The 143,374-nt window shown below is 44.0% G+C and overlaps 4 protein-coding genes, 1 non-coding gene and 1 pseudogene across 7 annotated transcripts in view; 3 read left to right on the top strand and 3 right to left on the bottom strand.

Moving 5' to 3' along the window:
• The window catches only part of RNF122 (ring finger protein 122), an 18,068-nt gene extending 4,297 nt beyond the window's left edge, over positions 1-13,771 (top strand). The window contains exons 2-6 of one of the 2 annotated variants that reach the window (XM_052661401.1): positions 4,358-4,514; positions 10,257-10,302; positions 10,548-10,589; positions 12,139-12,218; positions 12,692-13,771. In XM_052661401.1, coding sequence (XP_052517361.1) covers positions 4,358-4,514; positions 10,257-10,302; positions 10,548-10,589; positions 12,139-12,218; positions 12,692-12,806 — 440 coding nt within the window. In that variant the 3' untranslated portion in view covers positions 12,807-13,771. Of the gene's footprint in view, positions 1-4,357; positions 4,515-10,256; positions 10,303-10,547; positions 10,590-12,135; positions 12,219-12,691 lie in introns of both variants that reach the window. The other variant, XM_052661400.1, reaches the window with a different exon arrangement.
• Positions 13,772-35,676: 21,905 nt separating this feature from the next.
• On the bottom strand, positions 35,677-35,781 carry LOC128068435 (small nucleolar RNA U13). The gene has a single exon (XR_008201496.1). It is a non-coding gene; the product is annotated as a small nucleolar RNA U13 (small nucleolar RNA).
• Positions 35,782-36,159: 378 nt separating this feature from the next.
• On the top strand, positions 36,160-46,600 carry TTI2 (TELO2 interacting protein 2). Of its 2 annotated transcripts, XM_052661285.1 has the most exons (8): positions 36,160-37,141; positions 38,244-38,430; positions 39,031-39,123; positions 41,043-41,230; positions 41,303-41,446; positions 43,542-43,704; positions 44,561-44,745; positions 46,337-46,600. In XM_052661285.1, exons 1-7 carry the CDS (start codon positions 36,495-36,497, stop codon positions 44,663-44,665), a joined length of 1,527 nt encoding a protein of 508 aa, XP_052517245.1. In that variant the 5' UTR covers positions 36,160-36,494; the 3' UTR covers positions 44,666-44,745; positions 46,337-46,600. The 2 variants fall into 2 exon arrangements, with proteins under 2 accessions (XP_052517245.1, XP_052517246.1); XM_052661286.1 differs by lacking the exon at positions 39,031-39,123.
• MAK16 (MAK16 homolog) lies at positions 43,950-53,748 on the bottom strand. The gene is made up of 10 exons (XM_052661287.1): positions 53,660-53,748; positions 51,327-51,376; positions 51,125-51,234; positions 50,955-51,019; positions 50,607-50,758; positions 49,831-49,885; positions 47,031-47,105; positions 46,305-46,418; positions 45,550-45,615; positions 43,950-45,383 (listed from the first exon to the last, which is right to left on the bottom strand). Exons 1-10 carry the CDS (start codon positions 53,672-53,674, stop codon positions 45,189-45,191), a joined length of 897 nt encoding a protein of 298 aa, XP_052517247.1. The 5' UTR covers positions 53,675-53,748; the 3' UTR covers positions 43,950-45,188.
• Positions 53,749-67,828: 14,080 nt separating this feature from the next.
• On the top strand, positions 67,829-136,936 carry FUT10 (fucosyltransferase 10). The gene is made up of 4 exons (XM_052661405.1): positions 67,829-68,077; positions 75,419-75,713; positions 125,858-126,693; positions 134,698-136,936. Exons 1-4 carry the CDS (start codon positions 67,997-67,999, stop codon positions 134,920-134,922), a joined length of 1,437 nt encoding a protein of 478 aa, XP_052517365.1. The 5' UTR covers positions 67,829-67,996; the 3' UTR covers positions 134,923-136,936.
• Positions 114,394-115,953, bottom strand: LOC128068277 (PC4 and SFRS1-interacting protein-like; annotated as a pseudogene).
• Positions 136,937-143,374: the final 6,438 nt, after the last annotated feature.

The following is a 143,374-nucleotide window of genomic DNA, read 5'->3' as shown; positions in this document are numbered from 1 at the left end:
TGCCATCCAACCATCTCATCAGTCACACATCTACTATATACCACACTTTCCACAATGGAAATCTTTGTGTCTGTCTTCTTCCCTAGACTGTAATATCATCTAGACTTTCCTTTTTTCTTCAGTGTCTGTCATGGTACTTGTCGTGTAACCAGTGTGTAATGCATGTTTGAGTTAAATGAAGCTGATTCTAGGAGCCGTAGGGTAACCTAAGACAGTCAACTGAGAGTGCTGGAGCCAGAACATGGGATTCAGGCTGTGAGCGCTATAGAATTCCAGCTGGGGTCTGGCGGCTGGGGGAGGGTGGAGGGTGGGGGGTGTGGGGGAGGGTGGGTGGTGAATATCACAAAGACCAGCCTTGGGGGACTTTGGGAAGGGAGAGAGAGTTTCAGGCAGAGAAAGCTGCATGAGCAAAAGTTTGGAGGCAGGTGAAGACCGGGTTGGGCAAGAAATAGAGAGGAGACTCGCTCACCTTGGGTGATGCTGGGGGATACTAAGTTGGGGAGGGAGAGAGAGGACCCAGCGCATTCTTGTTTGGGAGGACTAGAAGCCTGAGTTTGGTAGATCATAGTAGAAAAACGGAGTGGGAGGATATGCCAGACATGTGGGCTAAATTAGAGGAGGGGCTAGACATCAATTAATAGGGACTTGGAGTAGAACTGGGCTCCAAGTGTGTTTGGAATAGAGACTTGGCAGCAGAGTTGGCATACAGTCTGAAAGAGGTTTGGAGAGGGCTTGTTATATTGGTCACTAGATTGATCTCGGGGATGAAGAGGGTGGAGATGTGTGAGGTCAGAGATGACTACGGTCTTTCAAGTCTTTTGCGGAGTTGGGGTCGCAGCCCTAATTATGGTATAGCGTTCCAAAGTATATCAATGGCTCCTAACCACAATGTCAGGAAAGCACAGGAACCCGTATTGAAGGCCTGAGTCCTCCTCCCCACTCTCCCCACCCACCCACCCCTCCACGGCTTGTGAGATCTTCATCCCCACCTCCCCACTCCCCTCACCCCTACCAGGGACTGAACCTGTGCCCTCAGCAGTGAAAGTGCAGAGTGCTAACCACTCAACTGCCAGGGAAGTCCCCATAGGTCTTTGAAGCCAGGCCTTCTTAGCTGTTTGACTATTCGTGTTATTTAATGATTGAGTCTTTTTTTTCAAACCCTGTGGAGAGGGCGGGGAGAGTACATTTCATGGTGATGGTATTACGAAGGTTCAGTTGGTAGCATGAGATGTGTTTGGCTGGTAGCGTGCGTAAGGGCTTCCCAAGTGGCTCATCGGTAAAGAATCCGCCTGCCAATGCAGGAAACTCGAGACCTTCGATCCCTGAGTTGGGAAGATCCCTGGAGAGGGAAATGGCAACCCAGCATTCTTGCCTGGAGAATCCCATAGACAGAGGAGCCTGGCATGCTGCAATCCGTAGAGTTGCACAGTTGGAAACAACTGAGTGAATGAATACACACACACACACACACACACACACACACACACAAACGTATGGTGAAGTTTAGCCTTCCTGTCCCAACACTTTCTGAAATTCAAGACTCTGAGGCTTACCTTTCAGATCACTGATATTTGCCTGCTAGCAAGAAAAACCGCTCACCTGATTTATGGTTAATTCCTTTTTCTTTTTCCCACTTATAACCATAATAGACAATGTTCTAACCCTCAGGACCAATGGTCCCATGAAGTAGTACAATTGATTTTTCCAGCCCCTTGACAGACAACATCTTTCATTCCTCCTCTTTCCTTGTCTTCTCTGCCACCAGCTTCATATTGAACTTCCCTCTTACCAGCTGTAACTTGGCTTCCACCATTCCAAATGCTTTGGAGAGATGTGACCCAAGAAAGGAAAATCTTGTCTTTATAGCAGATGTTCTTTGTTTTTCTTCAGCCAGAACCTAATCACATGCCTTTGCTGGTGGTGTTGTCATTTAGTCTCTGTGACCCCATGGACTGTAGCCCACCAGGCTCCTCTGTCCACGGAATTTCCCAGGCAAGGATACTGGAGTGGGTTGCCATTTCCCTCTCTTCTCCAGGGGATCTTCCCTACCCAAGGATCGAACCCCCATCTCCTTCTTTGACAAGCGGATTCTTAGCGCTGAGCCACCAGGGAAGCCCAATCACATACCTACCCCAACACCAAACCCTGGCAAAAGCGAGGTGATTGTCACCTTCAGATCAATCAAGATTTGCTTCTGAGTCACATGAATGAAGCTTCTAGAGGCCACCTGTGCTTCCCACACTGAAGGGACCTTGTTAAAACGGATTCTGATTCGCTTTGATGGCGGCTGGCCTGAGATTCTGTGTTCTGCAAGCTCTGGGGACGCCACTGCCATTAGCAGACCGCATGGTGAGGCTTTGAGTAGAAAAGGGGAGGGTGGCCAGGAAAAGTGAGCAGTGGCTCCCCCTCCCCCACCCCCGCCACATTCTGGAACGCGGGCCCAGACTCAGAGTGAACAATTTCTATTCTGGTCTGGGTGCAGCCTGGCTTCTGGAGCAGGTGGCTTAATAATGACAAATGACCTTTGCAACTTCGCTTTGCAATTTACAAAGCATATTTCTTACACCATAGTCTTGGGTTGCCTCTGCACTTTGCTTGTTTTCCTGTGACAAAGGGGAGCTTTTCAGCAAGGTAATTTCTCAAAGGTCGCGTAGCTAGGGAGCGGTGGGATTGGAGCCCAGATGGATGTTTCCTCACCTGAGGCTCTTAGTCTTGCTAGTGCACCCTAGGGGCTTCTACCAGACGGAAGTGAGTTTTCCATTTCCACCCATTGCCCGATTCCTTGATCCCCTAGAAGGAGGTGCAGGTTGAAGTATCATGTGTAGGATCCTATTTCCTAGATTGATTAAATCATTTACCCAAGATCATGTCACTAGTGTTAGGACGAGGTTGTAAATGTAAGTCCCTGGAATGTTAATTGGTGCACCCAGTGTGGAAAACAGTGTAGAGGTTCCTTAAAAAACTCAAAGTAGAACTGCCACTTAATCTCACAGTCCCACTTCTGGGTATTTACCCCCCAAAAAACATGCATTCAAAAAGATAGTTGCACCCCAGCGTTCATAGCAGCACTACTGACAGTAGCCAGGACATGGAAGCAGCCTGAATGTTCACCAACACATGAATGGATAAAGATGTGGTTCACACACACATACACACACACATATATACACACATACACAGAGACATACACATACACACACAGAGACACACAGAGAGACATACATACATACGTAGAGACATGCACACACACGCACACAGAGATACACACATGCACACATACACACACAGAGAGACATACACACAGAGACATACACACATATACACACATATATACATACATACACATACATAGAGACATGCACACAGAGAGATACACACATGCACACACATACACACTGAGAGATACACACATACACATACAATACACACACACATACACATATGCACACATACACACACAGAGAGAGACACAGAGACATACACACATACATACACACACATGCACATACACATACATAGAGACATACACACGCACACACATACATGCACACACAGAGAGATACACACATACACACACATACACACATACACATACAGAGAGACACACAGAGACATACACACACATACACATACATAGAGACATACACACATACACACACATACATACACACACATACTAACAGGATATTGGGTTGATCCAAAAGTTCATTTGGGTTTTTCCATACAATGTTTCAGGAAATACCCAAACGAACTCTGGCCAATCCAATATAATCATGGAAAACTACTCAGCCATAAAAAGAGAAGAATGAAATAATGCTCTTTGCAGCAACCTAGATGGACCTAGAGATTATCATACTAAGTGCAGTGAGAAAGACAGATACCATACAGTATCACTTATATGTGGAGTCTAAAATATGACACAGCTTGTTTACAAAACAGAAACAGGCACACAGACATAGAAACATAGAAAACAAGCTTATAGTTCCCAAAGGAGGAAAGGAATGAGGGAGGGGTAAATTACGAGTTTGGGATTAACAGATACCAACTACTGTGTATAAAATAAATAGCAAGGACCTACTGCAAAGCACAGGGAACTGTATTCAATATTCTATAATAAGCCATCATGGAAAAGAATATGAACAAGAATACATATACGTATATGGATATCTGAATCACTTTGCTGAACATCCGCAGGGAACACAACATTGTAAATCAATTATGCTTCAGTTAGAAAAAAGTAAGTCCCTGAGTCAGAGGCTTGCCATTTCTCGCTGCATCCTTGCTCACGCAGAGTGGCATCAGCCTCAGTAGTAAATTTCCCACTATTGTAACACTTGCCCTCTCCTGTTCTCTGCAGGGTGTTTCTGTGGCCTGGGACTGGTGAGCACCAACAAGTCCTGCTCAATGCCCCCCATCAGTTTCCAAGACCTTCCCCTCAACATCTACATGGTCATCTTCGGCACGGGCATCTTCGTCTTCATGCTGAGCCTCATCTTCTGCTGCTATTTTATCAGGTGGGTGGCTCACTGTCTGACCTGGGGTCTCGGGGAGGGGGAGGTCCAGGGGGTGGCGGCCATAGGTAGGGTGACCCAAACGAGCCTCCTGTTGCAGAGTCACCAGCCTCCAGCCGGGGCTCCTTGCTTTGAGGACAAGACTTAGCCTGCTGTTAGCTGGGCCCCTGAGGCCTGCTGTTTCCATTTCCATCAGCCTATCAAGTTGTCCAGCACATACAAGGTCAGCATGGATCAGCCTGCATGCCGCCGGCTGGCCAGTCCCTCTCACGTTGCCTAAAACGACTAAGTAGTATCATGAGTGAATCCTCGCCGTCTCTCTCCACCCACTCACACCCTCTGGGTGGTCAGGGCTAAGGGGGTATCATTCCACCAGTGGCATGACCCTCTGCCCTCCTGGGAAATCCTGTTATCATCCTTCCAGATGCTCATATTAGCAAGCTGGTGTCTACAGAGCTGCCTGTTTGTACTGCCTCTTATGTTTGAAGGAATAAAAACTGAAAACCATCACTTCTTATCGCATAGGGGTCCGGGGAAGGATTGGAGCTTAGCAGGGCGAGCCAAGCTCCAGGAACTGTTTTCTTTGCTTCTAGACAAGGGAATTGGTGGCTATCTTCTATCAAAAATGTAGGGCATGCCTGGTATTCAGGGTGGAAAATACAGTAGTGTTTCTGAACTAGGGCACCCTATGGGTATTAACAATTCCTCATTGTATGGGTCTGTCCTGTGAACTGGGGAACATTGCGCACCCCTGACCAGTAGAATGTCATGGTTCCTTGAGCCATTGTGATAAAACCAAGCCACACGCCCACACACAGACACACACACAAGCATATGATTACCCAATGCCTGGGTAGACGGACATCAGCTGGGGTGTCTAGTATCTGATCAGATCATCTAAACAGACTAAATTAAGATGAAGGCCAAAGGAGTTTGCATTCCCCACGGAGATATCCTGGTGGGTTTGAGTGGCTCGCCTGGCGGGAGGCTAGAGGGTTAGCAGACGCTTGTTCAGATTCCTCAGGCCAAGGAGCCCCTTCCTAAGAAGGGGAAGTGCCCTGGGGCCCTGCTCTCCTTTGCTTCTCATCCACTGCCTCAGCCCTCCTTTTTTTCTCCAGACTTTAAAAAGTCCCTGGGACTGGAATTTTCCACTTACAAGGCTTTTTGCAGAGAAGGTAGTGGTTTATTTTCCCCTCTTGTACCACTGAGTCTGAAATTTGCATCTCATTAGTAAAGTGAGGGTGTGGGTAGATTTCCGGTATCTCAACACCCCCTTGCACACCCGCCCGCCCCTTTCCCCCAGCTGAAGTTTTCTTCCTCAAACTTTTCGTCTTCCTGAGCAACAACCACCTCGCTCTCTGCATATGAAGCAATATATGCAGCTCCCCGGAGACGGAAGATGGAGGCATACCCAAGATTTATGTGCGATGCTGGCAGGAGGCTGTAAAACCAGGCTGTGTCTGGCCCCTAGACACACACACACACACGCATGCATGTACATCCCTGCCAGGTTGCAGAGGTGGTCAAGAGAGGAAATTCTACAAAATCACTCTGAGCCAGTAGGTGGGAGACCCAGCTTCATTTCCCAGTTCTGCCACTAATAGGTGTGATCTTGGGGTTTAAGCTCCTCTTTGCCCAGGACTTCCTGGTGTGCCAGGCACCGTGCTGACCACCTTGTGAAATGTTCATCTTCCTTAGTCCTCAGAACTGCCCTCCAGTTTCAGTATTAGTCTGCTTCGTAAATGAGGAAACTTGTGCTCAGGCGGTTAAAGAGCTGCCTGAAGTCCTGTATCCGGAAAGATGGTGAGATGGGCTTGTCTGATGATGGTTAGCGAGGGTCTTTCGGATTCCAGATGTTGGCCTTCCCAGATTCTTATTCCTTGAACGGGATCATCTGGGGCTCCAGTGGCCACCCGCTTGCAGCCAGACACCGTGGTGCTGCAGAAGAATGGGCTGGGAGCTCTGGGTACGGAGGGTTTATTTATTTATTTTTGCTTGGCTGGAGTTGGTGACCACATGACACCAGAAGCTTTCCCCCTGCTGCGGGGCTGCTTGGCGCCACCTGTTTTCCTTCTGCAGTCATCTGCCCCTTCGCCACCCCGCCCTCTGTCCTACAGCCCAAAGCCGGTGTGACCCTGGCGTCTCATAGTTCCCCAGCCTTGCTGGTATGTGGCAGCCTGGGAGCGCCTATATATAGAAAGACACACAAGCACAGAAGCCACTTCCTCTGCCTGCGTCTCGGTTTCCTCCTCAGCCAAAATAGGCCTGTGACCCCCCGCTCCCGACCTGCTGAGCTCATCGGCCCAACTCCCCCTCGCTCCATCTTCCCTGACCCCCCCCCCCCCCCCCCCCCGCCGCCCGACCCACCAGGAGCTGATCTCTGCCCTACACAGGATGGAAGGGGCCCCGTGAAGTACAAATCGGGCAGGAAAGAAATGACTCTTTGCAGGACTTGCCCGCATTGTTTGTTGCAAAAGGGGAAAAGCCAGGAAGCGCCCACTGGCAGTGGCTTGAAATGGGCTCATTGAATTCAGGGTATTTTTAGCTGCTTCGCTCACCCCAGCAGCTGAGAAGGCCACCTGTCCCTAGTTGTTGGTGCTCTCTCCCTGCTGGGATGGCCCAAGATCTCTGCTTTTTTGCTCTCGTTTTCCTTGCAACCCTTCTGGCCCCGTTTCATCCCAACCTCTACCTTCCTGATATGGAAATCTACAGGCAGAGTGAATCTAGAGCATGACTCTGAAGCCTTCAGTGTTCCAATTGATGGTCCCTGACTCTCAGAGTCAGCTTCTGGAGAATCCTTGGGTAAGACCATTAAATGGAGCCAGACAGACAGAAGGGCCCCCCAGGCATCTTTCGACAGAGCGAGCAGAAAGGCACTGTGCTTACTGCGTAAGTACTGCATAAGGGTAGCCATGCTGCAGGCGAAGTAGGCGAGGCTCCGGAGATGTGACATCCCCTCTTTCTGAGCCAAGAAGCCGGCAGGCTCTTCGCCACTTCCTTATTCACTCTGCACATACCAGCTAAAAGAGCAGCAGTCTCTCCCTCAGAAGGCAGCTCTGGGCAGCCTGACAAGAGCACGCTTCTTCTTCCCCAGATGAACCCAGTGTCAGGCAGGTGGCCCTTGATCTTTTAAGTGCACCCTTCGTTTTGAGTGCATCCCTCCCCGCCCCTCTCATTTAGAAGTGGGGACGCAGATGCAGATGTGTACAGGAACGTGTGCAGGCAGGGGTGGAACAGTGGGAGCTCTGGTTAGACCCTCAGCCCGTCCCTCCAAGGACCAGAAACCCCCCTGCCCATGAGGGCGGAGGTTAGGGTCAGGGGCCAGGCAGCGGCGGTGCTGCCTTGCCCTCAGCCCTGAGGCAGAGGAACACTGGCCTCACCTGTCCCCTGACCTCCTGTTAGGAGCCGTGGAGGTGGAGGCTGCCGGATCTTATCTGCCCCCAGCCTGTGCACCAGGCTTTCTGCATCCTCCTTTGCTCTGGTTCCAGCATCTCTGCATTGCTCTTGGAGCATCTTACCTTGTACCCTCCCTTCAATTAAGGCTAGTGATCGAAGAGTCTCTTCCTCTAAATCAGACCAGCATTTTTTTTTTTTCATAAAATGCCAGCTATTACAGGCTTTGCGAGTCATATGATATCTATCTGAACCACCCAGCCCTTCTGTACAGAAGCAGTCATAAAGTATAAGTGTGGCTGTGCTCCAGTAAAATTTTATGGCAAGCACTGAAAGTTGATTTTCATATAATTTCCACATGGCATGAAATATTCTTTCAATTCCTGCTTTCAACCATTTATGAGTAAGCACAGTTCTGTAACCAACAAGGCCAGCACACAGAACTCTGCTCAGTGTAACGTGGCAGCCTGGATGGGAGGGGAGTTTGGGGGAGAATGGGTCCGTGGATATATATGGCTGAGTCCCTTCGCAGTCCACCTGAAGCTGTCACAACATTTGTTAATCTGCTATACCCCATGACAAACTAAAAAGTTTAGTTTTTTTAAAAAAAAGAAAAAGTACAGAACTTCCCTGGTGGCTCAGTGGTAAAGAACCTACCTGCCAGTGGAGAAGACATGGGTTTGGTCCCTGAGCCGGGAAGTTCCCACGTGCCGCGGAGCAGCTAAGCCCGTGCACCGCAACTACTGAGTCTGTGCTCTAGAGCCCGAAAGCCGCAACTACTGAATCCACGTGCTACAGTTGCTGAAGCCCACGCACCCCAGAGCCCATGCTCCACAACAGAACCCTGAGCATCCAAGCAAAGAGTAGCCCCCGCTTTCCCGCAACTAGATAAAAGCCCTCAGCAGCAACAGAGCACAGCCAAAAATTTAAAATAAATAAAAGTGTATATATAGGAAAGAACACTTCTTCACTTCTGGGCCTTATGAAACAAATGGTTAGCTGGCTTTGACCCTCAGGAAACCATGATTGGCCCACGTGGTCTTAACCTGGTGGTTCTCTGATGTCTTCTTCCAATAACACAAATCTTTGGTAGAAATGATTCCTGGGAGAGAAAACTCTATCTGGTCCCCAGGTACAGGAGACCATAGAGCTCCCTGCACAGTGCAGAAGGTTTCTCTCACTGAAAATAAAACAGCAAAAAAAAAAAAAAAGTTATCAGTGCATCATCTTGGTCTCGGCCATTGGCACAGTAAGCCGTTCAGAAAGTTGGTGGCTTGTTGATTGAAAGGGTGTTTCCCAAAACCCCATCCTATGCCCAGGAGCAGGGAGTGTGCCCCCTGAATGTGAGGCTGGCCACAGTTTGTGGTAAAGAGCTCAGGCTGTGTCATCAGGTCGAATTTGGTGAGAATCCAGGCTCTGCTGCCAGGCAGCTCTGAAGTTTGAGCAAGTTACTTAGCTTCTTCGGACTCTGTGTTCTTTGTCTGCCAAGAAGCACGTCTCTCCCTCTGGAAGCTGTTTGAAATCGATGAGCACGGATATGGATCTATATTGCTAGATATCAGATACGGATCTATATCTGTAGAGATCGACGCCTAGCAAATCCCCCATCACAGTTATGCTCCTGCTATTAGTAACGGCATGTTCTGGCCATTGTGTTCTGGCCATTGAGAGTCCGGCTGTATGCAGGCCACCAGCTTGAAACAAAAAGAGGAAAACAAAGAAGGGATTGCCTGTGTTGCCCTGGTGCTGTGAAGGGGGAAGCGTGTGCTCTGCCTCCAGAATACTTGTGTTCTCCTGGTGGAAAATTCCCCAGGCTCAACAGATGTTTTCCTGCTGCCCAGGCTTGGTGGAAATAGCCCTCTTAAGAGTGTCTACCTTCTGGGACTTCCCTGGAAGTTGAGTGGTTAGGGCTCCTCGCTTTCGCTGCTGAAGGGGGCAGGTTCGTCCCTGGTCAGGAACTAAGATCCCACAAACCACGTGGTATGACCAAAAAACAAAAACAAAACTAACTTTTGCACACTCAGCAAGCAGATGGTTGATCTGTCTAGTTGGGGAGCCCAAAGGAGGTGACCTGCCAGGAAGGTGAATGAACTTTTAGGGTGTTCTGTCAGAACCCCCACCCCCAGTTGAGGGTAGGTGACAGTGAGTTTTGAGGCAGTTGAACCTAAAAGTCTGAGTCCTTACCCCACGCTGGTGACCTGCAAAGACTTCTATGCATATTCTGTGTCTACGGGACGCATCTCCCCACCCCCAGAAGGAAGTCCCAAGCCACCGGCCTGTCTCCTGCTCTGAATGGCTGTTTGTGCAAAGACATAATGACTTCTTCTCTTCCCTCTTTCTTGCTCCCCCCAGCAAACTCCGGAACCAGGCACAGAGCGAACGATATGGATATAAAGAGGTAAATAAAGTCCTCATTTTGTCCTGAGACCTCTCCCCACTCCACCACTACTAGCCCAGATAGAGATGGCCGGGGGAGGTGGAGGGAACAGGGAGGGGGCAAGATGAAGCTGGCCTGTTCTCCCCTCGTGCCTAGGGAGAGCAAGGGTCTCCCTAGGTGGAGCTGGGGGCTCCCTTCCTCAGCTGATACCACCTGGCCCCATGTTTGGTTTCTTCTGACCCCAGGACTCCCCTCTTTTTTCCCAGGTGGTGCTTAAAGGAGATGCCAAGAAGTTGCAGTTATACGGGGTGAGTACCCTGGGATAGCACACTGGGTGCCCATCGGGTAAGGCAAACCTTCTCCAGGTCTGAAGACCTTTTTAGGAACCTTCTTAGTCCCTGCCTTCCAGTCTCCTTGGGCCAAACTGAAGACACATCCCAGGAGGTGATCAATATGAAGAAACTGTTATGTCTGGGACTGGCGCAGGCAGAAAACAAAGGGGGTCACCAAAGGGTTTGGGTACATGGTGACCTGTGACCCCAGGAGTCCTGCTAGACGTGATCTTAACAGGGAGGGCAGTCTGACCACCCTGGGCCAGACTTCTCTAACTTTCCCAGCTCAGTGCCCCCATCTGGGTCCGAAAGGGGTCCCCTTCGTGTGTGCTCTGTCCTGGCGACTGTGGGTCTGACATGCGGGTCCAGCCCTCTATTTCTCCCCTCTTCCCCTCCATTCCCCTGCACCCCATCACACCCACTTTCTGGGGCCCCTCAACTCCCAACTCTTTTAGGACTAGACCGTTTCTTCTTCCTTTCCCACCTGCGTCTTTGGGGTCACCTAACTCATGTCCCAAGACTTCTGTCCATAACCACAGGCACTTGTGCAGAGAGCATGTGTGTGGTTGTCTGTGTGTGGGAAGAATCACAGGTCCCATCACGCACAAGGCTAGCCTGGATATGGCCTCATTTCATCTGTCTCTTTGGGGTCCACAGTCATGATGTCCCCAAGTTCTGATGTTTCTTAAGCTCTCCTCCAGAAGAGGAAATTCAGCTGGGATTGAGGGGCTAATATACTAGGATCAAGGCTGGCTGTAAAGAATGGAAACCATACACCAGACCCCCCTCCTTACCTCTAGTTATGGATAAGTGCCCCCTGGTCGAAAGTCCTCGGCTAGAAAGACTATTAAAAAAAGGATGAAATAATGCTATTCACAGTAACGTGGGTGGACCTAGAGATTGTCATGCTAAGTGAAGTCAGACAGAGAGATAAATACCATGTGATAACACTTACATGTGGAATGTAAAATATGGCACAAATGAACTTATCTGCGAAAGAAAAACAGACTCACAGACACAGAGGACAGATTTGTTGTTGCCAAGGGAAAGAGGGGTAGAGAGGGGTGGATTGAGAGTTTGGGATTAGCAGATGCAAACGGTTATATGTCGGATGGATAAACAACGAAGTTGTATTATATAGCACCGGGAACTATATTCAGTATGCTAAAATAAACCATAATGGAAAAGAATATGAAAAATAACATGAGTCACTCTGCTGCACAACAGAAATTAACACATTAATAACAATTAAATGCTTTTTATCTGTATACTCTGGCTTGGGAGCCACTAGCCACACTGTGGTTGTTGAGCACTTAAAATGTGGCTGCTGTGACCGAGGAACTAACCATTTAATTTCATCTACTTGGGTCAGTTTAAACCTGAAGCAGTCCGCCGTGGATTGTGGATGCCACACGTGTCAGGGTTAGCCCTCTCTTGGGTACAGATGGGGTGATGTGACTGAGGATTCGGGGGGGGGGAGGCTCCTCCCCATCTCCTCTCACACGGCTCTCTCTTCCCACAGCAGACCTGTGCCGTCTGTCTGGAAGACTTCAAGGGCAAGGACGAGCTAGGTGTGCTCCCGTGCCAACACGCCTTTCACCGCAAGTAAGTGTCCAGGTGCCCTGGAGCAAAGAAAGCAGGGAGCATCTTCTACAGGGGGAATTCCCAGGCGATACAGTGGTAAAGAAACTGCCTGCCAAGAAGGAGACTTGGGTTCGATCCCTGGGTCAGGAAGATCCCCTGGAGAAGGACATGGCAACCCACTCCAGTTTTCTTGCCTGGAGAATCCCATGGTTGGAGGACCCTGGTGGGTTACAGTCCATGGGGTTGCAGAGTCGGTCATGACTTGGAGACGGAACAATAACAACAGTCTTCTAGAGGCTGAAGTCCCTGCCCTTCCCACACACCCCTTGCTGATGCCCTGCATCCTGTCTGCACACCAGGCAAGCCGGAAGGGTTAGACCAGGGCAGGGATGGAGAGGTTCTTGTCTTGAGAAGCGGCGGGGCTCTATGAAGGGGCAGCCGGAGCACGCTGGTATCTTCTTCTTAGGGAGTAACAGGTCGGCTTTTGCCCGCAGGTGTCTGGTGAAGTGGCTGGAGGTGCGCTGTGTCTGCCCCATGTGTAACAAGCCCATCGCTGGCCCCTCCGAGGCCTCCCAGAGCATCGGGATCCTATTGGATGAGCTGGTGTGAGCGCTGCCTCCGTACCAGGCTTGAAGGAGACCTCTAGCTTCGTGGGTGCCTGGTCCTTCCTCACATCCACGGTGAACAAGACTGACGGGTAGTGAGGGTCCCGGTCACCTGCAGGGGAGGGGATGCCGGGCTGGTCTTCCACCGTCAGGGTGAGACCAGACTCACCCACTTCTGCCTCCCGAAGCCTTCCTCCCTGTTAGCCCGTGCCGATGGCCTTGCCTTGCCGGGACCGGACTCTGCCTGCATTGTCCCTGCTCTGGGAACAGAAATCCACTCCTGTTTGGCCAAGAACTTGGAACTCACCCTGCCTTGAGGGTTTCCCCAAGGAGGATGAGCTGCCCTGACCTCGAAGAAGGGGTGCGATGAGCTGTGCCCCGCCTGTGACCCTCCCACCTCCTTGCCACAGCTTCCCGAGGAAGGTTAGAAGGCAAGGGGGGAAAGACGGAGGAACCAGGTGCCTCCAGTAGAAGCCAAGGAGGCTCTGTAGGAAATCGGGAAGTGCGTGGACGTGCAGAAGAGTCAATGTTTACACGGGACCTGCAGAAACAAAGGCTGGCTGGCCTGCCTGCCGACTACAGCAGGGGTGGGGGGGTGCTAGGGGGCAGCCCCAGCCCTCTCTTAGCATCTGAGGTGCTTAATCCATTCACTGTTCCTCGGTTGATCTCAGAGCTTCCTATTCCATGTTGGGGTTTGAGCACCCCTCCCCACCCCTCCCAGAGGAAGGGCTTTTTCTACACCCAGGTGGATTCCCCAAGGGTTTTTTTTTTTTTTTTTTCTTTTCTAAAGGAGCAAAAAAGGGCCTGGGGATGAGGGGCTGTCTGAAGGTTAAGGTTGCGATGGACACCCACTTTTCCTTTGTAAATAGTATTTTTATACTTCATCCTCACCATCTCAGGCTTTATACATGGAATCCCCCAAATGGAAGGACTGGGGGCTTTCTCTGTTCCTCCCCCCAAGTGGGTGAGGGTGGGAAAAAGGTATGTATTTAAAGAAAATTAAATTTAATAACAAGTTTCTCTAACCTCCTGCCTGTGGTTGTGGCTTGTGTCTGTTGGCCCTTTGCTTCCAACAGAGGAAACAGAATCCTCCAGCAGCGCCTTCCCGCTTCCCCTGTGCTCAGAGCAGATGCACACACAGAGGTTCCTAATCCTTGCCAAGGAGAATTGGTATTAGGTTAGTATCTGTCTGGGCTTCCCAGGTGGCTCTGTGGTAAAGAATCTGCCTGCCAATGCAGGAGAGATCCCTAGGGCAGGAAGATCCCCTGCAGGAGGAAATGGCATCCCACTCCAGTATTCTTGCCTGGGAAACCCCATGGACAGAGGAGCCTGGCGGCCTACAGGCCATGGGCTCCCAAAGAGTTGAAAATGATTGAGCAACTGAACAAGCATGTAGTATCTATCTTTTTAGCATAGGTTAAGACTAACATCTGGAGAAGGCAATGGCACCCCTCTCTGGTACTCTTGCCTGGAAAATCCCATGGATGGAGGAGCCTGGTAGGCTGCAGCCCATGGGGTCACTAGGAGTTGGACACGACTGAGTGACTTCACTTTCACTTTTCACTTTCATGCATTGGAGAAGGAAATGGCAACCCACTCCAGTGTTCTTGCCTGGAGAATCCCAGGGATGGAGGAGCCTGGTGGGCTGCCGTCTCTGGGCTCGCACAGAGTCGAACATGACTGAAGCGACTTAGCAGCAGCAGCAGCAGCAGGACTAACATCAATGTGCTTGAAAACCTGACTGAGCCAGGCTCACTCAAGTGATCTCTAGTATTTTTTTTTTAAGCTGGTATATGGCACCAGAGCATTCCAGCTACCAAGACTTGTCATTCATAGAATTGTCCTTGTAACTCACTGAGCTCTTTAAAAAAAAAAAAAAAAAGCCTCTATGCTACCATAAAGGCTTGATTTCTTTTGCTGGTAAGACTGGCTCAGACGGTAAAGTGTCTGCCTACAACGCGGGAGACCTGGGTTCGATCCTTGGGTCGGGAATATCCTCTGGAGAAGGAAATGGCAACCCACTCCAGTACTCTTGCCTGGAAAATCCCATAGATGGAAGAGCCTGGTAGGCTACAGTCCATGCGGTCACAAAGAGTCCGACACGACTGAGCAAGTTCACCTTAGCTGAGAATCACTGACCCATCCCAGCCTGCACCACATCTAGAAATACTACGTTGTTAACTTTTTAACAAATTTTATTTATTTTTGGCTATGCTGGGTCTTTGTTGCTGCATGTGGGCTTTCTCCAGCTGCAGCAAATGGGGCCTGCTCTTTACCGCAGTGCGTGACCTTCATTAGCTGCAGGCTCGGTAGTTGTGACGCACGGGCTTAGTTGCCCTGAGCCATGTGGGATCTTAGTTATCCAACCAGGGATGGATTCTGAGGTCCCTGCATTGGAAGGATGGAGTTTTAGCCACTGGACCGCTCCCTTGCCACTTCTTGCTTCACACTCAAGGTAACCACTGCTCCTTAGAGCCTCTACCTGCTGCTCATTGCTGCCACACTCTACAGGGTTGGATCTTTTCTTCATTGAGAGCATCACTTTCTCTAGTTCCGCCCACTTGCTGTGGTACCATGAATACAATGTATTTCTGGAGCCAAACAGGAGTCCTCCCCCTCACTCTTGCCTTAGCCTCCAGGTGGATGCATCAAGAGAAGGAGGTGGGAAACGAGGTCTCCAGGTAAGGGGTGGAGGGCAGTCTCGACCTCTCCCGCTCCTCTCTCCCCACCCTGGCTTCATCTCAAGGAAAGCTCCTCAGGGTTGAAGTAAAACTGGAGTGCCAACACGGGAGTGTCTGTGTTGCCGATTTGCATAGCATTGTCCTGAAGTCAAAACAATGCTAGGAATGGTGAGGTATGACCTTCATGGGTTCCACGCAGCTTGGCAGGATGGTGCTGCAGCAGACAGAGATGGGAACGCTGGCTAGTTTTTAGCTGATCAGATGGGATGTGATCAGTAGCTGATCACCAGCTAAAATAGTCACAGGTCCCAGATCCATAGTCATAAGTGTGATCTTGTTAGTTCAGCATTTCTAGAAGATCTACTGCCTGGGCCAGGCACTGTGTCAGATGTTGCTGGAAGACAGAACAGCCCTGGCCTTGGGGGAGGGCATAAGTGCACTGTAATTTGGGTCAGGACCTCGTCTGATAGACCCTTAGCTTAGACCCTGGTATGGAAGTCACTACAGAGGTGCCCGCAAGGAAACAGTCCTCAAGGTGGGGCTTGCCAGTAACTTGGAGAAAAGAATACAAGGGTTAACCACGTGTGGGTGCCGGAGACCACACCATCCATGTGAAGTTGGGGTGAGGGAAGGCTGGGGGTGAGAAAGGTCTCTATGTGCTAGAAATCTGGGACTCGATAGCCTAAGAATCCTGAAGTTTCTTTAAAAATCTGGGCATGGGGCTTTCCCTGGCAGTCCAGTGGTTAAGACTCCCCCCTTCCAACCTGGGATCCGTGGGTTCAATCCCTGGTCGAGAAACTAAGATCTCCAATGCCGTGTGGCATAGCCAAGAAAAAAAAACCTGGACATCAGTTGGCAGCAAAGTCAATTGTTTTCTAATCTGAGCACAAAATATTCATGGGAATTACTGTGCTGAGTAGTTCCCATTACTGAAAATTTGTACCCTAGATGTGTTTCAAGGAGTTAAAATAAAGAAAGGAAGCTGAGTGATACATACCAGGATTATGACTTCAGTGAGTGTATGTATCTATGGTGAGCAAATACCATCCATCAGTCAGAAGATAAGGAGCACTTACCTACCAAGTTCTTTCACAAAATACGTTTTGCTTTTCTTTCAACGTATACCCCTTTGAGTTTGGGATCAGGAAAGGAATGTTGGAAGTACATAATTTCTTACTCATAATTACATAGATACAAGCATCAAAACCAAGACACAGACTTGAATCCTGCATATCTAAGCATCCTTGATTTTCATGCTCTGCATAACTTTGGTAGCAGATTGCTTGCTATGAAGATACTCAAAAGGAGCAGGTGCTTTTAGCTCCTGGGCTGATGCAGTCGTGGAGGACAGCAACTCCAGGTCACCATCAAATGGTTTGTGGATGTTTTGAAACTCTGCAATGGATTGCTTCTTTTACAGAAATCTTATAGATCCACCATTGACAAAATGCATAATTAAACTCGGAGCAGAATTTGAAAAGCACTGACTTGGATGGGATGTCCTTGCATGGGATGACTGATGTTGATGAATTGTGCCCTCCCATCCCCCTCTCTCCCATCAGTTCTCCCATCCACACTGGCCCTTTCTGCCTTCTCAGTGGGTCCTTTGATGCCTGCTCAATTGCGCCATGTTTCCCCTATAAACCTAACACAACCCCTGCCTTTCACTATGCCACTCTATTCTGTCTCTCTGGGCATCAGAATAGCACCTGGAGTGCCCTTGACCATTATCACTCACAGGTAAAGCTTCTTTTAAAGCCGTACACATGGTTTCAGAGGGACAGATGTGACCGAATTGGGGGCAAAAGGATAAACGGATGACTAGTCATCAAGCTTGTATAGCAAAGTCATTCATGGGAGAAGAGGCAAGCTGTGTACCGTGCCCCAGGCCAACAATGGCATTCGATTCCCACTGATCCGATTTTATAAAGCATCATAGGCTTCCTCCTTGATAAACTGGCAGACTCTAGACAGGGAGGATGCCACCGATGTCACCTTCGTGCTTTGTCATAGCCCTGGATCCTGTCTCCATATGACAGTCTCAGCTGCAAACCAGAGCCTGTCCTGGGCAGACAAAGGGGAAACGAACAGCACCCGGAGGCCCAAGATGACGGCCTCTGACCAGTCACCACCACCTGTCAGCTCCCCACTGGTACTGCAGCCCAGACCAGCACATTTCTTTTTGTCCATGCCTCTCAGCGTATGGGATCTTAGTTCCCAGACCAGGGATCCAACCCGACCCCTTGGCTGTGAAAGTGCAGAGACCTAACCACTGGACCCCAAGGGAATCCCCAGCACATTTTTCTTATCCATCCTCTCTTCTCTCTCTTTCCTTTCTTTCTCCCTCTTCCTCTGTTTGAGGCTTCCCTCGTGGCTCAGATGGTAAAGAATCTGCCTGCAATGCGGGAGGCAGATTCAATTCTTGGATCAGGAAGATCCCTTGGAGAAGGGAATGGCAACCCACTCCAGTATTCTTGCCTGGGAAATCCCATGGACAGAGGAGCCGGGCGGGCTGCCGTCCATGAGGTCACAAAAAGTCGGATTCGACTGAGTAACTAACACTTTCCTCTGTTTACCCTCTTTTTCTCCATCCCAGCCTCTTCTCTGGCACGACACAGAGCCCCAGAGCCATCACAGAACCCTCATGATGGGCCATCATTGTCATCAGTGGTTCAAAAGATATACCAGTTCTGAGGGGTTGATAGCCAAATGGTTGTGTGAGAAACCCCAGGGACCAGCTCTGAGTTTCTATATATTTAATATTACATGTGTTCATTAAGTCTCAAGAAGGCAGCTGATAGCCTCAAAGATCCATGGTGATGCTGATAAATTAAGGACATAATGCAATGTGAGAGAAGCCAAGAAATCCAAACCCCAAAAAAGGAAAAACCAGGCTTGCTTCAGTGGGAGACCTGGATCTGGAAACACAGTGGCTGTCAAGTTGGGCATGTCAGGAAAAAAAAAAAAAAATCCTTACAAATCCAAAATGCAATAGTGAAGCTGTACACAGTCCGGGACTCATCCTCCCAGCCTTCTTCAGTATTGAGCAAATCTCTCTGGGATTACTTTGCTCATATTTTATGTCTGCGCAAAACCAAAAAAGCTATAAAAAGGACCATGAGAAAAAAGCTGGAGTATTTTAAGTGTGGATGGATAAAGACCAAGGGGCAAGAACTTAGTGGTGACATTCAATATTATGTTGCAACTATGCATCTCTATCATGGACTCTGACGTTCCAGAAATGTATTGTTTTAAGTTATCTTTGACCCCGAGCCACCAATTTTCTCCCCATCTGCAGTGCTTGCCTTCCTCCCCATATTATTCATGAATCAGTCTCACACAGATCAACCCCCTCCCTCCATCCTTCTGAAAAGATGATTTAACCACAGAGATGTCCATTCTCCGGTCCCCAGAGACCCTGCCTCCATCACTATCAGTGTCCAGTTTGTTGTGTGTGAAGCTTGTTGGGATGTTGAGAGCACCATTTGTCCAAGTCCCACATAGCAGCCTTCACGGGCACCATCTCTGGAAGCTACCTGGGAACGAAGAGGCAGGTTCCAAGTAACCTTGGAACTGGCCACTTTGATCCTTTCCAGGCTGAAGAGTCAGTTGTAGAATGAGTCACCTGCATTCCACAAACATTTTGCTGTTTCTGTTTTATCCCATATCTATCCGTCTAGCCTTTGTTCATGTGCTATTCAACTGCATTTCAAAGCAAGCTTCAAATACCAGTACACTTTAACTAGAAAAAATTTTGACCACACCCTGTGGCATGTGGGTTCTTAGCTCCCCAACCAGGCATCGAACTCTTGTACCCTGCATTGAAAACAGAGCCTTAACCATCAGACCACCAGGAAGTCCTCAGATAGCAGCATACTTTTATTAAGTTGTATAGCCAACTCTTTTTTAAAACAAGTGAACTGAGTATAATCAGAAATCTGCCTCGCATATGAAGAAGATAAGCATTTTCTGAAAACTGGTAGATACATGGTGGTGAATGACTCTGACTCAGGCTGGTTTGAGAAACAACTCAGATATGAAATGATTTTATATTGAAAATGTGATCGTGGCCATAAAGCACCTTTCACTGCCTCAGGTAACATCTCACCTTGCTAAATTATACTCTGGGTGTCCAGGCAGAGAGACAGGACTATGCATCCAAAGTGTGAGACATCCTTCTCCTCCACATATTAACCTTGCTTGCACAGTTACCCATGGAATATTCTCATTTTGGACTTTTTCCACACTCTAAATTTAGCAAGCTAGAATTATCTTTAAGGCGCCACTTGAAGCAACTCTTTTGAAAGGAAGAAGCTAGGGGGTTTGGGGGTGCGGAATTCTGCATTTCCTTGTGGTTAAGATGCCGTGGTCTCAATTTAATTCTTCGGCCAAGACTCAGACTCCTCCTTTATTGTATGCTGAGGATAGAGCAAAAACAGTCTTGCAGCAAATTCATTACAGGTTTGTAAGATTAAAAACGTATACATTCAGATTAAGAAACAGGCCATGCATTCCAGGCTTTGTGTGTTCTGGCCACGGTGCACACTGAATTGAATAATTGCCTTAAGTGTGCCAGGCGGATTTCATTATTTAAAAGGAATTCTCTGTCTGAGTTTTTAATGCCTAAGAAAGTCTTTAAAAGGAGATCTAAGGACTTTTTCATTCATATACTTTGAAACACAAAAATCTTCATATAAAATCTGTTTGTTTTTTTTTTCTAAAGTGCACCGTGCCTATAGAATAAAATAAATTAGAAGAAATTTCTTTAAAGCCTGGCTGACAATGCAGGAAGCTAGCACAAATCAAGAAAGAGCCGTTTTGAATGAATGAGTTTTGCTCATAGTGATTTGTTTTAAAAGGGGTAAGGGCTCAGGGGTTGAGAAACAAATAGTTGCCTGGCAAGAGTCAGCGATGAACTGGGGCTGTGTTTTAGGAAACCAGGGGTCCTCTCCCTTCTGCTCCTCATTATGAGGTTAATTTGTTGAGTGGAATAAACAGAGCCAGCACCGGAATTCAAAGAATGGGTTTTAAACCCAACTCTGCCTCTAATTAGCTGGGAGGCATTGGCCTTATTTCTTACTCTCTTTAAGCCTCGCTTTTCTCCTCTGTAAAATGGAGAGCGTGGAAAATGCCTGGGAGTGTGGTTAGGAAGAGGACACAAAAGAACGTGTAATAAGGCTCAAAGTCACTTTCAAATATAAGCTCTTTATGTTTCTAAAGTCAAGTCTCCAGATAAGGGGACTAAGAGATAGATCTCTCAGAAATGAGGAAGTCTTGTGGATTTCTCCGAGTTGTCCTGATGATACAGCATCCTTTACAGAGCATAGACTGTTGCAGGTGCTGCATTCATTTTTTAAAAATCGGGGTATATTGCTTTACAATGTCGTGTTAGTTTCTGCTCTACAGTGAAGTGAATCAGCTCTTCGTATATATATATCCCCCCTCCCTCTTGGACCTCCCCCCACCACTGCCTGCCCCATGCCGCCCCTCTAGGTCATCACGTAGCTGAGCTCCCAGTACTATACAACAGGTTCCCACTAGCTAGCTATTTACTCGTGGTAGAGAATCCCAGGGATGGGAGAGCCTGGTGGGCTGCCGTCTATGGGGTCGCAGAGAGTCGGACACGACTGAAGCGACTTAGCAGCAGCAGCAGCAGCAGTGTGTATATGTCAACCCTAATCCCCCAGTTCACCCCACCCTCCCCTTCCTCACTGTATCCATATGTCTGTGTTTCTATTTTTGCCCTGCAAATAGGTTCAAGTGTTCCATTTTTCTAGATTCCACATATATGCGTTGATATACGATATTTGTTTTTCTGCACTCATTTTGTATAGAGAAGATTTGCTTTACTTCACTGGGCATAGCTGAGACCTATTGAATGTGCCACTTATAGAGAAGTCATATGGATAATTGTATTTAGAGTCACATGTTGAAAAGTACATAGATCAAAATTTTCCTCTTTATTCAACTGCCAGTGCATATTGAGTGCCTCCCATGTGCCAGCCACTGTACCCTGCGCCAGCCCACAAAACCAATACGGTCCCTACTCCTAAGACACTTACAGTCTAACGGGAAAGACAGAGACAAGGCAAACAGAACAGACACACACGGCAACCACGACAAAGTGTGTGGTGCCTTCCCAGATGAAATGGGCCCGGGGTGTGGAAGGGAGTCCAGGAAGGCCTTTCTGAGCCCAGAAGAATGACAAGAGGGAGAGAAAGACCAGACAGAAGAGGGTACGCAAGGACTTGGAGGCTAAACAGGGCTTGAGTTATTAGCAAATCCAGTGTGGTTGGAGCTTCGTGAAAAGTCGGGGAAGACAGTATAAAATGAGGTTGAAGGGACTCAGGGGTCAGATCACGTCAGGGCCCGGGTGAGGAGTTTTAATTTGTGATAATGGGATTTAAGCGCAGAAGTGACTGACTTGAGGTAGTGGCTCAATGGAGATGCGGTGCTGCGTGGAACGAACACCAGCGGCCAGATGGGAGGGGAGGGAACAAGCCAGGATGACCGCCAGGTTTCGGCCTAAAGGACTTGGTGGGTGGAGGGTTATTCAAAAGGAGCGAGATGATGGAAAGAAAAGCTTTGGAGAGGAGGATTCAAATTTTAATTTAGAAATGTTAAGTTCAGGAAATTCCCTGGCGGTTTAGTGGTTAGGACTCTCCACTGTAGAGGTCACAGGTTCTATCCCTGGTCGGGGAATTAAGGTCTCCCAGGCCTCCTGGCCAAAAAAAACCAAAACACAAAAACAGGAGCAGTGCTGTAACAAACTCAATAAAGACTTTAAAAGTGGTTCACATTTGAAAAAAAAAAAAAAAAAGAGTCTGAGCTTCCACTCTAGGGGGCATGGGCTGGCTCTCTGGTCAGGAAACTAAGATCCTGCAGGCTCTGCAGTCCAGACAAACAAGAAAGAAATAAATATGTTTTTTAAAAAAAATATTAAATTTACCCACGAGACCTACAAAAGGAGATAGAAGGAGGTAGAGATTTGAGTGTGTGATTCTGAAGGTCAGCAGTGGGTATGGACATCCACAGTGGGGTTTGGACACCCTAACCCTAACCCACTGTGTTGGAGGTTGTGGGCAATATGAGATCACCTTGGGAGAGAGGGTCAGAGATGAAAAAAAAAAGATACCTGATGAATTCTGAGAAACTAGAGACTGTCAAGACCAGGAAAAAGCAGATGATCCTGGAAAGGAGTGACAGAGACACGGGAGGAGGACCAGGAGGGGTGGGCTCCCCATAAGCAAGAGAAGACGGTGCTAAGGAGAGGAAGGTCAAGAGCTGGGTGTTTCTTAGGAATCAGGTAAGAGGGATGTGAAAATGTCCACTGAATCTGGCCGTGAAGGGGATGCTGATGGCCTGAACAAAAGCAGTTTTGCTGGATTTAGGGGGGTGTAGGCTTGGGTGAGCATCTTGAAAAGTGAATGAGAAGCAAGAAAGAAGCTATTGTTAAAAAAACGGAAAAGAAATAAGCGGATCTAAATGTATATCAAGTTGGTAACATAGCCATAAAGAAAAGGAAATTTATTTCAAGTGACTGGCATCTTGATGGCAGCTGATTGATCAGGGTGGTGGTGGCTGAAGGTTGTGGTGCCTGTGGCAATTTCTTAAAATAAGACGTCAGTGAAGTGGGCCACATCGATTGACTTCCTTTCATGAATCATTTCTCTCTAGCAGGCACAGCTGTTTGATAGCAATCTATCCACAGTAGCACCTCTTTCAATACTGGAATCAGTCCTCTCAAACTCTGTCCAACTCAGTTTATGTTGTGTTCTAAATCCTTCGTTGTCATTTCAAGTTTTCACGGCATGTTCACCAGGAGTAGCTTCTATCTCAAGAAACCATTTTCTTTCCTCATCCATAAGGAAGCAACTCCTCAACCATTAAAGTTTTTTTTTTTTTTCATGAGATTGCAGCAATTCAGTCCCATCTTCAGGCTTCACTTCTAATTCTTTGAGAATCACCAAAACGGGATGCGGAGATACAACGTGAACAAATGCTGTTAGAAAAACAGGACCGATGGGCTTGCTTGACGCAAGGTTGCCACAAACCTTCAATTTGTAAACAAAGATACTATCTTCAAAGTGAAATTAGAAATTAGAAATAAAACTAGAAAATTACCGTTTTGTAACCCCTAATAAAGCAGAGATCATCTATGGCTGCTAATGCCACCAAGGGAGAGGCTGATAAGGAACTTTATGTCAGATATTTCTCTCTTATCAATAATAGTGGGAAGTGACGTGCCTCCTGCAATACAGTCAGGACACAGCCCTGCCCCCCAAGACTGATCCTGGCTGTAGTCCTGCCTCTGGATCGAACTAGCCCTTCACAGGAAATGGGGGCGATAGAGGAACAATTTAAATGACGCCAAACAGAAGCAGTCTGCCAAATTCAGAGCTCTGGTCCCTTTACAGGAAGAAATGATCCTTCTTCCTCAGTGGCTTTTTATTTTTTGTAAAGAGAGACAAGTATTATAAAGTAGTAAAAACTTAAGGGATACAACCAGATGTGAACTTTTCATAATTAAAATCTGAGTAAATGTTAAGTGGGGAGTTGGAGACAACACGAATAGGTTTGTTGTTTTCTTTTTTTTGTAAGGTATTTTGCTGAGGGACTTCCCCGGTGGTTCAGTGGTTAAGGCTCCACCTTAAGACTCCACTTTACCCACTGAAGGGGATGCAGGTTTGACCCCTGGTAGGGGAACTAAGATCCCATGTGCCGTGGAACAACGAAGCTCACGCGCTGCAACTACTGAGGTGGTGAGCCTCAGCTAGAGTCTGTGCACAGCAACGAATGATCCCACAGACGCAACGAGGATCCTGAGTGCCCCAGCTAAGACCTGGTGCAGACAATAAATAGACCTTTTGCTAAGCAGAGAAAGAGGGCAGCTCCAGGGGAATATGGCATCAGGGAGGACCGTTTAGCAGGGGAATAGAGTGAGCCTTTTGGAAACTAATGGTAATGATGGAGTAGGGAACATAGGAAGGTCATGCCATTGGAACGAGGTCCTCAAGGAAAAACAAGTGAGCGGGATCCACACCCTTGTGGAAGGAACAGCACGTGGGGAAGATGTTCTTTGATCATATACCGCCTTAACAAAAGAAATGATTGTAGACATATTATACCGAGAGCGCAGGAACAAAAAGGAGGCCAAGTGAACCTAAAATTTTAGGAGGGAGAAAGGTATATAATTGGAGATGCTGTGGGCTCATATCATAGTGAAAGTCAATTCACTTAGTCACATTTTCAACGTGGCTACAACTGTTACTTTGATGGATGTTCCATGTTTATGGGCTTCCCTGGTGGCTCAGACAGTAAAGACTCTGCCTGCAATGCCGGAGACCTGGGTTCCATCCATATTTACAAGACTCTTTTGCTTTATAGTTCTCTGTAATGTTATGTTATGTTTTTTTCAGCAGTCATGTATGGATGTGAGTTGGACTATAAAGAAAGCTGAGCACTGAAGAATTGATGCTTTTGAATTGTGGTGTTGGAGAAGACTCTTGAGAGTCCCTTGAACTGCAAGAAGATCCAACCAGTCCATCCTAAAGGAGATCAGTCCTGAATATTCATTGGAAGGATTGGTGCTGAAGCTGAAATGTCAAGACTTTGGCCACCTGATGTGAAGAGCTGACTCACTGGAAAAGACTCTGATGCTGGAAAGACTGAAGGCAGGAGGAGAAGGAGACGACAGAGGATGAGATGGTTGGACGGCATCACCAACTCAGTTGTCATGAGTTTGAGCAAGCTCTGAGAGTTGGTGATGGACAGAGAAACCTGGCATGCTGCAGTCCATGGGGTCAAAAAGAGTTGGGCATGACTGAGCAACTGAACTGAACTGAATTGATACTGTTTCAAAAGAATTTTTGTTCATTAAGAGCCATTTGGTGCTTGTTCTACAGGTTTTATGAACGTACGAACTTTCAAAATAATTAGTATATTCTTAGTCCAAGAGTTATAGTCATAACCAATGTTAAAATTTTTATAACCTTATATGCAAAAGGATATAGTGGTTGCCTCACTCTCCATGGGTATTCAAGGGTTTAAATATTATATTATCATTTTCTATTTGGCCCTATAAGCAGAAAAGTTTCTCTGCGCAAGCAGTAATTATCTTACAGTGTGTTTCAGAATCCTATTATTAACCATGTTTAGACCATCTGAGCCTTGAAAGACATAGTTGGAATATAGTCAAGCTGTAATCACATCAGCTTTTCAGTTCAGTTCAGTCGCTCAGTCTTGTCCAACTTTTTGCGACCCCATGAATCGCAGCACGCCAGGCCTCCCTGTCCATCACCAACTCCCGGAGTCCACCCAAACCCATGTCCATCGAGTCGGTGATGCCATCCAGCCATCTCATCTTCTGTCGTCCCCTTCTCCTCCTGCCCCCAATCCCTCCCAGCATCAGGGTCTTTTCCAATGAGTCGACTCTTCACATGAGGTGGCCAAAGTATTGGAGTTTCAGCTTCAGCATCAGTCCTTCCAATGAACACCCAGGACTGATCTCCTTTAGGATGGACTGGTTGGATCTCCTTGCAGTCCAAGGGACTCTCAAGAGTCTTCTCCAACACCACAGTTCAAAAGCATCAATTCTTCAGCGCTCAGCTTTCTTCAGAGTCTAACTCTCATATCCATACATGACCACTGGAAAAACCATAGCCTTAAGTAGATGGACCTTTGTAGGCAAAGTAATGTCTCTGCTTTTGAATATACTATCTAGGTTGGTCATAATTTTCCTTCCAAGGAGTAAGCATCTTTTAATTTCATGGCTACAGTCACCATCTGCAGTGATTTTGGAGCTCCACAAAATAAAGTCTGACCCTGTTTCCACTGTTTCCCCATCTATTTCCCATGAAGTGATGGGACCAGATGCCATGATCTTCGTTTTCTGAATGTTGAGCTTTAAGCCAACTTTTTCACTCTCCTCTTTCACTTTCATCAAGAGGCTTTTTAGTTCCTCTTCACTTTCTGACATCAGCTTTTACACTTAGTTTAATAAACGGGAGCAAAAACTTCATTTTCACTTTAAGTCATCAGACCTATGGTCTTGGAAAACCTGAGAGGCACTACTAAATGTTTAGCCACAAAATCCCTGGAATTTACTGCATTCTTGCATTTCTCTTTAAAAGAAAGGTTTAAAACTCGAATCTCTTTATATACATAACCACATTCATACATAATTTTACTAAAGTATATAAATATAATCACATATATGTTTTGTAAAAAGATGTGGTCATTTTTCCCCCTTTCTGTTTTGGTTTTCTTAAGCTCATGCATTTTCCTCTGCTCCTTCTTTACCCCATGTCAGCATCCACGGTCATCTGTGCAGAGACTCTGGGGTATAGACTGGCATATGTCTTCCTTATGCAAGTATTCTAAGACCTAAAGGCATTAACTTTAAAGCACTGTCTGATAACTGGGAGATCATACCATCTCTTGCATCTTACACTCTCCACTGCACAACACCTTGTGGAAACCCCTCCTGCCTGGTCCTCTGGTTTAGCTCTATTTCATTCTTTTAATAAATGGCTGGGGAATTCCCCAGTGGGGATGTGTCTTGACGAACGTTCATTTTGTCTTCAGGGTTTTGCCTTACAAACAGTCACACAAGGAACCTACTTGTTCCTTTGTGGTCTTAAACCCATATCCTTATATAGAGTTATTTATATTTGATGGAGTCTCAAGACTACAGTTGCCACTGAATTCAGTTAGTCTTTCAAGGGGTGTTGCCAGATTGCTTTCCAAAAGCTGGGGGAGGAGAAAGAGTTGAGGAGAGGGAGGCAACGTGGACAGCATACCTACTCCAAGGAGTTAAGTTGTATAGATTGAATGAGGGGACAGGTGGAGAGTAAAGACCAGCCCAGTTGACATTATTATTAGTTCTTTCCCTATAGACTGGGGGCTCCTCACGTCACCACCTGGGCTTCTGTTGAGGGGGCCCATTCACGAGGTACACAGTAGTAGTGACGTTCCAGGATTGGGTACCACCTCCCAGAGGGGGGTCTACAGAGAAAAGGAAGAGCCAGGAAGAGCAAAGGCTTGGGGATTTATCAGATCCAGTTTTAATCGCATTTTACCACTTTCCACTGCGAGATCTTCGGTAAGTTTCTAAACTTTGAAGTTTCAAAGCTTCAGTTTCCTCATCTGCAGGACGGGGATAATGATGCCAGCCTCATAGGGTGACTGTGAGGAGGAAACATCGGACTTGAGGCCCCGAGCAGAATGGCTGGTGCCCCCTAAAGGCGCCACTTTTTCTCCAATGCCTTCCTTATAGCTCATCCTCCAGCAGATGAAAAGCTGTTGAAGGCAAGAACTTCCTCAAATTCACCTCTGTATCCTTTTTTAAAAAGTGTCTATTTCTATTTTTTGACCGAATGGCATGTGGGATCTTAGTTCCCTGACCAGGGATCAGACCTTCATCCCTTGCACTGGAAGCACAGAGTCTTAGCCACTGGACCACCAGGGAAGTCCCAAGATTTTTTATTTTTCAAATGTGCACCACTTTTTAAAGTCTTTATTGAATTTGTTTCAATATTGTTCTTGTTTGGTGTTTTGGTGTTTTGGCCGAGAGGCATAAAAGTTCTTAGCGCCCCGTGTGTGTGTGTGTATGGGTGTGTGTTCAGTCGTGTCGACCCTTTGCAACCTCACGGACTGTAGCCCACCAGGCTCCTCTATCCCTGTAATTCTTCAGGCAAGGATACCCGAGTGGGTTGCCATTTCCTATTCAAGGGGATTGTCCTGACACAGGGATCAAACCCACGTCTCTTGCGTTTCCTGCACTGGCAGGTGGCTTCTTTACCACTGAGCCATCCGGGAAGACCTTGACCAGGGGTCAAACTCACACCCTCTGCTTTGGAAGGCAAAGTCGTAACCACTGGACTGCCAGGCAAGTCCCACATCTTTGCATCTTTACCTATCCAATCCTTCACTTGGTTTTCTCTCCTACCAACTTCTTTAAGGTCTTTTGCTCAGTAGTGTGTATGTGGGTGTGTGTGCGTGCAGGCACACTCATGCTCAGTTGTGCCTGACTCTTTGTGACCCCATGAATTGTAGCCTGCCAGTCTCCTCAGTCTGTGGGATTTCCCAGGCAAGAATACTGGAGTGGGTTGCCATTTCCTACTCCAAGGAATCTTAATGACCCAGGAATCAAACCCAAGTCTCTTGTGTCTCCTGCATTAGCAGGCAGATTCTTTACCACTAGGGCCACCTGGGAAGCCCTTAAACCAACACTGATTAAAATAGGAGCAACAGCACATCTTGTATTTTGGAAAATTTCAGACTTACATTAGAGAGGCTGATAAGAACACCCATGATCCACTACCCAGATTCAACATGTTGATAATCTTGTTTCATCTCTCTCTCTCAATCACTTCTGCCCACCACCCCTCTTTCTGAAGTATTTCAGTGTGAATCCTAGATATCAACTGATATCAATTGTTCATGCACGCATGCTCAGTCGCCTCAGCTGTGTCCAACTCTTGTGTGAATTTCCAGGTGCTGTTCTCAGAGTATGATCTGGAGCCCCCTGCGTTTTCCCAAGACTCTATTAGGAGGTCTGCCAGGTCAAAACTATTTTTATAATAATATTAATATATTGTCTATCTTTTTCATTCTTATTCTTTCATGAAAGTATGATGGAGTTTTTCAACAGACTGGATGTAGGAGCAGATCTGAGAATCCAGCTTTCTCCTATTAAACCAGATATAACAGCTGAAAATATTTACAGAAATGTTTACCTAAAAATGTGGGCTTCCCTGGGGGCTCAGACAGTAAAGAATCTGCCTGCCACACAGGAGAGGAGACATGGGTTTGATCCCTAGGCTGGGAAGATCCAGCCAATGCAGGAGATGTAAGAGATGTGGGTTCGATCCCAGGTCAGGAAGATCCCCTGGAGAAGGAAATGGCAACCCACTTCAGGATTCTTGTCTGGAGAATCCCATGGACAGAGGAGCCTGGCAGGCTGCAGTTCATGGGGTTGCAAAGAGTCAGACATGACTGATCAACTGGCACTTTCACACTTTTTCACTTTTTGCAAAAAGGTAAAGATTTCTACTCTTCTTGATTTTCGTTTTATCTTGACAAATAGAATTGATTTTCATAAAAATAAATTTTAGTTAACTTATAATGAATGGGGTTATTATTGCCATATTTTAAGCAATTCAATGGATATATGAAAATTTTGTCAGTTTTCATTTCTTGCATAGAAAAATATATCTATCAAAATACTATCTAACATAAAGAAAAGCAATGTGGAATCCTCAATACTTTTTAAAATTAGTTTTTAAATTGATATTTAATTCACATACCATGTTGCTCAGTTGCTTCAGTCGTGTCTGACTCTTTGCAACCCCGTGGACTATAGCCTGCCAGGCTCCCCTCTCCAGGTGATTCTCCAGGCTAGAATACTTGAGTGGGTTGCTATCTCCTCCTCCATCACATACCATAGGACTGGCCATTTAGAGTATATAATTCAGTAGATTTTAGTATATTTACAAGTTGGGCAACCATTACCACTAGTTAATTTTCAAACATTATTATCACTCTAAAAAGAAACCCCATGGCTCTTAACAGCCACTGTCAACTCTCTGTTCTCCTCAACCAGACTTTTTTTCTTTTTTTCTTGGCTGCACTTAAGAGGCATGTGAGATCTTAGCTCGCCCATCAGGGATCAAATCTGTGCACTCTGCATTAGAAGCACAACGTCTTAACCCCTGGACCACCAGGGAAGTTCCTCCTCAATCCCTTTATGATTTCACTGATGTGTCTACCCTGGACATTTCATATAAATGAAATCCATCAGTTCAGTTTAGTCGCTCAGTCATGTCCGACTCTTTGCGACCCCATGAACCGCAGCACGCCAGGCCTCCCTGTCCATCACCAACTCCCAGAGTTCACTCAGACCCACGTCCATCGAGTCAGTGACGCCATCCAGCCATCTCATCCTCTGTCGTCCCCTTCTCCTCCTGCCCCCAATCCCTCCCAGCATCAGGGTCTTTTCCAATGAGTCAACTCTTCGCAGGAGGTGGTCAAAGTACTGGAGTTTCAGCTTCAGCATCAGTCCTTCCAATGAACACCCAGGACTGATCTCCTTTAGGGTGGACTGTTTGGATCTCCTTGCAGTCCAAGGGACTCTCAAGAGTCTTCTCCAAAAGCACAGTTCAAAAGCATCAATTCTTTGGTGTCTGGCTAATTTCATTTAACATAATGTCTTTAAAGTTCACTCATATTGCAGCAGATATCAAAACCTCATTCTTTTTTATGGTTGAATCGTGTTTCATTGCATGTACATACCATGTTTTGCCAGTGGATGGGCTTTTGTTTTCATTTTTGGCTATTATGAATAATGTTGCTAGGAACATTTATTTGCATCTCAGGTTTTGAATGAATACATGTTTTTAGTTCTCTCAGCTACATGCCTAGGAATAGAGTTTCTGGGTCTCATATGATTACTTCTTTGCTATTCTATATATAGGGGGCTTCCCAGGTAGTGCTAGTAGTAAAGAACCTGCCTGCCAATGCAGGAGATGTAAGAGATGTGGGTTCGATCTCAGGTCAGGAAGATCCCCTGGAGGAGGGCATCGCAATCCACTCCAGTATTCTTGCCTAGAGAATCTCATGGACAGAGGAGCGTGGCAGGCTACAGTCCATAGGGTCATGAAGAGTCAAGACACAACTGAAGCGACTTGGCATGCACGCATGCATGCAATCTAACCATCAAACTGCTTTCCACAACAGCTGCACCATTTTACATTTCAACCACCACTGTGTGAGTGTTTCACCATCTCCACATCCTTACCAAAATTTATTTTCAGTCTTTTAGATTCCAGTTATCTTTGTGAGTATGACTCAATAATTTTTAAAGCGTGTAAAGGCTTCTGACGCTAAAAAATTTGAGGACTGCTTTACTAACAAATAATTTTTAAAAAAACATGAAAGCATTTTTATAAATAACAAGTTCATAGAAACAGGACAGATGGGTGATTGCCAGAGGTGGAGAAGGGGGCAAACGAAACGGGTGAAGGCGGTCAAACGGCATAAACTTCTAGCTTTGAAATAAATATGTCCTGGGCATGTAATGTACAGCATGGTGACTATAATTAATAAACATTGTATTATCTATTTGAAAGTTGCTAAGAGAGTACATCTTAAAAGTTATCACAAGAAAAAACATTTAACTGTGTGGTGATGGACATTAACCAGACTTCTTGTGGTGATTATTTTGCAATACATATATTGAATCATAATGTTGTACAGCTGAAACTAATATGTTAAAAAACGAACATAATAACACTATCAAATTAACAATAATTCCACAAAGTTGTATGATACTAGGATAATCAAATTTGCCTGGGACAGACCCAGTTTACACCTTTGTACCAGCATAACTATTAGAAGTGTCTCCTTTAACTTCAACATACCCTGTTTAGATGACAAATTATATGAACGCCCTGTAACAGAACTATGCTCAAATTTCCCCAATTGTCTTAAATATATTTTTTACAATATGTTTATTGAAAAGAAGATACAACATTGCATTTGATTGAAGTGTCTCTAAAAACTATATCAATTCTCTCTTCTATATAATTTCCTTTGTGCTAGTTATTTATTGAAGAAACTAGATAATTTGTGAAATTTCCCTTATCCTTAGTTCTGCTGCTCATATTGACTTGGTGTTTTGATCTATTTCTGTGTCCTCCATGTTTTTTGCCATTTCACGAAGTTAGATCTAGAAGTTTGATTAGATTTAGGGTCAGTTTTTGTGCAAGAATATTTCATAGACCGTGTGCATTTCCTGTTGCATTGCATCGAGGCACATGGCATCTGGTTGTCTCCCTTTCAATGATGTTAAGATAATCAGTGGGTTCAGGTTTTGTTAGCTTGATCCAGCCATTATAAGTTTCCCATCAATGTTCCTCTTCATAATTCCAATAGCCACGAATGACTGTTGCCTAGTCCCAGAGTTTCATTAGGAGCTGTGAACAGCAACTTCCTAATTCTACTAGTTCTGTGACATTTGCTGCCCTTACAAACTATCTGGGTACCCTGAAATCTGTAGTAGAATAAACGCTTGCTTTTTTCCCCTTTTACCAATTTTAAAATAAATATTTAGTTCCTTAGGTGATATAAGCGTGAATGATGAGAGATTTTTATTTTACTTTTTAGTATTACTATAAGTGAATTCATGGACTTGTGGATATTAGATGTGTTTCAATCCATTAGTCATTATTCTTTTTTAAGTCCAAGTTGTTCCATCTTTGGCCAAAGGGTCCCCCTTCACCCTTGCTCTTGGGTTCTTTTCACATAACTTCAGTAGTATTTGATGGCTACCTTGCTTTCTGTCATTATAAAACACCTCAAGCTCATCTTACAATCCTTGCCCCAGTCCTAACATCAGTCATTTCCTCAAGGAATCCTGGCTACTCTTAGTGGACAATGGCCTTTAAATTGTGAATCTGGACACAAGAGCTGCTCATAACCGTTGGATTATCATTACTTATTGACCTTTTCAGTGAACACAGGATATATTTATTTTATAGAATAAGAAAAATTAATGATTAATCATACTACCATTGCCGATTCAAATATTCACTTATGAAATTTACACCTAACTTCATTGATTTCATACTTGGATATCTTTATCTTTCACCAAAGATCTGGTTTCTAACAACATAGACTTCTTTGCTACTTTATATGCACAAAATATGTAAAATATACATGCAACAGCATCTAAATAACAATACCAGTATTATTACTAACAACTACTGTTACTGAATGCAGCTTGGTTTTTCTGCCATTCTTTTCTGCTCTTAGGCTATATCACACTAAGGATATACAGCCAAAATCATCAGTTTTAAAGTCAGTTTCTTATTTTTCCATGTGGTTATGCCAGTAACTTGAAATATACTTTGATTCATGGCGTTTTTTTCCTTTGTAGGAAGTGCTTTGTCATTTTCTTTTAAAAATAATTACGTATTTACAAGATCCCAAAGTCAAAACTGAGTATAAGACCTGAGTAGATCAAAAGAAGTCTAGCTTCCACATCCATGGTTTTCACCTTGTTCTTTTAAGTAGCCCTTTTAAAAATTAGTGTGCAGTTTCTTCTTCCATTGCTGCTTTTAAAAAATGTGAGCAAATGCACCACTTCTTTTTTAGGAAATAGGCAAAATATACGTGATGCATGCTTTTGTTTTCTGACCGAACTGCACAGCATGTGGAATTTTAGTTCCCCAGGATGGAACCCACTCCCCCTGCGTTGGACATGCAGTCTTAACCAATGGACCACAGGGAAGTCCCTCAGCCTTGATTTTTTTCACTTAACAATATATCCTAGGGTTCCGTGGCCTCCACAGAGATGGTCTTCATTCCTCTGTTCAGCTGCACAGACCTGCATTGTGTGGATGTAAGGTGCTTTATTCAGCCAGTCCTCTGTGGATGGACTTGTGGGTTCAACAAACGTTCATTGCATGACTAAATTGTGCCAGGCACTGGAGATAAAGCCATGGTCTCTGGCCTCCGGAAACTCAGTGTGCAGAGAGGGTGAGCTCTTGCAATACAAGTACTTTCCTCATAAGGAATTAACTTGGATCCACTTAGCACAAGGGGAATGTGGAACAGAGTAGACAGGGTCTAGCAAAGGAGGGGTACAATAATGGTCTGTGGATTGCCATCTTGCTCCCATAGGGGCCAATATCTGATATGGGAGAATCCCCTTGGGAGGACTTTTTAATCAATGTTGGATATTGCTAAGAAAACCATCAGTGCCACCAATTGGTCAGAGAAAAGAAGGTCGGGTGAAAGGGAGAGCACAAGGGTCCTAACCATAAAATTCCCCTAAAAGGAGGAAATAAAAGTTAATACAGAAGCTGTGGTTTAACAATAAGAACTGACACCTGTATTAAATTTACAAGAGACTAGGGATTGCTCTGAGCCGCGTATATTTAACTTCTTTATTTCTCATAACATTCCTAAGAAGTAGGCAGTATTACAACCCACAGAGAAGTTACTGAAATTTTGGCCAAGGTCGGGGGTGGGGGTCGGGGGAGGAGGGGGTTGGAAGCAGGAAAGAATTGCAGACAAGATCTACAGATAGGGTGTTTGGTGCTTTTGAACTGCGGTGTTGGAGAAGACTCCTGAGAGTCCCTTAGACTGCAAAAAGATTAAACCAGTCCATCCTAAAGGAAATCAATCCTGAGTATTCATTGAAAGAACTGATGCTGAAGCTCCAATACTTTGGCCACTTGATGCGAAGAACGGACTCACTGTAAAAGACCCTGATGCTGGGAAAGACTGGAGGCCGGAAGAGAAGGAGAGAACAGGGTTGGCATGGTTGCATGTCCTCACCTGCTGGATGCACGTGAGTTTGAGCAAGCTCTGGGAGTTGGTGATGGACAGATACCTGGCGTGCTACAGTCCATGCGGTAGCAGAGCCGGTCAAGACTGAGCGATGGCATGACAAGTAGTGCCCTGTCCACGGCGGAATGAAAGTCCTTTAAGTTTCCCCTCACCCTAATCACGACCGGCACCTGCTCTTGACACCGTCCCACGCCCCAAGATCTGCCTCAGGGCGGCCTAGAGGCTCAGAACCCAGAGGAATCCGAGAGACCGGAGGCGACCTGAGGGACACACCGCGGAGACTAAGGCGGCCCTCGGGGCTGCGTGAGTTTGCGCAGCGACCCGAGGCCTCCCTCTAGAGGCGGCCCAGGAGGCTCTCCGACGCCCCCCCGCCCCGGGTGTCCGCCGCGCGTTTCTCCGCGCGCGCTCCCGCCCACGCCTGGGCACAAACGGAGTGTGCTTCCCCGGATTCCTACTGCACGATGGAAGTTACGGGAAATCACCCGGCAAATTCCCAGACCGGCCCCTGAGAAACGCGGGAATCAACTTTCACGCCGGGAACCCACTGCATCAGTGGCCGGCGCTTTTCCGGCAACTTCGGGTGGCGGCCCCGCCCCGACAGTCGCGGGGACACAGGCGGGCAAGCGCCTGACGCCCTACCCTCGCAACCCTTCAACGTTCCCTGCGGGTGAGTTTCCCCAGAGAATTGCGACTACGCGCGCTAAATGTCTCTCAAAAGTTGACGTCAACCAGAATAAAAACAACAGTGCGCGTACTAAATACCTAAAAAGCATCAACCACAAAAACACAACTAGTTTATAAGACTTTCTTGTAATTATAAACGATCCTCTTAGTTCATGTCAGACGGGTAATGTGCCGGTGTCGTAACAAGGTTTGCGGGGAGGCACATGTCACGCAGCAGCGTGAACACCCAATCATCACGCTCATGAACTACAAAAGGATCGGCTTCATGAGTCCATTAAGGCGCTCCAGGGACGGGCCCACTAACTTTTCACGAAGGATGACAGAGGTAGGGATTATTTATTTATACTTGCATATAAAATCCTGTACATTTTATCACCGTCACCGACATTCCGTGTTATTTCTTTTGTTTCTACCAGTAGGCGGGAACAGAAAGAAAAGATCTAGGGGGGGTTATTCCCCATGCAAAAATCCTCCTCACGGCTCCACCCTTTTTGACCCTGGGACGCCATTGCTTTACGATCGTCGGTCGTGAAGTGACGGAGCGTTGCCGCGGTAATGGCGGAAGCTAGACTTCTGCTTTGCGGCAATGATGTTGGCTGAGTCGGATCCTGACACGCCCAGGCGCGCCGGAAGGGCTTCAGGTAACGGTGGCCGTGTTGAATATCGTGCGTATAGGGTTTATTTCTTAAACTTTTTTTTTTAAGTCTTCAGAAAGGCAAGTAACTTCCCTTTTCCATTTTGGGAATCAGACTCTGTTACTTCCAGAGAGACCTCTTCCCCTCATCTTTTCCTTTATATCTTTACTCTTCCGCCCGTTAGACCGTCTCTCCCCGGGGTCCTCCTAGACGTCTCACCGTTTTGATTTTTTTTTTTTTCCTGTGCTTTTCGAGAATCCTAGCCCCCGAGGTGATCTTTCCTCCCGCTCTGTAGCGGATCCCCGGCCGCCTCCGTCCGCGTTCTCGGTCTGAGGGATGGAGCCTCACGGCCCTCGGGAATCCCCACCTTGGGAGGGTTCTTCCTTGCCCGGAGCATGGCCTTCCTCCGCCCTCGGGCAGGCCTTCTCCCAGATCTTGCACCAGTTTGCCGGCCAGGAATCCCAACGGGGCAAGGCCAGAAGTGCAGCTCTTGAGGACCTCGCTGCTCTGCTCGAAGCTAAAGAATGTGATCGGTTATTTGAGGGGAGTGACGCCTCGCTCCGTGGAATGCCCGAAATGCTGGGGCAGGTGGCAAAAGCCCTAGGGAAGTATGCAGCCCCTGCAGAGGAGCAGGAAGGGAGAGGTGACCGCCACTCCGAAGTGGCGGAGAAAGCGGCGGCAGTTGCGTTACTGTTTCTTCAGCTCTTGAGGAAGGTCGAGGCCGCCAAGAATTCCTTGGTTTGCCCTGCGTGGAAGACAAGCCTCCGTCCCTTGGTAGGACCCATCTATGTTTTTGCGGTCACACACAGCTTGGAGCAACCGTGGACCAGCCCAAGATCTCAAGAGGTCGCTGGACAGGTGCTCGCCTTATTGCTTCAGGTCACTGAATGTAGTTCTGTGGCTGGATTCCTCCACGGAGAAAATGAAGACGAGAAAGGGAGATTTACTGTGATCATGGGGCTTCTCAAACCCGATTTGAATAAGTGAGTACTCTTGCCAATAAATGCCATCAACTTGAGCATCAGCCTAATATTTTAGAAGGCTGGAGCTCAAAGGAGTCTTGTTTTTTCATCACTAAGATGAGGTAGTTTAATAGCAGGTCTCTTAAGGCCCAGAAAGATTGTGATTTGCTATAAATGACATTAAGTAGGTAGTGGCAAATTCGACGTTAGAACCCAGGTCTTCGGACTCGATTTTCCAGTCCTGACAACTGCCCAGCAATTGGAAGTTCTGTCCCATTTATTTAGAGTTAACTTTCTTTAGTTAGGTGGGGTTAGGGAGTTGGAGATTTAAAGGTAAGGTTTACATTTAAACTGAGGGGTATTGAAACTCATCGCTGTTTATTAGATGTAGTAGTGATGTTTGGTGGCTCAGCGGTAAAGAATCCGCCTGCCAATGCAGGAGACGCAGAAGACACAGGTTCGATCCCTGGGTGGGAAAGATCTCCTGGAGAAGGAAATGTCAGCCCACTCCTGTATTCTTGCCTAGGAAGTCCCATGGACAGAGGAGCCTGGCGGGCCACAGTCGGTGGGGTTGCAGAGTCGGACACAACTAAACAACAACAATGGAGTTAAAAGACAGTTTTGAGGCAGTCTAGTGCTGGTTTTTATTGTTTTGGAATAGGACCAGTTTCATTGTTTGTAATATAAAGATAAAATTACCTGTTACACTGTGTTTGAAGATTGGTTGAGTAATGTGTTACTTTATGTTATAAGTTACTGTTTGAATGTTGAATCATTTGCTCCCTTATAGTAATAATAATGTTACCGAAGGCGTTTTCTTTCCACCTCTCTCCCTTCTGAAGACTTTCTCACTGTAACCACCACCACCACCATCACCACAGATTCTTTACATAGCTGTGGCTGTAACTGGCTCCTTCTCCTTGGATATGCTTTAGGCCCAGAGCCCTGGTAATAAATGTATTTAGTGTAAGTTCTGTAAGTTACTTTGATCTAAATCTTAAAAATGTATATTATAACATCAAGAGTTACCTTATGTGGGACATTTTTTTTTCAAGTCCAAGAAAATATATTGAGCTTCACCGGGACACCATGTCACTTAATGTGGTTTCACATTTCCATTTAGGGACTCCTGGAAGAATAACCCAGCCACCAAATACGTTTTCTCATGGACTCTGCAAAAGGTCACTCGACCCTGGCTGAGCCAACATCTGGAAAGAATACTTCCTCCATCATTGCTCATCTCAGATGACTATCAGACTGAAAACAAAATCCTGGGTGTCCATTGCCTCCATCACATTGTGCTTAATGTGGTGAGTGACCTCTGCTCTCTGGCGTGTGTATTGACGGCATAGACTGAGTCTTCTTGGCCATTCCTCATTCACAATATCACCATTTTATTGTTGCTTGTGTTTATTTTATTCACTATTAATGCTGTTATGTGACTCAATTCAATAATTTATATTTTTGCCTATATTTTCCTCTACCAGCCTAGTAGCTTGTGAGGTGAAGTGAAAGTCTGTCAGTTGTGTCCAACTCTTTGTGACCCCCATATACCATAGCCTGGCAGGCTCCTCTGTCCACGGGATTTCCCAGGCAAGAATACAAGTAGCTTGTATCTCAGAGGTGATATATATAAGAAACACAGACCATTGTCAGACTGAAGAACCAGACTTTGACTAATTAACAACTGACTTTCAAGGAACAAAAAATTGAGAAGCTGAAAGGGATTATACCCAAATGTGTAACCTATTACTCAAGGAAACTTTTTTCTTCTGTGTATTATGGAGCTTTTGAAATATACACAGAAATAGAGTAGTGTAATGAATCCCATGTACCATGTTCAGTCTCAAAATTTATCAACATTTTGCCAGCCTTGGGAAGCTTTAATTGGGTAATTTGTCTGATTGCAGCCAGCTGCTGATTTGCTGCAGTACAACAGGGCTCAGGTCCTCTACCACGCCCTTTTCAACCACCTGTACGCACGGGAACACCACCTCATTCAGGTAATTGTAAGATTTGCTCATAATGCTAAGTCTAAGCTTTCAAATCTGAGTAGAAGGTGGCATTATGTGAATAAGAATAGTTGGTAGCATTTTTCTTTTTGGAAGGTGGGGATGACAACTGAGAGCCACTAACAAGTTGAAAATACGGGGATAGCTGGACTTCCCTGGTGGTACAGTGGCCAGGAGTCTGCCTGCCAATGGAGGGGACACAGGTTCGATCGCTGGCCCAGGAAGATCCCACATGCTGCAGAGCACCTAAGCCCCTGTGCCACAGTCTCTGAGCCTGCACTCTAGAGCCCTTGGGCTGCAACTACTGAAGTCCAGTATACCTAGAGCCCGCGCTCTGCAACAAGAGAACGCAACCTGATTGAAAAGTGAGTTTACTGAAATGAAGAGTAGCCTTGGCAGTCTGCAACTAGAGAAAGCCCTTGAGCAGCAACAAAGGTCCAGCACAGGCAAAAATACATACATTTAAAAAAAGAAAATGGGGATAGCAAATAGCTAGTGAAAATGGCTCAGTACCAAAGAGGCATCCATGTTTCTGAGCCTGCACAGAAAAGCCAGTGTTTTGTCTTCATCTGGGTCAATTATTTATCACTTGGGGGCAGTTTTATGTCTGAAAAAGTTTTAGTTTTAAAAAAGATTTTTTTTTGGGTAGTCTCTCACCTATTTATGAACAAGAGAGAAAGATGGGTTCTTTTCCTCCCTCTGCCCTCTGCCTCCTTTTTTTTCTTTTTAGCCACATGGCTTTTAGGATCTTAGTTCCCCCCACCAGGGCTTAAACCCTGGCCCCAGCAGTGGAACTGCAGAATCCTAACCACTGGACCACCAGGGAACTCCCGGGTAAGTTCTATTTTTATTAAGTGTCCTTCCTTCTGGGCTGCTTTTATATCAGTACAGACATGGGGAACTCTTTGTAAGTTGGGTAAGTGTCATTTGCTGTTTCATCCAGTAGACACTGAGTACCTATTGTGTGCCAGTAACCATTGTAGGTTCCAAGATTGAACGAGTCAGGCAAGGTTTCTGGCTTTAAGAAATCCTTTGCAGACACATTTATGTAAATATATATACTGTAAATATAAATGCAGTAGAGAGTAATCGAGGTCTGTATAAAATGCAGTAGGTGTTTAGCAATAGGCAGCTAACGAGGTTTGGTGGTATTGGGGTGTTTTAAGAGGATCTGGTAAGGAGGTGATATTTGCTTATAAAGAATGAGTTAGAATTTCTGGGGGATATTGTGTGGGGAGAGGTGCCGAGACCATTCGGAAGTCAAGAAACAAGTTACATAAAATTAGAGTTAGAAATAACCTTGTTTCTTATTTTAGGCCAGATAGTCTCCCTCCTCCTACCTCAGCCTGCCCCTTTCTTTTTAAAATATTGTTTTAGGTTTTGAGAATCTAGACTATCCTAAAAGCCAGGAAGGTTAGGGCTCTTGGAATGGTGGTTAAAAAGTAAGAGAAAAAGCAAAGATCCTGGGAGAGCTAAAAGGGATTGCATGGATACTGAAACTTCAGATAGGTTGGTCAAAACTGGATACAAATAGAGTCATCTTAGATTCTGTTTGGGAGAGGTCTTATAGTAGATATTATACTTGTAAATATCAACTTAGGTATTTAGTGACAATAGACTGAGACTCCTAAATTCTGGATTAAAGTCTTAGCTCTGCTCCATTTTATAGATTAGCAAAGAACAGTCCTAGGAGATGTTAACTTGAGACTGTCTGATGGAAATAAAGAATGTTTAAAAAGTTTGAAAATATAAAGTAATACATTACACTTAATGTATTATTACTAGCATCTTTTAGAATTCTATGACATGGACACTGAGGATGGTAGATGAGTGGAAGCTGCAGGAGAAATCACTGAGTGTTATGACTACCAACTGGTGAACTACAGCTCCTTTCTCTTCCTTCCTCCTAGGCTGTGCTCCTGTGTCTGCTGGATTTATTCCCCATCCTGGAGAAAGCCCTGCACTGGAAGGGAGATGGGGCCCGACCCACCACACAGTGTGATGAGGTCCTGCAGTTGATCCTGACGCACATGGAGCCCGAGCACCGCCTTCTCTTACGTAGGACTTACGCGAGAAACCTACCAGCTTTTGTGAAAAGGTGAGTCCCTGAGCAGCTGGGTCTGGCCATTCTCAACTTCACTCTTCATCACATCTTCTCTGTTGTCGTTAGGTTGGGGATCTTAACTGTCCGGCACTTGAAAAGGCTGGAGCGAGTCATCATTGGTTACTTGGAGGTATATGATGGACCCGAGGAGGAGGCCAGATTGAAGATACTGGAAACCCTAAAACTTGTCCTGCAGTATACTTGGCCCAGGTATGACAGCCAGCAGTCAGGTGTGCTAAGGGGCAAAACTCCACCCGTACTCCCTGCAGAACTTGCCCAGATGTATGTTCAGTACAAAGTATTAAGGACATGCTGTACAGATGAATACCTCCCATTTTATATACCAGTTGGACTTTATAAACTGTGAGAGTGGCATTGACAAGATATACACTCAGTTCCTTCAGGTGGACATCTCTATTTACAAGGCCTGGTTCGCAGTGCTACAGTAGACATACTTGACTTTGTTCACCCTTTGGTTTCTTAAGTCTAATTTAGAACAGAGCACTTCCAGCACATCACTGAACATGTGTGATCAGGAGAATGCTGATTTGGAATACATTTGCTTAGCATTCCAACTCTGGCTCAAGGGAGGTATCATGAACAGCAAGCTGGAACCCAAACACATTGAGTCTGCAAAAGGCTGTCTTGCAGGAAACGTTCAGTTGCTTAGTTATGTCTGACTCTTTACGACCCCATGGACTGAAGCACGCCAGGCTTCCCTGTCGTTTACTATTTCCCATAGTTTGCTCAAACTCTTGTCCGTTGAATCACTGATGCTATCTAACCATCTCATTTTCTGCCACCCAATGCTCCTTTTACCTTCAGTCTTCCCCAGTATCTGGGCTTTTTCCAGTGAGTCTGAATGAGATAACAAGACTTAATTGGGCACGAGTCCCAGTATCTTAGCAACACGTATGTTTCTGTTCTGAACTGTGTTCTCTCATCTCCTTCTAATGTACCCCAGAATCACATTTGTACCCGGGTTGCATTTATTTACTTACTGTCTGTCTCCTCTGCTGAACTCTTAGCTCCAGGAAGATGGAAGATCACTTTAGTATACCGAGAACTCCAAGATTTACTCAGAACCTGGTATTGTTTACTGTTTAGTCACTAAGTCATGTCTGACTCTTTTGCAACCCCATGGACCCCTGCCAGGCTTCTCTGTCCATGGGATTTTCCAGGCACGAATACTGGAGTGGGTTGCCATTTCCTCCTCCAGGGGATCTTCCCGACCCAGGGAATCCTCCTGAGCCAGGGACTGAACCCAAGGCTCCTGCATTGACAGGTGGATTCTTTACTACTGAGCCACCAGGGAAAGCCCAGTACCAAGTACATGGATATTTCAGAAGTGACTGGAATAGATGAATGAATGAAACTGAATCAATACAGATACTAAGTAGAAGAAGTCAAGAAAATGTGGAGAGGTCAGAAAACAAATGTGAAGTATAGAGGGGGCGAGCTCTGGGGAGTGGAATGCAGAGCCGACTGTGTTGAAAGAAGACAGGTGAAGTGCTGAATAGCACCCACGTTACTGGAAACCACTTAATGGTTTTCAGATCAAGATGAAGGGTGTAAACTTTTCTTCTCCCAGTCACATTTCTGCCCAGAAATGTGGTTTTATTTCCACACTACAAGTTAAATTTTTCAGCTTCCTTGGGGCTTTTTAGTTTTTTAATTGTGGTTTAAAAATACATAAAAGTTACCATTTTCAAGTGTATGATTCAGTGGCATTAAGCGCATTTACGACTTTACGTAATCATCATCATAAACATTTTTAGAAAGGCAAAGCAGAAGTAAATAGAGACAGGGCCTAACTGGTGGTAATCTAGGATCTAGCATTAAAGTGACAGAAAAGTTAAATCAACACTGAGTTTTCAGAAGCCAAGCTTATTTCCCTCACTGTATCTTTAACCTCCAGGCCAAAGACCACATCCAAGCTAAAGAACTGTGGGCCGTTTCCTGTTCTCTGGCCAAAAGTACAGGCCCCTGGTAGGGAGGGCCCAGTTCTCCCTTTTCAGGAGAGCTGTTTCCTAACAGTAAAACCACCAACTTCTGGAGGGCAGCCAGGTGTTCTTGGGCATGCCAGTGTGTCAGGGTGTGTGGGCAGTGTGCTGTAGAGAAAACCAACAGGCTTGGAGTTCAGAAATCTCGAGTCTGGTCTCTCGTTCTGCTTCCAGCTTTACGGTCTTAAACTTGGACTTCAGTTCCTTGCTTTATGAAATGAGGGCTTTCGTATCCCAGATCCCTTTTTCAGTTTTAATATCCTGATTCAGAGTATGAATACCATGTTTCTTCTTGATTCCAGAGTCTCCTGTAGACTTGAGGTCTTACTGAAGGCTCTCTTGAAACTGATATGTGACATAGCAAGGGATTCAAGCCTCACACCCGACAGTGTTAAGAGCGCCTTGTTAGAAGAGGCCACCAACTGCCTGATTCTCCTGGACCGCTGTGCTTCGGGACGGGTAAAGGTAAGGGACCGTCCACTACTTGGTTTCAGTGAGGCCTTGACATCCTCAGGGAATTTCTGTGATCGTTTTGTGCCTGACCAAGTCTGTAATTGGACATGGAAGGTTCTAGTCTCTACCTCTGAGTCTTTTAGCCTTCAGCAGAGTTTGATCAATACCTTAGTCTCCCTTTAAAGCTATTCAGAACTTTTTAGATGAAAAGGCAAGAGCATCAGTGGATGCTTCTGGAGCTAGGAGAGAGAATGGGCAAAAAGATCACGATCAAGAGTTTGCAAAATGGTAATTCTGTTCTAGTGGTCCGAATGAAAAGAAAAAGTAAAAATAATGGTCTGTAATCCACTAAGGAATAATTTAGGTAGAATAAGTAAGTAAGGTAACAGAGATGTTTCCAGTTTTTCAGAGGCAACGATGTTTTCCACATACTTTATTTATCCATGTGGGAATTCTTCCTTTGGTCTCATATTCCACAGAAGTTTACTTTTCCAAGCCATCGCATATAACAGCTCTGTGTCCATGTATACATAATTTATAAATCATTGTCTCAAAATCTTCAATTTAAAGTTATAGGCAGCGTGAAAAGAAATTAACATCCTAAAAATACTGAGGGATACTATATTCATCTTGGCTTTTTAATCTCAAGCAGTTTTCAAGCCTTAGATCTAATCTGCTTCATGGTGGCTGGCAGAAAGCTGCTGCTTCGTGAGCCAGTAGGACATTTCCAGTTCCCAGCGTTACACCAGTTCCGTGAACTGCCCCTAGTGTCATCAGTTCTTTCCTTCTTTGAGTCTGATACCAAGAAAGAACCACTAAGGTGAAGTAACCATCAAAAACAACAAGCCTGTTTGGTTTCACGTTTCAGGGTCTCCTGGCTAAAATCCCCCACAGCTGTGAAGACAGTCAGGTGGGGAACTGCATCCGAAGAGTGCAACAGCTTTCTGAAGGCGCTCCCTGCGACACAACTTAAGGACTTGTATTACTTTCCTGAAGAGGAAAGGATTGTCTTTCTCTTCCAGTTGTTTTCAATGGAATTATTTCAGGCAAAAGGTATATTTATACTAAACATTATAACTTAGACCTTCTCTTTCCTTCTTTTTAACTCCCACAGAAGTAGGGAAAGGAGAATGTGAACAAATGGAATCTGGACATTTCTAAATAAAGGGGTGGGGGAGGCATGCAAGGGGGAGGATGCCAAGGAAACAGGGGTGAGTGGGTAACACTTAAATTTAGAAATACTTATACCCACAGACTCATCCCTTATGCTTCTTGGGCTCAAGCTGTTACTTCAGCACATGTCATGTAACAATGCTATAAAAATATTCACAATTTAGGCTTTTCTCCACTCCCTCCTTGCTCCACAGAACTAGCATAAATATTAAAAACACAAATATTGTGTTAAAAAACAAGAAGAGCAAAACCCAGAAGTGTTACGTGTTTAAGGTGTAAAAAAGGAAGATGTTCAGTCCTCTTTACAAGTGTCTGAAGGGAAGTCACGTGGTTCTGGCCTTGGCCACGGGCTCTGTCTCTTGCTCGTACTCTATCTCTACGTAGGCTCTTTTCCTCCTCAAAGGCCCTTTCAGAGGCGTTTTGCCTTTGTGTTTGGCATCAAGGGCTTTTTCTTCTTCTTCACTGGAGGATTTATCATCCTGATCTTCATCACTGCTGGCGTCCAGTTTATCCATATCCTAACACGTGAAGGGGAAAAAAAAGACACTAATTCATTCCCCAAACTCCCGTCTCTGTTCTATTTAGAACTAAAATTAGATAATTTACCTGTTCTGTGTGATCCGAACTTCCTCCCCCCCATTTTTGGTTGGAACCAAAGGACAGTTTTTTACGCATGAACCTCACCTCAAAATCACTTATGTCACTCTCATCCACTTCATCATCTTCCACAAACTCTCTTTTGCCCACATCCTAAAATAAAACTAACCATTAGGTTCAGGATACATAATGAGAATTCAGCTTAGACATCTAGTTTTATTCTTTGATAAGTACATCAGTAACAAAAACACAATGAGAGAATGGTTACTAGGCAACTAAATCAATTTCTTTAGGGATATCAATTCTCATGCCTGATTTAAATCATCAGAGATAAAACATCCTCATTTTAATTGGTTAAAATCAGTATATAGGAACAAACAATTCTTCATAATTGAACTAAAACTGTTCATTTCAAATATTAAAAACTAGATTACTAATAGGAAAAGTCTACCTGTGTCCCTATGCGAGTCTCCTGTGAATCAATTTGTTAAATCTGCCCCTTTCCCCAAAATACTATCACTTAAGTACTTCCTGTATAGTAACAGTAAGATTAAACCCTTGGTAAATTTCAGCAGGTTCCTTAATGTTAATAAGGACTCTTTGTCACCTTGTAGGAAAAATTTTAGAACGCTACTAAGTAAGATTAAATTGTCAACATGTGGTTTACTGGCTGAACTTGGAGAAGAAGCCACTACTGAACCAAATTAATAAAATATGATAGGAAATGAGTGACCAGGTTAACTATTTTTTGTTTAGAGAACTAAAAATGATATTCTCTATTACATAAAAATAGATCTAATCCTATAGATTACTGCTTGACCGAGCAAAAACACAAAGCTTACTTCTTCATCTTCTTCATCATCTTTTTCCTCAGCATCTGAAGAGTCACTCTCTGCCTCCTGCTGTTCCAGGGCCTTGTCGAAGGCGTGGATGGGGAAGTTGTAGATGTCACCATACTGAAGAAAAGAAACATGGGTCAGCTTTTGCCATGTTTGACCTTGTGCTTCAAGTCCACTGTCCAACCAGCATATTATTTTTCTCAGTGATTAGTAACTTCTATCAAGGACAGACGCCAGATCAGTTAAAATTTAGTAGTATATAAAAATACCCATGGATTGAAACAAATGTAGTTTTACCAACAAAGAGGAAATAAGGTTTAAAAAGCATATTTTATTCATATTGTCTCTTTAAGTGACATTCATTTTTCAAAAAGAGAATAAAAATTCATTTTAAAGAACCTTAAAAGACTAGGATGAATAAGCAGGAGGATCAAAGCTGTGTGGCTTTTGTAGAGACCTGGAATTGCTGTGTTTGGAGGAGTTGGGAATAATGGCAAAAAATGAAAGGTCTCCAAACTCGAGTATCAGGGGTTAATTGCAGTAGTTTACATGCTTGCATTACAAGCCAGAGCTAATATGATACTTATTTTATTCCAGGAATAAAATCGAGGTCTAAGCCTCTTTCTAACATCTTTAAAAATAAATCCCATTTCCAACTAGTCCCATATCTCCTAGCATATTACCACCTAAAAAATAAAATCTGTACCCCAAAGTTTCTAGCTTTCTCACCGTATCCTGTTTCAGTCTCTCCAGCAACTCTTTTTCGATGGCATTGTCCAGCTGAGCAGCTATTAGTGCCTTTTCCTGTAAGAGAAAAAGAACAAACCCATTTACTTCATTAGTACTCATTGTTCAGCCTGTAGAAGGGAAGAAACCAAGTTTTTATGGGAAAGATGTAATTGCCTTTTCCCTCTTGCTGTAACAGAACTTCTGCTTGTCTAACCAGATAGATATATTTTTTCCTTGTCAAACCTTGGAAATCTTTTGACTTAAAAAATTCCTGTGGTTTTATGAATAGATTTCTAAATTAAATTCTAACAGAGTCTTTGGTAAAGCAAATTGGTATACAAATATTTCAGAAATTTAGCAATCCTGAAGCAAGACTATAAAAGCTGCAAAAAAGGAACAGAGACCTTCACTCATTTACATTTTCTAAAGCCATAGATACAACATGTTAGAAAAGAAGATAAAAAAATCTCTTCCTTTTCCTGCTGTATAAATCAGGGAATTATATTAAATATCCTGTGATAAACCATAAAGAAAAAGAATATTATATGTGTAACTGCAGCAGTGCTGTACAGCAGAAATTAACACAATACTATAAATCAGACATACTTGAACAAAATAAATCTCTTCCTTTAGTGATTTCTTATAGGTGATGATACATGGTATCTCTCTCTTTACAAAACTGAAACATAAAAACCAAAATGTAGCCTCAATTTACCTTTTTCCCCAAAGAGTGCATTAAGATGATAGTGGAAATCTCAGAGGATGTTAGCCTTACACACTGAAGCTATGTTACAGTGAACAGTGCAGAGGATCAGTTACAAAGGAGCTGGGGGCTCACAGAGCAGTGAAGAGGTTATTGTGATGTTCTACATTTTTCTCCAAAGTGGGTGCTTACACCTCAGAGGTGATCTACTGAGATGTAGGAACCAAATGCGCAAAACTTCTGTAAATATTTTTTCTTTAAAATACTACACACAGAGTATGAAAGTGGTGATCTCATTCAGATTCTTGCAGCATACAGCTATTTGGTTAAGTTTGCTTGGTTACGTGGCTCTATAGATGATAGTGAATAGTTTGCAATAAGATAGGCAGTAGTTATATATGCTGGTTATTTAATGGTTTAGCACTTGACTCACAGAACTTAAAGAACCATGCATTTTTCTCACACAGACACACACATCGTTCAGATTTGTCATTTTCTAAGATAACAAATGGCTGTCAGTGGTATGTAATATAAAGAAGTTTTGACAAGGAAGATGAAAACTAGCCACATTTAAACAAAGGTGTCTGCATAATTGGTGGTGGAGAATGAAAAGTGAACAGCAAGTACGAAATGCAGGCACTCAACAATACCCTCCTTTCTCTGTCTCTGAGCTCTATCACCTATGACAGCCCTTAGGGGCAAATTTTACTTTGCTGAGACCTTCACTACATCACAAACTATTATTTAAATATATCTACAGCACAAGTGTACATGTATAATAACATTTGTAAATAATATATTGGGCAGCAAATGTTCAAAAATTTTATTGATGGAGTGATCAAAAAAGTTTGGAGACCAGTGACTCAGGCTTGAAATGCAGTACTCTATGTGATTAATGAAAACAAAAGCATCAAGATTACTAAAGCTGCTTCTTGATAGGATATGACAAATGATGAGGTACATGTTTGTGGATGTGGGATGAGCAAAGCAAATACTTAAACTGACTGAAAATGTGAACCTGTCAGGAAGACCTAATTCCAGGTCTTAAAAGCGTAAGAATGTTCAGTCTGAGTGAGGTCCCATGAGGCGGACAGGGAGACTGCTCTCTTCCACAAGGCTGGAATTTCCTGACTAGATTTTCCACGGTTGGCACAATATTACCATCACTGTTGACTACTTCAGTAACAAAGCTGCCTAGTTTAGTTCAGAGAAACAAATAATCTCAATCCCTTACCAGCAATTTCAGAACCCCCAAAGCTCAATATGGGCTTCTCTGGTAGCTCAGGTGGTAAAGAATCCACTGACAATGAGGGAGACCCTGGTTCAATTCCTGGATTGGGAAGTCCTAGAGAAGGGATAGGCTGCCCACTCCAGTATTCTTGGGCTTCCCAGGTGGCTCAGATGGTAAAGAATCTGCCTGCAACGCAGGAGACCTAGGTTCGATCCCTGGGTTGGGAAGATCCCCAGAGGAGACAGCAACCCACTCTAGTATTCTTGCCTAGAGAATCCTCTTGGACAGAGGAGCCGGGTGGGCTAAAGTCCATGGGGCCACAAAGAGTGGGACACGACTGAGTGACTAAGCACAGCACAGTGCTCAATTTAGAGGTCTAATATGACCCAGACTGGCATGAGGCTACTTAAAAGTTTTTTTCAAAAAATTCCACCTACCGTAAATTTATCTAGTGAAACACTGTTATATATCACTGTACAACTACTAGTGTGTGTGACTAGAATACTCAAAATTAGCTGAGAGTAAAATGTAAAATATAAGACGGGCAACACATAACAGGACTCTAAATCTGAAATCCCTGATTCAAAAATTTCAGACAAGGAGCTATGAATCTCTGTTGAAGGTCTTCTTCCTGTTTCATATTACAAATGTCCCTGAAGCACCCACATTTTATCCAGCCCTGAGAGTCATAATCTTCAGATACAGAATACCAGATACCATATGCAATTAACACTGTTGTCTATTATTAGGGCGTGAACAGTTCACAAACAGTGGTGACTGAACGGTTCTCATGAGCCAGCCCTGCTTATACACCCCTACTCTTCAGTGAACATGTAGACGTTGTGACTACCAGAACAATAAGTTACCTCTCTTCGTTTTTCCCTCCGCTCCACCTTCTTACTCAAAGGAACAAGTTTTCTCCTATGGGAAATAAAACACATGATCAGAAAACACGTTCCTTTATTTAAAAAATGAGAAGAAAAAAGGACTGGAATTGATTTTGTAGGGCTCACCTCAATATAGCAAGATTATATACTAAAATATCCTTGATAATGCTATAAAGTCAAGCAATTTTACATATATTTGACAGACATGTTTCACATACATGGCTGTTTTTGTTTCTTTAGGCATTCTGAGATCTCTGAGGGCATTCACAACGCTGAAGATTAACGCTTCTGTGAACTACAAGAAAAGAACTTTCTAGAGAAGTGACATCTCTAGCTTTCTCTGCAGGTCACAATGAGAAAGCATTAGGGCTATCACTCCTTAAAGAAGGCATGCAATTAATTGTGTGGATTTCATATCACTTTTAAAAATTAGTTTTCAGTGAACCCAGAGTGAAGTTCTTACACTCATTTTAAATTCTCTAATTTTAGGATTCCCTCAGAGTTATAAAGACAGTTTTCTGAAGCTGATTTTCAGACAGGAAGGGGATAATCAAGCTGTACTATACGCTTTTAAAATCCTGCAAAATCAAAGGGCACAATTTTAATTTGTGGTAAAACTGCTGCTGGTTAGCACTTCATTAAAAATTACCCAAAGCTGAACTTAAGAGAAAGCATTTCTAGAGGTTTCACCATCTCTCAGCTTTCATAATATGATGCATGCAAGGACATTTAAAAAATGAATGATCAATACTTACTGTCGCTTAAGTGTAAGTTTTCGAATTCGAATTAGATACTGGGTGATCTTGGTGAATCTCTGCTTACATTTGTGTCGAATGAAACGGGGCCAGTAAATTAGGTTTTCATCTATTTGCTCCAGTGCTTTCTCATAGTTTTTATGAAGCCGGACCTGTTGAACAGATTAACAGAAGCATGATGAACGAGGATAAATGATCAGGTCTTCACTGTTAATGACACCCATGGGGCCTCTTAGAGGCCTTAAACTCCAGGAGTTTAAGGTAGATGTGGTCAAGGAAGAGAGAAAAAGCGTGTGGCCTTTCTGCTGTTGCTCAATGGTCATGGTAATTTAATACCCCAAGTCTTACCCGTTCCCAGAGACGCCTGGGGAAAGCTGCTCGCTCTATAACCTTCATATACAAGTAGCACTGTCCTGCAGGATACAGTAAATACTTTGATTATTATTTGCAGAGAGACTAAAGAGCATCCTTTTAAAAGCTGCCGAGTACTTCTCATGAAGCTAAACCTGAGGAGTTACCTTTCTCTTCTTTGATAGTGGCATACTGACTGTTTGCCAGGGGACAGGATGACCGATTACACAATCCAGTCAGGCTATATTCATTTCTGCAGAAACTCTGAGTCTTGGTTCTAGAATAAGAGGGAAAGAACCAAAATTATAAGATGGGTTACCAAGAGGGTAACTGAAAGAATCTCTGTTCAAGCTGAAAATCTAGACTCACCTTATTTTGAAAGAACAAAATTGCTTGTTTCCTAGTGTATCCCAGATAACCTGTAAGACAAAAGTAGAAATCCATTTCAATTGCTCTCACCTAACAGACGCCACATTAATCCAAGAAAACAATGCCCTAGGGCAGCGCCCTGCTTTACTGAGAAAAAGTCTCTGAGGAATGAGGACAAAGGGCTTTGTAAAATAGTCTGATTTATTTGTTATTTTACACAAGTAACAGATTCTTACAGGAAAAGTAAATACAAATTAACAATAACCATAACCTTACTGCCCAGAGATATAATTTCATTAGTATTTTATAAATAGTTGTATGTTACACCAACTAATATGCCTACATGGATATTTTGAACCATATGAGTTTGCAGTATGTATATATAAACTATATATATATATAATAGTAACTTTCCTTTTTTACTTAATATGTTCATTATCCATTGTGAAAGGCTGCACAGTACTAGGTTTTTAGGTATACATTCCATGATTTTATCTCATTGAGGACAAGGAAGATCATCTACCATCTTCCACTAACTCATGTTCTATGTTCATTTGGCACTTAATGTACACTTAGTAGTTACGTAAGACACTGACATTTCAAAGTCCTGACACACAGGAGGTACTCAAGCACATGCTGAATGAAGGAAGGTACAGTCCTTAAAGAGTGTTCTCTATCTAGTTAGAAAGATACAAAACATCGAGCAGCAGTCATTGCTAAATACCACAATAGAGGTGTATAAGCGCCTGAGAACCTTTGAGTGAGCTGCCTTGAGGAGCTGGGAAAGGGCTCTAGAGAAGTTAAAGGGAAAAACACAAAGAAGCGTTAAAGAATGAAACATTTTTGGAACCTTATGGGACCTGTTTGGTGAGGGACGGTAGGAAACAGGTACAAGGAAACGAAACTGGAAAAGCAGGAGCTAGTTCTGGTATGTGGTTTTAAATATCATCTCAAAGTTGAAGACTCCCAAACTGTCATCTCCTAGTCAGACTTCTAAGCACCAGATTCATATATACATCCAGCTGCCTACTTGACATCTCTGCCTGAATGTCTGAAAGGCCTCAAACACATTAGCAGGTCCAAATGGAGGTTCCAATTCCACACCTCTCAAAAGAATACCTTCCCTAGTCTTCCCCACATCCATAAACAGAATCACCATTGAACAGCCTGTTCAAATCTGAAAGCCCCTTGATTTCTTCCCTCTCCTCATCACACCATAACCAAGTCTTGCCAGTTACACTGATAAAACAGATCTCAAGCCCATCCACTTCTTTTCATGACCAGTACTACCTTAGTTGAACCGACTTTCATCACGCTGTAGTCCCCTTGCATTCATTCCTTCCCTCCTTTCATAGGACAGAAAAGTTCACAAATGCAAGTCAGATGTCATGTCACATTAAAACCTTTAAAACACCTCCTTCAAGACTCTACATGATCTTGTCCTGCAAAGACATCCAGCTTCACTACCTTTCTTCCCTTGACTCCTGTAACACAGTCACACGAATGTCCTTTACCACATTCCTTCTTTCTTACCTCCAGATCTTTGTACTATATTGTTCCTATAGCCCGGATTGATTGCTTTTCCCTCAGCCCCCAGTGGCGGTTCCTTCTCATCTTTCAGATCTCGGCTGAGATATCTTCTATTCAGAGAAATCTTCTCTGATCCGAAGTGGTCTCTCATCACTATCACCCCGGTGTTTCTTTCATAGTAGTACTACACATTTCAATTGTATTTAATTCGTTCACGTGTTTACTGTCTCCCCTGCCAGAGCTCCAGGAAAGCAGAGGTCTTTTGCCTGGCTTAATAACAACCAAATTGCCAGTAATTACTACAACGCCTGGCACACTGTAGGCGCTTGAATATATTTCATACAAATAATGAATGAACCTAGGATGCTTCCAAAATTATGACGCGGGCAGAGTGGAGCAAAGGTAAAGGAAACACCTAACACAGGGAAAGCAGGCTGAAGAGTAACGCGCACGTGGATGAAAAGCACGCTTAACTTTGCTATCTAAAGCTCACCATACCGTCCCCCACGCCGGCACCCACCCCTCGCCCCGTCGCCTCCCAAATTCCGAGGGACCACATGCAAAAGCCTCCCTTGCGAGGCACCAAGGGCCGTTTACACCGAACCCGGGGGCTGAGGTGCGGTGTGCGGTCCCCTGAACCCCGAAGGACCCGGGTAGACACGTGAGAGACCCACGCTCGGAAATCAGGGCTCTGGAGGCCTCGCTTCCGGAGCCCCACGAGGCTAACGGGTGGCTCTTGAGTCTCCTAAAACAGGCGAGACACCCTGTGCAGAAAATCTGGGTGGCAGAGCATCAGGACTCACATCGTCCGACTGCATCTCGTCAGCAGCTCACCAGATAGAGCCGGCTCAATTGAAGGGAGCAGCCATGCTGCTTCCGGATAATCACTTCCGCGAAGCCCAGTCTCGCCTATCGCGAGAGTTCTGATTTCGCGGCCTTGCAACAGCGGCTCCTGGCGGTGTGGCCCTCGCGCTCGCCGCCGAGTCCCCGGGCTGTCCCCGCACGCTCGTTCCGCCGGTTTCTCGTCCCCGGCTGGCCTTGGGACTGTCAACCCCTCTGAGGGTCCGTGCGAGGCCGCTCCTGAGCCGGCCGATTCCGATGTGAGAAGACGGGGGACGCCAGCAGCGCCCCCTGTCGAGCCCGCGGTTTGTCGGTTCTCTGGAGAGTCGGCCGCCGGGACTTGGACGCGGGCTCGGGCTGCGCGCGGGGCGGTAAGCTAGGCTGTCGCTTCCTCGCCCCGTCTGTGGACCTCAGACGCGGTCTTTTAAGACGTAAAACCCTCTATTCCGCACTTAACACGCATTTGCTTGGTGTGGAATTGGGTCCTGACTTGAAATTCATGCATCAGAGGATATTTCAAGAGCAACAGGTTTTTTCCACGCTCTTTCTTTTGACAAGGAAAGAAGAAAATCTTCACTAGTTCATACCGTTTTCCAAAAGGCCACGAAAAGAGTAAGAAAGGCACACGCTCAGAATAAAGATGGTCCTTGATTTGCATACCACGTTATAAAATAATTCAGCGTGTCATAAGTAGTATAACTTCGTTGCATGCAGATGAAAACCAGGAATTGGAACCATCCTGTTAGAACGCATTGATATAGCACTGGGTTTTGAAGCCAAACTTATAAGAGGATAAAAACCGACTTCAGTTTACTGGATATTTGGGCGAGAGTCACTTAACCTTTAGCAAACGTAGGGGTATGCAAGGTCTAGAGGTATTACAATAGGGAAGAACAAGTCTGACTTCATATTGGATTCCACCCCCACCACGTCTGTATTCCATTGCTCTTTTTACTCCTTAATGACTAAAAGGATGTTGCCTATAGCCTGAGATATACAGGCTGGCCCATTCTCAAGGATCAGACCTTTAAAGGTGTAACACTTTCCCATTCATATAGAGAGAAAAAGTTGCAGAACAAAGAATAACACTTCTCTTGTTGGAGACTCATGGGAACATCATGACCTGACCCACCTTGACAGCTTAAGAATAAAAGATTCTGGCACCAAAAAGTTTGCAACAACCAACCTAACCTTCCCTTTTTATAAAAAAGGCCTGAGTCCTCTATCTTCTCCATTGTCGGCTTTCCAAATAAAACTGCTATTCCTTGCTTCAGCAATTAATCTTTTTATTCATTGGCCTGTCTTGCAGCCAGCAGTAAGAGCTTGGACTCAGTAACAGTACGTTAAAAGTATGGTTTACATTGCTTCCTAAAAAACAGTGATCTTTCTTACTAGCCTATTGCCTTGTACAAGACTGGTTTAGAGACCAGAGGAAAGTCATACTATAAATACATATACCCTTTTATGTTAGTAAAATCAAGTATAAAACAATGTGGAAAAACTGAAAAGCTGGGTATTACCTAGACTACACTTACCACCTGGACTACAGCACTCTCTCTGAATTAAGTAGGAGAAATTGTGTGGGGTTTTTTTTTTCAAGCTTTTTATCTTGTATTGCAAGAGACCCCATTTAATTCCTGAATCGGGAAGATCCGCTGGAGAAGGGATAGGCTACCGGCTCCAGTATTCTGGCCTGGAGAATTCCATGGAGTGTTTAGTCCATGGGGTCGCAGAGTTGGACAGGACTGAGAGACTTTCACTTTTGCTTTCATTCTTCCCCAACCCCCCTACCCATCCAGGCTGGCACACAGCATTTGTAGAGTTCCATGTGCTGTATAATAGGTCTTTGGCGATCAGAAATGGTGTCTTTTTTTCAGTTTGGTTTAGTATAACACTCTGTCTCTGCTCACCACCGGGTGAGTTCTGTGAATGTATTTTTAGCTGAGGTATAATTAACATGTATTAATTTCAGGACTATAACATAATGATTTGATGTTTATGTTGCAGAAGAGTCACCACCTTAAGTCTAGTTAACATTTATCACTATACATAGTTACAAATTTTCTTCTTGTGATGAAAAGTTTTTATTCTTTAGCAATTTTCAAATTTGCAACAGTGTGATAAATTATCAATACCATACTATTTATTATATATACATACCATGCTGAATATATATGTATATATACATACATGTGTGTGTATATATATGTCCCCTCCAAGCATTTCATCCCCACCCCACCACCCCACCACCCCACCACCCCACCCCTCCCCTCTGGCCACCACCAATCTGTTCTCTGTAGGTATGAGCTCTGTTGTTTTGTTTTTAGATTCCATATATAAGTAAGATCATAGGGTATTTGCCTTTCTCTGGATTAATTCACTTAGCGTTATGCTCTCAAGGTCTATCCATGTTCTTGCAAATGTCAGGGTTTCATTCTTTTTATGGCTGACTAATACACCATTGTTGGAGAAGGCAATGGCACCCCACTCCAGTACTCTCGCCTAGAGAATCCCATGGACAGAGGAGCCTGGTAGGCTACAGTCTATGGGGTTGCAAAGAGTCCGACACGACTGAGTGACTTTACTTTCACTTTTCACTTTAATGTACTGGAGAAGGAAATGGCAACCCACTCCAGTGTTCTTGCCTGGAGAATCCCAGGGATGGGGGAGCCTGGTGGGCTGCTGTCTATGGGGTCGCACAGAGTCGGACACAACTGAAGTGACTTAGCTGTTAGCAATACTCCATTGTACATATATATGTATGTACATATATGCCGCATTTTCTTTTTAAATTCATCCATCAGTAGACATGATTATTTCCATACTTGGTTATTGTAAATAATATTGCAATGAATATGGGAGTGAGTCTATCTTTTTGAGTTAATGTTTTCATTTTCTTTGGATAAATACCCAGAAGTGGAATTACTGGATCATATAAGTGGTTCTATTTTTAAATTTTGGAGGAACCTCCATACTGTTCATGGTGGCTGCACTAGTTTACATTCCTATTAGCAGTGTTCAAGGGTTCTTGAACATTTCTCCACATTGAGCATTTCTATACATTTTCACCAACACTTGTTATTTCTTGTCTCTTTGATAACAGCCATTCTAACAGGTGTGAAAAGATACCTCTTTGTGGTTCTGACTTGCATTTCCCTGATGATTGGTGATATTGAACATCTTTTCATTTACCTGTGGTCATCTTGTATGTCTTTGAAAAAAATTATCTGTTCAGATCTGTCCATTGTTTAATCAGATTGTTTGTGGGTTTTATTTGCTACTGAGTCATATGAGCTTTTTAAAAATATATTTTGGATCTTAACCCCCTATCAGACATATGATCTGCAGATATGTTCTCCCCTTTAGTAACTTGCCTTTTTGCTTTGTTGATGGCTTCCTTTGCTATGCAGAAGCCTTTTTAGTTTAATGTGGACTCGTTTATTTTTGTTCCTGTTGCCTTGGCTTTTGGTGTCAGGTCCGAAAAATCAGCACCAAGACTGAGGACAAGGAGCTTACTACCTGTGATTTCTTCTAGGGATTTTATGATTTCAGGTGTTACATTCCAGTCTGTAGTCTATTTTGGGTTGATTTTTGTGCATGGTGTTAGACAGTGGTCCAGTTTTGTTCTTTTGAATGTGGCTGCCAGTTTTCCCAGCACTGTTTATTGAAGAGACAGTTCTTTTTTCATTCAATGTTCTTTGCTCTTTGTTGTAAATTAATTGACTGTATAAGCATGGGTTATTTCTGGGCTTTCTATTCTGTCCCATTGATCTGTGTGTTTGTTTTCAAGCCAATAACATACTGTCTTTTATTACTATAACTTGGTCATATAGTTTAAAATTGGGAAGCATGATGCCTCAAGCTTTTTTCTTTCTCAAGATTGTTGTGGCTATTTTGAGTCTTTGTGATTCCATACAAATTTTAGGATTGTTCCATTTCTGTGAAAAATCCTTTTGAAATTTTGATAGGGATTGCATTGAATCTATAGATTTCTTTTGGTAGTATGGACATTTTACTAATATTAATTCTCCCAAAACACAAGTACAGAATATCTTTCCATTTACTTGCATTTTCTTCAGTTTCTTTCATCAGTGTCTTACAGTTTCAGTGTACAAATCTTTCACTTTCTTGGTTAAATTTATTCCTGAGTATTTATTCTTTTTGGTACTTTATCCTATCATATTCCCTACACAAATATTATTATACATTTATGTAGTTTTTTTTTAATGTCCTATAATCTTAAAGCTCTATGTGTAAAGAAAAAGTTATGGAATGAATTATCATTGCAATTAGTATTAATAGAAATTTGACTTAAGACACCGCTGTCTTTTTCAACATGTCTCATCTGTCCCTTAAATTTTCTCATAGTCAGTTAAGAGATTGCCCTTCTTTTAAAATTCCTTGTTTCTTTATTTTTGGCTGCTCTGGGTCTTTGTTGCTGGGCGAGCACTTTCTCTAGTTATGGCGATCGTGGGCTACTCTCTCGTGACAGTGCAGGGGCTTCTCGTTGCCGTGGCTTCTCTTGTTGCGGAGTGCGGGGGGTCTAGAGCACACGGGCTTTAGTAACTGCAGCTCGCGTGCTCAGGAGCTCGTGGGCTTCAGAGCTCCAGGTCAGTAGCTGTGGTGCATGGGCTTAGCTGTCCCTCAGCATGTGGAGTCTTCCCGGACCATATTTTTTGAGCAGAATATGGGCCTGATCTGATTTGTGACTTGAAAAGATCACCCTGGCTTCATATGGAGGCAGGTGTGGAAACAGGGAACCTTTGGGAAGGTACTGCAGTAGTCACGAGGCCATGATGTCGAGCATCTTTTCATATACTGATCTGCCATCTCTATATCTTCCTTGATGTGTCCAGGTCTTTCACCCATTTTAAAAATTGGGTTGTTTGCTTCCTGATTGTTGAATTTTAAGAGTTTGTTGTATATTTTGGATAATCAGACTCTATCACATATAACTTTTGCAAATATTTTATCCTAGTCTGGACTTGTCTCATTCTTTTGACCTTTATTATCTTTTAATGTTCACAGGGTTAGTAGGCATGACCCTTCTTTTACTTCTGATGTTAGTATTTTGTGTCTTCTCCCTTTTTTACTGGTTATCCTAGAAAAGCATTTGTCAATTTTATTGATCGTTTCAAAGAACCAGCTTTTGATTTCCTTGATTTTCTGTTAATTCTCTGCTTTCAATTTCATTGATTTCTGCTCTAATTATTATTATTTCTTCTCTTCTGCTTACTTTGAATTTAATTTGCTACTCTTTCTTTAGTTTCCTACAGTGGAAGCTTAACATATTGATTTTAGATGTCTTCTTTTCTAACATTCAATGATATAATTCAATGTTACAATTTCCCTCTAAGCATTGCTTCTACTGTATCTCATAAATTTTGATAGGTTATATTTTCATTTTCATTTGATCCTAAATATTTTTATTTCTCAGATAATTTTTCTTTGACCCATGTGTTATTTAGAAGTGTGTTCTTTAATTTTCAAATATTTGGAGATATTCCAAAATACCCCCAAATATTTTAGAATATTTCTATTACTGATTTAATTGGTTTCTACTGTGATCAAAAGCCATATTTTGTATGATGTCTGTTCTTTTAAATATGTTACAATGTGTTTCGTGTCTTTTGACATATATACCTGTCTTTTGATGTACATGCATATGCATGTTTCCTAGCCGTATACCTTCGAGTAAAATTGTGGATCACAAAATGAGTGCATATTTGGCTGTAGTGAATACTGACAGACAAGTTTTCCAAAGTGGCTGTAACAATTACACCCCACCAAGCACGCACTAGGACTTCCCTAGTGGCTCAGACGGTAAAGTGTCTGTCTACAATGTGGGAGACCTGGGTTCAATCCCTGGGTTAGGAAGATCCCCTGGAGAAGGAAATGGCAATCCACTCCAGTACTACTGCCTGGAAAATCCCCTGGACAGAGGAGCCTGGTAGGCTACAGTCCATGGGGTCACAAAGAGTCGGGCACGACTGAGCGACTTCACTTCACTTCACTTTCACTTAAGCATGCACTAGAGTTCCATGTGGTCCACAGCTCGGCCTCTGCTCTGTGTTATGTTTTAAATTCTGTAGCCTTTGTGGTGGGTGTGTAGCAGTGTCTCATTATAGTGTTAATTTGCATTTCCCTGATGACTAAAGCAGATAACAGAGGTGCTGGGCACTGGTGCTCTCAGGGCCTGGAGGAGAGCGAGGCAGGCCCTGGGCAGCAAAGAGCAGTCACTGTCTGCAGATGTGCCCAGGAGGTGTATGACTCTTAATCCCTCCTCAAATTTTTATCCCTAGACACTCACCTAGTCCTGGCCCTCCCTAAGTCTGAAAAGACCCCTCTAGGTATATCCCTTTCGGTCTAGACTAGGCCAAAATAATTTTAATTGGATTCTCTGAATTTAGAAGTCAAGTAACTAAAATCACTTTTTCTTCCCCAGTAAAATAGAGCTAAGTGATCATCCTGCTCAGTCTACCAAACACTGACAGCTGATGAAAGGTACTGAGGCCTCTGCTTTGCTTAAAATGTTCTCAGTTTTCCTGGATAGGTGACTTTGAATGAGCTTCGCTCAGAGTTTGAGAAGCAAAAATCCCTGGTGGCTCAGTGGTGAAGAACCCTCTTCGATCCCTGGGTCAGGAAGATTCCCTGGAGAAGGAAATGGTGATCCACTCCAGTATTCATTCTTTCCTGGGAAATCCCACGGCCGGAGGAGCCTGGCGGGCTAAAATCCATGGAGTCACAAAAGAGTCGGACACGACTTGGCGACTAAAACAACAACTTGCTTTAGAAGAGGATCTTGGGAGCCTCCTAGGAGCTTTCAAGAGGGTGGAGCGCTTGGACAGGCAAGGGAGGGGCCGGTGGGTGTTTCCCGGGCAAGGAGGTCCTGCAGGCTTTTAAACACAGCACCCGCGCGAAAACCCGGATCTAGGATCACCAGGCCTGGACGCACTCAGGGTTATTATCCCTTCTTCCAAATCTCCTCTCCGAGTTTTCGCTCGAGCTGCGGCTGGGAAGCGAACCGAAAGTGAAAAACCGCGGGGCTGCACCCGGCAGAGCGCGCCTACTTCTCCGCGCTGCGGTGAGTACCATCTTAAGGGTCTTTCCTGAGCGATGGCTTGGTGGGAGCAGGGTCTCGGTGCGGAGAACCGAAAAGAGACTTTAAGGAGGCGCGCCGAAGCTGAGACTCTGCTCGCCGAACTCACAGCCCTAGGGAAACCTCTTTGTGCCCAGAAGGGAGTGTGTGTAAGACGAAGACGGAGTTCTGTGCTGAGAAAGTGTCCGCGTCCGCTTTGGGAAACCTTGGGCAGCTCTTTCCAGGGACCCTCCCTGAGGTGCAAACCCATCTGGCTGCTGAAAAGCACAGGTGGGAGGGAGGTGATGTGCAGGGGCCTCGGCGAGAGCGGGTTCCCGCACTCCCCCCCGAACCGTCCCCGCACCCCCCAAGGAAGGTTTCGCATCCCTCCCCGTCTGCCACCATCTTCCCAGCCCCACTAACTCCAGAACCTAACTCCACCTCTGTGCGCTGTGAACAGCTTCCTTCTCCCTGACTTGACTCAAGCATCACTTGTTGCTAGAATTGTGTGCTGAAGTAGGAACGAGGCTGGCTGAAGATGCCCTGGGAAAACCCCGGAACTGCAGGCTTTGCCTACGATATGCAAAGTATTTTGCATACCCGATTAGCATCCTCAGAACACATTTTATGTAAGCTATGGAAGGAACATTGGCGTGATTTTAAGACGTTTCCTGGGACTCTTTTAATGATTCTATAATATGTAGCAAATGCCACGCAAAATGACTGTTTTTCTTAACACCATGGCTCCAGCAGGCTGCCGGCTCCAAACCCCCAACACCACCAACAGAATCCCCCCCTCCTACCCCACTCCACACAGCGGTCTGAGATAGTCGGGGAGAGTAGTATTCATGTCCCAACTTGGATTGTTTATTTCAGTTGAGGGCTACGTGCAGTTCTGAATTTGGCAAGTTGGTCTTCAGGACCTCATTCTCCTTTTATGTCCTCCATTTACTGACAATGAGACCCGCCCGGCCCCCCCCCCCCCCCCCCCCCCCCCCAATCCGGACACTCAGGGCCACTCGTGGGCATGTTAGTGACGTCATTCTACAATTGGAGCATTGTTTCTCCTGCCCGGCCCACGTGGTCTCTAGAGGAGGACCTGGATCTTGCCTCTCTGTCTTGAATAAGCAGCCCCGGGTATTTGCACAATGAAGTGGCAGAGACACCAGTCTAGTTAGAACTTTCTCCCTCTCCTGCCTGAAGCCAGAGGCGATGTCCTAGCCCGGCTGCATCTTTTAGGTCAGCCCCTTTTTTGGACTTGCTGTGGTGACTCTTCATTTGCTGCCTTCCTGCTAGATGGCAGTGTGTAACAGTGAATTTAAATACACAGTCTCAACTGTTACTGTTCTTATGGCTCATCACTCTTCAGTTTAAAAAAAAAAGTATTTTTCAAGTTTTTTCTTGCAAACAACATATTTGAAAAAAGTTTCGAACCAGAATTAAAGTTAGGAAATAATGAACATATTGTTTGGACAAACAATGATGTTATTCATGTAAGTGTAAGCATTGCTCAGTTTGCAGGCATTTCCAACCCATATTTAAATCCTTTCTAAATTTGGAATGTAAAAAGTTGATTTCAGGTGCTCTGTGATGACCTACCTAGATGGGTAAGAAAGGTTGGGGGTGGGAGAGGGGTCCCAGAGGGAGGGGATATATGTATGCTGCTGCTGCTGCTGCGTCACTTCAGGCGTGTCCAACTCTGTGCGACCCTATAGACGGCAGCCCGCCAGGCTCCCCCATCCCTGGGATTCTCCAGGCAAGAACACTGGAGTGGGTTGCCATTTCCTTCTCCAGTGCATGAAAGTGAAGAGTGAAAGTGAAGTAGCGACCCCATGGACTGCAGCCCACCAGGCTCCTCCATCCATGGGAGTTTCCAGGCAAGAGTGCTGGAGTGGGGTGCCATCGCCTTCTCCACATGTAGCTGATTGACTTCATTGTGCAGCAGAAACTAACACAACATTGTAAAGCAATTATACTTTTTAGAAAAGAATTGATTTCAGTATGAAATCCAGTACCTATTTCACATACTAGCATTCTGATAACACAATAAAGATTTGTAGTAGAGTTCTTGACTGTGAATTTTTTAAAAATTAAAAACAATTAAGTTCATCCTTATTGACAGTATTTTTCAGATATTTATTTACTTCAAAGTAAGATCTCAGTTTTTAAAAGTTAATGCTGAATTAGTCAAAAGGAGAATGAAGATCAAGTAACCCTCAGTTGTCATATAGAAATATTTCTTGTTTTATATTTCCAGAAATCTTTAGATTGTGATGACTCAGCTTGTCCCGATTACTGTCTCTTTAATTGATTGATTTTTCTTCTGTGGAGTGTTCCTGGGCACTGTTCATGAGATCAGAGAACTTAATTTTGGGATAAAGATCCTCAGAAGATTATTTGTTCCAGCTCTTTGTTTTTAGGCACGTGAAGTATTAGCCAGATTTTATCATGTTATTTGATTGTTTCCTCACTCATGATTATAGGAATGATCAAAGCAGCTAAGGGATTTTTAGTTCCTATCTTTGCCAGGAAGGAAAATTTTTACAGAATAACCAGTAAGCCCTTCCTGGAGAAAGAACAGTTATAAAGAACACCTTCCCAGGAAAAAGAAGCTCAGGCTCTTAAGTGTCATACAGAATCTTCCCAATAGTGGACCACCCCCCTCTTCCATTTAAAAAACCTATTGTTTTTGAATGCTTCTGTTTGGGTCTTCATGTCAGTCTTTTTATTTAGTTCTTTAGTGGGTTTGTTTTTATCTAGAAACTAGACCCACTAAGTGAGATTGTATTAATACTGTATACTTTGAGTGCTTCAGTTTGTGTCTGGAATTTAAGAATTTAAGAATGGCATCACTTTCAGGAGTAGAAGAATGAAGGTGGTCATGCTGCCGCTTCCATCCTCCCATTAATCTTTCTTTTTTATTAATACAGTCTTTTTTTTTTAGTTGAAAAGTATTTATTTATTTATTCGGTTGCTCTGGCTCTTAGTTGTAGCGTGCGGGATCATGGGAGTTCTTTAGTTGCCACATGCAAGATTGAGTTCCCCAGCTAGGAACTGAACCTGGCACCCCTGCATTGAGAGTATGGAGCCCTCGCCACTGGACCACGAGGGGAGCTCCTAATCACCAGTCTTGATTCCATCAGCTGCCAGTATCCCTTTCTCTCTCTTGTGATTCTCTGTCTCTCCTGCAATGTGTGCTTGGTCCAAGAGGATGACCCTCCCAGACAGAAATCTGTAAGGCAGAGCACCACTCAAAAAAGGAAAAAGAAGCTCCACAAAGTATGCAGTCCATTAAAAAAGAGCGAAGAACACATTAACACAAATAAGTGTTAATCAAGAAAATGGGATGAAAAGGGAAACTGTGGAACCACCACGCCATGCTCATCAGGTGCCCACGGGACAGTCTTTCTGCTAATTAACAACACTGGTCCACTGTTTTGTGTGTTTGGTCAACTTTTTAATGTTTAACAGTTATTTTATATTCACCCAATAAAGCAGCTTTAAAGAGTTGCCTAAGCTCCCCCAGCATTCTGTCCACTGATGTAGTAGAAATAGCACAATGAATGGCCCTATATCGTCTGACCTGGCACTAGGGTGGAGTAAGGCTTCTCAAAGCAGGTAGCCTTGAATGCCCAGAATGGCTCTGGTAGGGAAAGAGGTATGGGTGTTGTAGGTAGGGACCAGAGCACAGAACAAGAAACTATATTCCAGGGACAGCTAGAACAAAGGGTTTGTCAGGTAGAAGGTGGAGGAGTAGGGCAGAGTCCAGAGACTCCTGTTTTCTGAGCTAATGAATTTGGTCTTTATCTTGAACTCTTTGGCATTGAAATCCATTGATGGATTTTAATCAGAGGGGAGATACCCAGTCTACATTCCAACAACATCTTTGAGCTGAGTGGGGGATGCTAGCAGGTCAGAAATCCTAGTTATCAGACTTTTTATTTATTTATTTATTATCCACACCAAGAAGCATGTGGCAGCCTAGTTCCCCAGCCAGGGATTGAACCTGACCTAGAAACACAGTCTTAACACTGGACTGCTGGGGAAGTTCTTATCAGGCTTTTGGAGTCACCAAGTAGGAATAGATGTGGAGTGCAGGTGAAGTCAAGTAGAGTCGCAGTCAAAGAGTTAAAAATTGCCTGGAGCTTTATCCAGAGGTCCTTAGACTTTCCTATCTGCCTGCCATGTCATCTGTCTTTCCCAGAACAGCAGCCCCTACTTAAGGGATGCTCCGAGGATTTTATACATTATGAAATGAAAACATCTTGGAATGTATTCATTTGAAAAATGACACTTTGGTGTGAATAACGTGTCTGGTAATTAGACATATTCCTTCAAAAGACTTTCCCTGGCATAATCTCAAACTCAGTTAAGAGTTGATTATTAACCCAATGATTTCCCTGGTGACTCAGACAGTGAAGCGTTTGATCCCTGGGTCGGGAAGATCCCCTGGAGAAGGAAATGGCCACCCACTCCAGTATTCTTGCCTGGAAAATCCCATGGACAGAGGAGCCTGGTGGGCTACAGTCCATGGGGTTGCAAAGAGTCGGACAGGACTGAGCAACTTCACTTCACTATTAACCCAAATGACCCACCAGTTACTAGAGGAGAGAGGATCTGAGACTTCCCAGATCTCTCTGGTGGGTGTCACCCAGGGTTGGCTTCTCATTTTCCACTCAGGACCACAGGGCAGAAATCACTGGAGTCCCATGGCTGAAGCCCTTGACCCACACCGGGGACTGGCCCTGCATGGCTGGGGCCGTGTGGGAAGCTGGCATCCTCAGGCTGCTAATTCACTAAGACGTCTAGTCTCCCTCCTGTCCATTTTAATTCAACATAGAACAGAGAACGTGGAAATTATTTGGGACTGCTTTTGACGGGACAGCCCCTGCAGGACTATGCGGTGGTGACTCTCAGCTCCAGACCCCTCTCCAGGCGGCAGATGGCCGGCCCCAGGCCATGTGCACAGCCCGACGATGCGTCTCAGAGCTCAGCACTTGGGTCAGGCGGGTCGGTTAGTGAGTCCACTTCACCTGTTATCAACCTGGCTGAGCAAACACACACTGCTCCAGCCTGAGAAGGGGTGTTCTGGGGGTGCTCTCTTAGAAGTGAGGGTCTGAGATTCACCCTGAGGGCAATGAGGAAACAGAAGGGAGCTTTCTTCTTGGAGTCTCTTTGTCTTGGAGCTTGTCGGCCTGCAGGGTGCTCTCTGCAGGTCCATCTGTCGACCCCAGTCGGGGAACTGCTGATTTGATGACAGACTCCCCGGTAACTCGTGCCCTATGTGTATTAGATTGATGTGCCCCAAGGCCTGGTTGGCTGCTGCCTGCTCTAAATCATCAGACCATCTACCCTAGCTGATTCTGTTCTTTAGTACTGGGTGTTTACCCACAGCTCAGTCCTTGAGACCGTACTGTGTACATCTCGTTTGGGAGCTATGACCTCTATTGAGATTCTTTGGATGAAAGGGATTTTTGTAACCTTAAATTCTTCTGGCTTGATTTGTGAAAAAGTTGCTCATTTGTCTCTGAACCTTTTGTGCCCCAGTGGACTGTAGCCCTCTATTCCGTGGCTACTCTGTCCATGAGATTCTCCAGGCAAGAATACTGGAGTGGGTTGCCATTTCCTTCTCCAGAGGATCTTCCCGACCCAGGGACTGAACCTGGGTCTCCTGTGTTGCAAGGGATGGTTTACCTGTTCAGCCACCAGGGAAGCCCAGAATGAGAATGAGAAGAGCAAACGTTTATTGGGTATTTCTTTTGTGTCAGGCTCTGAAATAAGTGTTTTACCAATTTTATCTCATAGAATTCTCACAGTAACTCTCTAATTGGGCACCTCTATGACCTGTATTTTGGGAATTGAGTCGTGGAATCACAGACAGTCTGAGGAGTTGAGATTTGAATCCTGGCAGGCTGACTAGAGCCCGTTTTCTTAGACCCTGTGGATTGTAAGACTTCTGCGGATGAAAAAAAAAAAAAAAGAGCTTTTGGCTGTCTCAGAGACCAAGAGTCATTTTGTTGCCGAGGGGAAGAAATAGCCTGGACTTAAAAGTTGATCAAGGTAGATGCGTGAGAGGGGAGGACACCTTTAAAACCAAGGTTTTAAAGCAGAATTCTGCATCACTTTTGTATTTCTCATTGGCTCTTCAGTTCCATATCTGAGAGGTATACAGTCAGATCTTAGGACCAGGTCCTTGGAGCACCCTCTTCCTCTGAAATGTGGATCCTTGCTCTCCTCTGAACTCCACGGTGTGGTTTGCTCAGCATGTTTGACTTCAGGGAACCCCAGGAATAAGAGGCATTCTGTGGGACTATTTAGTTCATTTGAACAGCTTTTGGAAAAGACCATCCATTTCTGATGGATGGACACCTTATTTCGAGACATCCAGAGAATCATATTGCCCGCGCAATCCACTGCTTTAGTGCACTTGCTGTAAAAGACAAGCAAATAGAGCAGTAACCTAAATGCCTTCTGTTGTGGCTGAAGCGGTTTTCCCTGGCGGGAACTGGGGTCAGTCAATCGTTTGCCATTTCTGAGCAAAGCCTGAAACGTTTGTTCTTTCCCTAATTGTTACAGGACTGAGTGGACAGTCACGGCTATTTCGGCTCCACTTGTCTGTTCTTTTGAAACTTAGATGAAAGGAAATGATCACATGTCAGTGACTTTTGGAATTCAAGTCTGACGGCAAAGAAGATTAAGCGGAAGCATCATTTTAGTCTCGGGACCTGATTGTCGGTCTCTCACTCTCCTCTAATGGACTGTATGACCTTGAGCAAGTCTCTTCACCTCTCTGGTCTTGGTGTCCTTATCTATGAGTGAGGTGTTAGGTCTAAATGACCCCCAAGATTCCTTTTAGTTTTAGAGCTTTTCGTTTCTACACTGCAGCCCTGCAAGACTGCATTAATAAAATCTCCTGTGCTAAGGCCAAACTGTTGTTCATTTGTTACAGATATTTTTTGGATGTCTTCTGGTTTAAAGAATCCCCAGCTGCTCTGATGATAGCTTAAGAAGACTGCATGCTGTTCCCTTTCAATGCCAAGCCAGGCGCCCTCAGAACCTCACATCTCAGTCCTTCATGGAGCTCGGGTCCCAGCAGGAATGGCAGCGGAGGAAATTGGCATGCAGATGGTTCCTCCACGTGAAGTTGTCTTGGTCTGCAGGCCGACTCGAGAACACCTGGTAACCAGGCTCGCCCTCTGGCAGTCACCCAGGGCAGGGCAGCATGGTGCGGATTCAGAGGGGGAAGCTTCTGGCATTTTGCCTGTGCGTCATTGCTACTGTCTTTCTGCTCATCACGCTCCAGGTACCAAGAACTTGGGTCGTGTACTGTTGATTCCTGGGGCTCTTCCCCTACCCCCACCCCCATCCCACGCTCGCCAAGGACTTTACTTTTTGCTTCGTCTCTCAGGGTCAGGATGTTCTCTCTAAGGCAAGAAAAATACTTTCTTTTTATAACATATGGAATTGAGGTTTAGTGAGTGGGTGTGGTAGGTAGAAACAAGATCAGTGAGTTGGGAAATCAGTTTGTGACTCGCAGGATCCTAGTTTTAAGATTTTTTTGGATGTGGACCATTTGTAAAGTCTTTATTGAATTTGTTGCAGTATTATTTCCTGGTTTGGACCAGGGATCGAACCCACAACCTCTGCATAGGAAGGTGAAATCTTAGCTACTGGACCACCGGGGAAGTCCCGGAGTCCTGGTTCTAGTAGAGCCCTGTCTGTCTTGTTGGCTCAAAACAGCTCTGAACAAAGACGCCCTCAATATATCCATGAGCACTGCGTAACAGCCCAAATCGTACTACTGATGGCATACTGCAATTAAGATCCAGATGAAGGTTTAGCTTGGATGACTTCCTCCCAAGTCATGACCCCTTCTGAAAGATACCATTCTTGAAGAAGCAGTGACTATTCCAAGAACAACCTAGTTCATTCTGCAAAACACAAACATCGGCATTAATACATTTGTTGGTAGTAGGGTGAATGAACTGAAGCATTTCTTCAGTCCTCCCATTTATCTCATACGGTTGGTTCTTCTGAACTTCATTTGCTGATTTCAAAGTAAAATAAAAATCTCACAGTGAAGGTAAAAGTATAAATATGAGTTCAGATTTTTTAGCCCCCACTTGTGTGCCCCCTGTCCGTTTCAAAATCCAAAAGGACTTTTAAAGATTACTCGTGGATGTGAGTAGTTCACATGCAGGCCTGATGGAGACAACAGTGTCCTCTGGGCGTTTTATTCTGGAGGATTGCCCTTCTCCTTGCTTAGGACTGAGTGAACGAATGCTTATACCATCACTTTGGCGGGTAGTCTGTGCTGTTTCCACCACCTTCCGCTGCCAGGTTGAGATTCTGGTCAGAGCAGACCCCTGGCTCTCATTGTGTCTCTCTTGGAGGTAAGGATCTAGGACCTGCTTGAGCTGGAAAGGCTGCAGTTTTCTGCTTCATTCTGTGGGAACTTATGAGAAAGCTTTGATCTTACTAGACATTTGACCTCTTTTCCAGGCTTGAGGAATGCCTGTGTACAAGTTAAGAATTTTGCTTTTGATGTCAGAATAAATTACCGTGCTTTTGGTAGGCATGTCATCTCTAAGTTTCCAGAATAGAAGAGGTAGTAGCGTGTTTATTGGAGCTGAACCTTCACCTGGATCTTGATTGTAGTTTCCCATCGGTGGTCTGATTTGGGATGTTACCCAGTCCTCATGGATACATTGAGTACTTCATTGTTCAGCGTTGCTGTAATACTATTTTTATTTGAACACTATAAAATGAACAAATATAATGCCTGTATATTTAGTGTCATAGTCTGTGCACAGGTTGGAAAAGAATTTCCAGACACGAGGCAGAATGAGAGGAGAACAGTTTATTAGAGTGTGAGACGCTGTTAGACAGTGGGCAGGTTCAAGGGAGAGCCGACCCCTTTTGTGGTCTCCACAGTGCAGGAGACCTGGGTTCGATCCCTGGGGTGGGAAGATTCCCTGGAGGAGGGCATGGCAACCCACTTTGGTATTATTCCCTGGAGAATCTCCATGGGCAGAGGAGCCCAGCAAGCTACTGTCCATGGGGTTGCAAAGAGTCGGACATGACTGAGCGACTAAGCATAGCACGGCACAGCCAATTTTTATAGCCTCAAGACAGAAAAATTCCTGCTGGAAGGGTAACATGAGATGATTGGTTAGGATGCTAGAGGGTAGGTATTTTTACCTAATATAAGGTCGGGGGGGCTCCTGGCAATGGTTGCTATGGTGCTTAACCAGTTCCAGAGATGACCTTGGTGCAGGGGTCCACATCTGTGCCCTTGGTACAAGGCTGTACACCTGTGACCTTGGTATCGAGCTCCACATTTAGGACCGTTCCTGTTTTTACTGGCTTGTAAGCTAGGCAAGATGAAATAATTTGCCACGTAGGTAGGGAAAAGGAAGGCTAAATTAAAAAAAAAAAATCATGTCATGAATCCTGCATTAGTTTGCTAGGGCTGGGATTTCTTTGGAAGGAATGATGCTAAAACTGAAACTCCAGTACTTTGGCCACCTCATGTGAAGAGTTGACTCATTGGAAAAGACTCTGATGCTGGGAGGGATTGGGGGTAGGAGGAGAAGGGGACAACAGAGGATGAGATGGCTGGATGGCATCACCGACTCGATGGACGTGAGTCTGAGTGAACTCCGGGAGTTGGTAATGGACAGGGAGGCCTGGCGTGCTGCGATTCATGCGATTCACAAAGAGTCGGACACGACTGAGCGACTGAACTGACTGACTGACCATATATAAAGTACCAAAGACTGGGTTGGGTGGCTTACACAACAGGAATCTATTTTCTCAGAGTTGTGGAGGCTAGAAGTCAAGGTCAAGGTGTCAGCAAGCAGGACATTTCTCTGAGGCTCCTTCTTGGCCTTGTGGGTGCTGTCTTCTTCCCAGGTCTTCACATGCTCCTCTTCCTATACTTCTCTGCTTCCCTGTCTCCTCTTTTTATGCAGACACCAGTCATATTGGATTAGGGCCCACTCTGATGACCTCTTTTTAACTTAATTGCCTCTTTTAAGACCCTGTCTCCTAGTTCAGTCACATTCCGAGGTGGGAGGGGTTAGGGCTTCAACATATGAATTTGGCCAGCGGGCCAGGGGAGGGGGCACAGTTCAACCCGTAACAGATTTTATAACATGATTAATAATCTCAACTTGAAAATGTTTTTCATTGACCTACAGTTAAACTAAAGCATTGTGGTTCTCTGGAGGAAGTCATTCATCTGAGACACTGTTTTTGATTCACATTTAACTATATTTTGTATATAGTATCTGTAGATTCTTTGGGTGTATGGTATCTTTACTTTTTTTTTTTGAATTTTATTTACCTTTCAGTTGCACAAATAACTGATGAAATCATTTTACAGCAAATCTAAGACATATTATTTCACTTGGACTTTCTTTAATGTGATTCTGTAACACAGGGGCCGCCAATGTCTAGGAGCTGATGCCTGATGATCTGGGTGGAGCTGATGAAATAATAATAGATATAAAGTGCATGATAAGTGTAATGTGCTTGAATCATCCTGAAACCGTCCTCCCCTCAGTTTCCTTCCCCCACTCCGTGGAAAAATTTTCTTCCATGAAATCGTTCCCAGGTGCCAGAAAGGTTGGGGAACCACCGCTCTCACAGATGGGAACTTTAAATTTAGTATAACCATATGACTGTTGTCATACTCAGCAAAATTAATATTACTCAGGAACATCTATGTCTCAGGCCATATTAAAGTTTCTCCAGTTATCTCAAAAAAACTTTTAACTGGTTGATTTGAATCTGGAATAAACAAATCCACATTTTGAATTTATCTCAAGTTTTGTGGATTTTTTTCTATAAAAGTTTCTTCTGCCCCACATTTTATTCCATGTCATGGGTTTGTGGAAGAAACTAGGTCATTTGTCATTTTGAATTTCCCAGATTTTTGATTTGGCTGATTTTCTCCTCATGGTTTTGTTTAATATGTTCCTCTGTGCCCTGTATTTCTTACCACCTGCTACTGATGTCTGAGGCAAAACATTTTTTAAAAAGCTGTTTGGTAGGACAATCTCTCCTTGAAGCAATCCTTGTTATTTGAATATGACCTTATGCCTTGCACAGTAGATGTTGATCAGAAATGTGGAGCAAAATTTGTCTTTGAAGTTATACTCATGATTTTCTCAACGTGATTCTTTAAAGTCGCTGGTTGTACATTTGCAGGGAAAGGCTGAGTGAAAGTACAGAGCATTTGTGGCTAAAGTCAACACTGTTCCATCACACTCTGGGGAGTAGCCATCTTATTGCTGTGCCGTTCTTAGTCGCTCAGTCATGTCCAACTCTTTGTGACCCCATGAACTGTAGCCCACCAGGCTCCTCTGTCCATGGGATTCTCCAGGCAGGAACACTGGAGTGGGTTGTCATGCCCTCCTCCAGGGGATCATCCCACCCCAGGGATCGAACCCAGGGCTCCCGCGTTGCAGGCGGATTCATGAAAGTGCCAGGGACACTGTTGGCAAGGGTTTTTGGTTTTCAGTGACAGTTTTACTGTTCTAATGATGACTTCAGTGTCACAAATGAGCCATGCTTTTTTCCAGGGCTAATAGAATTCTTTCCTCCTTTTGGAATACTGTGTGGCTTTTTGCCAAGTGGCTCTTAATAGTTTTTTTGGCCTTGGATCCCTCAGAGAATCCAGTGAACAGTACAGACCCTCCCCTGGGAGCTACAGACCCTCTGTCACATCAGTGGGCAGGGGCCCTTTTCTGACACCAGAGATAGCAAATGCATAAAGAAGACACCACCCTTGGCTGCTGAGAGTGGGGCCTGAGGGCCAACAGATAGTCTCTTCTGTTGACTGGTGGAAAAGTTAATACACAAAAATACATCTTCTTTTAACTGCTTTATTCTTTGCACAGTCTGACTGTTGTTTTTTTATATATGATGCGGACCATCCCCTACTTTTATACTGCTCTTTCTAACATATTTTGTAATTATTAGAAATATATTATCTTTTTTTTGTAATGTATTACATTTGTTTGTATTATATTTGTTTGCCATCTGAATATCAAACCTTAAAGTTTGATGAAATGGCAGCAATTTTGCCTCTGATTTTACCTGCCCACCCTGCCCTCCAGATTACTTTGATTGATGGCCTTGCTCTCCAGAACCCTGACTCTCGGTCTCTTTTAAAAATTTACTTGTTTGGCTGTGAACAATGTGCTCAGTAGTGTCTGACTCTTCACAACCCCATGGACTGTAGCCCACCAGGCTTCTCTCTCTGTCCATGGGATTTCCCAGCAAGAATCCTGGCGTGGGTTGCTATCTCCTTCTCCAGGGGATCTTCCTGACCCAGGAATTGGACCTGCGTCTCCTTTGTCTCCTGCATTGGCAGGCAGACTCTTTACTCCTGAGCCACCAGGGAAGCTGTACCAGGTCTTGTTAATAGTTGTGGCATGTGAGATCTTCGATCGTTGTTTTGGCAAGCGGGATCTTTAGTTGTGGCCTGTGGGATCTAGTTCCCTGACCAGGGATGGAACCTGGGGCCCTTGCCTTGGGAGCATGGACCACCAGGAAAGTCCCCAGACTGTCTTGAAATACATAAAAAACATGGTTTTAAGTGAGAAGGAGCCCAGTACTATGCCATCTCCACGCCATGGTGGATATTATTGGACTTCCAAGGTGGCACTAGTGGTAAAGAATCTGTCTGCCGATGTAGGAGATATAAGTGACATGGGTTCCATCCGTGGGTCAGGAAGATTCTCTGGAGCAGGAAATGATGACCCACTCCAGTATTATTGCCTGGAAAATTCTAGGGACAGAGTTTTAAGTGAGAAGGAGCCCAGTACTTAGGCCATCTCCATGCCATGGTGGATATTATTACAAACATAAGACCCATGTTATGACACCTTTGAAAAGTGAAAGTGAAAGTCGCTCAGTTGCATCCAGCGCTTTGGGACCCCATGGACTATAAAGTGCATGGAATTCTCCAGGCCAGAATTCTGGAGTGGATAGCCCTTCCCTTCTCCAGGGGATCTTCCCAACCCAGGAATTGAACCAGGGTCTCCTGCATGCCTACAAAATGGAGGAGAGATGTATCTGTTAAGTGTTTAGTAGAGAGACATGTCCTTGTTGGTAGATATTTTGGAGGCTATGTCTCTACCCTAACCCCCAGAAACTGTGACGTGTTATTTTACTTGTCTAAAAGAAAGAAAGTGAAAGTCTCTCAAGTCGTGTCCGACTCTTTGCAACCCCACAGACTATACAGTCCATGAAATTCTCTAGGCTAGAATACTGGAGTGGGTAGCATTTCCCTTCTCCAGGGGATCTTCCCAACCCAGGGATCGAACCCAGGTCTCCCACACTGCAGGCAGATTCTTTACCAGCTGAGCCACAAGGGAAGCCCAGGAATACTAGAGTGGGTAGCCTATCCCTTCTCCAGGGTATCTTCCTGACGCAGGAATCGAACTGGGGTCTCCTGCACTGCAGGCAGATTCTTTACCAACTGAGCTATGAGGGAAGCCCACTTTTGTGAAAAGGGACCTTGTGTGTAAGATTACAGTGACACACCTGGAGGTGAGGAGATAACCCTGAGTTCTGTGTGCAGGCCTGGAGGAAGCACAGGAGTCCTTAACAGAGGACTGTGGTCAGAAAGTGAAATGACAGAAGAAGGGTCAGAGAGATGCAGCATTTCTTTTTTTTTCTTTTAATTAAAAAAAATGTATTATTTATTTTGGCCGTGCCGTGAGGCATGTGGGGTCCTTATTCCCCTCCCAGAGATCAAACCCATACTCCCTGCAGAGGAAGCACAGAGTCCCAGCCGCTGTACTGCCAGGGAAGCCCCAAGAGGCAGCATTTCTGATTCCAAAGGTGGAGGAAGGGGGCCACGAGCCAAGAACTACGGGTGCCTCTGAAAGAAAACCAAGAAATGAATTCCCTGTCCAAGTTTCCCGAAAGGATTGTAGCCCTTCCAACACCTTAATTTTTTTTTTCTTTATTTTTTGAGGGGACTCCACACACTGAATAGAAGACTTTAGAGGGCAGGGAAGGAAGCTGCTAGGGCACAGAGACACAGGTAAGAAGTCCCTCCAAATGGGGGTGGAGTGCCCGCCACCCTGCCTTGCCCTGAACATCTGCCTCCAGGCCCGTGACAAGAGTCCAGTCCATTAAGAGTCCAGTCCAGTAAGAGTCCAGTCCATTAAGTACAGCGTGCAGTCCTAGCACTTGGAGTCTCCTGTCCTCGTCGGTGAAGTGCCCAACACCTTTTAGCCCAGCGAGACCATTTCAGACTTCTAACTTCCAGAACCACTTTACTATTGTGATAGTAAAGCTGTATCATTCTAAGTTGCTCAACTTGTGATAATCTGTTAGAATACCAATAGGAAGCTAATACGACGCTAAATCAAGTTTGATCCCTGGGTTGGGAAGATCCCCTGAAGGAGGAAATGGCAACCCACTCTAGTCTTTTTAGCCTGGAGAATCCCATGGACAGAGGAGCCTCTTAGGCTACAGACCATGGGGTCCCACAGAGTCAGGCATGAGTGAAGTGACTTAGCACGCATGTACTCAAGAAGCTAAATCCTCACGATGCATAGGAAATATGCAGAAGGAAATTGTAAACAGTCTGACACTGGTAATAGGTCATCATCTCTTTTAGGTCGTGGTTGAGTTGGGAAAATTTGAAGGCAAGAAGTTTAAAAATTCTCATTTGAAAGATGGACGTGCAGAAATGGAAGCAGAGCCTCTCCACCTTCGTCCGTTCTTTAAGAGAGGAGGACCGACCCTGAACAGGAAGAAGACATTGGCAGCTGACGGCTTCCCCATCATGCTCTGGTGGTCCCCACTGACCGGGGAAACCGGAAGGCTCGGCCAGTGCGGGGCAGATGCTTGCTTCTTCACCATCAACCGGACCTACCTCCATCATCACAGGACCAAAGCCTTCCTCTTCTATGGTAGGTACGGCTTCTGCCTTTCTCCGTGTTTGCTGACATCCCGCTCCGAAGCTGAGTTACTACTTTTCTCCCAAGGAGGACATGGGGGCTCCCCTTGAAAGCTCATTGCCTGCCTGAACCCCTACACTTGCCCCAGAGAAGGCCTGAGCATTGAGCCAACACAATAAATATGCGAGCTGCACCAGCAGACGGTTGGTGGGCCGGGCCACCTGGCATTTATTATGGGGGGGAAGAACTGTTTCTTCTCACCTTTTCACAGTTGGGTACCACGCTCACTGGATTTGGTATTTAGGAACTGGGTATCGGTTACACTGCTGATACCAGTTCAGAATATCATCTGTGATAATGGCCGGGAGGTTTTGATTACCGTAACAGATGTGTCATTGGACACACACTCAGCACAGTATTTTTTATTTCACTAGTCAGAAATAAAAAGAGTGTTCCACATCAGCTTTCTACAGCAAGTTGGTATTCATCCCTCCCCCAGGCTGATTATATGTCATGCTGGGATTGAAGGGCCGCCAGACCCAGCCAGGTGGAGGTGGCGAGATGCCAGCAGCTGTTAGAAATATGGAACTCTTGGACGCTGAGTGATGGTGGGTGTGGGGGAATACAGATTAGCAAGCTCGAGGGGATATAGGCAAGATTAGTCACTTAGGTTAGGAAGTCAGTGCAAGGACAGCTGCTTTAGAGTGGTGTGAATGTGTGTGTGCCTGTGAATGTGTGTGTGCCTGTGAATGCGTGTGTGTGAGTGTGGTGGTGCTGGCTTTGGAGTGGCAGGACTGAGACTGGGGTGTAGGGCTGAGTCATCTTCAGTGTTCTGCCTAACAACAACTTCAATAAAGCGGAAAGTGGCCTCAGCAGGAATCAGGTGGTGTGTGGGCCCTACATTTGGTCAGGGCTCCAGAGCAAGGGGGGGCTTCTGTGGTGGCTCAGCGGTAAAGAACCCACTGCCAATGAAGGAGATGCAGGAGATGCTGGTTCGATCCCTGGGTTGGGAAGATCCCCTGGAGGAGTAAAGGGCAACCCACTCCAGTATTCTTGCCTGGGAAATCCCCTGGATGGAGGAGTCTGGTGGGCTACAGTCCGTGTGGTCACCAAAGAGTCAGACATAGCTTAGTGACTAAAGAACAAATAATCTCTAATGGTGTTTTGAGATAAGGCAACATTAAATGTATGAGTTTAATTTTCCCAATTTTAACAGAAGCCCCTAGACATATTTCAGTAAGACACAAAAATATATAGGTAATGTATATGGAAAACCTACTACATAGCTTAAAAAATAAAATATTACAAGTAAAATTGAAAGCTTCTATGAGCCCTTCCCTGACCCCATCACATTCCCTTCCCTCTTACCCCAGAGGGGAATCATAATTCTGAAATTCATGTGTGTGTGTGTGTGTGTGTGTGTGTGTGTCTGTGTGTGTGTGTCTGTGTGCGCTTAAACAACATAAAGCATTATTTTGTATGTTTTAAAAATTAACTACATAGCATGGTAAGTTAACTTTCTATATCTTACTTTTTCTCCTACATGATTTTTGAAGGCTTATTAATGTGTCCTTATAGCTCTAGTTCACCCATTTTACTGTTGCATAGAATTCCATTGTATTTATCACACTTCATTTAACCATTTTCCTGTTGTTAGACATTTAAGTTGTTTTAAAAGAAAACTTGCTTATGGAAATAGAGACACAGAAGTAGAGAACAAATTCATGGATACCAAGGGGGAAAAGAGGTGGGATAAACTGGGAGGCTGGGGTCAACATATATACACTATCAGTACTATGCATTAAGCCTTGTGTCATGGCTCAGATAGTGAACACTCTGCCTGCAGTGCAGAAGACCTGGGTTCGATCCCTGGGTTGGGAAGATCCCCTGGAGGAGGGCACGGCAATGCACTCTAGTATTCTTGCCTGGAGAATCCCCATGGACAGAGGAGCCTGGTGAGCTACAGTTCATGGGGTCGCAGAGTCAGACACAACTGAGCAACTTTCACTTTCGCACACTTTCACTTTCACATAACTAAGGTAACGAATGAGAACGTATTGTATAGCACAGGGAACTCTTCTCAAAGCTCTGTGGTGACCCAAATGGGAAGGAAACCCCCAGAAAAGGAGACATATGTATACATATAGCTGACTCACTTTGCTTTACAGTGGAAAGTAACTCAGTATTGTAAAGCAACTATATGCCAATAAAAATGAATTAAAAAAGTAAAGCAAAACCTTGCTTATGACAAAAAATACTACAATAAACCATCCACGTACGTGGGTGAGATTCCATGAGGACTCATACCCAGCAGTGGAATTATTTGGTATGAATTTACATTTACTGAATATTTCCAAACCAATATCCAGAGCGATCACATCACAGTCACTATCTTAAATATTTAAAACTTTTAACATGTTATACATGCACATATAGCTCCAGTATTTCCAAGTAACGCACTAAGATTGTGACTTTGTGGTTTTTCAGTTTTGGGGCATTATATGTTGATTCTTACTATGGAGGATGAGTATTTAACTGTCCTTCTTCACCCTGCTCCTCCCACTCATTTCCTAGCCCCACATTCTTCCTCGAAAGTTATATCATCATTTTAGACAAACATCTAGTTTCTACATCTTCATGTAGTCACAGTGAGCCATGATTTAAGATACTAAGATTTCTTTTGCTGCACAAATTGTTTTCCCTGGAGAAGCAACAGATATTCTTTTTTTTTTTTTTTGATGTGGACCATTATTAAAGTCTTTATTACAATATTGCTTCTGTTTTATGTTTTTTGTTTATTTTTTTTCGGCCTGGAGGCACATGGGATCTTAGCTTCCTGGCCAGGGATCAAACCTGCACCCACTGCACTGGAAGGCAAAGTCCCAACTACTGCACCGCCAGCGAAGTCCCCAGATATTCTTAGAGAAGCATCTCCCAGAGATTCCTGACCTGTCCACTTGAGCCATCATCCTTTCTGTCTGGTGCCCAGGTACTGACCTGGCTGCCCGTCACTGCAGGGATTTCCTCTATTTCACTCATGTGTGGGATTTTCTGTTTCTGTTATGTCTTATCTTCCTCTTTCTTGGTTTGTGTCTTTATTTATTTATTTATTTGGTAATGCCGTAACGTGCAGTGGGCTTCCCAGGTGGCACTAGTGGTGAAGAACCAGCATGCAATCTCAGAAGACATAATAGATGCGGGTTCGATTCCTGGGTCGGGAAGACCCCCTGGAGGAGGACATGGCAAGCCACTCCAGTGGTCTTGCCTGGAGAATCCCATGGACAGAGGAGCCTGGCGGGCTGCAGTCTATGGGCTCACAAAGAGTCAGACACAACTGAAGTGACTTAGCATGCACGCAGCATGTGGTATGTGGGATCTTAATTCCCAGAGCAGGGATCGAACCTATCTCTCCTGCAGTGAAAAGCACAGAGTCACAAGCACTGGACCCCGAGAAGTGCCAGTCTGTGTCTTTATTTCAGTGTGTTCTGAGAAGGGTTCATGGAAGGCAAGTTTTTCAGGGACTTTGTATGTGTGACCATATGCTTATTTTACCCTTATGTTTACTGATGCTTTTGCTCAGGACAGAATTCTAGTTTGGAAATTCTTTTCTTTCTGAATTTTTAAGACACTGAACCCCTGTCTTCTGACTTCTAGTGTTACTGCTGAGGAATCCAGAGCTATTTTGATTTCCCATCCTTTGTAGTGTGCCTTTTTGTTCCCTTCTCCTTTTTGTGGAAAAATATAGAACCTTCACTTTTTCACCAGTTTGGAAATTCAGTAATGAATTTTCCACTGATGATGATGATTATTATTTTTACACCAACCTTTAAAGTGTCATTTTAGAAGATGAAAAATTAACAAAAATAGGCTTATTATTTAAAATAAAGTAAAATATGAATATAAAACAGTGTTAAGTGTGTATGTGTGTGGGAGTCAGAAGAGGTCTGCCTACGTGGAATTAAGACTTTGGTATTCTTGACTCTGCTGACAGATTACATAGAAAGAATATCCTGGAATACAGGATAAAGTGCTGATGAAGAAGGGAAAACCACTACAGGGGGATACATTCAGGCTTGAAATGTAAGGTAAATTAGACAAAACTTTTCTGAAAGGTCAATAATCAATGATCTTGAATTATTAGGGAAAATATCTGAAAGTTTACAAATTACGTGGGAGTTACTCTGTTGAAATCATAAACATCATCACAACACATAGTATTTTACCAAATTACTGAGTAATTGGCATTCTATCTGAGACATTCATGTTAAGAAATTCAGTAATGGTTGCTTTGCTGTTTGTCTGTTTCCTTCTGTTGAGGTGAGCACTCACATATCTGGTTGCCAGGAAGCCTAGCGTGCATGCATGCTGTTGTGTCTGACTCTTTGAGACCCCATGGACTGTAGCCCACCAGGCTCCTCTGTTCATGGGATTCTCCAGGCAAGAATACTGGAGTGGCTTGCCATGTCCTCCTCCAGGGGATCTTCCCCACCCAGGGACTGAACGCTTATTCCTGCAGGCGGATTCTTTACCTCTGAACCACCTTTGTATATACCATAAGAGAAATGTCAGCAAGTCTTGTGGGATTTCAAAGATGGGAGAGTACATATGAGTGGAAGGATCAGGCAAAGCTTCATAAGATCTTCATAAAATAAGGGGAATTTGAAGTAGGACTTGAAGGAGAATGGAATTGGATTATATTGGGAATGGAGGACATTTCAATATGAAAATCAGCAAGAATGGGGGCATGGAATTAAAAAATTATGGGTAATATCTGAGGTTACAGCAAGGAGATCGGATGGCTATAGCTTAGTTTCATGTAAGAGAGAGATTAAGATTGAAGGATATACTGAAACCAGAGCATGGAGACTCTAACTTTGGCTTAAGATTTTGCATCCAATTAGAGGCCAGTGTTATGGAGCCAGTGAAATAGAATAGCCTTTTAGAAACCAGCTCAAGGAGACTTCCCTGGTGGCCCAGTGGTTAAGACTCTGTGCTTCCACTGTAGGGGGTGTGGGTTCAATCCCTGGTTGGGGAACAAAAATCCTGGATGCTATGCAATGCGCCCCCCCAAAAATAAAAATTATTTTAAAAACCCAACTCAAATGTAGCACCTGTATTTATAATTCCCCTCTATTAGATGTAGCTTCTCTTCTCTAAATGTCCGTAGGCATTTTGTATCTCTTTATGTTGTTTCATTGAGCCTCTACAACATGTCGGGCACAGCAACAGTAATGGGGAATAAAGAAGAAAAATAAGGTAACGATATTTGCTTCTGGCCTATATCATTTCTTGCACAAAAGACTGTGAAGTTCTTTCTTTCTTCTTTTATGATGACAGGGCAGCATCGCCCCATCTTTGTGTCTCCTCTTCCCTCTGTATGAGCACAATGCCTTGTGCACATTTGACACTCAGGAAACAGTCACAGAGACTTAGAGCCCGAGAGGACCTAGGAGTATAACCTCCTCTTTGTACAGGCGGGGGGACTGAGGCTCGGGAAGGGTAGGGATGTGTCAAGAGACCCAGAGGTTAACAGCCAGGAGTTGGGCGGAGAACCAAGGTGCCCTGATCCGATCCAGGGCTCCCTCCCCCAAACTATATGTGAATGTGCACTCGTGACTATAAAAAACCTGGATATTTGGACTTGAGGATTGCTTACAGTATATGGTTTTAACAGATTGGATTAGAAATTCAGTTCTTTAATAGGGTCTGTTGAGCAAAACAGATTGAATATAGTACACTTCTTCTGTCTGAGGCTTCCGAATTCTAATTAAGTAGGTCACCGAAAACTGCAGATGGGACTCTGGCTCATCTGAAGGATTGAAGAAGAAAAGGCAGGAAAATGATTCAGGTATCAAAGGCTGACCTAATTAATGGAAATGGAAACTCGAAGGATTTTGTGACCTCGAAGATTTTATGAACCACAATTTTTTTTTTTTTTTTTTGAAAGGTTTTATTTCTATTGCCTTGGGAGACTGACCTAAGAAAACGTTCCTAGGATTTATGTCAGGGAATGTTTTGTCTGTGGTCTCTTCTTGGAGTTTTATGGTGCCGTGTGTTACATGTAAGTCTTGAAGCCATTTTAAGTTTATGTTTGGAAGCGCACGTTCTTTATGTTTCTTGCTGATCCTTAAGACCTCATTCAGGGGGTTTTCACCATCCCCTAACTGGAAACTGTGGCAGAACTCTGACTTTTGTACTCATTCTCAGGGAATGGATAATTGTGTGGTCACTTTCAGTTGCAAATACAGTTTCAAATTTAGTAAATGGAGTGTTCAGCCCCATGGCCATGCCTAGGGTTATGTATTTTTGCGTCCCCAGCTCGGACCTCTCTTAGTTCAGTTCAGTTTAGTTGCTCAGTCGTGTCCAACTCTTTGCGACCCCATGGACTGCAGCACACCAGGCTTCCCTGTCCATCACCAACTCCCAGAGCTTGCTCAAACTCATGTCTATCGAGTCGGTGATGCCACCCAACCATCTCATCCTCTGTTGTCCCCTTCTCCTCCTGCCTTCAATCTTTCCCAGCTTCAGAGTCTTTTCCAGTGAGTTAGTTCTTTGCATCAGGTGACCAAAGTATTGGAGTTTCAGCTTCAGTATCAGTCCTTTCAATGAATATTCAGGACTGATTTCCTTTAGGATGGACTGGTTTGATCTCCCTGCTGTCCAAGGGACCTCTCTCACGCTGCTGCAAGCCTGTGATGCTTCTCCTTCTGCAGGGCAGGTCTTTCCTCCCTCTATCCTCTCCTCACCTCCTCCATCCTGCACTGTCTGCTTCATGGAGCCTGGCAGCGATGCCATGAAGACAGTGAGGAGAATTAAGCAGACAGGATATTTCTTACTTGGCTGTGTGGCTTCATGTCCTGTGAACTCAACAAGTGGCTAGAGAGGATGGCCTTGACGGGGTGTGGCAGATGATTATACTTTTTCTATTCTGGGCCCTTTTTGTGGCATTTCGACTTTTCCTCCTGGAATCCTGGCATTTTCAGTGTCCTTTTCCAGGAAGTTGCATCTCTGCTTAGGGTACGCATGTGGGATGGCTTCCTAGCTCCTGGGTCCCGCAGCGCATCCAGCTTCTTTCTGCTGAGCTGTGTCTGCCTAGGGCTCTTTGAGGACCCAAGACTCCCCACGTGCTCACATGTGTTGGTGGGAGGAGCTTTGGGGGTGTAGGCAGACCACAGCACAGCTGTCCCCCTTTCCTCTGTCATGCAGGCAGATCACCATTCCCGGGTGAGACGAATCAGGGAGGGCGGTCGGACCTGATCCTCACCCTCCTGAGTTCCTCAGGTAGGCACTCGTCTTCTATGTCTTCAAACTTCAAGGACATATTTCAGATTTCTCTAGGGAGGTCTGTTGGAGCAGGATTTTCAGAGCAGGGCAACAGGCCTCTTCATGGAAGCGCCTTATTCATCTCCTCACAGGCTCTTGTCTCGCCCCTTTCTGTATTCGTGACCTTGCTGAGGAATCCATGAGTTGTAGAACAAGCTCTCCTTCATTCCCTCTGTGAATTCTACCACTGGGGATGTCTGCACTGTACAGAGTGTCCCTGAGACTTCGTGAGTAATGCATCTGTGAACCGTTCTCAGGGGTAATTTCTGCTGATATCAGCCATTATGAGTCAATCCTTATTAGTGGTTTTTCTCTGGAGGTTGATTTTCCTGTGTGTGTGCGCGTGCGCGCAGACGCGCGCGCACGCACGCACACACGCGTGCTCAGTCATGTTGAACTTTTTGCCACCCCATGGGCTGTAGCCCGCCAGGCTCCCCTGTCCATGGGAATTCTCCAGGCAAGAACTGGAGTGGGTTGCCATTTTCTCCTCCAGGGGATCTTCCCTACCCAAGGGTTGAACCCCGGTCTCCTGCATTTTTGCCTCTGCGCCACCTGACTTTTCTGGGCCCTGCCTATTGAATGCAGGTAATGGTAACTGCTTTTGCCAGATTAATATTTACTTAGGAGGTGGAGGAAGAAATGGACTTATTTTGGACTGTGTGGACAGCAGCAACATTGAACATGGAAAAGAAGCTTGTAACTGAGTGATAGATCATATGTGAGTATGATGTATGTATAGATATGTATAGGTGTACCTACCTGCATATGTACATCTTTGCAGTAATCAAGCCCCATGTCCAAACTGCTATGTATAAAAAAAATAAGCTACAAAGATATACTGTCCAGCACAGGGAATAAGGCCAATATTACATAATAACTATAAATGAAGTATAATGTATGAAACTTGTGAATCACTCTGTTGTATACCTGAAACTAACATAATATTTTAAATCAACTATGTCTCAATTAAAATAATTGACTTTTCATTTTTGCTTGAGCAAATAATTATCGCATAATCTTTCCAGAAGGTAAACCCACTCTCAGAGCTCTGCTCAGACACCTGCAGCGACCTCCCATCTTGTTAAAATTCCAGATCCTCACCATGGACTCGGACTCTGCAGGCCCTGCCGGCAGCTCTCTTGTACCCTTCGTCACATCAGTGGGAGATGATGGGTTATCAATCTTACTAGAAAATCCTCAGTGTTGTGGTGTCACTGTCCATGGTTGGAAAGCAGGGAAACCAAAACCTTGGCCAAAACTTCAGCCCTTTGGGTAGGAGTTGTGCAAGTTTTATTGATCATTCATGTAATAGAAGGTATGGGTAGTTCTTTCACATTCATTACTATCTCTAGGAAGTTGCTGCAAGTGATACAAGAATGGGGGAGAACCGAACCAAAATTTAATTCTCTGCCACTTAAATTTCTAAAGCTTGAGAGTTTTTGGTCTTACTTGTTTTGCTGTGGGTGAGTGGTTCCCAAACCTAGCTCATCCTAAGATCATAGATGCACAGACTAACAAACAAACCCCTAAGCCTCTGGGCCCCACTGCAAACTTACTCACAGTCTCTAGTGTTGAAGATTCATGATCTGTCAGCTGTATATCAATTTGTCTGCAAGGAAGATTGGCTTGAGAAGGATTTTGCAGGTTGTGGGGAGGTGTTAGAAGGTGTGGAGAGGGTTGGCCCAGAGATTTTGAAACCAAACCAAATGAAAACAAAACAGATTTTCAAAAAAGAAAACTTGGCAGTAATGCACAGATTTGGCACAGCCGTAAACAGTGTTTATACTTGTAATAATGAAAGCACTTGATAGACACTTAATCAGAAATGGATGAAGAGGGAAGACAAGTGTGTGTGTGAGGGGATGGGAGAATTAAATCTATACCTTCCATAGTAACAAGACAATAGGTATTATCTAAAACTGAAAAATCAAGAAATAGCCCAGTAAATGTATTATTTAGATATTTTTGAAATGCAAATACAGAAGAAACACCTGGAAAAATCGAGGTGGTGACTTTTGGCACGTGGAAATAGGTTATGCGGTGGTAGCACCCTGCTCTCCTGTGTTACTGTCTTGATAAAACTATTTCACACTGAAAGCTATATGTAGGTATTAATTTGATATCAATAAAAAGTGAATTAACAAAGACATTTTGTCCTAGGAGATAGTGAAGCACAAAGATAGTAAGAACAGCTATGAATAAATTATCCAAATCCTAGACTTTTTTTGCTTTCTTAAGATACCTTTCAGGAAGAGTGTTCATTATGCAAAGGCATTAATATTTTACAGCTAAGGTACTCATTTCCTTCCGTCAAGAAATTGCCTTTTCGTATTATCTGATTTTCAGTCTTTCCAGTTAAATAAATCAGCCGAGTTTTGCTGGAGTTAGTCTGGTCTAAGGACAAAGGCTGTCGTGAGGGTCATAATGTTTAGTGGTGAGAGTTGTCTTGTCAGGACTGGGAGCTCTCTCCCCCTTGTTTCTGACTTAGCTTCTTTGACCCTGTCCAGTCTTTGAGAGCGTGTGATGGTATAAAGATGAAAGAAAGAACAGAAGGGACTGAAAATCGGAAAGCGCTTCTTGGGTTAGACTTACAAATCTGAAAGGAGGCGTGGGAGTGACAAGTGCCAAGAGCCAGGCCTTGTCCTGCTGGAGGCAGCGGACAGATTGCATCACTGCAGTTTCAGCAGTTTGGGCCAATGGATATGCTGGTGCCCATCCAGTTCTGGGCTGATTCTCTGCCACCCAGAAATCCTGCGAGACCAATCTGGCGGCTCGTTCTTCAGAGCAGGCAGCCACATCTCTCATGGGCCCCCAAAACAAAACCAGGCAGCTTTAATGGGTAAGTTTTCTTGCTCTTAAAAATTAAAAGAAAAAACAAACCCAGAACAGCTTCAGCTGGAGAGGAAGGGCAGCAGAAAATGTCTTTTCGCAGAGTTTACGTTCACAGTTTGATCCACCCCATCTCAGTAAGTTCTAGGGCACAGATTAGAGTTTTCTGGCCTTGGAGAAGTGGGTGGTTGGGGAGATTCATGTGCCACTACTGTATATAAAATAGATCATCAATAGGGACCTACTGGATAGCACAGGGAACTCTACTTGACACTATGTAATAACCTACATGGGAAAAGAATCTGAAAAAGAATAAATGTATGTATAACTGAATCACTTTGCTGTACACCTGAAACTAACACAACATTGTAAGTCAAATATACTCCAAAATCAAATACAAATTTAAAAAAAGGAGAAAAGAGAAGAAGGAAAAAAGAACAACCAGTGTCTGTCCATCTCTTAGCTGGCTCTGTGTTATATTGTTGCGTAAGCTGGATATCTCCTGAAATATTCAGCATTTTCTTTATTAGTGACAAAGTAACCTCTCTGAAGGAAGAAAGTAATCCACTAGGGCTGATAATGGAAATGAGGACAAAGAGATGTATTTTAAGAAATAAAATACAGCAGTCATCAGTCGTGTGTGCTAAGTCGCTTCAGTCATGTCCGACTCTTTGCAACCCCATGGACTGTCCATGGAATTGCTAGATATTTAGATAAGGAGTAGAACACTGGACTAACTTAAGGTTTGGATGTGTATGAATAGGCCACGGAACTCCATTGTTTCAGGAAATCGTGCGCTACATGTAATTTGGGAGAATTTGAGACTATCTCAGGATATATTCCTTCCTGATGTTGTGGAGCTGGGATGGAAGAACCATTTTTTATGTGTGGCACTGTGCTGGCTGCTGGGGTTATAGTGGTTCCATAACCCGGTTCTACAAGCTTGTCTGCAGCAGGGTCTGCCCTCATGGGGCTTAGTTGGTAGCTGTTGTTTAGTCGCTAAGTCGTGTCTGATTCTTTGCGACTCCTGTGGACTGTAGCCCACCAGGCAAGAATATGGAGTGGGTTGCCATTTCCTTCTCCAGGGGATCTTTGTCGACCCAGGAATTGAAGACGAGTCCCCTGCCTTGACAGACGGATTCTTTACCACTGAACCAAAGAGTGAAGCCTCATGGAGCTTATGAGTTTGGTAAATAGGATGCTACCAGGCAGGGACAGGCATGTTGGCTTGAGATGGAGTGATCAGGGAAGCGTCTCTGAAGATGTAACATTTGAGGTTGAATCTTGAAAGATGAGAGGAATCATTCCTGTGACATGGAGGGAATTCATTTCAGGGAGGGGGAACTGCAGATGCAGATGAGAGGGGAAGCAGTTTGATATGATGGAAGGTCAGAAAGAAGGTCACTGTGCTGGAGTCAGTGTGTGTGTGAAGGAGGATAGTACGAGATGAGATTGGAATGGGAGACGGGGCCCAGGTGAAGAGATGGGGCTGCCTAACAGAGTGAGAGGGCTGGATTTGTTGTAAGGGCAATGGGGAAATGGCAGACGGTTTTAAGCAGGGGTGCTGTGCTCTGATTTTTATTTTGTTCTATTCTGAGATGTGCTTTGAAAAGAGCCCTGTGGGTTCTCCTTGGAGAGGGGATTGGAATGTGAAAGTAGAAGCAGGAAACAGTTTCTGTGAAATAAGTGGAAATGCTGCAGCTCTGTATTAGGGTCAGAATTCTCCAAGCCAGGCTTCAGCAATACGTGAACCGTAAACTTCCAGATGTTCAAGCTGGTTTAGAAAAGGCAGAGGAACCAGAGGTCAAATTGCCAACATCCACTGGATTATCGAAAAAGCAGAGAGTTCCAGAAAAACATCCATTTCTGCTTTATTGACTATGCCAAAGCCTTTGACTGTGTGGATCACAATAAACTGGAAAATTCTGAAAGAGATGGGAATACTAGACCACCTGACCTGCCTCTTGAGAAACCTGTATGCAGGTCAGGAAGCAACAGTTAGAACTGGACATGGAATGACAGACTGGTTCCAAATAGGAAAAGGAGTATGTCAAGGCTGTATATTGTCACCCTGCTTATTTAACTTACATACAGAGTACATCATGAGAAACGCTGGACTGGAAGAAGCACAAGCTGGAATCAAGATTGCTGGGAGAAATATCAATAACCTCAGATATGCAGATGACACCACCATTATGGCAGAAAGTGAAGAGGAACTAAAGAGCCTCTTGATGAAAGTGAAGGAGGAGAGTGAAAAAGTTGGCTTAAAGCTCAACATTCAGAAAACGAAGATCATGGCATCCAGTCCCATCACTTCATGGGAAATAGATGGGGAAACAGTGGAAACAGTGTCAGACTTTCTTTTGTGGGGCTCCAAAATCACTGCAGATGGTGACTGCAGCCATGAAATTAAAAGACGCTTACTCCTTGGAAGAAAAGTTATGACCAACCTAGACAGCATATTTAAAAGCAGAGACATTACTTTGCCTACAAAGGTCCTTCTAGTCAAGGCTATGGTTTTTCCTGTGGTCATGTATGGATGTGAGAGTTGGACTGTGAAGAAAGCTGAGTGCCAAAGAATTGATGCTTTTGAACTGTGGTGTTGGAGAAGACTCTTGAGGGTCCCTTGGACTGCAAGGAGATCCAACCAGTCCATCCTAAAGGAGATCAGCCCTGGGTGTTCTTTGGAAGGACTGATGCTGAAGCTGAAACTCCAGTACTCTGGCCACCTCATGCAAAGAATTGACTCATTGGAAAAGACTCTGATGCTGGGAGGGATTGAGGGCAGGAGGAGACGGGGATGACAGAGGATGAGATGGCTGGATGGCATCACCGACTCGATGGATGTGAGTTTGGGTGAATTCTGAGAGTTGGTAATGGACAGGGAGACCTGGCGTGCTGTGATTCATGGGGTCGCAAAGAGTCGGACACGACTGAGCCACTGAACTGAACTGAAGTGCTTTAGGGTGGGAGGCAGGGGAGAAAGAAATGGGTAGATCTGAGATGTGATTTCAAGATAGACTCGACGTCCTGATGTCTTAGTGGTACCTATTTTCATTTATATAGGTGTCCAAGGAGCAAAATTCACCGTACACATTCGTTTAACTCCTCGGCCTCTCAGATGCTTAGTTCAATCTTGTGTTACTAACTTACCACAACTGTGATGCATAGAAAATGTTCTTCATTTCCTTCCTGATACGATGAAAAAAAAATGAGTAAATTATTGATCACTAAATATTTTGCTTCCATAAGCATGTAAATATTTAATCCTTAAGCTTATTGACATCTGCATACTTTACTGAGTATAGGAAAGTACTGACGTCTGAATTTGACATTCAAATCACTGCGCTGTCCTTAGTTGCTCAGTTGTGTCCTTATGGACGGGAGTCCACCAGGCTCCTCTGTCCATGGGGATTCTCCAGGCGAGAATACTGGAGTGGGTTGCCATGCCCTCCTCCAGGGGATCTTCCCAACCCAGGGATCGAACCCAGGTCTCCTGCATTGCAGGCTGAATCTTTATCGTCTGAGCCACCAGGGAAACCAAATCATTAGTGACTATATATTTCAGTTGCATGCGAGGCACAATGATTAAAATCTAAGTTGTGCAAGTGTTGTCATATAATTCACAGCCAAAAACTTTAACGTCTAAAAATGTGAATACAGATTGATTAGGTTCATTTGTTTACTGATGAAGCCATTAGCATTTGATCAGTAAATGTAGGAGAAAAACATGGAGTGTTACTTATATGAGTCATGCCCCCCTCCCTAGTGTCTTGAATCACCTGGAAAAGTTGAGAAGAAAATACGGCATTTTGTTTTCCACAGTGTATCAGTTCAGTGTCTCTGGAGATGAGATCTGGGAACCTGTGCTCTTTACCAGCTTCCCAGGACCTTATGATGGGGTCAGACCAGGTGGACGGGTATTGGGGACAGCTGATCTCCTAGGTGGCTACCACCACTATCATTTTATGACTTAGTATAAAGTCTCTAGGTTCCATCATGGGAATTTGTAGGTGTCCTTGCTTTTCTATCCCATTGTCACTTCTGTACGCCTGTGATTTACTCGATGCTTAGTCTTTGGTAACAGAATATCCAATTATAACTCGGTGCCTTTGGGAAAATAAGCTCCTCTCTAAAGACATCTGCCTAGTGACAGAGTTTTCAAGAATGTTTTATGTTGAGACTGGAAAAGCGTTTGTAATTGAAAATGTGGATTTTGATGGTTCTTTCAAAGGGATTATGCAATGAGGGCATTCTTTTAGTCACATGGGCACAGTTTAGTCTTTGGGAAGCACTTAGTTGTTGGACCAATACAGTATCTGATGATGCCTGAAAATGTTAGAACCAGGGGCTTCTGCTTAGAATCTGATTCTTATTATTTAGCTGATGCTGAGCAAAAGCATGCATATTGGAGGGCTGAGATACAAGTTTTTCTCGATTGTCTCCAGCCAGCAGTGCACAGACCCAGAATGCACAGCCTCTCGGGGAGAGAGGAGAGGCTTCTGTGTGTTTCTGTAAAGCTACTGAGTAAGGCTGGCTGGGGAAGACGGGGAAGATGTTCAAGGTCATTTGACTTAGCTGTCTGCTGCAGTGCATGTATTCTTAGGTTCCTTTAAAATGATCCCTTTACATTTTTCATTGATCAATGCCTGTAAAGCTCCTAATTTCAAAGACTCTTGGGAGTGAGTCTTGGGACTAGCATGGCCCGTATTCTCTTTATTCTTAAGTCCACTAAACTCTAGTTTTTATTTTTCACATGTGGCATCAAGCAGCTTGCAGGCTTCCTAGTTGTCTTGTAGTTTAAAGTGAAGGCGAATTCTCTAATTTCTGAAGTCGCCTACTTTCAGCCTCTAAATTCAGTTTTCCAAACACTCCCTGGTTGGGTGGCCAATATCTGGAGAGGAGTTGAAAGCATAAAGAAATGAGCATTTTTTTGTGTGTGCTCTTTATTTTTTATTTTTTTACTTTACAATACTGTATTGGTTTTTGCCATACATTGACATGAATCCACCACGGGTTTGTTTTTTTATGGCAACTAAGTGACTGCTTGGTTTTTACTTATCCTATAACTTTGATCACTTTAGCCAGCGCTCTGTCTTAATTGACATCTGGTACCAGGACACCATGGTGCCCACACAAGTAGATGATTTTCTCAGTTTCAGCTTCAGCATATGAAATGATGGATGGTAATGGTGCTGGTGGTGGAGGGTGGTGTGTTTCAGCACACGGAAAAGAGTTGCTAGGCTTAGATATAAACTAGATTCTTTCTTTCTTTCTTTCACCCCATGATCTTAGTTACCCAACCAGGGTTGGAACCTGTGCCCCCTACAGTGGAAGTGTGGTGTCTTAACCACAGAACCATCAGGGAAGTCCCTAGATAATCTCTTTCATTTTAGCAGAGATCAAGTGTTTCACCTTCTTTTCCTCTGCCCTCATACCTCTTCTGACTTATTTACTGGCCAGCATTTTCACCCTTGTCTCCTCTTCCTCATTTGCTTCCTTCGTTTCTGGCATGAACTATAGAAATAATCTCTTTGTAATATCCCATCATGCTCTATTTTGTATCACTTTGTTCCTTGGGAGAAAGAAGCTGAAAGTTGTCTTACACTAGCCAAACAATTATTAAAAACACAGACCGACAGGAAGAACTTCTCTGTTCATGACCAAAGGCAGCTCAGTTTTATATATTTCCTTAGTCTGCAGACATGATGTGGCTTTTTTTTTTTTTCTGGCAGAGAGGAGGTAGGGTGAGCTATACTATAACCAAACTATGTACCCCACATTGCTTGAGAAGCTCTGTGGTGGAATGGGAAAGCCTGGGAGTTGATGGTCAGTAAGAGCTGGGCTGAATTCATCTCCACTACTTGTGAGATCTCTGATGTTACAACTGTTACAATCTCTTTAAGCTTTTTTTTTTGTTTGTAATATGAGAGTAAGCCCAATTTCTTTAGGGTTTTTGTGAAGTTTTAAGATAATTCATGTAAATTGCATACCGTGTTGCCTGGGGCATGGTAGTTGTTCAATAAATACTGACAGAATTATCAATACAACCTGAGAGTTACTGTAATATTTATTTATAATATTCTTTTATTTTCCTTTTGAGATCTATGGTTTCTACAGGGGTGTTCCCTTTCTCATTCCTGATATTGCTAATTTATATCCCCTCTCTCTTTTTTTAGCCTGACTAGGGTTTATTGGTGTTATTGATCTTTTCAAAGATCTGGCTTTTGATTTTATTGATTTTTTTCTATTGATTTTCTGTTTTCAAGTTCATTGATTTCTGCTCTAATTTTTATTATTTCTTTGTTTCTACTTACTTTGGATTTAATATGCCCTTCTTTTTTGGTGGAGACTTAATGTTATCGATTTTAGATGTTTCTTCTTTTCTGTTACATACATTTAATGCTATGAAATTACCTCTAAGTACTTCTTCCTCTGTATCCCACGAATTTTGGTAAGTTGTGTTTTCATTTTCATGTGTTTTAATTTTTTTTTCCATTTTAATGTTTCTTCTTTGATGTGTTATTTAGAAGTGTGATGTTTAATCTCAACATATTTGGGGATTTTTGTTACTTTCTGTGCTTGACTTCTAGTTGAATTCCGTTGTGTCTGAGAGCAGACATGGTATGATTTCTATTCTTTTAAGTTTGTTAAGATGTGTTTTGTGGCCAGAATTTGTTCTTGACGAATGTTCCATGTAACCTTGGAGAAGAGTGTGTATTCTCTTGTTGTCGGATGAAATAGTGTATAGATGTCCGTTATATCCAGCTGACTGATGGTGTTGCTTTGTTCAGCTACGTCTTTACTGACTTTCTGCCTGCTGGATCTCTCCATTTCCAATAGAGGGGTGTTGAAGTCTGCAGGGGATCATTGTGGACTTGTATATTTCTCCTTGCAGTTCTGTTGGTTTCTGATCATCAAGTTTGGCAGTCTGTTGCTAAGTGTATACGCTTTTATGATCATTATCATGTTTATATTCAGATAAGCAAATAGAAAGCTAAAGAGCAATAATAATAGGATTGTAACAGATTAAACTAATAGAGGTTTTGGGGTAAAGAAGATTTCTTTACTTTAGAGTAGATCATTGTCTCTCTTGCTGGTCCAAATCATATAATCTGTTTTGGGGGAGAATAGAAGTGATACAGAAGGAAAGCTTGACATTCATGTTCAGTGTTGACTTTCGTAACAGGATATTTTCTGTAAGAGAGTAAACAGCCTTCTGAAGTCAGACTCTTCTCTTGAGGACAGTTTTCTAAATTGTTTTTAGCTCCTGCTTTAACATAGCAGGAACTAAGACTAGAGGACTCAGCTCACATTTCTCCTGTTGAGAAGATCATCCTTCCAGCTGTGACATCTTGGTCACAAGTCCTGCTGCTCCTTGGTGGGAGGAAGGGAGTTGGTGGGAAAAGAACAAAGAGAGGAGAGGAGGAAGATGGAGGCAGGGTTTAAATTGTCCTTACCAACCCCCAAATCATGCCTTGGGATCAGATTGTGAAGAGGAACCTTTAGAAATATCTTGATAAGTTGAGGAAACCACAATGACCAGCAGGTCTCAAGCTAAAATGTGGAGTTGTTCACTGGGCAAGGCAGGGGGCCTCTGTATTCTCGTGGTGGATGTCTCCTAATGGGGAGCTGCGAAGTGCATGCCAGAAAAGGCTGCAGGTGGACGCTTAGCCAAGGCCCTGTAGTGTGTGTAGTGGAGATGCAGGTGCGGGGTGACCAGATGTCCCAGTTTGCCCAGGACAGTCCTCTTTTCACCTACAGGGCCAGCATCCTCTCCGGTCATTACTTTCTGTTTAAAAATGTCCTAAATGTACCATCAAAGATGTGGTTATCCTCAGGGAGGTGTACCCCCGGAGAGCAGAGAGGAGGGGCTGAGTCATCAGTGGAGCATCCCCGGCCTGGGCGGGGCTCCTCAAGACCAGATCGTGGGCTACACCAGGTGCCGAGTGGTGTTGGCTGCCCCAGCAGCAGGATGTCCACTTCAAGGTCAGAGAAATCAGAGGACACCACACAGGTTCCAGGGCATCTTTTCCCCCGGCAGATATGGTCCTGGAGAAGAGGAGGCAAAATCTGAGAAATTGACAGGCCTTTTTACCTGGAGAGAATGGGTGGTACTTCAGAGGACTGTTCTAAGTTTCTTCATTCGTTTGGACCGACTCCACTATTTTCCCTTTATGCCCAACGGATGGGGATTTAGCCGCAAACCTGGATTAGTTGCACAAGAGATACACTCCATTTCCTCTGCAACATCTGAACTATAGGGTGTGTGCACATTTTGCAACCTGGTCACTGAACCTTTTCCTACAGCTTCTTTGCATCCTTGCTGTGTTTTCTTGCCCAATGTCTTTAAAGGTCTTTAGACAAGATCATTGTAAGCCCCGTAGCTAGTGCTCGAAGTTTCCCCAAAATAATTTAGTACCAAAATGGAATAGACGCAGTTCCCATTTTTCACTGCTTGCCATTCAATGCTCATTCAACACTGTCCACAGACATTGGCAGTGCTTCTTGTGTGATTGGAGGTCACCTTTATCTGCAGCCCTGTTAGGAAGATCTTCAGCATGCACCCCCATGTCCATAGCAGCACTGTTCACAATGGCTAACGCATGGGAACAACCCGAATGTCCCTCGAAGGAGAAGTGGATAAAGATGTGGTACATATATACAACCAAATACTACTCAGCCATAAAGAAGAATGAAATGATGCCATTTGCACAGCACGGTTGGATCTAGGGATAATCTTATACTAAGTGAAGTCAGACAGACAAAGACAAATATGTGATAGCACTTGTATGTGGCATCTAAAATATGACACAGATGAACTTATCCACAAACCAGAAACAGACTCACAGACAGAGGACAGAGCTGTGGGTGCCAGGCAGGGAGCGAGAGAGGGGTGGAGTGGGAGTTTCAGGTTAGCAGACGCAAGCTATTATATAAAGAATGATATTGAACGGATAAATAATAAGGTCCTAACTATTTTATAAAGAATGATATTGAATGGATAAATAGCAAGGTTCTAACTATTGTATATAGGAGAAGGCAATGGCAACCTGCTCCAGTCCTCTTGCCTGAAAAATCCGATGGATGGAGGAGCCTGGTGGGCTGCAGTCCATGGGGTCGCTAAGAGTCGGACACGGACACGACTGAGCGACTTCACTTTCATGCCTTGGAGAAGGAAATGGCAACCCACTCCAGTGTTGTTGCCTGGAGAATCCCAGGGACCGGGGAGCCTGGTGGGCTGCCGTCTACGGGATCATGCAGAGTCGGACACGATTGAAGTGACTTAGCAGTACCAGCAACTATTATATAAGGAATGATATTGAATGGATAAATAACAAGGTCCTAACAAAGGTCCGTCTAGTCAAGGCTATGGTTTTTCCAGTAGTCATGTATGGATGTGAGAGTTGGACTGTGAAGAAAGCTGAGCACCGAAGAATTGATGCTTTTGAACTGTGGTGTTGGAGAAGACTCTTGAGAGTCCCTTGGACTGCAAGGAGATCCAACCAGTCCATTCTGAAGGAGATCAGCCCTGGGATTTCTTTGGAGGGAATGATGCTGAAGCTGAAACTCCAGTACTTTGGCTACCTCATGCGAAGAGTTGACTCATTGGAAAAGAGTCTGATGATGGGAAGGATTGGGGGCAGGAGAAGGGGACGACAGAGGATGAGATGGCTGGATGGCATCACGGACTCGATGGACGTGAGTCTGAGTGAACTCCGGGAGTTGGTGATGGACAAGGAGGCCTGGCGTGCTGTGATTCATGGGGTCTCAAAGAGTCAGACATGACTGAGCAACTGAACTGAACTGAATTGAACTATTTTATAAAGAATGATATTGAATGGATAAATAACAAGGTCCTAAGTATTATATAAAGAATGATATTGAATGGATAAATAGCAAGGTCCTACTAATAGCACAGGGAATTGTATTCAGTATAATGGAATTATACTCAACAATTCTGTTATGGTGATAAACTACTTCCTTTCCACTGAAACAGCTCTTGCTGACTTGTCAGTGACATTTCTCTTGTCAGATCCTCCAGATTAAGTAAGATGGAGGCCGTTTCTAGTCCTTGTCCGTACTTCTCAGCAACATTGGATGTCATTAACTATGTCTTCCTTTTTGAAATATTCTTTTTCTTGTGCTTTTCCAACCCAGCATTTCTGTTTCTTTTCTCCTTTGCCCTTGCAAGACCCTTTTCTAGGTAGCCATTAAACATTAGAATCCATCAATGAAGGTTGGACCTTGATAATAACAGAGCTACTGACATCATAAAAAACAATGTTGGAATCCAGATTTTGTTTTTGGGCTCTAAAATCATTATAGACAGTGACTGCAGCCATAAACTGAAAGACGCTTGCTCCTTGGAAGAAAAGCAGTGACAAACTTAGACAACATATTTAAAGGCAGAGACATCACTTTGCTGACAAAGGTCCTTATAGTCAAAGCTACAGTTTTTCCAGTAGTCATATATGGATGTGAGAGTTGGACCATAAAGAAGGCTGAGAGCTGAAAAATTGATGCTTTCAAATTGTGGTGCTGGAGAAGACTCTTGAGAGTACCTTCGACTGCAAGGAGATCAAACTAGTCAATCCCAAAGGAAATCAGTCCTGAATATTTATTGGAAGGACTGATGCTAAAGGTGAAGCTCCAATACTTTGGCCTCCTGATGCAAAGAGCCAACTGATTGGAAAAGACCCTGATGCTGGGAAAGATTGAAGACAGGAGGGGAAGGGGATAACAGAGGATGAGATGGTTGGATGGCATCACTGACTCAATGGGCATGAGTTTGAGCAAGCTCCGGGAGATGGAGAAGGACAGGGAAGCCTGATGTGCTGTAGGCCATGGGGGTCACAGAGTCAGACACGACTGAGCAACTGGACAACAATCAAGACTCATCCAAGGCCCTCTCTGTTCCTGACTGTAGACTTTCTCCCTGGCCTGGTGGTCCCCAATCCCATCAGCCTAAGTGCCTGCTTCTTACAACAATATTTAATTTTAAAAATATTATGCCTTCTCTGTTATATAAAGAAAATAACTTTGTATGTAATAGGTATTTCAGTATGTGTGCTTGGCCATACGAAGGCATCACGATGTAGCCACGTGCTAAGCCTCTGTGTAGAATCATCAGTTGTGAACATGGGTGGCTCCTTGTGGAGACTCTGCTTCGTAGACGGACAGAGGGCTGTTTAACTGGCACTCAGTTACCTCGAGCAGTGATGCAGTTTTCTGAAATGGTGAGTAGGTCAGGGTAAAGACTAAACAGTAGTACGATTTCCCCTTAATTTACATGGTTCTTACACTGGAAATTCAGTGTAAATTGAAACTAGGCACGAAATACAAGCTTTGGTGTGTATACGGAAGATAAAGTTGGATTGTAGGCTCACATAATTAAAAACAGGGTTTTAACCTCCTTGGCACGTGGCACACGGGACATTTCTTCTCTGCGAACCGCGCTGCGCTTTGCAAGTTGTCTGGCATCCCGGGTTCCCCCTGTGAATGGCAACCCCTCAGTCACTGTGAGATACCCGCCCCTACCTCCCTTTCCCTGGAAAATTCCCACCCCCCTCGGGGGTCCTGCTCAGTAGTTGAGAACTACTGGCCGGGGTAGTCCCCTCCAGGACTGCAGCCCATGTTCAGATAGCACACAGGCCCTTGCGCCTTCACTCTAGACCTCTCTTCTGGACTCCGTATCTGAATAACCGATTGTCTGCTTGTACCCATTTTACGGGTCACAGACTCACCTCCAGACTCAGATAGTGGGTGCAGTGTCCATCCGTTTACGCAGGGCAGGGAAGTAGGGGTCCTTGGAGACCTGTTCCCCTTACCCTCTGTAGGAGTCCAATCCATCATAAAATTCTTTTGATTCTATTTCCTAAACATGGAAAATAGTTCCTAAATGTTTTCTCAAATCTTTTCATCCTCCCAGGTTCCATCATCACAGCTTTACCCTAATCCACTGTAACTCTTACCTGGTCCCCCAACAGTGGCCTCCAGCCCACCCAGCTGCGTTACCCACCCCACCTTCTCTGGCTACGCTGATTTCCCTTGTGATCCCTCTTACCATAGACCTTAGAACACCTGACTGGAATGTTATAACTCCCCTTAGAACTGGAATGTTCTGACTCCCCTCTGGAATGTTCCTTCTCCCTCTTTGTTTGTTTATTTCACTCATTGTTCCATCTCAGCCTGGGTCACTACCTCCAGGAAGCCCTCCTGGACCTCTCTGACAAGGTCAATTCCCTCTTATGGGCTCTCATGGGATTTCATGACAAGTTGAGTTCTGGTCTTTCGTTGACTTACGTGAGTGGCTGATAAATGCTGGCTTTTCCACTGTATAGTGTAGGCTCTAGGAACTCAGAGGCATTTCTGATTTTGCACATCACTGTATCTCTGATACTGGCCTCAGTCCCTCCCACACAATAGGCCCTCAATAAATATTGAGCATTCCTGAAACTTGATTGTTTGTGGCCAGAGTGGGGACCAGTTCCGTTCTATGACAAGAGGGGGCAGCAGAGAGCTGCAGGAGGAGCGGCCTCGGGTTTGTCTTTTAGGTTAGAAGATGTCCTTTGTCAGGCTGTTTTAATCGGGAGTAAAGGAGAAGCGAAGGGGAGAACACGTGAGTGGAAACGGAGAAGAAAACAGAACAGATTATCCAGAAGAGAAGTGGAGCCCCAGGGAGAAACTTGTAGCTGGTGTTCGGTAGACGAGCCTGGGGCGGGGCTGGAGTGGGGAGGGAAGCTCTGATGTGACTTGGGCAGATCTGTGGCTTATTACTCCTCAGGAGGCCTCTCTGGGGTTGGAAAGATTCCTGCTCCAAGAAACCGAGAACCTCTGGTGATGCAGGTGGAGGCCTAAAGCAAGGAGTGAGGCCAGTTTCTTCCTGCTGGTGTGGCTTTGTTTAGAAGCTTGTGATGCGTGGTGGTCTTTCCGTCCCTTTGTTTAGAAGCTTGTGATAAATGGTGGTCGTTCTGTCCTTTGAGTGGGAGATGGGACTGATTGGGGGGGAAGGGGGAGGAACCTAGGGCTGCCTCGGGACACGGCAAGAGGAAAGGGGGAAAACTAACATTTCCCAAGTACTCTCTGAGGTACAGGCACAAAATCGTCCTAGAAGGTCTGTCTTGTCCTCATTTGAACGATGAGGGTGCTGTGACTCAAGAGTTATGATAATATGCTCCAAGTCATATTCGTACAGCTAAACTGAGTTTTTTGTTTTTTTTTTTTTAATTCCTAACTCCCTTGGCTCAGAAACCCACATTCTCTCTCAGATACTCTGGTGACTTCTTGAAGACTTTGGCAACGGCCTTTTAAAAAAAACTTCTTGTGCCTAAAAAGAAGCAGACAGAGCCTTTTCATGGCACAGATTATGTGTCGTGTTGGTAGAGTCAGTGTTTATACTAGAAACTATTATCCCTGTTTATGAACTTGTTGACTTTCGGGAAAGCAAGTGTGCCATAAATATAAAATACTGCAATTTAATCTCTGTGACATGATGGAGCTCCACTCAGCTTGGGGGTAATCATTCCATGATGTTCATAAGTCAAATCATTATGCTGTAAACTTATACAGCGCAGTGAATCTATCGTATCTCATTAAACTGGAAAAAGAAAAAGCAAAAAATTTGCAGTGTAACTGACAGGTTATGATCTACAATTGCCAACAAAGAACTCAGAATCTGAAATGTCCAAGTTCTGTATGGCATGTTTGTGAGGGGCAGAAGTTTTGCAAGGATTATCATTCTGATTTTCCACGGGTGGGTACAAATTCATCATCCGGTGCTCTTGGTCAAAATGTTTATCAAGGGAGTGCTGATGGGGGACATCCCTTGGTTAAGACTCTGCCCTTCTACTGCAGGGGGTGCAGGTTTGACCCCTGGCCGGGGAACTAAGATCCTGCGTGCAGCTCCAAGTGCCCCCACCCCCTCAAAAAGGGATACCGATGTAGGAAATAGGATCTCTGCTCATGGGTTAGGAGCTAACATCAGAATGACTTTGAGCTAGGTAAAGAAAAGTCTGACCTTGAATAGAGCTGTTGGAGGAGGAAGATTAGAAGAGGGTGCTTCTCTGGAGAGCCCAGCCCACACTGCTGTAGTGCTGACACAGCGGGATCGAACACTCAGGTCCAAGAGCATGCTTCTGTGATCAGCAGAGCGAGGGTGGGACAGGAGGGGGCAGCCACTCCAGAAACAGAAAACTGTTGGAGTTGGGGGAACCACAGGGCTCCCTCCCTTATCTAAAGGCAGAGGAACAAATCTTGGAACTGAATATGTGTCGAGAGACTGACACGCAGTGTGTCAGTGTTTTGGCAAGGAAAGGTGGGTGATTTTATCAAGGAGTAAATAAAAGTTTAGGAAGAAAGTGCATTCTTTTCATTGCAAAAGTGTGGTGAAAAGTGAGTGTTCTTGGGTTTTGTTTTTTTCTTTTGAGAGGGGATGGAGGGTGTCAAGGGGAACCTTCCATCATTTCCTCTCTCCATTTTCTCTCCAGAAATGATTTTGATCATATTCTCTGTGTTGCCTTGTCCATATTCCTTAAATATTTGGTTTAAAGCAGTTATTCATGACAACAGTGAACACTTGCATATGAGACACTTCATTCCTCCAAATTGCCCACAAATAGCAAAATGAGTTCTGCAATCAGTCACTTGCTGGACTTATGCATTGCTTTTTGAGCATCTATGTGTCAGACTTCTGTCAGCATTATATTTGATTTTGTAGGCATATACCCTCAAAATATTGAGGAAATGGCAAACATATAGATTCATTTCCCCAGTTGAATAAATAGTTGTTAAGAATTCAGGACACATTTCCCCATTAATCACGACTAGGTTCCAGGACCCGCCTATCAAAACCTATTGAATCCATAATGAAGCCAGACTATAAAACTAGTAGTCCAAACCTGATTGGGTCCTAGAAATAGGAGACTTACTCCACGGAGAGGCTAGAAGATCCAAGATTAAGAGAGCATGTGACATTTGAAGATTTAAGTGAATTTAAGAAATCAGTCCTGAATGGAAGGACTGATGTTGAAGCTGAAGTTCCAATAGTTTGGCCACCTGATGCAAAGAACTGACTTATTGGAAAAGACCCTGATGCTGGGAAAGATTAAAAGCAGGAAGAGAAGGGGACGGGAGAGGATGAGATGGTTGGATAGCATCACCGACTTGGACACAAGTTTGAGCAAGCTCCGGGAGTTGGTGATGGACAGGGAAGCCTGGCATGCTGCAGTCCATGGGGTTGCAGAGTCAGACACTACTGAGCGGCTGAACTGGCTGATAGTTTATAAAATTTGAGATGATTTCCTATGACTGGACCCTAGAGGGCAGTATGTACAGTCAAACCTCATAATGAACACAGCTATTGAATTCTTATCATTTCTAGTTATGCTTTTTTATGTTCAGATGTCACCCCTTAATTTTTAATTTGCATTACATAAATAATGGGAAGAAGATATTGAAATTATATACAACTATAACAAAAAATAACTTATGAGGATAAAGAGTTTTGTTTTTACCAAAGCGAAGGTGAAGTTGCTCAGTTGTGTCTGACCCTTTGCGACCGCATGGACTGTAGCCCACCAGGCTCTTCCATCCATGGAATTTTCTAGGCAAGAGTACTGGAGTGGGTTGCCATTTCCTTTTACCAAAGTAATGCATAAGCAATTTAAAAAATGAGCTAGTATTAAGAGATGTTTAAGAAAATTTTGGGCTTCCCTAGTGGCTCAGACAGTAAAGCATCTGTCTGCAATGCAGGAGACCCGGGTTCGATCCCTGGGTTGGGAAGATCCCCTGGAGAAGGCAATGGCAGCCCACTCCAGTATTCTTGCCTGGAAAATCCCATGGAGTGTAATTTATTTACAATGTTTTGTTAGTTTCAGGTGTACAGCACAGCAAAATGAGTCAGTTATACATGTACATATATCCCTTCTTTTTTAGGTTTTTTTTTTTTTTTCCCATATGGGCCATTACAGAATATTGAGTTGAGTTCTTCTTAACGGCTGTTTATTCAACTGGGGAAATGAATCCATATGTTTGCCTTTCCTTAGTACTCTGAGGGTATATGCCTGGGGTGTACAGTAGGTCCTTATTAGTTATTTATTTTACATATGATAGTGTGTATATGTCAATCCCAGCCTCCCAATTTACCCTTCCTCTGCCTTACCCCTTGGTACCATGTTTGTTTTCTACATCTGCAACTCAGTTTCTGTTTTGTAGATGAGTTCATTTGTTCCCTTTTTTAGATTTCGCATTGACTGCTGTTGTACGATATTTGTCTTTCTCTGAATTAACTTTTAAGTATGACCGTCTCTAGGTCCATGTGTGTTGCTGCAAATGGCGTTATTTCATTCCTTTTTATGGCTGAGTAATAGTCCACTGTATATCACATCTTCTAAACTGTTTAATTAAAAAAAGTTCTCTTTCCCTCTCCCCTGTACTTCTGTTTCCTGTAGCTTTCCTGGAATTTGTGTTCATATTTCTAAATAATATGTGCATACTTGTATTTCTTGAGATAGTTATTTAGTTTATTTTTAATGACATCAGAAATCATTGTTTACTATATAATCGTTAGAATTTTAAGTTTTCATCTTTGCACTTTTCATCCGGCTTCAACAGTCATCAGTCTTCTCCAATTTGTATTTGACCATCCCCACATTTCTCTTTGCCCTCCTAATTATTTTAAATAATTTCTAAGCACTAAATCATCTTACATTTCCCTTTTGGATATTTTTACCTGGAGCTAATAATTGTCTTCAAATGATTGCTTAATTTTTATTAATTATCATTTACTTTATTTTAGCAGTTTTCCATAGATATATATACCTATCTATGTAGGTAGAATGTTTGTATGTATAAAACAAATGAATTTTAGGTACATAAATAAAGTTTAACATTAAAGGGTCTGTGTAGGGCAAGTTTATCCTCCTTCAGAATTTTGGAAGATTTGCACCAGTGTTTTCTAGAAGTCCACTGTCATTCTAATTCTTTTTCCTTTGTAAGTGAACTTCGTGACCAGTCAGTCACACAGGCTCATTTAATTAAGGAACATTAGATTTCTGATTTTGGTGCAGTTTTCTGTGTTTGAAGGAAAGATACCGTAAGTATTGTACTAACTAAGAACACTCTGGAATTGGGTTCACGTTCATATTAGGTTATTACCTTTTTGTATCTGGTAATATTTTTCTTCCCATTCCTTTGTAAATAACCAGTATTCTAAAAATTCATAGTGATGTATTTTTTTCTCATTGGGATGAACTCTTAGGCCTTTGATTGGCTGGCCAGTATTTTCTATCTTGCTTTGCGTGGCCCTGAGGTTGGAGAGTGAATTGACCCGATCAAATGGCCGTTCCAGTGGTACAGTCATTGCTGTGTTTTTGAGGACTTTTTAAACTTCATGCTGGTGTACTCTTTATTCCCAGGGCTTCACTTTTGCTTTCCTTGGTTCTTCTATGTCTTTGAAGATAGGTTGAAGGCTTCTTCAAGAAAGTAGCTTGGCAATGTTGATTTTAAAGGTCAAGAGTTTCACTGCTGGTGGAGGATTTTACTGTCTCGGATCTTTAAAGATAATGAAGATGTGTAGTCAGTAAGGATGGGTTTTAAGTGTGATACACTGTTATTTAGGGCTTCCCTGGGGGCCTCAGTGGTGGAGAATCTGCCTGCCAATGCAGGAGACACTTGTTCGATCCCTGGGTTGGGAAGATCCCCTAGAGAAGGAAATGGCAACCCACTCCAGCATTCTTGCCTGGGAAATCCCATGGATAGAGGAAGCTGGCGGGCTACAGTCACGGAGGCACAAGAGTTGGACATGACTGAGCGACTAAACACTTGTTATTTAATCATTGCTCGAATGTTAACTGTCAGAACGGTTCCCTCGGCCTGTAGAACGCCCACGAGGAGGTGTGACCCGATGTCCATCCAGAATTGGTTGGAAGCGGCTAAATGCCTGTTCTGAGCTGTGAACCGCGAATGCTGGTCGAGTACAACTAAGAGTTTTGAGCTTCAAGAGTCTCTAATGTGCTTAGGTTCACACATGCTTTATTTAGAGCTGGTCATGACATAGTCCTCTAGATAAAGGGTCCTAACCTTTATCTAAGGGACCTAAGGCCTGATGATCTGAGGTGGAACTGATGTAATAATAATAGAAATAAAGGGCACAATAAATGTAATGTGCTTGAATCATCCTGAAATCATCCCCTGCCCCTCCCCCCCACCCCCGCCGCCAACCAGTCTGTGGAAAACTTGTCTTTCATGAAGTCGGTTCCTGATGCTCAAAAGGCTGGGGACCGCTGCTCTAGATTACTCCCTCTTCGTTTGGCCTGTTATTGTTTTACACCCCAAATGAAGATTGTCTAAAGTCTCCTTTTCTGATGAACGAACAGTGCTGTGCAGTTTTTCAGTCTGAGACTGAGCCGTTCTGTAAGCGCATCCTCTTCAGCGTATCTGCGAGGGAGCAGATTAGCAGAAATACTACTCCATGGTTCATCTTGGCCTCGTTCCAGCTGTGCTGTAGATGAGACACTACTTCGGCATTTCCCTGTCTCTCTCCTTCATCCTGATTTTGTGTTATCCCCTCTTAATTTTCTTATGTACCTTGGATCAGCGAAAGTGCTATTGTTCTCATAACGTCATTCACCGATTCTAATCCTCTCACTCCTTTCATGCGAGCTCAAAGATGTCTCTCTGGTGCCATTATTTTTCCTGAGCACTAGCTCCAAGTTACTGGGGGAGGATTTATTTTCAAGGCTTGGCACCTGAATGGCCTGGACTGTAAAACCCAGCCGCTATCCACGGCTCGTTATTAGATGGGAGGGGACCTGAGGATATGGTAGGAAACCTGAGTGAAATGGGGTCCGGGGTGGTCATCAGCGCCAGGCGGCTGGCCCGAGGGGTCCGCCTGGACAGATGACGCTGCGCTGGGGCCCCTGCATGCCCGCTCAGCTCCAGGACTGTCTCTCCTGTTCCCCTGGGGCCAGGATCTCGGCTGTGGACCAGACTTCATTACATACCAGCAGATGGGAGAGTCAACCCAGTTACTTTCCATTTCCCAGTCGGGAAATAATTCTGGGAAGACGTTTGGCTCTGCGGGTGCAGTGCGAGGAGCCGCTTTACTGGCTAGCAGGAACCAGCAGATATCTGGCACATGGCAGCGTACATGCACGCACACACCCGAGGCTCAGGCGTCTCTTATCCCTCGCCAGGTACGGAGCAAGTGGGAGAACTTCTGGCTTTTTGCTTGAGAAGTTTCCAGTGCAAGTTCATGGGAGCTCCAGCCGGCCGGACTGCTGTCTCCTTCCCTGTTCACCACCAGGAGGCAGAGCCTCCCCTCCTGTGGGCCTTGCAAGGTCACAGCTGTCTCAGGGCTGCCCAGCAATAAGGCAGAGTCCATCCATTCCAGCCTCAGATGCCAACAACTTGTAGTGCCTCCCAGGTCTCTGGGCCTCGTTAGAATCAAGGAAGAGACGGAGAACTGAGAAGTGATGGTTTCCTGGGAGCAGGGCAAGATAATATTCTAAAAAACCAAATACTCGAGGTTGTGAAGGGTAGGGTCACTTCATGATTGGCTGAAGGGCACCGGTTTGACTTCTCTGGTCCCCCTGAGGTACCCCATCCCTCCATCCTGAAGGCCTGTGCCTCCATCCCCTAGTATCTCGCCAACTCTCAGATGTTTCCTCGAAGTGAGTAGATAAGACCTCAGGGTCAGAAAGGAGACCACCTCCTGAGCAAAAGCCACCTCACGCATTTTCAGTAGATTAGGTTCCCATAGTCGGGATTATCTCTGTTTATGTTGGGCTGCCCTAGTGCATTGTTCAGAAGGCACTCAAATCTACCCCGCCTCCTTTTCTATTGTGCCCTGGGTCTTCTAGTCTTTTGATGAGTTCATGGTTATAACAACAGCAAAACACTGCAGAAGGGGAGAACAGTGGCCCTGCTTTTCTTTCGATATTTCCAGAGAAGGAATCTGTACAATTTCCTGTAATGGAGGGCTGCACAAGCTCAGAGTGAATTTCGAACTGATTTTTCACAGGGACTGGGGTAACGGGCTGCTGCCCTAGCTTCCTGTAAGTGTAGAGCTGAGAGTGACCCTGGAACTTCGACCTTCCTCAAGCTTCAGGGAGCGCTCCAACAGCATCCCTAAAAGATGTTGCTCCGGTCTATCCTGCGTCCTTTGGGTGATGGAAGATCTGGCTCTTTTTTTTTTTTTGGCTCCGCCACGCAGCATGTGGGATCTTAGTTCCCCCACCAGGGAGCGTACTTGCACCCTCTGCAGCGGAAGTGCGGGGTCTTAACTGCTGGACTGCCAGGGAAGTCCCTCACTCTTATTTTTAAAATCAGCTCATGTCATGTATACACTGCTGCTGCTGCTGCTAAGTCGCTTCAGTCGTGTCCGACTTTGTGCGACCCCATAGACAGCAGCCCACTAGGCTCCTCTGTCCCTGGGATTCTCCAGGCAAGAATACTGGAGTGGGTTGCCATTTCCTTCTCCATGCATGAAAGTGAAAAGTGAAAGTGAAGTCGCTCAGTCGTGCCCTACTCTTAGCGACCCCGGGTGTAAAATAAATAGCTGGAGGGAAGCTGCTATATATAGCTCCGTGATGACCTGGGTAGGGGGGATGGGGGTGGTTAGGGGAGAGGTCCAAGAGGGAGGGGATTTATGTATCCACAGAGCTGATTAGTTTGATTGTACAGCAGAAACCAACACTACATTGTATAACAGTTATACTCCAATAATAAAATAGAAATAAAGTCTTGGAAGGTTAAGTTTACATATAACAAATGCACACATTTTAAGTCAGCAGTTGGTTGCAACTTATTTAGTTAAGATATAGAGCATTTACCCACTCCAGAAAATTCCCCTGTGCCTTCTGTAAGCCAGAATCCATGGGATTCTCCAGGCAAGAATACTGGAGTGAGTTACCATTTCCTTCTCCAGGGGATCTTACCGACCCAGGGGTCGAACCCAGGTCTCCCGCATTGGAGGCAGACGCTTTAACCTCTGAGACACCAGGGAAAGACCTGGCTAAACCAGGTAGTTCCTAGGGTACGGGATTTTCACTGGTAAAACTGGAGATGCTCCAGGCAAGTTGGGATGAGTGGCTTACTCTAGCTTCTGTGCTAGAGACGGTGAAGAACGTTCGGCTGCCAGGGGAGGGAGCATCTAAACAGCAGACGAAGGGCAAGAAAAAGGGACATGTTAGGCTTCTTCACCTTGAATCTCAGCTCCAAGGACCTGGCTCCAGGAGAACCCTCTGCAGGCCTTGCAGTTCGAGGGTTTGCTGGCTTTGTGTCACTTACCCGGTTTCAACTGATTTTTTAAAATTTTGTGTATTTTTAAAATCTTTCATTGGAGAGTAATTGCTTTACAATGTTGTGTTAGTTTCTGCCATACAACAACATGAATCTGCCATAAGTATATACATATATCCCCTCCCTCTAGAGCCTCCTTCCCCCCGCCCCCACCCCCATCCCACCCCTCCAGGTCATCACAGAGCCCTGAACTCAACTGATTTTTGTAAAAAAATATTTTTTATAGTTTAGTTCCTTATTTTATTAAGGACGTGTTATGTTTCATTACTTTTCTACTTTCCAGAATACTCCTTTAAGAGCTCCAGCACTGCCAGCATTTAATCCTTTTCAATGTAGTCAAAAATCGTGAAGCCCTATTGAAAGCACAAAGATTAACATTAAAATAATAATAATTATTATTATTTCAAGATGCTTGGTTTGATGGGCTCCAGCTTGATTATTTTGATGTGTTTAATTTTAAAGATCCAACCACTTTTTCGACTGAATTACAAGGTCTGCCCTAAGGTGGCTTCTCTGAGGATGTGTGCCAATCTCTCTTTTATATCTAAAGTAATTCATTCACTGGATGTTAGCTGAACTCATTCACTTGCTGATGGTCAAGGAAACTGTAATCTGCCTGCTTTCCTTTTGGGGCAGATGAAATTCTTGGCAGTTGACTGAGTCACATAATTTCCAACATAAATTCTGAAATATAATGCTCTTGTAAGCACACTGGATTCCAACGGAACTCTTTCGAAAGTAGCGCTGGGGTGAGGTGGCAGTTCTGGGCTCTGATTTGGGAACCTTTATGTGCTATACAGAATTTGTGAGGCTTTTTAATGCTTCTCTTCAGAGAGGTGTCTCATTTTTTCCCTTAAAAAAAAAAAGAAAAGAAAAGAACCCTTTTGGCTCTGCTGTGCAGCATGTGGGATCTTATTTCCCTGACCAGGGATCAAACCCTTGTTCCCTGCCTTGGAAGCTTGGAGTCTTAACCGCTGGATCACCAGGAAAGTCCTGCCTTTAATTTTTTTGGTTTTCAAAATGTACACAATTAAGGCATGAACAAATCACTGACACAATTTAAACAATAAATATAGCAAGCGAAAACATTCAACCTTACTTTCTCAATCCCTTCCCCAGTTAGATTTTCCTTCTAGAATTTTTATGTATAATTGAATTCAGCCTGTAGTTTTGTCTGTTTTTTTCCTTAAACTGAATCATACCGTAGATATATATTGTTTTTTTCCATTTAAACATGTGTTTTAAAGAATTTTTTTCACATTAGACTATATCAGTTTACTTCATTATGTCTAAAGTTATGTTGATTCAGTAGTATGGCAGTACCTACATTTACTTAACCATTCTCCTGTCCATGACTATTTAGGTTGCTGTTTTTCTGTTACATTACCATGAACATACATTTGTCTTTGCCCATATGTACTCTTACTACTCTAGATATTTGATAATGGAGTTATTGTGTCAATGGATAAATTAAATTAAATTTTGGTACACACTGCCAAATGGGCCTCAACAAGGCTGCACCAATTTCCCCTCAAAGTTTAAATTCTTTTAACATGTGAAAATTTTGAAACAAAATGAAAATGGATAATTAAATTTTGCAAGCTCAAACAGCAAATTGAGAATTTGCTCTGTTTTCAATAAAATCTTATTTATTGCTTATTTATACATCTGATTTGTATAAAGCTCAGAAAAGACTTTAGACACTTGGCTTATTGATTTAACTTGCCAGTTATAATCTCATGGAGTTTGCATGAGCTCAGGATTAGAATGAGTTTTAATCATTTTCCATGACCGACTGCTAAGATGTTTCATTAGAATAAACACTAATGAAAATGTGGTCAGCATGGAATTCTGTAGAGCTCTACCTGTGGAGCAGGAAATGGCAACCCACTCATGTATGCTTGCCAGGATAGTCCCATGGACAGAGGAGCCTGGTGGGCTACAATCCATGGGGTCACAGAGAGTCACACACGACTGAGCCGCTGGCCGTGCACGCACGACCTCCGCCTGAAACATCTCCTGTATGGAAACTCAGCTAAGAGCCTAGTTCTTTAATATTTCCTTACGATCCCATTTAAAAAATGTATTTATATTTGGTTGTGCTGGTTCTTTGTTGCTTGGAGGGCTTTCCCTAGTTGCAGTGAGTGGGGTGCTCTCTAATAATTGTGGTGGTTTCTCTTGTTGTGAAGCACCGGCTCGAGGCATACAGACTAGGCAGTTGCAGCTTATGGGCTTTAGAGCTGGGGCTCAGTAGTTGGGGTGCACATGCTTAGTTACCTTAAGGCATGTGGAATCTTCCCGGACCAGGGATTGAACCCGTGTCCCCGGCATTGGCAGGCAGACTGCCATCCACTGTACCAGACTAGGGAAGTCCAGTATTCCATGTTTAATTTTTATAACTCACTAATCCTTTCTCAAATCATTGGCTCTGTCAGTTTTTTGTTTTTTGTTTTGCAAAGAGTTAATAACTGGATGCTAAAGTGTTACAAAGACTTTGTTATTATTATTATTTTTTTAATGAGTGGTAGTATCACTAGTCTACCATGAAGTGTTGTCGTAAGTAATTAAAATAAAATTGCTCTACTTGTCAGAGCAAATGAGGCAGGAGAAAAGTCCTAAGATGATGTAGTGATTTTTCTCATCATTTCATCTCTTTCTCCCTAACTTAATACGTTTATGTTTACAGAAACCTGTTGACCTCATTGGGTGGTGATGCAAGTCATGAAATCAGACGTCTAGGATTGTGAACTGAAATTCTTGTTTGCTTGTGATGGGACTGATATATTAATAATTTGCCAATGACACTTGTATGAAAGATTTCTTTTTTAGAATTCTCAGTGGTTCCATATTTGAGCTCTATTCCCTTGACACATGCTTGTCGTTAACACCCTGTTTCTTTTTTTAAGAAACATTTGTTTGTTTATTTTTGGCTGTGCTGAGTCTTTGACTGTGCAGGTTTTGTCTAGTTGCAGCGAGCAGAGGCTACTCTATAGTTGCACCGTGTGGGTTTCTCAGTGTGGCGCCTTCTTCCGTTGCAGAGGACAGGCCCTCAAGTTTGGGCTTCAGTAGTTGCGGTGCACAGGCTTAGTTGCCTTGCAGCACGTGGGATCTTCCTGGACCAGGGATAGAACCCCTGTCCCCTGCACTGGCAAACAGACTCTTAACCACTAGACCACCAGGGAAGTCCCAACACTGGATTTTTACTTTTACTTCTTTCTCTTTCACTACCTCTTCTTGCCCAAATAAGCTCATGTAAAATAAGACCAAAATGTATTTATATTTATTTCCCAAATATCTTTGAGTACCTGCTATATCCAAGATACTATGTTAGGTTCCACAGCAAAGATGAAATAGGACATGGGTCCTCGAAAGCCCCTCTGTCTACTGGGGGTGCTGTACAGGTGCTCACATAATTATAGTTGAGTGTGAGAAAAGCTATAGTTCAGGCCTATACAGAAGACCATGAAATAATTGAATAGGGAAGAATGAAATGAGTAGGGCAGTTTGGAAAACTCATCTTTCAGATGTGTTCTCCTCCTCAGGTCCATTGGCAGTAGCAATTTAGCCTGTTTTAGAAAAAGAGCAGAAGGAGCATTGTTCTTTTTCAAATTTAACATCTCTGAAATCAGCATGTATTTTGCATTTCTGTTGTTCAGTCGCTAAGTCGTGTCCGACTCTTTGTGACCCCATGGACTGCAGCATGCCAGGTTTCCCTGTCCTTCACCATCTCCCGGAGTCTGCTCAAGCTCATGTCCATTGAATCGGTGATGCCATCTGACCGTCTCATCCTCTGTCACCCCCTTCTCTCCCTGCCTTCAATCTTTCCCAGCATCAGGGTTTTTCCCAGTGAGTCAGCTCTTCGCATCAGGTGACCATGTGCATTTCCAGTCTTCCTTCAGTCCATGGAGCATCACCAGTGATGCAGCTGAGACAATCTGTGTGGGCATGGACTGGGCTGTCCTTCCGTCTGGCTTGAGGGGACCACTGCAGCTGGTGGATGTTTCCATCCCCAAACCAGCGAAGGGTCATTTGAGGAAAATATGAGTTAAGGGGGTGTCAGAAACCTTTCTTTGACAGCTTCTGGTCACATCGAGAAAGCATCGGCATCAAAAGTTTGGAATGGGTGTCAGTGGTTTGGGAGAAAAATCTTGGAGACAGTAGTGGAGCATTTTTTAAGCAGTCTGTATTGCCAGCAACCTTTTTTTCTTTTTAACTGAGTTGTATTTGACTTGCAGTGTTGTATTAGGATTGCCAGCAGTCTTAACGGCGCAGAACAAAATAGTGTGTTCAAAAAGAGACTTCAGAGATTGGAAAGTGATTCAGAGAGCTGGACTCTGTGAAAGTGTGTTAGATACTTAAATTTTCACCTCTATATTTCTCACAATATTAACAGGAGTGATAGGTGATAAAAAATGTATGAGAAAATCTGAAAGGGTTCTTTCAGTAAGTATAAATAAAAATTCTCAGTATGTGGAAGCATTGTATCAAGAGTTTAATTGGAAATTTTTTCTTTTCTTTATTTTTGGCACACCTTGTGGCAGGTGGATCAGGGATCAAGCCTGCGCCTCCCTGCAGTGGAAGAGCAGAGTCTTAACCATTGGAGAGAATGTCTAATGTCATTGGCAGAAAAGTCCCAAAATATTTTTCTTAGTGACACAAAAAATAATAGTAAATCTTATAATTTATTTTTCCTGGGTTCAATTAAATGTGACTCCCTTCCTTCCTTCCCTAGTTCCTCCCATCCATCCTTCCATGTTTAAAAAGTCGCACACGTGCGCACATGTATGTGTGTGTATGTGTGTGCGTGTGTGCTCAGTTGTGCCCGACTCTTTTCGACCGCATGGACTGTAGCCTGCCATGTTCCTCTGTCTGGGCAATTCTCCAGGCAAGAATACTGAGTGGGTTGCCATTTCCTTCTCTAGAGGATCTTCCCGAGACAGCAAAACCACGTCTCCTGCATTGGCAGGCAGATTCTTTATTGCTAGTGCCGCCTGGGAAGCCCTTTTTATAAAATGTGGAACATAAACACAGGAGAGGGATCTGGGTGCCTAAGGGATGAGGAGGAAGATACTGTTTCTTACATAATCTTATGTTCACTTCATTTTAATTTTTATGAAAGCCATACATATTCCAAATTAGACAGCGAGTTGCTATCTCCTGATGTTACCACTCAAGACTGTTATCTGACTCCTTTGGTTGCTACCACCAGATCTCTAAGTATTATAACATAGGGCATGCATGCTGTCACTGAGCTGTGTCTGGCTCTTTGAGACCCCATGTTCCTCTGTCCATGGAATTTTCCAGGCAAAAATACTGGAGTAGGTTGCCATTTCCTCCTCCAGGGGACCTTCCTGGCCCAGGGATGGAACCTGCATCTCCCAGGTCTCCTGCATTGGCAGGCAGATTCTTTACCAAAGCCTAAGTAACACAGGGATATTGACTATTTCATAATTTTTCAACGTTAGGCATTAACTTCTGACTCTATCTTGGAAGATCAGAATTTATTCTTTTACCTCTTGTTGCTCAACACACACATACACACTTGCCTTTTAGTATCCTTGTCTTCCACTTTTATTATTGTATTTGATAGACCAATACTCACCATGCATTATATAGCCATCCAAATGATATTCATGGATGAATCAGTATACTGATTACTTTTCTTGTTTACCCTGAGTTAATAATTAGATTTTTTAAAATTGATTTTTTTTTTGATAGAAAAATTCTTTAATCAAAACAAGTTTACATGTTGACACTTGTGGCTTAACTAGAATAAATTTGTTCAAGTTTAAATTGTGTAAGGACCAAACAGATATAATAGCCAGAGTTCCCTCAAAACAGTGGGTCCTAGTTCCATTATAAGACCTCTCAAAAGCAAAACTCCAATTACTGAAATGATTCCAAGTTTTCATAAAGATGAAAAACAATTACCCCAGAGGTCAAAGCATGCAATGCATGTCACACACAAACACTGGTATTAAGCCTTTTCCCCTGTATTCCTAGTTTTCAAACATGAGAAGCATCTTTTAAGCTACTGCAAAGCACCAGCTGGCCTAGTATTCAGAATATCTTAGAAATGCTATCTGTTAAGGTTGTTCTTAAATTTTGTGTTAACCTTGGTTCACTCTCATTTAGTCCATATACATGAATATACAGACAACTTCTTTACTTTTGTCTACTGCCTCGGAGTAACTAGCTTTTTGCAATCCTGTCACATGTATGCATTAGAAATAAAAATTCCCTTCTCATACAGCCATGTTTTCAAATATGTTAGTTTCCTTATATAGTATTTATCTTTATTTACTGAAAAAGCATTATGGATTGCATTTTTTCCAATTAAAAAAATACTTAATGACTTCTTTAATGAGTGGGGCTTTTTAAAAAATTCAGAAACTCGAGACATTTCTCAAAAATAAACTTTTATCATTTAGTTTTCAGTTTCAGCTACTACTACCAGTAAAGGATCTTAAATGGTTGAACCCTAAAAGCCAAATTCATCCCTACATATACTACTGCTTACTGCAGGAAACTGCTGTGACTTTCACTGACTTCTCAGCCACAAAACTAAATTGCCTTCAGAAGGTAACATGAGTTTCGCACCTCCTAGAATTGTCAGTTCAATGTCAGTTGGGTATCTAGTTAGTACAGACTGCACATTGTTACAAAGCAGCAGGATAATGTAGCACAAGATAGACTGAGATGAAAATCAACTTTGGATAAAAGAAAGGAGGGAGTGAGTACTTGTATGGACGTAACATTTTATCAACCATAAAAATGCTTAAATTCTACAAAACCCACAACAGTGAAAAGACAGTCTGGTAAATCCAACATTTGTAAAAAAAAAACTGTGCACAAAACCCATAGTATCTGGGAAAAGAGGAAAGGTTTATACAAGTAGCAGTTTTAAAAATGTAACTGTTTTCTACTATCAATTACACATTAACATACACACACTAAATGAAAATATACTACAACCAATGTCTGGAAGAGCAGTTTAACATTTCCTAAATGAGCTTCCCCTCACGTTCACTGTATAATGTAGCTGTTAATATTGCACAAAGTACAATTAGCAATGTTTAGTCACTTTTAAACAAAGATAAGGAGATTACTCCCTCAAAACAAGTTTCAAACATCAAAACCTATGCTTCCAAAATTTAAAACTTTCAGCAGTCTAAATATTTCAAATGAAGACCATTGCAAACTTCTCAAATGTTCTTTATATTCCAGGTATGTGAACCTAGTTATCTAGTTTAGAATCTTTCAGAGATATTGCAGTCTTTCTCTCTTCACTGGATGCTTTTTCTTCCTATGGGCCTTGGTTGTCTTTGCTTTCATCGGTGTCTCCATTGTGTTGCGGTTGATTACTGTCTTGAGCATCCGATCCTCCATTTAGAGCCTTTGAACCTGTTTGTTCCTTTTCTAGCTTTTTGTTTGGCCCTTTCTGCCCTTGATCTTCGGTTTTATTTGCTTCCTCATGCTGTGTTTGTTCAGCAGGGGATTTGTCCAGCACTTGTGTGATCACAGAATCTCCTTCACCAACCAAAAACATGTTCTTAAACTTGTTATACAACATTGCAGACTTTTCCATGATAGCCTGACTTTGAATCGCTGTACTTTTTGTAGCATTGTAATCATCTCTGTGTGTTTTTGAGCTTGTTGCATTGTGACCTGAAGTGAAGCTTGTTCATCCAAGGCCTCAATACATCCATTGACATCAAGATTATCAATTTTGAGTGAATTGTTAATTTCAGCATGTATCCTTTGAAGCTGAGAATCCATTGATGTTTCTCTCTTCTCCACTTTCTTAACTTCTGGCTTCTTTCCTTCATCTTTATTATGTTACTCAGTTTCCATTTGCTATTCTTGCTTGCCTTTTCTATCTGCGGCTTCTTTCTCATGTTGTCCTTTGAGCATATTCCCTCTATGAGCAGTTTCAAAGTTTCTTCCACCTTTCCTCTTCACCTTCTTGATCATCTCCTTCCTCTTAAGAATCAGAGGTTGATATAACCCCTGTTTTGGCGAAACCTTTCCTTTGTGATTCAACTTGCTTTTCCCCCTCTTTTTTTAATCTCTTTTCTTGGCTCTTCTTCTTCCTTCTGGCCTTCTTCATCCTTTTTAAGCTGTTTTTTAGGTTGTTTTTCCTCTTGCCCCTTTTCTTCCTTTTGTCTTCTTCAGTTACCTTGCCACTCTCTGAAGGACAGGGCTGTTTTCCCATTTGGGGATCTGCCTCTTGGTTCTGGAATATTGCCTCTGTAGCTGGAGGCTGTCCTCTCTGACTCACTTTTAGATCAGCAGATGCTGTTCTGCAGGCACTACTCTGGCCTCCTCAGTTTCTGCTTGTTTTTCTGCCTTTCTCTTCCTCCCTCACCCCGCAGCTTTTGGAGGGGTTATGTCAATTGCTTCGGTAACATTCATTGCTGGCTTTTCCTTCATGTTCGGTGTCTTCCTGTAAAAACACTTGTTTCTTCTTCTTCAACATCAGATGACGGATTTGACTGTTTAGCTGATGCCTGTTGACTTGAAAATTTCACTTTCGGATTGTTATCCGTCTCCCATAAACCTTCATTAAAGCCTTTTCGTTTATTTGGTTTGCCGTACTTTTTCTTATTTCCTGAGTAAGGAAATACATCCTTTGGGCCTAAAAAAGCAGTCTCATGAGTTCCAAAAAAGAAAATCGGTAGTTCGTTTGTGGGTGGTTTTACAGCTCCGTCAGGAACTTCATCTACTCGAGCTGGTCAGTGAGGATAACCTTTCACCTTGACGAAGATGAGGTCCCAGGTTTGAATTCGCAAGTCATGGTTCAGCAGCGAGGCGGAGGCTCCGAAGCCCAGGAGGTGCGGCGGGGAGGACCGCGAGGGGATCCCCGAGGGCGGACGGGGGCTGGAGCTCCGCAGGCGGGAGGCGGGGAGGATGCCTCGGGGTGCCGGCCACGCCTGCCCGCGTCCACGCTGCCTGCATCACCGGCTGCCGCAGAGGTGTCTCAACCGCTCCGAACAGCAATCGCCGCCACCTCTGCCCTGCTTGATTTTTTAAAAAATGTAATTATCAGAAATTCAGCTTTCAACTGTCTGACCGGTCAGAAGTAAATATTCCTTTCTTTTTCCTGCCCTAGCTGTTTGCCTTTGTATTATTCTGTGTTGAATTTGGACGGCATCACCGACTCGATGGACGTGAGTTTGAGCAAGCTATGGGAGTTGGTGATGGGCAGGGAAGTCTGGCATGCTGCAGTCCATGCGGTGGCAAAGAGTCGTACACGACTGAGCGACTGAACTGAACGTTGAATTATGCCTTCTCTGGTGGCTCCGTGGTAAAGAATCCATCTGCCAATGCAGGAGACCCGTCTGCCAATCCTGGTTTAGGAAGGTCCCCTGAAGTAGGAAATGGCAACTTAACTCCAGTGTACTTGCCTGGAAATCCCATGGACAGTGGAGCCTGGCGTGTTGCAGTCCATGGGGTCACAGAAGAGTCAGACACAACTGAATGAGCAACAACAAGAAATGTTGAATTACAGCTAATAGTTTAATATTTATGTTTATAATCATAAGATACCTGAGACCTATTTGGTTCATGTTTGAAGCCACAGAGTTTCCTACTTAATGTTTTCCAAGTAGGAGGGTTCGGTAAAACCTAGCTCTTTTAGGAGTGGCTGGGTTTCTCTGAGTTAGTGGTGGTATCTCCTGTCCCTACGTTCGTTGCCTTCAATAGTGGGATTCAGAAAGTGGGGCAAAGAAACACCTGAATGTGGGTTTAATATCAGAGAGTAAATTCTTCACATGCCTTGAGAGAGACCACAAGCCCTAACCAGGGCCATGAAAGTTTCCTGTTGAGCAGAACTTTCTGGAACTTATCAAAGTGGCTGTGCTATCAAGCCCTGGTGACACCAGCTCCTGTCTCCCCAGGCAGAGGGCAGAGCTTTGGCTGCACTGCACAGTGTTATTTCTGCTCCGGTTTCTCCTTGGTCTTCACAGAACCTAATCCTCACTTTTTCTAATTATTACTGGGAAAGACACTGACTTTCTTTTTTTCACTTAGATTTAGAAACTGTCCAGTACTTAAATTGGCTGTTAAGCTTATTGCAGACAGCTGGGGCAGGGAGGTAGCAATTGTAATAGTTTATCTCAAAAACTAAAAGTTGTTTGAGCTTTATGATTTAATCCAAGGCAGGAAATGAGAACAAACTCAGTGAGGTCACTGGAAGTTTAGCTACAGCTGAGATGATTAACAGTAGGTGTGATTTATGAACTATTGCAGTCTCCCACAATAACCATATTTTGCTCATTGTTTCATTAGCTTTTATATCTTTTGGCCATAGAAGTGTTCATTTGTGATGGCTAAAGGCTCTTTAATAAAATCTTTTATTTTATTAGAGCAACAAGAAAGTCTTTATCTCTTTTCAGATTGTGCCAAACATACAGCAAAGAAGATTTGTAATTTGTGATAAAACTTAGAATATGGTCAGGTAGAGTTTCCTGGAAGATCTTCACTTCTACCTCATCATTCTTTGTACTGCCTAGGTCATCAGTAAGCCTGGCGTGCTGCCGTCCATGGGGTTGCAAAGAGTCGGACACGACTGAGTGACTGAACTGAACTGAGGTCATCAGTATTCTGTCTATTTTTATGAGCAACTCAGAGAGAGACTTTTCCACATAGTACCTGAATGAAGAATGTGCTTTTGATTTCCAGTAATTTGAGGGTTCCTTTCTTAAAGGGAGTCTCGTCTTCTGATTTTATATTTTCTCTTCTTAAATAGAAGGCTTGCATTTTTTCTGCCTCCACGTCCTCACTAGATGGAATAAGAGATTAAACAGAAAGGTGGCTTTCTTAGGGGAAAATGGAAGCCTGGGAACTGGTAACAAGGGGGTAGAATTGTGAAGAAAGATAGCATTTTTAGAAAAATCAAGGAGAAAGAAACCAAGGGAAAACTCGGAGCAAAACTTGGAATAAAAGTTATAATCAGATAGAAATCTCAAGTTTTGGAAACAGACTTATGTATTAATCGTAGTCTGATAGGAATAAAGATTATCTTAGGCATTTCAAACAATAGGAATTTTTACAGGAATTGATTACAGAGGGGTTGAAGGATCAGTAGAGGACAAGAAGAGAGAGGAAGGCTGTGTAACCTGTGTAACTGCAGAGAACCTTGGGTCCATTTTGGGTGGAAATTGTTTAAAAAATGGCAAAATCTTCCACGTACATGATGTTTTGTTCCTCATAGGGATTCCAAGGAAAAATGAGCATAAAAAGCTATTTATTGGTCCATCTTGTAAAAGCTTTAGGAACTGCTCAGATCTCTGGGGCTGTACACTGGGCCGCAACTCCTAGGTATTCTGGAGTTCTGTGTTGGAGCTAAGATTCCAAATATCTGTGATGTCGTTGTGATGTCGTTTCTATAGCTTTATACTTGGCCTTTTAAAGTGTGTCATGTGCCAATGGTTATAACTCCAATTCTGTGCACTTGAGATCTATTTTTTAAAAATGAAGCATTATGCTCAAAGGTAGAACACCTGGCTTACTGTAAGAGCTTTAAGCCAACCTTGGTGATGACATTGATGGAGAAAAAGAAGACCCATAAAGGAACGGGTTTCAGAGCAAGATGGCTAATTTAGTCAGAGGCCCGTACTTTGTGATTGTCTCTGGACTCTCCAAGCAGAATTTTTCTGAATGCTGCTAGATATCTGGTCTAAGCTTAGGGGAACAGTCTGGATACAGTACACATTTAGGATCCATCAATAACTAGGTTTAGTTAAAAACCTCAGTGGAGATGGAACAACAGTAGTTATGTAGACCTGTTTTAGAATAAATCATTGAAAAAGGAGTCATTTTTAAGGAAAAGTGCTAAAAGGAAGTGATCACCCCTCCAGTCACTCCTCTTCCTCCCCAACCATATTGGGTGTCGCTGTTCAGAGGTTTTAAGTCCAACTTTGTATCCTTGCGGAAGACCTAGGTTTGATCCCTGGGTTGGAAAGATCCCCTGGAGAAGGGAAAGGCTACCCACTCCAGTATTCTGGCCTGGAGAATTCCATGGACGGTGTAGTCCTTGGGGTCGCAGAGAGTCGGACAGCACTGAGCGACTTTCACTTTCACTTTGTATCTTTGGTTTAAGGAATAGAAAAGGTACATCAGGCATCTGTATAGTTCAGAGCTTGAATTCCAGCCTCCCAGTAACCGTGCTTGAAGAGGATCATATGCAGCGTGAATCTGGATACTGGAATGTTTATACTTGCTCAGGAAGAGTCTGTGTGGTCTTCCTTCAGCTGTCCCCCTTCATGTGGGGCAGAGTCCGCAGACCAAGGTCACTTGCTCACCTGTGCCCACAGAGCCCACGCTTCCTGGCTGAGCATCACACTGCACACACCAGGATCCCAGGATCCCTTGCCCCCAAGGCCAAGGTGGAGCCCACTTCCAGACCTTGCACTGGGCTGTTCTCTGCTTTATCCTCCCAAGGTCAAACTGGGCTGCTAGTATGCACTCCTGGGCTTGATAGACGGCCGGGGGTGACTGCAAACGTGTGGAGTGTAAAAGAAAAATTTCAGAGACTTCCCTGGTGGTCCAGTGGTTAAGACTCCCTGCTTCCAATGCAGAGGGTTTGATCCCCAGGTTTGGGAACTAACATCCCACATGCTGCACAGTGCAGCCAAAAAAAAAAGAAAAAGAAAAATTCTACACTAGACACTGGTTAAAAACAGCAAGGAAGATTTTATTGGAGTTACTCTAGTAGAAGAAAGAGACTTCGGTATAGAACTGAGCTCAACTCCAAGTCCAGCAAAGACAGCTGGGGACTGAGAGCCAGCAAGAATGAGGAGTCAGCAGAGAGAAAATGACTAAGAGGACAGCAAAGGCAGGAAGATTCTTGCTAAACTGGCGTAACAGGGTTCTTGCTAAAGTCAGACTTTAGCCAATGAGTGTGGGGATTGAGAAACTTGTTCAGACATTGAGGGTCCAGGGTCGGGGTGGGGGGTGTGTCTCACTAAACCAACAAGCAGGATTCTTTGCTGCAGCTGGGCTCTGTGGGCCAAGTCAGGGTGGCTGGCCAAGCTTGAGTGATGAAAAGAGCGCGCGTGATGGAACTTGGCCTTGCAGATTGAGGTCAATTTTCAGTGTCGATGTTTGCAAGATCCCCAGAGTGTGGGACAGAGCCAGGGTGGAAGGAAGGGGGTCCAGGCACCACTGCCCTCTAGTCTGGAACTCTTAGGAGCCTGAGAGTCCTGAACTTGAACCTGGCCTTCAGCTGCAAGTTCCTTTGAGGGACTTGAAAGGTGGGGCAGAGGTGTTTTGGTGGGGGCTCTTTCAGCCGGGGAGAACCCTTACAGACGACACACTCATTGCTTCCTGAGGCGGCTGGTCAGTGGGGGACAGAGAGGGAGAGACCCCCGAGGAGGGAGAGCAAATGGGTGTTTCCTCTGTGGTGTCCTGAGTGAATGGAGGGCAAGGTCTGAGCGAGTAGTGAGGGTGAGTCAGCAAGTGAGGAAGAGTTCTCTCTCTTCTCCTCTTGTCGTGCCCTGCCAAGCCCCAAAGAGAATCGGGGTTTGTCGAAGAGAAAGATGTTCATTTTGAATAGATGTTATCCATGTTTGGTGTGAACTGTTGCTTTGCATGATTTAAAAAAAAATCATGAGTTGTGTATGTATGGTAAAGGTAGAAGACAAAACATTTAACAGCCTGTTAGATTGATTTATAGCCTTGAAATATTCAGCCATATGGCGGGTGGGACTATGTTTGCACTCTTGCCTCTGGCCGTGCGCTGTTAGGAAGCGAACTGCAAAGTTATTGACTGGCCTGCAGCACAGGTTCAGTTCAGGGTGGTCTGAGAGATTTCCATGCTTAGAGGTAGAATGCACAGATGCCTAGCTGAACGTGTATCATCGAGAGAGGTCCCTAAGCCCCGGGCGTGTTAGGAACTGGGCTGGGCAGCCGGAGGTGAACAGCAGGCTGGCAAGTGAAGCTTCCTCTGCATTTACAGCTGCTCCCCATTGTTTGCATTATCACCTCCTGTCTGCTCAGCAGCAGCATTCAATTCATTCTCGCAATTTACAGAGGAACTTGAGTCCTACTGTGAACTGCGCACGTGAGGGCCCCAGGTCATGCACTCCTGAACAGGATCATCCCCAAACCATCCCCCCTTCCCCAATCCATGGAGAAATTGTCTTCCACAAAACCAGCCCTTGCCCAGCGGTCAGTATCTTCCAGGAAACCAGTTTTGCCCAGTGTCAAAAACATCGGGGACTGCTGGGCTACATGACGTAGAATTGATGGTAATGGTCAGGCAAGCAGACTCATGAAGAGAGATGGTGGGAGAAGAGAGGAGAACATGGGTCTGGAAGTCGGGACCTCTCCCAGAGTCCCTCTGAAGTGGCAAGAGCCAGGCTGTCTGCAGAAGTGCGTGTGCGGTATTTTTAGGTAACCGGCCGAACCTTACAGAAAATAAACAATCTGATAGGGCCATGTGGGTAAGTCTAGAAAATTCATGTGAAATGAATTAGCCATGGACTATGCAGGTGATAATATTATCAGGGAGCCCCTTGGCCTAAATTGTTTTCCTCCGCAGTTTTAGATCCTTCTATTGGGGTCTTTTTGCAGGATCACATTTTATGGGCCATACCATTTTACAGTAGAGGTCCTTTTTTTAAAAACAGGTGACCTTTGGGGGACATTGTGTGGGAACATTTCTGTTTTCTGAGTTAAGGCATGCCTCTTCCCAAGCGGACTGGGTGTAAGGTGGGTCATATTTCTGTGAGTGTCTTGGGACTGCCGAGAGTCGGTTATTCAACAGCATCAGCATTGTAGCGGGGCCAGTAGTCTCTCTGGTCCTTTGCCATTAGCCAGTCTGAAAATTCTGGTTCCCACCAGGGATCTTTAACTTCAGATACACGACTCAAACCAAACTTTCTTCGTAGAGTGGGGTTAGTAACATGTGTTGCCGCTTGCTTTTCCCAGTTTGTGTGGGAATAATAAAAGAAGAGTATATGCCCCTGAAGAAGAAAAAGAGCACATAAACATTTCCTAAAGGATGATCACCCTGCTTCTCTGCCTTTTCAGATTCAGTCCCCATCATCAGCATCCTAGCACTGTTTGGATTTGACTATTCTAGGGACCTTAGCCAAGAGGAATCACACAGTCTTTTTTTTTTTTTGGTGACTGACTTACATCACTGAACTCAGCACAACGTCCCCAAGGTTCATCCGTGCTGTGGCGGTGTCCGCCTCCCCTTCCTGTCTGAGGTGGAAGCACCATTTGCCAGCATGAATTGTATTCCTTTTGTGCTCCTAGTTGTGATTTCCTTTACAGTGCGCTTTAGTGCTGAAGATCAATTTGTCAGCTAATAAAGGGACGAATGAATTAGTCAGTATTCAGGAAACACAAAATAACCCAGAGAAATGGAAGTTTGAATCCGAAGTTGTTACCTGTAAGAGCCAGTGAACGTGGCTGTACAAAACTCCTGAACTGGTCACGTGCAAGTTAGTCACATTTGTATAGACTTATCATAGTTCAGTTGATTTTCTTTCCTTTAAATACCCCGGTTCTGACTCTTGTTACAGTGGGCGTTGCCCTGGAGTCAGAGCTAAATAATTCAGCTGTTTCCTGACCCACATCCAGTGCGTGTGTGCCTGCTAAGTTGCTTCAGTCGTATCTGACTCTTGTGACCCCATGGACTGTAGCCTGCCAGGCTCCTCTGTCCATAGGATTCTCCAGGAAAGAGTACTGGAGTGGGTTGCCATGCCCTCCTCCAGGGGATCTTCCCTACCCAGGGATTGAACCTGAGTCTCTTAGGTTTCTTGCATTGGCAGGCAGGTTCTTTACCACTAGCGCCACCTGGGAAGCCCAGCCCACATCCAAGTACCTTTGAGAAATTGCTCAATACCGCCACTTGCATTGTCGGTTGTAATATCCTCAGAGACGTATTTTAGGTTTGTTATGGTTGTAACTTAAGAATTCTTGAGTGTTTACAATGATAAGCTGTAAGTTTAGGGGAAGAGCTTGCTGGGCAAGATGACATATATTTTTTAATCTTCCTCAGAGTATTTTAGTTAGGAAGAATCTCACAAAAGAAAAAAAAAACACAACTTATTTCAATGTTGTGTGTGTGTGTGTGTGTGTGGTATAATGCAAGGTATAATGAGCCTGGAAGCCCTCACCTCCTAGTTAAAATGAGTGAAAAGCTCATTATAACTGGTTCCAGTTTCATAAGAATAAGTCTCATTCTTATTACCAGCACACAGATTTAGATATTGGCTGTGACGAGGTCTCAACATGTTTACTTCCTCTTATACTTTACAGATGTAGACAAGCAGTGATGAGAGTCAGGCCCCCTGCACGCTCTGAAGCCCGAGTTGTGTCTTTCTGCTTCCTCGCTCAGCAGTTTGGATCTTTGCCGTGGTGACTGCAGGGTGAGGCGATTAAGAGTCGCCCGTGTGCCAGGCACCAGCAGCGGATGGCCCCTGGCGTCTGAGTGCCTCTCAGAGCACTGGTGCCTGATCGTTAATTCTGGACCCGCTTTCATCTTAACCATATCGCCTCCAGCCTCTAATCGTACATCTGGATCCCTGCCCTCTGGGCCTGTGGATTGGACTCTGGATCTTCCTCTCCCAGGAAAATGGCCTCGATTCTCTGCTCTGCTTTCTGCGGAAGCTTTATGTTCTAACTCACATTTATCGGTTCAGTGCCCATCACTGGCCACTTGACCAACTTAGAACCTTTGTGAGCAGCTGCCAGTTCAATGCAGTAAATTGCCTTTGTTCTCAAGTTCTCTTTCATGTCCGATGTTTGTCTGTTAACCATTGCTGGCCATCTGACTCTCTGTGCCGTTACAGTTCAGGCGTGTGTGCGTATTCTTCTTATTTGTGTTTGCCTCGGGTCTTGGTTGTGTCACGTGCACTCCTCTCTAGTTGTGGTGCTTGGGCTCAGCGGTTGCAGCAAGGGCTTAGTTGCCCTGCTGTCTGTGGGATCTTAGTTCCCCAGCCAGGGACGGACCTGAGTGCCCTGCTCTGGAAGGTGGATTCTTAACCACTGGGCCACCAGGGAAGTCCCCTGAGTATTCTTTTCACTTCTAAAGGACTTGTGTAGTAAATGCCAAGTAAACCAAGATATGACCATTTTTAGATGCTGGTCTTTCATTCCTCCTCACTGAGAATAAAAGCCTATTATCAAGACAGTAATACATAACCCTCAGCAGTTTCTCTGGGCTCAGTATACGTCCTCCAGCATAAACTTCTTTGATCTTTAATTGTTTAAAAGCCTTTCTTGATTAATTGATTTCTCATTGATATACTGTTTGCCTCAAAGAGTATGTGTTTATTTGAGAGGGTGTGCACTGGCATTACATAATTGATTTTTATGAATTCTACCAGAGAATATGTCTCATTTTTTCTGGAAGAATTTATTTGGTGTGTTTTTTCCCCAGTGGATGCTAGAAGATGGATTTTTTTTGTGTGTGTATACCATTTTCTTGCATTAAAAAAAAAATCAAGTCACTGGGCCAAAATATCATCAGTGTCTGGAACACCTTAGAAATTGTGTTATGTATTGTGATATTGTCTTAATTCTTCTTTCTCAGTTATGGAAATTACTTCTTCCTGATTGGGTCTCCACCCACAGTCAGGAAACAATGGTTTACCACATCCATCATTTCTGTCTGCACATTATCATGTTTCAAAGTTTTCCCCAATTAATCCTCTGGAAGCTAGAATCACTCACAATTATAATCCTGTTATGCCTTCTTTATTTCATGATGTGCTTGTTATTTCACATCCATCCTTCAGCGATCTGTAACATAGTGCCATTATCAGCTCTTAAGTCTTTAAAAGCCTCTTATCTACCATTTTGACTAAGACGAATTCACTGCACTTTGTTGAAAATCGATCATTTTGGATTAAAAAAAAAAATCTCTCCCGTGTATTTGTTCTGGCTACTTTTGCATAATTTCCTTTTTTTTCTTTTCCATTTAATCAATCTGCCAAGCTGGTTTTCTTTCCCCTTTTTGGCTTCCTTTTTCTTTTCTTTTTTAAGAATTGTCTCTCTCTTCATTTCTCCTTCCCTTTTTGGGTAATGCCTCTGGAAAGAAAAAGTCACTTGCAGGAGGCAGTGAAATAAATCCTTTAGAACCAGGCTAGGACACTTCCTCCCATTTCTCTTTTCATGAAACGAGAGGGAGGGTCCCTTTCCTTGGTGACCCTCCCTATGAGCAGTTTCTATGGTGAAAGCTTCATGATTTTGACTGTTGGGCACTTAAAAAAATTATTTCTTTATGTATTTATTTTTGGCTGTGCTGGGTCTGTGTTGCTGTGTGTGGGCTTTTCTCTGGTTGCAGTGAGCACAGGCTACTCTCTAGTTGGAGTGTGCGGGCTTCTCATTGTGGTGGCTTCTCCCGTTGTGGTGCACAGGCTCTGGGGCAATGGAGCTTCAGGAGCTGTGCCTCCCAGGTTCTAGAGCTCAGGCTCAGTATTTGTGGCGTGTGGGCTTAGATGCTTCACACCATGTGGGATCTTTCTGGACCAGGGATGGATCCCATGTCCACTGCATGGGCAGGTGGGGATTCTTATCCACTGCACCACCAGGGAAGTCTAACTGCCAGGCATTTTGCAGGCACTGTAACAGGCTTCTTATTTATAGCCTCAAGCTCTTTTGTGTATTAGTCTTCCCAGGTGACTCAAACTGAAACACCAGAATTCTTCTGGACATACTAACATTGTCTTTTTTTCTCCTAGGTACTGACTTTAGCATAGATAGCTTACCTCTGCCTCGGAAAGCCCATCACGACTGGGCCCTTTTTCACGAAGAGTCTCCAAAAAATAATTATAAGCTCTTTCACCAGCCAGTCATCACCTTGTTCAACTACACCGCCACCTTCAGCCGGCACTCCCACCTGCCACTAACCACCCAGTACTTGGAGGGCACGGAAGTCCTGACGTCACTCCGATACCTGGTCCCCTTGCGGTCCAAAAACCACCTCCGGAAGAGCCTCGCCCCTCTGGTGTACGTACAGTCCGACTGTGACCCGCCCTCAGACAGGGACACCTATGTTCGAGAGCTGATGACATACATTGAGGTCGATTCCTATGGCGAGTGTCTGCGAAACAAACCTCTCCCTCCACGGTTGAGCAATCCAGCCTCTATGGACACCGATGGCTTTTACAGGATCCTTGCCCAGTATAAGTTTATTCTTGCTTTTGAGAATGCGGTGTGTGACGATTACATCACTGAGAAGTTCTGGAGACCTCTGAAACTGGGGGTCGTCCCTGTGTATTACGGATCCCCCAACATTGCAGACTGGCTTCCAAGCAATAGAAGTGCTATCATGGTATCAGAATTTTCTCACCCTAGAGAGCTGGCGAGTTACATCAGAGCGCTGGATCAGGATGACAGACGCTACCAGGCCTACATAGAATGGAAGCTGAAGGGCGAGATCTCCAATCAGCGACTTCTCACCGCACTCAGGGAACGGAAATGGGGGGTGCAGGACATTAAGCAGGACAGCCACATTGACGCATTTGAGTGTATGGTGTGCAGCAAGGTGTGGGATAACATTAGGCTCCAGGAGAAGGTAAGTGGGTCCAGGTTTGGCAGAGAGGTGCTGGGATGGCCATCTTGATGTTCTCTGCTGCTCTGCATTCTTCTGTTGCAGCTGCCCCATCACTGGTCCTCACTTTTATCAGAGAGGCCAGGCTCTGCGAGAAGGATGGATATTTCATTTCTATTTGAGGACTGCCATGAAGTTTACTAGTCTGTCCTGAAGGCTCTAAATTCTTCTTTACTCTTTCTTCTGGAGGTTACCACACTACAGGTGCTGGGCATTGATGCACAGAAGCTGCAGCAGAGGCATGAAGGCCAAAAAAATTTTTTAAATGGCAAGTTCTGAATCTCATCCACATTTTCAGTCCTTCAGCCCAGTGGTCCCCAGCCTTTTTGCACCAACGACTAGTTTCATGGAAGACAATTTTTCCATGGACCAGGGGACAGCAAGGGGAATCTTTTGGGAAGACTCAAGTGCATTATATTTGTTGTGCACTTTATTGCAATTATTATTGCATTGTAATATATAATAAAATAATCATACAACTCACTGTAATGCAGAATCAGGAGCCATGAGCTTGTTTTCCTGCAACTGGAAAACATCTCAGGGTAACTGGAGACAGTGGCAGCCACTCCCCAGGGCTAGCAGCACCGCTTCAGCTCCACCTCAGATCATCAGGCATTAGATTCTTATAAGGAGCACCCAGCCGAGATCCCTCGCAGGTGCAGTTCTCAGTAGGTTTCACGCTCCTGTGAGTATCTAACGCCAGTTAAGTTGGTGTAGTCAAGTGCCGAATCACTTCAGTTGTGTCTGACCTTTTGTGACCCTGTGGGCCATAGCCCAGACTCCCCTGTCCGTGGGATTCTCCAGGCAAGATTCCAGGAGTGGGTTGCTGTGCCTGCCTCCAGGGGATCTTTCCAACTCTGGGATCAAACCTGTGTCTCCTGCATTGGCAAGCACTAGCACCAGTTTACCACTAGCGCCACCTCAAGAGCTGACCTAAATTTGGGTTTGCACAACTTGTCTGGTAGTCCAATGTTTAAGACTCTGCCTTCCATTACAGAGGTGAAAATTCCATCCCTGGTCAGGGAACTGAGACCCCACATGCCACGGGGTGTGGCCAAAAAAAAAGAGAAAAAAGAAAGGTTTGTGTTGTTACTGTTACGTTTAGTGCTCTACAGCTTCAGATTATTCCAGTATTTATAATTACAATAGTCAATGGTTAAATATCATCAGTATTAACTATGATAGTTACCTGTACGTACAGTGGGACCTGGCGCTAAGTGGTTTTTCTCAGCCTTTCTCCCTCACCCTCAGCTTTTGTCAGGTCCTGTATTGCTGGGTCACAGAGGAGGTCTCCCTTCTCTTGCCCCTCTGTTGGCAGTAAACTGCTGTGGCTTGTTGCTCAGCGACTGGCTCGAGGTGTGGGCAGGGTGGGTTCTTTGTTTTCTCGGCAGCATCAAGCTTAGGCAGGTTTTTGCATTCCTGGAACTCAGGAGTGAAGCTTTCTCAGTGTTCTTGCCTATCCTTCAAGCCAGACTCTGCTTTGTATCTGTGGTTGGTTTGGATGGAAGAGGGTTCTGTGTCCCTTCAGGGGTAGGTGACCTCTGGTATCATGGTGGGATCCTAGGTCTGGATTCATTTCCAGCCTCCCCCTAGACCATGAGACAGGTGAATTTTGCATGGGGGAGTGGTAGATTTTCATCCCTTGGATCTGAAGATGAAAGGTTTGCTCCTGCTTCTTCAGTGTCATAAGGCTTTTTCTCCTTGTGAGGGAAGGTTCTGGGGAGATGGAAGGGGCTTCCTGACATTCCCCTCCCTGCCCTGAGCCAAAGAAGGAGGCTGTTTCCAGTATTCTGCCCTGGCCCCAGTCTCTTCCTGGGCATCTGATGGAGGTGCATGGAAAAAGCTTTGGGGACTTCCCTGGTGGTTCAGTGGTTAAAAATCTGCCTTGCAGTGCCAAGGATGTGGGTTCAATCCCTGGTCTGGGAACTAAGATCCCACATTCTGTGGAGCAGCTAAGCCCATGTTCCCCCTGCATGCAACTAAGACCCAATGTTGCCAAATAAATAATAAATATTTTTTTAAAAAAGAAAAGAGCTTTTGAGTGAGTTTGACCTCTTTTTTGGTGTAACCCAGCTATTCCAAACTAACATGGTGGCCCATACTTATAAGGATTTGATAAAATTTTAGTTGATTTCTTGTTACCTACTTTGTGGTAGCCACCTCCTCCTCCTGTGTTCAGCAAAAGGTGAAGTTGATCCTGTGTCCATCTTTCCTGAGACGAACACGTCACTTTGGGATTCAGGTCACTTGGTTGTTGTGTGATCTCGGTTCCCTGATGAACTCAAGAAGAGTTATGAATCTGTAGATCATTTGACTTTTTCCTTATTGTTAAAGTAGGAGCCATGTTCTCCTTGGAAGCAAAATATTTATTAATTGTAGTTTAGGAACGGCTTGTTTTTCTGTCTAGGACTTCAGCTGGAAAGGCAATTCGGGATGCTGGAAGTTAGTTACTACTAAACATGTCATAACTATTTCATCAGACACACTTTCTTCAGGTCGCACTGTGAGACATTTCTGGAAGAACACTAGAGCTGAAAGAGTCCATTTCACAAGATTCCTTTCTCTATGATGTCACCTTAAGTGGAACTTTATCCTACACCATTGGAAGAACTCTCAGGTGGGCAGGCAGGGAAAGAGGGTATTACTACTGACTTTCTCATGTAGACAGTTACACAAGGTTAGGGTTGGGAAGGCCACTGACGGTTGTGTGGTCAGTTCAGATGAAACTGGTGTTTCAAATATCACGACCAAGTCATCTGCTAATTTATGTTACATTTCCAGGGCTGGTGATTCCACCATTTTTGGGGGTAGCAAATCTTATCTTTTGTTAAATTTCTACAGTTATACTGGTCTTTGTATTGAACCAAGACTTCCCCTTCTATGGTTCTTTCTTAGCCACCCACTCCTAACTCTAATGCAGGGAGATACAGCTTTGCATATGTGACCATCAGTCAGGAAAGATGAGCAATGGCCTTTCCAAAGCTGTTTTGTAGTAATCGATTGGGGTCCTCCTTATTTGATTCTGGTTTTACTGCAAATACAGGCTCTCCCCAATCATGAACTCTGGCTGTAGTAACCCGAAGTTTGAGCCTGCATCTAACCCTTTGAACTCTGAGTTGGTATTTATTTTGCAGTGCCGGGTCTTAGTTGCAGCATGCAAGAAGGATCTTCATTCTGGCATGTGGAACCTTTAATTGTGGCATGTGGCATCTAGTCCCTGATCAGGGGTCAAACCCAGGAGCATACAGTCTTAGCCGCTGGTCCATCAGGGACGTCCCTGGGTGGGTATTTAGACTCCCCAGATTGTAAGTCTTAGTGTTTTCTTGTGGTTTGCCATTTGGATTCCTGTTCTGGTTTTCTGTGCTCAGTTTTGTCTTGGTAAAGAATCCTTACACTTGTTCCAGGCTCTTGGAAGCCAACTCCATGACCATCTGTGAGTAGTTATTGAGAAGAGGGAATTTAGGCAACCCTATCCTTCATGCTTTACCAAACAAGTTAGTTCACTCTTCTGCTTGTAATCTCTTTAGATGCTTCAAAACAAGCCTTATGTTCACTCAAAGTCATCTCTTTTACAGGCTAAACATCTCTAGTATATTTCAGATTGGCTTTTCTGCTCTTCTTTCTAAATTTGGTATGGATGAAGAGTAATCATTGCAAACCTGACTATTATCAACTCTAATATCTTCAATTCAGTTCAGTTCAGTTGCTCAGTTGTGTCTGACTCTTTGCGACCCCATGAATCGCAGCACACCAGGCCTCCCTGTCCATTAAAAATTTTTTTAGGACTTCCCGGGTGGTTCAGTGGTTAAGACTGCTTCCAATGCAGAGGGCGTGGGTTTTTTCCCTGGTTGAGGAACTGAGATCCCACATGCCACATCGTATAGCCAAAAGATAAAAAAAAAATTTTAAGAAAGAGATATATAGGTACATAGGTTATCAATTAGTTCTGCTTATCAATTAGTTCTGCAAAGTTAATAAAACAAAACAATCTTCTACTTCTTTTTTCTTTTCTCCTTTCCTAGAAGGCAGCCACTTACCACCAGCCACGTGCTGTACTCAATCATGTCCGACTCCCTGAAGCCCCACGGACTGAAGCCCACCAGGTGGCTCTGTCCATGGGATTTCCCAGGCAAGAATACTGGAGTGGGCTACCATGCCCTCCTCCAAGGGATTTTCCCAACTCAGGGATCGAATCCCACGTCTTCTGCGTCTCCTGCATTGGCCAGCAGATTCTTTACCACTGACGCCACCTGGGAAGCCACTTACCACCATACTTAACAAATTATTTTGGTTATTACTCAATGTTTCGAAATAACATGCTCTCATACACAATTTTTTTTTAATATCCACTGTTTATATGATCATGTAACTTATGTAGAAATGAACCATTTAGTACATACTATGATTTATTTCCCTTACCTGTACAGCTTTTGGTTTCCCTTGAGTTAATAACTGTCTTATTTCTTGTTTGTTTATTTTATACTTTTACATAACTAATTCAATCCTTGTTGATTGTTTAAACCTCCTTTGAAGATGTTCAGCTATACCAGGCATTCAAGTCATTTCATCTTGTTGAATAAATCTCTCCTGGAGACTTGTGACATGTGTTAGGTACATCTGGTTGCCCTCTACACTGTGTAGAGACCACTCTGAGATCTCCCATCCCTAGCATTTTGGGAATTGCCTTTACTGTCTTTTTCTTTTATGTTGACACCTCTGTTTCTTGTATGTTTTTCTCCTTTTCTCTTCACTTTCTTTTTATTTGGTTGATTGTACCCTCATCCTAAAAGATGATGCTATGAAAGTGCTGCACTCAATATGCCAGCAAATTTGGAAAATTCAGCAGTGGCCACAGGACTGGAAAAGGTCAATTTTCGTTTCAATTCCAAAGAAAGGCAATGCCAAAGAATGTTCAAACTACTGCACAATTGCACTCATCTCATACACAAGCAAAGTAATGCTCAAAATTCTCCAAGCCAGACTTCAATGGTACATGAACCGTGAACTTCCAGGTGTTCAAGGTGGATTTAGAAAAGGCAGAGGAACCAGAGATCAAATTGCCAACATCCGTTGGATCTTTGAAAAAGCAAGAGACTTCCAGAAAAACATCTACTTCTGCTTTATTGATTACACCAAAGCCTCTGACTGTGTGGATCATAACAAACTGTGGAAAATTCTTCAAGAGTTGTGAATACCAGACCCACCTGACCTGCCTCCTGAGAATCTGTATGCAGGTCACGAAGCAACAGTTAGAACTGGACATGGAACAACAGACTGGTTCCAAATAGGGAAAGGAATATATCAAGGCTGTATATTGTCACCCTGCTTATTTAACTGATATGCAGAGTATAGCATGCAAAGTGCTGGGCTGGATGAAGCACAAGCTGGAATCAAGATCGCTGGGAGAAATATCAGTAACCACAGATATGTAGATGACACCACCCTAATGACAGAAAGTGAAGAAGAAGTAAAGAGCCTCTTGATAAAAGTGAAAGAGGAGAGTGAAAAAGCTGGCTTACAAGTCAACATTCAAAAAACGAAGATCGTGGCATCTGGTCCCATCGCTTCATGGGAAATAGATGGGGAACAATGGAAACAATGAGAGACTTTATTTTTGGGAGGCTCCAAAATCACTGCAGATGGTGATTGCAGCCATGAAATTAAAAGATGCTTGCTGCTTGGAAGAAAAGCTATGACCAACCTAGATAGCATATTAAAAAGCAGAGACATTACTTTGTTAACAAAAGTCCATCTAGTCAAAGCTATGGTTTTTCCAGTAGTCATGCATGGATGTGAGAGTTGGACTATAAAGAAAACTGAGTGCTGAAGAATTGATGCTTTTGAACTGTGATATTGGAGAAGACTCTTGAAAGTCCCTTGGACTGCAAGGAGATCAAACCAGTCAATTGTAAAGGAAATCAGTCCTGAATATTCATTGGAAGGACTGATGCTAAGCTGAAGCGCCAATACTTTGGCCACCTAATGTGTAGAACTGACTCATTGGAAAAGACCGTGATGCTGGGAAAGATTGAAGGCAGGAGGAGAAAGGGACGACAGAGGATGAGATGGTTGGATGGCATCACCAATTTGATGGACATGAGTTTGAGCAAGGTCCAGGAGTTGGTGATGGACAGGGAAGCCTGGTATGCTGCAGTCCATGGGGGTCACAAAGAGTCGGACACGACTGAGCAACTCAACTGAACTGACCCTCATATAGCTTCTTGACAAAGGATGTATGGGGGGTGTCTGAAATGTCTTTATTTGAGTCTAACATTTAAGCTGTAGTTTAGCTGAATGTAAACTACTAAAATGGACATTAGTTTTGTTTGTTTTTTTTTTGTTTAGAATTTTGAAGGCATTTTGTTATTGGCTTTCTTAAAAAAATTTTTTTTTAAACTTTTGAAAGGATTACGGATTGATAGAAGGGTTGCAAAGATAGTGCAGAGTGCCAGAATTCTGTTCTAATGTTAATATTGTACATAACCATGCACATGTGTCAACACTGAGAAACCAATATTGACTGTTAATACTACAATGAACTGCAATACAGACTTGAGTCCTATTTCTCCAGCTTCTCCACTCACATCCTTTGTCTGTTCCAGGATCAGATCCGGGATACCAGATTGTAGTTGCTCTTCATGTCGCCTCAGACGCCTTCAGTTTGTGACAGTTGTGCTGACATTTTTGAAGAAGATTGGTCAATTTTCTGCAGAATGTCCCTCTATAGAGTTTCTCTGATGTTTTCTCATGTTGACACTTGGGTTTTGGATTTGGGGGAATAAGAGCACAGAGGTGAAAAGGACTTTCTCATTGCATCGTATCAGAGGATGAGTGATATCAGCATGATGTGTTACTGGTGATGCTCTCTTAATCACCTGCTTAAGGTGGTGTCTGCTAGGTTTTTCCTCTGTGAAGTCACTAATTTTCTTTTTCCACTGAGTGAGTCAGCAAATGCAGCCCACAGTCAAAGAGAAGGGAATTAAGCTTCGCCTCCTTGGGGGAGGAATATAAACTAATTTGAGGATATATATATATATATTTTTTTTAAATTAATTAATTATTTGGCTCCACTGGGTCCTAGTTGCCACATGTGGGGTCTTTGATCTTCATTGCAGCATACAGGATCTTTAGTTATGGCAAGTGGTATTTAGTTCCCTGACCAGGGATTGAACCCAAGTCTCTTGCGTTGGGAATGGAGTCTTAGCCACTGGACCACCAGGGAAGTCCCTGGACATATACTGAAATCACCACAATAGTTAGTAAATATATGGGGGGAGATATTTTGAGGCTATGCAACTTTTTTTTTCTTCTCTTTAAAGTTGTGCTTACTAGTGTTAATACTTATCAGTGACTTTCAGCACTGCTTTTTAACTTCCAGTATTACTGTCCAGAAATCCAAAACCATCCTAACTTCTGACCTTCCGAATTGACCTTTTCCTCTTAGGGAGTTTGTAAAGTCTCTTCCTTTTCCTCTGTGTTCTAAAATTCCATAAGAATGTACTTGGGCGTGAATGGGTTGGAGGATTGAATGAGACTATCTGTGAAGCCCACCAAGCAGAGTATCTAATCCAAGTGTGTTCTGTGCGCCCAGTCACTGTCATGCCTGACTCTGAGACTCCATAGACTGTAGCCCCCCAGGCCTCTCTGTCCATGGGATTTCTCAGGCAAGAGTGCTGGAGTGGGTTACCATTTTCTCTTCCAGGGGATCTTCCCGACCCAGGGATCGAACCCACACCTCCTGCATCTCCTGCATTGGCAGGCAAATTCTTTACCTCGGAGCCACCTGGGAAGCCCATTAGTGCACAGGATATTCTCAATAAATGTTAGATACTTTCTTTCTCCTTTTTACTCTTCAGCAGTGTGACTATGGAGACTCCATGGAGTGAAGGTACTTGCTTTAGGTACTTAGGGAACATGAGACTTGTGCTAACTTGCATTTTTCATTCTTCCCTCTTTCTCTCAATGCAGGGCTTACCACCCAAAAGATGGCAGGCAGACGTTACCCACCTGAGCTGTCCAGAGCCTACAGTGTTCGCTTTCTCACCCCTGGCCCCACGTCGGCGCTCTTTGCGAGAGATGTGGATACCAAGCTTCCAGCAATCCAAGAAAGAAGCCCGGGCACTCAGGTGGCTGGTTGATAGGAATAAAAACTTTTCAACTCAGGAGTTTTGGGCCCTAGTATTCAAGGACTAATATCCAGAAGGTATTAGGGTTTTACTTTCTAGATTGCCTTACTGTTTGAATATAATAGCTGCTCTGTTGACGATCCATTAGGATGAGAATAAATGGCTGCAGTACTCAAGTGAGCTCTGTCCAATGATAGATATGAATTACCCTTAGAGGTCGCTTCTTTATTTTTTATACTAAAAAAAGGCAAGTATTGGGTTGGCCAAAAAGTTTGTTTAGGTTTTTCCATACCATCTTATGGAAAAACCTGAGTGAGCTTAACATTTCTTACCAAATACTAGTCACCTTCAGAGTGCATGTCTGGATGCGTGTCCTTGCCGTCCTGTGTGGAAATTCACCTGCTGCAGAGTGAATGTTTTCCTTGCTGCGAGGAACGAGGTCCTGCAAAGAAGGCAGAGGTGTATAGCTGCGGGTTCTTCCACTCCCCTCGCTGTCTGCATCAGTGGGTATTTGGCAAGCCCAGTGTCCTGACGCTTAGCGTGAATGGGAAATGCATTAGAACTTGGCAGTGAGAGGTGCCATCTGTTGATTTCCAGGGGCGCGAGTGTGTCGTGAAGGCTGCATGGCATTGATCCGCTGTTGCTTCAAGTCTATAGTACGTAGTACATCTCTGTCTCCCCCATGCTCTCAGCCACCCCTCCTGCCTTTCTTATCATCACTTTGCCCTGTATCCTCCCTGTTCCTTTCATGAAGTCATGCCTCCTCCTTGGATGTTTTGAGCAATGAGTTGTTCCCTGAGGTCCCATGTTCCACTGAGCAGAATAGTACCTCGAATCCTATGAGCTGGGCTGGATGGTCTGTGTGTTTGCATTGTGGTGAGAGTACGTGCCTGCCAGAACTCCCGTGGTGTGGAATCTGATTTGTCTTAGGGTGATGTACAACCTGTGGTGGGCAGCCCTTCATTTTGGGAGCATCCCCCTTCATTTCTGACCCTGTCACAGAGGAGTTTCAACTGTCTTGTCTGGAGCTTCTGCTTGAGCTTCATGAAAGACAGGGAGAAAACACGAGCTCCCATTCTCTTTTCTTGGGAGCCTGGGAAGTCTTCTAGGTGACACTCAAGCCTGTTGCCACTTGCCGTGTGCTGGCTTTGTAGTGGAAAGATGTAAGCTGCAGAGGACAGGAAGGGTCCTGGTACTCATGTGCCTGATGTGGTACAAGGAGGAAGCTGAGGAAGGCACCCTTGGCACCAGCTGCCCATTTATCACAGGCCGGTGTCTTTCGGTGCCTGCCAAGGGCATCTCCTGTTCGCAGGTCTGTCTCTGGCTCTGCCAGAGAAATAAGGATGAAACCAGAACATTCTTTTAGAGGCAAGAGGCGTCACAGGGCTTCTCGCCTAGGACTGGGTTCTTTCCATCCCAGCTCTGCCATTAACTAAACATGATTTTGAACAAAGCTCTTGACCGTCCTGGGCCTTCGTTTTTGTGCCTAAGAAGAACACATAATTCTAACGTCATAGATCTTGAGTTCCTTCTGATTACAGAAATGGAAATGCTTGAGAAACTCAGAGGGAATATGGAATGATGAGCTGTGAGTCCAGAGGAAGAAAAACCTGGTTACAGTCCCCCCTCTTCAGTGTGCCATCTTCATCACCCTGGCCAGGTCACTTGGTCTTTTAAAGCTTTGGTTTGCTCGTGTGTCATGTTTGCTGTCTGTGCAGTTGTTGTTGTGATAATTAAGTAGGTTTGTGTTCCTGGAACTTCCCTGGTGGTCCAGTGGTTCCGCTCTGCACTTCCAGTGCAAAGGGTGCAGGCTCAATCCCTGGTCCTATGTGCCACGCAGCCAGAGAGTAAAAATAAATGGACAGATACTTTAAAACAGACAAATAAATAAATAAGTAAATAAGCTTGGGAAGTTATACAGCCAGCCGCGATAGGCCATTAGGAATACTTGGAACTTTACCATTACAAAATCCTTAATTAAAAAAAAAACTGATTGAGTAGGTAATTAAAGATTTTAGAGACCATCAATGTAGGTAGCAAGTGACATTAATGGTTTTAAAGCAAGGGCATTATCCCAGGAGCCTCACATAAATCGCTTCTCGTATATACAGAGTAAACTACGATAGAGCAAGTTTACTTAATGGTGTTCTTGATGAAGTAATAAAAATGACTAATTTTATAAAACCTTGACCTTTGAGTATATGTCTTTTTAATATTCTGTGTGACAAAATGGGGCGTATGTTTATACACATTTGCTGTACACCAGTGCACACAACAGGAATCTCAAAGAAAAGCACTTGTGTGATTGTTCGAGTTGTGAACTGAACTTTTCCATGGAAAACCGTTTTTGCTTAAAAGAATGTCTGGCAAACTGTGGTTGTTCAGTGATGGATTTTTGTCAGTAATCTTCATGGGAATGTAGTGAGCCTGTCACTTTAAGAGACCTGATAGACTTTGTTGCCAATGATAAAACTTCAGCTTTCAAATGAAATAACTTCATTTGTATAATTTCTCTTTAGATTCCTCATATAAGAGATAGCATATGATGACATTTCTCTTTCTCTGTCTGATTTGCTTCGCTCAGTTTGACAATCTCTAGGTCCATCCTCAGTGCTGCAGATGGCTTGATTTCTTTCTTTTTAATGGCTGAGAAATATCCCCTTGCATATATATACCACATTCAAATTTTGAAAATGAATTCCCACCATTTTGAACTTGACACCTTCCTGATGTTGGAGACTTTGCTTAGGAGGCTAACAGATGTTACTTCTGACATTGAATGGCAACAGAGATGATGGTGTGTAAAGGTGTTTTTAGTTTATTTCTTTGTTTTTATGACTCAAAGGAAGAAAGCAGTAGTATTATATTCTAGAGAGACAGGCATTTGTTTTAAATAATTTTTTTTTGGTCAAAGAGTTCCATCAGTGAAAGTAGAGTTTACAATGGATATTTTAAAAATGACTGTCACTTAAAAATTGAGGTGAGATAAAAGGTAATCAGAGCTTTCCATGTGGGAAATAAAGCCTTTGGTTTTTTTTCAATTGGGAAATTTAAAAAAAATGTTTAAAAAACAAGAAAATTATTTTTTAAATATATTGAGGAAATCATTTGGGTCACTCAGTGGAGAAGGCAATGGCACCCCACTCCAGTACTCTTGCCTGGAAAATCCCTGGACAGAAGAGCCTGGTGGGCTGTAGTCCATGGGGTCGCACAGAGTCGGACATGACTGAAGCGACTTAGCAGCAGCAGCAGCAGCAGCAGAATGTCAGGCTGCCTGGAATTTATTACTTTACTCAATATTTTTTTTATTGTGCACTTAATATGTGCCAGAAATTATTCTGGGCCAAGAGTCTACAGCAGTGAGTGAAACTGATAAAACCCTTGCTACCATTAGAGCTTACCTGCTAATTCTAGGAGTGGATGAAAATAGAAACGCCTTAAGAAAATACAGATCACTTCCAGGAAGTTTTTGTTCCTTTATTCTGTTAGAGCCCCATGAGATGGAGTTTACTTCCTGAATTTCTGCTACTCTATTTGAAACACGAGATGTGGTATAAACGGATTGTATGGATAGGAGTGTATTAAATGTGCTGTATTGACAGGATGGTTCAAAGTACTGAAGGTTCGACTTTGGAGTGAGTTGGGAAGTCTGGAAGCAAATCCTTTCTCTGTTCTTTTCATTTTTTACTCCATTGTTTTATTCCTGTTTCCTAGAAGAAGAGGCATTTGTCCTGTTGACATTGTGGGAAGAATAAGAACTGACTTGGGAATGGCAGTTAACAGGAGTGAGCTCACTGGGCAAGCAGTCCTGCGGTGAGGCTGAACTCCATCTGTTCACCTGCAGGACAGGGTCTGGGGCAAGTCAATATTTACTTAGTTGCAGCACCTGACACAGTTTTACCTTCCAAGCTGCATTCAGTCATTGTGTGTGGAACTCATACACCATTCATAAGAAGACTCATTTCACCACTGAAATAATAATATCTGCTAGTCTGAAAGAATGCAGGTCACTTAGATGAACATCTTTGAGTAGTATAGTATAATCACAGATTCTACTTCTTGTTTTCATGGTCTAACCTCTCATCTTCAGTATGTCTTTAGCCTAGAGGTGATGAAGTGGAAAGAAGAAAATGGAACACATCTTCTCTGACACCCCTTCCCTGGTTGGTTGGTTTGTTTTTGCAGTAACTAGGGATGCCATTGGAAATATATTTTGATAATCTTTTTTCTTTAATTGAACTATAGTTGGTTTACAATTTATGTTAATTTCTGCTATATAACCAAGTGACTCGGTTATACATATATATTCTTTTCCATTATGGTTTATTACAGGATATTGAATATAGTTCTCTGGGCTCTACAGTAGGACCTTGTTGTTTATCCATTCTATATATAATAGTTTGCATCTGCTTATCCCAAACTCTGAATCCATCTCTCCTCTATCCCTCCTTCGTGGCAGCGAAGTCTGTTCTCTGTGTCTGTGAGTCTGTTTCTGTCTTCTGCATAAGTTCATCTGTGTCATGTTTCAATTCCACGTATAAGTCATATATGGTATTTGTCTTTCTCTGACTTACTTTGCTTAATATGATGATCTCTAGGTCCACCCATGGTCCTGCAAATGGCAGTATTTCATTCTTTTTCATGGCTGAGTAATATTCCATGTCTGTGTGTGTGTGTGTGTGTGTGTGTGTGTATGCATATATTTATAAAACATCTTACATCTTCTTTATCTCTTCAGCTGTTAGTGGACATTTATGTTGTTTCCATGTCTTGGCTATTGGCAGTAGCGCTGCTGTGGATATGAGTACATGTATCTTTTCAAATTATTTTTTTTTAATCTGAATATACGTCCAGAAGTCGGATTGCAAGATCATATGGCACCTCTATTTGTAGTTTGAGGAACCCCCATACTGATTTCTATAGTAGTGGCTACATCAGCAATGTAGGAGGGTTGCCTTGAGAAAAAAACATTTTTGAGATGAGGAAGGTGGAAGCTCATTTTAAAAGACATGTGCTTTTACTTCACCTAAGCTAGTGAGGCAGGACATAGTAATTAAATACATGGCTTATTAATACTGTGTCCCTAAGAAATGACAGATCTAACTTGAAACCCAAGATTGTGTGTCCGCATTCTTTTTGCCTTACTCTGTCTTCTCCCATGGCAGGACAAAGAGATTCTTTGTCCTTTACAGTTCTTCACTGCAATTCTTTTCAGTAGCTTTGAAGAGAAGAAAATGTCCCTTTCCCCACTGATGTGGAAGAATCTAGTCCTACCCTTATAGCCTTAAAAATAGGTATGGAATTCTTGACTAGTGGAGGGGAGCTTGCGTCATTCTTATAAGTCAATCTGTTTCCTCTTCAGAAATGTTCTTGAGATATTGGAGTTATAATCTATCTGCTTTGTGTGTATTGGGAACTGAAACACTTGGGAAATCTCATTGTGTTATTGTTCAGTCACTAAGTCGTGTCTGACTCTTTGCCACTCCATGGATGTAGCCCACCAGGCTCCTCTGACCCTGGGGTTTCCCAGGCAAGAATACTGGAGTGGGCTGCCATTTCTTTCTCTAGCGGATCTTCCTGACCCAGGGAGCAAACCCATGTCTCCTGCATTGGCAGGTGGATTCTTTACCACTGAGCCACCTAGGAAGTCTGCAGGAAAGCTCATATGTTGGCCTCAAAACTTACTCCCATATTTGGGAAGGCCTCAGTTTGCTGGTATTGTGCCTGATTTGTTAGAAGAGACTCATGCAACTGTGTTTGCATGAGTCCTTTCTCTTTCCTGTTGTGAGAACTGACAGAGCAAAGCTCACCAAAATAATGATGTGTTTACAAAGGTACCATTCATCAAGGCTATGCTTTCTAATTTGAGGCTTATCCAAAATTTCCTTTAGTTTTCCAATTGTAAGGGATAATGTGGCTTCCCCCAAATTCTGCCCCCGTCGTTTGGAAAAGCAGTACCTCCAACTAAATTTTAGGAGAGGCTCTCACATTTTCAAAAAGTGAAGGGGAATGCAGGTGACCAGGAACAGAGGGTATGGGCAATGAGGGAGAGGTGGTGCCTGCAGTTTCAGAGGAGATAGCGAAAGAGCATCAGGCTGGTGAGGCCAAACTGTACGCTGAGGCTGCCGCACATGGTCCTAGTTCCAGAGAAAAAGCCTTTCTACAGGTTTCTTTACAGAGGCCAGGATCTCCGTTTTGATTTCAGGAAATCCCCAAACAGGAAATGAGATGTTGCAGGCTTTGGGCTTCGGGGACAGACTCACGAGAGAGATAAATTTCAGCAGTCTAAAAACTGCTCTTCTTGGCTTCTGAGGACATGCAGCTGAGCCAAGGTGAACCCCGCTTCCTGCTCCTGTCCATGTTGCTGGCTCGAGCGCCCGGCATCTATCTCAGCACCCATCACCCCAGAATCAGTGTTCCCTACACAGCCTACGTTCCTCCCCTTGACATGGGAATCTGCTCACCTTGCAGAAGCCTGGAACAAACTGGTTATTCATGGGCATCTTTAGGAGAAAACAACCCTAATCTCGTGTGGACTGGGAAGAGTCTGTCTTGGCAGGCGCGGGAGGGGGGCTGCTGTAGAACTCAGGGCTGAATCAGTCTGACCTCAGCGCTGGCAGCCTCTGTGATGACCTTGGAAAAGACCTCATGTCAACTTGATCAGAACCTCCAGACAAAACGCGTGCGTTCAGCCAAACATTTGAATGTTTCCGACGTTTGACTGTTTGCCATCACGTGGAGACAGTCTTCATGGCGCTAGACTTTGATTTGAACCTCAAAGAAAGCAGTTGAGAAGGGGTCCCTCTCCACTCCCATTCTCTCCTTTTCCAGCACCCCTGTAAACAAACTATGGGCGTGTAGTTGGGCCATGCAGATATATCAAGCTCTCATACGATTCACATATTACCTAGAAGACAGTGGAGGTGGGTTTAGGATAATTTGGAGATGACTGGAAAGTGGCTCTAAGTCTGGGACCTTGACCATGTCACCAGGACGTGCAGATCTTTCACGATGCTGTTCTCTGCGTCAGGGCTCACTGCTTCCCAGTGAAACAGAAAGTGTGGTCCCGGGTAGTGCCCAGCTCCCCTCACGTCTTGCATTTAATGTGTCACAGATTTCTGCAGGGCATTGCCCAGTGGGATAACTGATTAATCTGAGATCGTCATTAATTGTTTGATGCCTGTTATATGGGATGGGAGGGTGGTTTCAGTGTAGATATAATTTGAGAATAGCCAGAGATGAGTGACAGCATTGCTTGTTTTCTCATCTCCTGTGGACTTCAGATCTTCCAAGTGAGCCTGGCAATTATCTAAGAAAGAAAAGAGTGACATGTGGTTTTTCCCAACGGGGGCTTTCATTGTCCACTGGGGTCCCTGTGTTTACTGCAGCTCAAGGAAACCATGACAACCATATTTGTCTCTATTTCCTCTCCCCTTGATGCTTCTGGTTCCATCTGTTCAGTACTCACCAAGGAGGTCAACATTTGGTCTCTTTTCTCATTATAAATAAAAGTATGCTTATATGAGTTTGTTTTGTAAGAAATATAGAGGAAAATAAAATGGAAAAATGGTGTGTGGCTTGATAAATTGTTCCTTGATACCTTCTCTACAACTCCTCTTTCTTAATTTTCACTGACTTGTGACATGTTCATTTGATTTGTCAGAGGGTGCCTTTGTGGTGTGCAGAGATACAAAAAAAACCTGCTTTGTAGGTATATATGTCTTGTTGATGAAAAAAAAACACCTCCTCTGTTTTCAGTCATGGTGGCGCGCCTCTAGATCTAAGCATATTCCTTTCACTTCCAAAATCGCAGAGGGTGGCAGGTGGTTTTGACTTGTAAAGCTTTCTACAAGCTCTTAGGGTCATGTGGCTCTTTGATGAGCCCTGCACAAGAAGACAGTAACTAAGAGGAAGAAATATATGGCTTCACTCCAGTAGGACATCAGTGGGATCCTTTTTTTGTGGTGTAGGATGCCTTTTATGTTTGAGTCCCACTGATGGAATAGCCCAGGACAGAGCCATCCTAGGTCAGGGGTCCTGGCTTGTATCTAGCGTTCCCTTCGCTATTAACTACCTTTGTGACCCTGAGCAAAGCATTTTACCTCATACAAACCCCAGTTCCTTCTTATGTAAAATGAAGCAAAGCTAGATGACATACAAACCCCCAAAGAGCTTCAGAATGGCACGATTCTGTTTCATGGCTGAGCACTAAACGCTGTGTGATGACTTTGTGAGTTTTCCTGTCCTGCTCCTTCAGTACAGTTTTTGCCTGCATGCTGCGGCTCCGGCCCCTTGATCTTAATGAAATGGAAATCAAGATCTTTCCTCATAAACCTGTCTGTCAGATCACTGAAACTACACATCTGAGCATCCTCTCTCTTCCTGCCTTGCCCCCTCTCTCCATGGCAACACTTCCCACTTAGTGATCTGTTCCTTTATCATATTTGCATCAGTCCCTTCCTTCTGCCACTGTTTTGTGGAGCACCCCACCAACCACAGTCTACTCCCCCCAAATTCAG

This window comes from Budorcas taxicolor, chromosome 24 (assembly GCF_023091745.1).
Source record: "Budorcas taxicolor isolate Tak-1 chromosome 24, Takin1.1, whole genome shotgun sequence".
NCBI lineage: Eukaryota > Metazoa > Chordata > Mammalia > Artiodactyla > Bovidae > Budorcas > Budorcas taxicolor.
This window is presented reverse-complemented; position numbering and strand designations above follow the sequence as displayed.

Excerpts from the sequence above, each read along its gene's own strand:
- TTI2 (XM_052661285.1), top strand. The coding sequence starts at position 36,495 with ATGGAGCCTCACGGCCCTCGGGAATCCCCACCTTGGGAGGGTTCTTCC. Across the intron at positions 41,231-41,302 it reads CTACCAGCTTTTGTGAAAAG|GTTGGGGATCTTAACTGTCC; the intron begins GTGAGTCCCTGA and ends TGTTGTCGTTAG. Across the intron at positions 43,705-44,560 it reads GTGCTTCGGGACGGGTAAAG|GGTCTCCTGGCTAAAATCCC; the intron begins GTAAGGGACCGT and ends TTCACGTTTCAG.
- MAK16 (XM_052661287.1), bottom strand. Across the intron at positions 47,106-49,830 it reads GGAGGGAAAAACGAAGAGAG|GAAAAGGCACTAATAGCTGC; the intron begins GTAACTTATTGT and ends TTTCTCTTACAG. Across the intron at positions 46,419-47,030 it reads AGAGACTGAAACAGGATACG|TATGGTGACATCTACAACTT; the intron begins GTGAGAAAGCTA and ends TCTTTTCTTCAG.
- FUT10 (XM_052661405.1), top strand. The coding sequence starts at position 67,997 with ATGGTGCGGATTCAGAGGGGGAAGCTTCTGGCATTTTGCCTGTGCGTC. Across the intron at positions 68,078-75,418 it reads TTCTGCTCATCACGCTCCAG|GTCGTGGTTGAGTTGGGAAA; the intron begins GTACCAAGAACT and ends CATCTCTTTTAG. Across the intron at positions 126,694-134,697 it reads ACATTAGGCTCCAGGAGAAG|GGCTTACCACCCAAAAGATG; the intron begins GTAAGTGGGTCC and ends CTCTCAATGCAG.